General features: G+C 47.6%; 3 protein-coding genes and 1 long non-coding RNA gene across 6 annotated transcripts; 1 reads left to right on the top strand and 3 right to left on the bottom strand.

Annotated features, from left to right (window-relative positions):
- Nucleotides 1-7,303: 7,303 nt before the first annotated feature.
- DEDD (death effector domain containing) lies at nucleotides 7,304-11,437 on the bottom strand. 2 transcript variants are annotated; one of them, XM_077260559.1, is made up of 6 exons: nucleotides 11,193-11,302; nucleotides 10,831-11,018; nucleotides 9,280-9,683; nucleotides 8,946-9,053; nucleotides 8,724-8,870; nucleotides 7,304-8,605 (listed from the first exon to the last, which is right to left on the bottom strand). In XM_077260559.1, the coding sequence occupies exons 3-6, from the start codon at nucleotides 9,602-9,604 to the stop codon at nucleotides 8,229-8,231; spliced, it is 957 nt and encodes a 318-aa protein (XP_077116674.1). In that variant the 5' UTR covers nucleotides 9,605-9,683; nucleotides 10,831-11,018; nucleotides 11,193-11,302; the 3' UTR covers nucleotides 7,304-8,228. The 2 variants fall into 2 exon arrangements, with proteins under 2 accessions (XP_077116674.1, XP_077116673.1); XM_077260558.1 differs by having other exon boundaries at nucleotides 10,831-11,437.
- Nucleotides 11,438-16,737: 5,300 nt separating this feature from the next.
- Nucleotides 16,738-24,354, bottom strand: FCER1G (Fc epsilon receptor Ig). 2 transcript variants are annotated; one of them, XM_077260579.1, is made up of 6 exons: nucleotides 24,209-24,354; nucleotides 23,797-23,923; nucleotides 23,642-23,692; nucleotides 23,503-23,571; nucleotides 17,368-17,388; nucleotides 16,738-17,009 (listed from the first exon to the last, which is right to left on the bottom strand). In XM_077260579.1, the coding sequence occupies exons 2-6, from the start codon at nucleotides 23,881-23,883 to the stop codon at nucleotides 16,947-16,949; spliced, it is 291 nt and encodes a 96-aa protein (XP_077116694.1). In that variant the 5' UTR covers nucleotides 23,884-23,923; nucleotides 24,209-24,354; the 3' UTR covers nucleotides 16,738-16,946. The 2 variants fall into 2 exon arrangements, with proteins under 2 accessions (XP_077116694.1, XP_077116695.1); XM_077260580.1 differs by having other exon boundaries at nucleotides 24,004-24,222.
- A 349-nt stretch (nucleotides 24,355-24,703) lies between these two features.
- Nucleotides 24,704-30,714, bottom strand: NDUFS2 (NADH:ubiquinone oxidoreductase core subunit S2). The gene is made up of 14 exons (XM_077260574.1): nucleotides 30,558-30,714; nucleotides 30,321-30,424; nucleotides 27,055-27,245; nucleotides 26,856-26,976; nucleotides 26,662-26,774; nucleotides 26,491-26,565; nucleotides 26,337-26,414; nucleotides 25,948-26,033; nucleotides 25,644-25,763; nucleotides 25,437-25,566; nucleotides 25,271-25,366; nucleotides 25,071-25,154; nucleotides 24,925-24,982; nucleotides 24,704-24,846 (listed from the first exon to the last, which is right to left on the bottom strand). Exons 1-14 carry the CDS (start codon nucleotides 30,641-30,643, stop codon nucleotides 24,809-24,811), a joined length of 1,380 nt encoding a protein of 459 aa, XP_077116689.1. The 5' UTR covers nucleotides 30,644-30,714; the 3' UTR covers nucleotides 24,704-24,808.
- Nucleotides 30,715-30,844: 130 nt separating this feature from the next.
- LOC143771458 (uncharacterized) lies at nucleotides 30,845-118,928 on the top strand. Its single transcript, XR_013215094.1, has 4 exons — nucleotides 30,845-31,000; nucleotides 85,753-85,960; nucleotides 117,712-117,813; nucleotides 118,045-118,928. It is a non-coding gene; the product is annotated as an uncharacterized LOC143771458 (long non-coding RNA).
- The last annotated feature ends 1,460 nt before the right edge of the window (nucleotides 118,929-120,388 follow it).

Below are 120,388 nucleotides of genomic sequence, written 5' to 3'. Positions count from 1 at the left end.
TTTGGCTTTTTTACTTAGTTACATCAGGGTTTTTGCTTACTTTTTTCACTTGTAGATTTTAATGTTTTGTGGCCAATGTGAACATGCGTTTAACCTCTGCATGTGTACCAACTCAAGTTAAGCTCAATTTCTGTGTTTTTCTTCTCTGTATTGTTGCATTCTGTGCAAGCCAGGGTGTGGCCTCCCTGTTTCTGAGCTAGAGACTATATATAAGGCTTCCCCAGTCTGCTGTTTCACTGGTTGGGCCCAGTCCTTTTGTCTGCCCTTATTCACACTGAGGTCAACATTGACACATGGTAAGGTTTTAATATTAGACAGTGTAGGACTGTCCAGGTCAGAGTTACCTTGACGAGGTGGGATGGCTTTTGTGCTATTTTTTGATCAAAAAACAGTATTACTAAAAACTCTGTTACTTAAATGCACTTTCGCTTTTTTATAGTTACATCAGGGTTTTTGCTTACTTTTTTCTCTTGTAGGTTTTAATATATATACATATCAGTAACACACACACACACATATACATGTATTTATATTGAACTGAAAGATAGAATAAAAGTCGGTAATTCATCTGCCGGCTTCTGTAAAATCACTGCAGGAGCCGACAGGATAGAAGAGATGGATTGCATACATTAAATACAAATAGAATAGGTAGATATATAGATGTATGTGACAAATACAATTAGTACAGTGTGCAAATTACTGGACATGTATTTAATTAATAAACTATTATTTATTGGGAAAAAATAGCATGGGCTCCCGTGCAATTTTCAAAACCAGCAGAGGGAAAGCCAGCGACTGGGGGCGGATGTTTATAGCCTGGGAAGGGGGAAATACCCATGAAGCTTCCCAAGCTATTAATATCAGCTCACAGCTGTATGCTCAGCATTTACCGGCTATTAAAATGGGGGACCCCACCCCAAAAAAATGACGTGGGGTTCCCCCATAAATATTATCCAGCAAAAGCTATGCAGGTAGCTGCGGGCTGATATTAATAGCCTAGGAAGGGGCCATGGATATTGCCTTTCCCCCCGGCTAAAAACATCAGCACTCAGCCACCCCAGGAAAGGCGCATCTCTTAGATGCGCCAATTCTGGCACTTAGCGTCGCTCTTCCCTCTTGCCCTGTAGTGGTGACAAGTGGGGTAATAGTTGTGGGTTAATGTCACCTTTGCATTGAAAGGTGATATCAAGCCCGGCTTAGTAATAGAAAGGTGTGAATAAGACACCTATTACTATTCCTATATTTGTTACATGTTAAATAAAGACACAGCCAGAATAAAGTCTTTTAATAAAATAAAACACAACACAGTTTGACCATTGTACTGTTTCTGCTAATCCATGCGACGCCCTCAATCTCCTGTAATAAAAATAAAATAAACCAGCAATATACCCATACCTGTGCGGTGTTCAGTCCCACGCCATAATCCATATCTAGGGGATATACAGTTTACAACAGGGAGTGGTGCTAATGCGACCGCCCCGGCTGTAAAACACTGATGAATGAATGAGAAGCTGCCGCAGCAGCATCAGTGACTAGCACTGACGTTACTGATGCTGCGCTGCCTCACAGCTTGCCCCGCAGTGAACTCTTGAGCGTGGGAAGATGAACTGGCATTTTCCCGTGCTCCAGAGTTCAACGCGAGTCAGGCTGTGAGGCAGCGCAGCATCAGTGACGTCAGTGCTAGTAACTGATGCTGCTGCGGCAGCTTCTCATTCATCAGTAAACTATATCCCCTAGATATGGATTATGGCGTGAGACTGAACGCCGCACAGGTATGGGTATATTAGAGTTATAAATCCGAGCACACACATGTCATACGTTTACTATTAAAATGTGTCATAGACTCCTACAAATATATATCAAATTAGAACAATTGGAGTCAAACAATGATATCAAGTAAACAAAAGCAATTTATTTGTAATAGTAACAACATTGACAATAACCTATAAAATAGTACGGCCCCCCCGAAGAAGCCAACGCGAAACCCCCTGACTCCCCATGTATCACCCATAAATACCTTTTTTATTTCACCCACACTGTAAGTTAAAGAGCTGTGTCCGGTGCGATGGGCGTTGTCTTTGGTCCTTCACTCCACCCTTCCTTGGATGCTGTATGCAATATTTCTCGTAAATTTCGTAGTTCGCTGCCATATTTCGCGTGTGTGCATTGCAATGTTATCTCGCGCGTGCTCAGTATGCTTTGCCCAACTGCAGGCATAGCCGGAAATAAGTAGGGCACATGAGTGCATGGATTTACTGTATGTAAACTATGTCTTCTATCCTGTCGGCTCCTGCTGAGATGTTACACAAGCTGACAAATGAATTAACGGCGAATCTTCTATCTATATCGCTATGCAATATAAAGATATATGTGTGTCACTGATGAAGTTACAGGTTGATCCAACTTCAGTGGAAATGCCTCAAGACAAGGAAACGATGCTCAGTAGTGTGTGTGGCCTCCATGTGCCTGTATGATCTCCCTACAACATCTGGGCATGCTCCTGATGAGGCAGCAGATGGTCTTCTGAGGGATCTCCTCCCAAGACCTGGACTAAAGCATCCGCCAACTCCTGGACAGTCTGTGGTGCAACGTGACGGTGGATGGTGCGAAACATGTCACAGATGTGTTCAATCGGATTCAGGTCTGGGGAACGGGCGGGCCAGTCCATAGCTTCAATGCCTTCATCTTGCAGGAACTGCTGACACACTTCAGCCACATGAGGTCTGGCATTGTCCTGCATTAGGAGGAACCCAGGGCCAACCGCACCAGCATATGGTCTCACAAGGGGTCTGAGGATCTCCTCTCGGTACCTAATGGCAGTCAGGCTACCTCTGGCGAGCACATGGAGAGCTGTGCTGCCCTCCAAAGAAATGCCACCCCACACCATTACTGACCCACTGCCAAACCGGTCATGCTGAAGGATGTTGCAGGCAGCAGATCGCTCTCCATGGCGTCTCCAGACTCTGTCACATGTGCTCAGTGTGAACCTGCTTTCATCTCTGAAGAGCACAGGCCGCCAGTGGCGAATTTGCCAATCCTGGTGTTCTGTGGCAAATGCCTCAGGTCTGCAGTCATTTTGCAGGGCTCTGGCAGTGCTCCTCCTTGCACAAAGGCTGAGGTAGCGGTCCTGCTGCTGGGTTGTTGCCCTCCTACGGCCCCCTCCATGTCTCCTGGTGTACTGGTCTGTCTCCTGGTAGCGCCTCCAGCCTCTGGACACTACGCTGACAGACACAGAAAACCTTCTTGCCACAGCTCGCATTGATGTGCCATCCTGGATGAGCTGCACTACCTGAGCCACTTGTGTGGGTTGTAGAGTCTGTCTCATGCTACTGCGAGTGTGAAAGCACAACCAACATTCAAAAGTGACCAAAACATCAGCCAGAAAGCATTGGTACTGAGATGTGGTCTGTGGTCCCTACCTGCAGAACCACTCCTTTATTGAGTGTGTCTTGATAATTGGCAATAATTTCCATCTGTTGTCTATTCCATTTGCACAACAGCATGTGACATTGAATGTCAAACACTGTTGCTTCCTAAGTGGACAGTTTGATTTCACAGAAGTTTGATTTACTTGGAGTTATATTCTGTTTAAGTGTTCCCTTTTTTTGAGCAGTGTATATATATATATATATATATTCTATTCTATGTGTATATATCTATAAAATTAAAACCTATTCTATACTATACGCGGCAGATCATTTGCCAGCTTTTAATATATATATATATATATATATATATATTTATTTTATATATATATATATATATATATATATATATAGTGTGTGTTTAAGAATATTTGGTTTTAAAAGGATGTGTACAGTTGTATATTACAATTCGATTTTAACAAACTTTTACATACAGAGAACTGCTGTATGTAAAAGCTCTTGTTAAAATGTTAAAATCGCATTGCAATCAGATAGCAATCACAATGCACTCGGATGTAAAACGGATGCTAGATGTGAAAATCGCATTGTACTCGCATGGCACTCGTCAATTTTTTTCGGTCTGGAAATCTGACCTTTTTTTTCTCACATATGGGTATGAGCCCTAAGGACTTTTATTTTTGTAGTGAACTACAGGATGGTAGTGGAGCAGTTCACTCCCTCCAAGCCGGGTCTTACAAGTGCCCATGCCCACAGATTCCAGTTAAAAACCGTGCAGTAAGGGGTTTGGGTGTGTCAGTGTTTGTTTGCAAGTGGCAGAGCAGGTGACTCTGCAGTATACAGCCTGTGCGAGGTAATACAGAGCCAAGAGCAGCGAACGTATGGCACCCCGATACTTTGGTGCAGTCGCCCTCGGCAACAGGTTTCTACATTATGAGGAATATAACTATAATGCTGCCCCCTATGTACAAGAATATAACTACTATAATGCTGCCCCCTAAGTACAAGAATATAACTACTATAATATATTCTTGTACACAGGAGCGGTATTATAGTAGCTATATTCTTGTACATATGGGGCAGTATTATAGTTATATTCTTGTACATATGGGGCAGTATTATAGTAGTTATATTCTTGTACATAGGGGGCAGTATTATAGTAGTTATATTCTTGTACATAGGGGGCAGTATTATAGTAGTTATATTCTTGTACATAGGGGGCAGTATTATAGTAGTTATATTCTTGTACATGGGAGGCAGTATTATAGTAGTTATATTCTTGTACATGGGAGGCAGTATTATAGTAGTTATATTCTTGTACACAGGGGGCAGTATTATAGTAGTTATATTCTTGTACACAGGAGCGGTATTATAGTAGCTATATTCTTGTACATATGGGGCAGTATTATAGTAGTTATATTCTTGTACATAGGGGCTGTATTATAGTAGTTATATTCTTGTACATAGGGGTAGTATTATAGTAGTTATATTTTTGTACACAGGAGCAGTAGCTACTATAATACTGCCCTCTATGTACAAAAATATAACTACTATAATACTGCCCCCTATGTACAAGAATATACCTACTATAATACTGCCTCCTGTGTACAAGAATATAACTACTATAATACTGCCCCCTATGTACAAGAATATAACTACTATAATACTGCTCCTATGTACAAGAATATAACTACTATAATACTGCCTCCTGTGTACAAGAATATAACTACCGTATTTTCCGGCGTATAAGACGACTTTTTAACCCCCGAAAATCTTCTTAAAAGTCGGGGGTCGTCTTATACGCCGGGAATCGACTTGTACGCCGGTGTATATGGTGGGTGGGGAGGGGGAGTGATCCTGATGACGAGGGGGCGTCTCACAGGAAAGTGAGTAATCCCCATTACCTTATCCTAGCGGTGCAGCGTGGGGGTGTCAGTGCTGGGAGCGGCGGCAGCTGCTGTGTTCTGGTGCGGCGGCTCCTCTTCTGTGTGGGGCCTCTGTGCTGTGAGGTGGCGGCGGCAGCGGCGTATCTTTATCCAGTTGGGGCTCCTCCGGCATCTCCTTAGCCCTGGAGGCCCCGCCGCAACTCCATCGGTGCAATGTGGTGGCCTCCGGGAAAATGGCCGCTGCTCAGATTCAGATCTCGTGTCCCGAGATTTCGGGACGAGATCTGAATCTGAGCAGCGGCCATTTTCCCGGAGGCCACCGCATCGCACCTATTGAGCTGCCTCCGGGAAAATGGCCGCTGCATTGCACTCATGGAGTTGCGGCGGGGCCTCCAGGGCTAAGGAGATGCCGGAGGAGCCCCAACTGGATAAAGATATGCCGCCGCCACCGCCACCCCACAGCACAGCACAGAGGCCCCACACAGAAGAGGAGCCGCCGCACCAGAGCACAGCAGCCGCCGCACCAGAACACAGCAGCCGCCGCCACTCCCAGCACTGAGACCCCCACGCTGCACCGCTACGATAAGGTAATGGGGGATACTCACTTTCCTGTGAGACGCCCCCTCGTCATCAGGATCACTCCCTCCCCCCCCCAAAAGGCACATATTCACCGGCCCTATAAGACGACATAGGGTGTATAAGAAGACCCCCGACTTTTAAGAAGATTTTATATTTTAACTGGTAAAGTTGGGGGGTCGTCTTATACGCCCAGTCGTCTTATACGCCGGAAAATACGGTACTATAATACTGCCCCCTATGTACAAGAATATAACTACTATAATACTGCTCCTATGTACAAGAATATAACTACTATAATACTGCCCCTATGTACAAGAATATAACTACTATAATACTGCTGCAATGTACAAGAATATAACTACTATAAGGCCGGGGTCACACTTGTGTGTGCAATGCAAGAAACTCGCACGAGTGTTTCTCTCATCAATACCTGGCACTGCTGCCGCCACTTGGGACCAGAGCGTGCGGCTGCATGTATTTCTATGCAGCTGAAAGCTCCAGTCCTGAGTGCTGGGGCAATGCCGGGTATTGATGCAGGAGTTTCTCGCATTGCACTTGCAAGTGTGACCACTGGCCTAATACTGCTCCTATGTACAAGAATATAACTACTATAATACTGCTCCTATGTACAAGAATATACGGTAACTACAATACTGCCCCCTATGTACAGGAATATAACTACTAAATACTTCAAAAAGAATCTGAAGACCCACCTCTTCCGACAAGCCTACAACCTGCAGTAACCACCGATCAACCAACCGCTGCACGATCAGCTCTATCCTCACCTACTGTATTCTCACCCATCCCTTGTAGATTGTGAGCCCTCGCGGGCAGGGTCCTCACTCCTCCTGTACCAGTTATGACTTGTATTGTTCAAGATTATTGTACTTGTTTTTATTATGTATACCCCTCCTCACTTGTAAAGCGCCATGGAATAAATGGCGCTATAACAATAAATAATAATAATAATACTGCTCCTATGTACAAGAATATAACTACTATAATACTGCCCTTATGTACCAGAATATAACTACTATAATACTGACCCTATGTACAAGACTATAACTACTATAATACTGCCCCCTATGTACAGGAATATAAACTACTGTAATACTGCCCTTTTAGAGAATAGACCTGTGAACAGGATAACACGAGGACACGGATGTACAGGTTTATGGGATCCACCTCTTGTGAAGGTTTATTAGTGGGTGCTCAGAGCAATAGCCACATGTTTGCAAAGGAAATAAAAAAAAAATATATATTTTTTTTTTTTCTTCGGATGAATGTTCGGAAGCTGTTTTCATAGACATAAAAAGTTTTGTTTCTTTTGCTAATTTTATTAACATTTCTTTCGTTTCTCTTTTCCCAAAGCAGCTGAGAAGGCGACAAGAGAAAAAAAAAAAAGGGAGACGGTAACACTGACACGACAGAACATCACATACAGGGAGGATGGCGCCATTTTAGGTAACGTTTATTGTGCGCTCACACGGTACAATCAGATCTTCATTAAGGACGGCCTGGGGGTGGGGATTTTGGGGTTTAACCCCTTAGTGTTAAACTTTGCCAATCATAAGTGCCCAAAGTTTCAAAAAGGAGGAGCAGGGTTAGGGATAGAAAAAAACAAAACGGCAGCAGTCTTCCTCATCCTTGGAGTTAGGTAAACACATGATAGAACATTTATAGTCACGACACTAAGACACCAAATATGTAAACTTAGCCTCTTTTTTAATTTTTTTTTATCCTAGTTTTGCATCAAATCCCAATATTTTTTTTGATCGTGAGTGGTTTTCCCCTGACATCTCGGCACGACACCTGCAGATGGCGGGAGGGGACAATTCTATACGAGGTGATTACGGTCACAGGGGATTAAGGCCGCGATTTTGTTACAAAACATACTTCAAAGAAGGGACAAAAAAAAAAAAATTACAGGGTGGTCTGGCGGCCACACACGATCTTTGGGGGTGAGGGGGGGGATTTAATTTTGTCCCCACAAAATAAAAAAAAATTCTAAAAAACAGGAGAACACTGTCTGACTGCAGTTGTCGGGGGTGGGGATGATTGCGTGTTGGCTGCCAGGACACATGTACAGTCCGCTTCTCATATATATATATATATATAGATCTATATATATGTACATAAATATATACTGCTATGATATAGGTGCGGTATTCACAGGCCTCACCGCCACACAGTGCTGACTTCATACAGTTATACAGCTCCGTTTTTTTCCATATTTTTTAATTTTATATCAAAAAAAGAAAAAAATAACAATAGGTCGGGGGAGGTCCACGGTGAGCAGCCGCCTTGTTTGCTGTGCGGCACGGAGCGCAACCCAAAAAGGGCTTTTTTTTTTTTTTAATTTCCCCTCTGTCCTCCCTCGTCACAGGGAACTCTGCACTATTAAGTTTCGTAGCAGTTTCTGGCGGCCGATTTCATAGTCTTCCTCATCCACGTTGACCAGTAGTTTGATGGCCTCGTGGCCCACCGCCTGCTTAAGCGAGTCCGTGATGAAGACGCCTTTCAGCGCTTCCAGCAGCGAGCCGTTGATGTAGTCGCGCCAGAAGGCGTCCAGGTAGGTGAGCTCAGAGAACTTAATGTCGCAGATGATGGAGCCCAGGTCCCGGGACTTTAGAATGGTGTTCGCCTGGTTAAAACGTTCAAACTGTCGCTCTAAAGGGTCCTGCTTGTTGGAGAAGACGTTTCCTTGCAGGGCCGTCTCGTGCTGGCAGTACTCGGCCCGTACCCGCAGTCGGATGTCTGGGGAGGCAGAAGAGAGCGCAATCAGTACAGGCTGACCAATCTGTTCACATTACATTGCAACTCCGCAGAAATATGAATGCAGCTCCTGAGCAGATGACCACCCATCACTACTTACCGCATGTCTGTTTCTCCTTGGGGTCTGGCGTGATGGATTTCCTCCTCTTTCTCTGACTACTGAGTGGTGGTCTCCCTCGGCCAGGCCTCTTTGTGCAGATCTGGGGTCCGGAGTGGGAGGAGCAGACCATGGGATGGTGCGGCGTTCCTGCAGGAGACAGAGTCACAAATCTGATATAAAGCTCCGAACCCCCCAAATCAGGTGATACTACCACTATCTTACCAGCTGTGTGCGGCTGCTGAGCGCCAACCTCCATGCTGCTTTGTGTCCGCGGTGTGACGTAGTGGATAGAGGTTTCCTCAAGGTATTTATCTACAAGATCCGGACAAACTGCAAGACACATAAGAAGAAGAGGTCAGCGTCTCAACGCAAATCCATCGATGGACTCTGCAGCACCTACGAAATGGCTGATAACGGAATAGCAGAAAACGTCAGGATAGAATTATAAAGTGACACCATCATTGATATCACACCCATTTCATAAGTGGATCAACCAGATTTTCTGGTACACAGATCTAAACAGGACTGCACCATTCTAAGCGAGAGGGGGACTCACCGGCCTTCCTCCTTTTCAGCGTTACGTAGGGGAGCAGGTCGTGCCTCGTAATGATCCTCAATAACTGCAGCACCTGGCGGAAGTTTGTTTCATCGCAACGGCCCTGCCTCTCCAGAGCGAGCAGGAAGTCCCGGCCACTGCGGATCATGCCCCTCTCATAGTCATCAATAACGTCCACAAAGAGGAAGGAGAGGACCCGCACGTCGCGGTGAGTCAGGTGAGTGCCCACAATGTCAAACATGCGGTGCAGGCTGTACAGTCCATGCTCCCGCTCACACTCCTCCTCCGACCAGGCCTCTTCCCTGCTCCGCTTCTGCTGGGCCATAGCTGCAACGTCCCGGGCCGGCCACTCCCCTCCTCCTCGGCTCCACGTGCCGCCAACACAAGGAAATGCCAATGTCCTCCTACAGGGGGAGAAGAGAGTTAGCAATCAACCGCACACATCATCCAATAGCGGCCTGGTACAACGTAGGACACAAGGGGTCACCGGCGGAGGAAATCGCTGCCCGAAGATCAGGGGTCAGATCTCCAAGATTTTGACACAACCTCCTGCCGAAATCCTCCACAACCTGTGTACAAGTGATGGAGGCGACGGGCGGTCCCCAGATTCTCTGCGCTGTGTGTGACCCTCACATGATCAGAACATGCCACTCCTGAAAAGGCCATCACAGTGGCTCAGTGGTTAGCACTGCAGCGCTGGAGTCCTGGGTTCAAATCCCACCCAGGACAACATCTGCAAGGAGTTTGTATGTCCTCCCCGTGTTTGTGTGGGTTTCCTCCGGGTTCTCCGCTTTCCTCCCACATTCCAAAGGCATAGTGATAGGGAATGCAGATTGTGAGCCACATAGGGGACAACAATGATAATGTGTGCAACCTGTAAAGCGCTGCGGAATATGTTGGCGCTATTTAAAAATAAAGATTATTATGACACCGCAGCCCACACAAGTCGCTGATGTTGTGCCCGTACGTTGCCCATGATGTCATGGAGCACTGGCGGAAGACCCATGATGCCGCCAGACCCTATCAGGTCCATTACGTGAGGGTAAGTCATTTCTGAGCTGGTGGCAGAGTCCTCCCACCTTCAGGGGGAGCCGCAGCGCTGCTGGGGGTCCCATGGTAATGTGGCTTTACCTGTCGCCTGCAGACCCTCCGGTTGCGGTCAATGGATGAGACCACTCTTGGCGACATCCAGAGATTGAAGACCGGCCTCATCTGCCCATTGTCACAGCGGAGGGTCCGCTACATATACGGCGGAGGCTCTGCACTGACACAATGTAATGCACCTCAAGTGCTGCAGACACACAGTGACAAAGCCTCAGCTGTGAGTGGTGCTGGCACGTTCTCTGCCGTCCCAGGTTATTTCCTCCCCATGGAAGTGGCTGCAGGAAGAGCTTGGGAACGTCTCCATTCACTGACAGCAAGCAGAGATGGTGGAAATTACAGGGAGCAGCAGAGGTCCCTGTGTGCCAGTAGGGGGCTGGGCACAGGCCTGCAGCTTGGGGTGACAGCAGTGCATGCTGGGGCACAGACATGGAGGCCTCGGGGTCTTACCTGCTAGCTTTGACGCACACTGACACCCTGCTCTCCGCGGCCTCAGGACGGAGCAGCCATGACGGAGCCTTCAGCTTCTCTACCAGCAGCAGCTCAGAGACGGGAACATCCGGGCACCGCTGCCGTTGGAAAAGGCGGAGCTCGCCAGCGAATTGATCCTCTGTGCGCTCCGTATCTTGGCTTCAGCTCTATAGAAAACAATGATAACCGGGAGGACATTATAACTGAGGGCGACGTCGGGGCACGTAAGGGTAGGGAGCGTCCGGCTTCACCGCCACTGGTCTGCAGTGAGAGGCGGCCATGATGGAAGCGGGCAGAGTGGCCGTGTACTCTACCAGGGAGAAATGCACTGAGGGGCTCACACAGACGGCTGTATGTCCTCACACGGCCCCCGTACTGACGAGCAGCAGCGCTGTCAACCCTAGCAACGGGCTAACCCCTACTTTAGGTTGTCCCAGTATACACCGTCCCCTCATCCGTGTCTCATACTCTAGTCTACACTGTCCCAGATCTCCTGGGTGTCACACTATATACCGTCCCCTCATCTCCTGGGTGTCACATTATATACCGTCCCCTCATCTCCTGGGTGTCACATTATATACCGTCCCCTCATCTCCTGGGTGTCACATTATATAGCGTCCCCTCATCTCCTGGGTGTCACATTATATACCGTCCCCTCATCTCCTGGGTGTCACATTATATACCGTCCCCTCATCTCCTGGGTGTCACATTATATACCGTCCCCTCATCTCCTGGATGTCACATTATATAGTGTCCCCTCATCTCCTGGGCGTCACATTATATACCGTCCCCTCATCTCCTGGGTGTCACATTATATACCGTCCCCTCATCTCCTGGATGTCACATTATATAGTGTCCCCTCATCTCCTGGGTGTCACATTATATACCGTCCCCTCATCTCCTGGGTGTCACATTATATACCATCCCCTCATCTCCTGGGTGTCACATTATATACCGTCCCCTCATCTCCTGGGTGTCACATTATATACCGTCCCCTCATCTCCTGGATGTCACATTATATAGCGTCCTCTCATCTCCTGGGCGTCACATTATATACCGTCCCCTCATCTCCTGGGTGTCACATTATATACCGTCCCCTCATCTCCTGGATGTCACATTATATAGCGTCCTCTCATCTCCTGGGCGTCACATTATATACCGTCCCCTCATCTCCTGGGTGTCACATTATATACCGTCCCCCTCATCTCCTGGATGTCACATTATATACTGTCCCCTCATCTCCTGGGCGTCACATTATATAGCGTCCCCTCATCTCCTGGGTGTCACATTATATAGCGTCCCCTCATCTCCTGGGTGTCACATTATATAGCGTCCCCTCATCTCCTGGGTGTCACATTATATACCGTCCCCTCATCTCCTGGATGTCACATTATATACCGTCCCCTCATCTCCTGGATGTCACATTATATACCGTCCCCTCATCTCCTGGGTGTCACATTATATACCGTCCCCTCATTTCCTGGGTGTCACATTATATACCGTCCCATCATCCCCTGGGTGTCACATTATATAACGTCCCCTCATTTCCTGGGTGTCAGGTTATATACCGTCTCCTCATCTCTTGGGTGTCATGTTATATACCGTCCCCTCATCTCCTAGGTGTCACATTTTATACCGTCCCCTCATCTCCTGGGTGTCACATTATATACCGTCCCCTCATCTATTTGGTGTCACATTATATACCGTATCCTCATCTCCTGGGTGTCAAATTATATACCGTCCCCTCATCTCCTGGGTGTCACATTACATACCGTCCCCTCATCTCCTGGGTGTCACATTATATAGCGTCCCTTCATCTCCTGGGTGTCACATTATATAGCGTCCCCTCATCTCCTGGGTGTCACATTATATAACGTCCCCTCATCTCCTGGGTGTCACATTATATACCGTCCCCTCATCTCCTGGGTGTCACATTATATACCGTCCCCTCATCTCCTGGGTGTCACATTATATACCGTCCCTTCATCTCCTGGGTGTCACATTATATACCGTCCCCTCATCTATTTGGTGTCACATTATATACCGTCCCCTCATCTCCTGGGTGTCACATAATATACCGTCCCCTCATCTCCTGGGTGTCACATTATATACCGTCCCCTCATCTCCTGGGTGTCACATTATATACCGTCCCCTCATCTCCTGGGTGTCACATTATATACCGTCCCCTCATCTCCTGGGTGTCACATTGTATACCGTCCCCTCATCTCCTGGGTGTCACATTATATACCGTCCCTTCATCTCCTGGGTGTCACATTATATACCGTCCCCTCATCTCCTGGGTGTCACATTATATACCGTCCCCTCATCTATTTGGTGTCACATTATATACCGTCCCCTCATCTCCTGGGTGTCACATTATATACCGTCCCCTCATCTCCTGGGTGTCACATTTTATACCGTCCCCTCATCTCCTGGGTGTCACATTATATAGCGTCCCTTCAACTCCTGGGTGTCACGTTATATACCGTCCCCTCATCTCCTGGGTGTCACATTATAGACCGTCCCTTCATCTCCTGGGTGTCACATTATATACCATCCCATCATCTCCTGGGTGTCGCATTATATACCGTCCGCTCCCGCTCATCTCCTGGGTGTTACGTTATATACCGTCCCATCATCTCCTGGGTGTCACGTTATATACTGTCCCCTCATCTCCTGGGTGTCACATTATATACCGTCCGCTCCCGCTCATCTCCTGGGTGTTACGTTATATACCGTCCCATCATCTCCTGGGTGTCACGTTATATACTGTCCCCTCATCTCCTGGGTGTCACGATATATACCGTCCCCTCATCTCCTGGGTGTCACGATATATACCGTCCCCTCATCTCCTGGGTGTCACGTTATATACCGTCCCCTCATCTCCTGGGTGTCACATTATATACCGTCCCATCATCTCCTGGGTGTCACATTATATAACGTCCCCTCATTTCCTGGGTGTCAGGTTATATACCGTTCCCTCATCTCCTGGGTGTCACATTATATACCGTCCCCTCATCTATTTGGTGTCACATTATATACCGTCCCCTCATCTCCTGGGTGTCACATTATATACCGTCCCCTCATCTCCTGGGTGTCACATTATATACCGTCCCTTCATCTCCTGGGTGTCACATTATATAGCGTCCCCTCATCTCCTGGGTGTCACATTATATACCGTCCCCTCATCTCCTGGGTGTCACATTATATATCGTCCCTTCATCTCCTGGGTGTCACATTATATACCGTCCCCTCATCTCCTGGGTGTCACATTATATAGCGTCCCCTCATCTCCTGGGTGTCACATTATATAGCGTCCCCTCATCTCCTGGGTGTCACATTATATACCGTCCCCTCATCTCCTGGGTGTCACATTATATACCGTCCCTTCATCTCCTGGGTGTCACATTATATACCGTCCCCTCATCTCCTGGGTGTCACATTATATACCTTCCCCTCAGGTCCTGGGTGTCATATTATATACCGTCCCGGTATATCTTTTTAATCTCCTGAGACAACTCTTTCCTTTGCTTCCTCTGGTTCATGTTGAGTGTGATACACACGTCACCAAGGCACTGCTCCTAATAGCCAGTTTCCTACTCCACACTGATGAGGGGCAAATACCCCGAAACAGATGTCTGTGGATGGATACGATGGTTTGGCATAGGTGGTTTTCCTTTATTGGAGGCTGCCCTTCCCGTGGTTGTTCCTTCCCGGTGAAAGACCTGGCTCTTCATTGCTTGCGTTGAGAAACACATGATGGTGTCTCCGCGGCTTTTCTACATGCATTTGCATATTTCCCTTTAGGGATGGGGGCAGTGTTCTGGATCACTGCGTTGAGAAACACTTGATGGTGTCTCCGCGGTGTTGGATGTTTTGATTTCCCCGAGGTCATTCATCCTTGTTTTTAATCTCCTGGGTGTCACATTATACATTGTCCTCTCATGTATAAACAGAATACCAGACAACCACATTATACTGCAAATGTTGCGTACAATTACGCCATAGGGACCAAAGTTACCCCACTCCAAATAAACATGAAAAAATCGGAGGAAACAGGAGTATTTAGGGTTAAAAAGTAGTAAACTTTATTACAAAAACATATAAAATATTATAGATATATACCAAAAAAGTAATACTAAAACCGGATGATGTGCCGGATCAATAGCGCCACCTATACCCCAATAATATATAGTACATAGTGAGGAGTAAAAGGAAGAGTATGGGATATAAAAGGTCCTTGCAGGGACATAGAGCCATCCCCTTGATAAAGCTGGCATACTGAAAAGCGAAACGTACGTTGGGGCGCTCTTGGATGCGATCTAGTGCCACCTTCCCCATCCATCTTTTGGTGAGTGTTGTTCCTGCTGTATATTGGCACATTCTGACCATTTGGTCTGGATATAGATACTCTGTATTTGGAACATACTCTTCCTTTTACTCCTCACTATGTACTATATATTATTGGGGTATAGGTGGCGCTATTGATCCGGCACATCATCCGGTTTTAGTATTACTTTTTTGGTATATATCTATAATATTTTATATGTTTTTGTAATAAAGTTTACTACTTTTTAACCCTAAATACTCCGGTTTCCTCCGATTTTTTCATTGTCCTCTCATGTGTATCACATTATATACCGCCCCCTCATCTCCTGGGTGTCACATTATATACCGTCCCCTCATCTCCTGGGTGTCATATTATATACTGTCCCCTCATCTCCTGGGTGTCACATTATATAGTGTCCCGTCATGTGTGTCACATTATAGACCCGTTCCCTCATCTCCTGGGTGTCACATTATATACTGTCCCCTCATCTCTTGGGTGGCACATTGTTCTGCGTTGGTGCAATACTCTGTACTTTACTCAGTACTTTAGTATCAGGCGGAAGGACCTATGCTCTGCAGTGGTGTAATACTCTGTACATTAGGCGGTGGGTGCGATGCCCTGCGGTGGTGTAATACTCTGTACATTAGGCGGTGGGTGCGATGCCCTGCGGTGGTGTAATACTCTGTACATTAGGCGGTGGGTGCGATGCCCTGCGGTGGTGTAATACTCTGTACATTAGGCGGTGGGTGCGATGCTCTGTGGCAGTGTAATACTCTGTACGTTAGGCGGAGGGTGCGATGCCTTGCGGTGGTGTAATACTCTGTACGTTAGGCGGAGGGTGCGATGCCCTGCAGCCCAGTCACCTCTTCCCATCAGTGCTGTGGTAACACACAGACAATTGCCTCCAGCCTGGGATAACACCATCGCCCTCTGGTGTCAGGCCTGCAGTACAACTCTGCCCGCTTCCGCTCTCGTCCTTTTTACTTCATCATATTGGGAAGTCCCCACCAGGACAAAGCAGAAGTGAGACGCCGGAGCATGCGGTGGTTTTCTCACTGACATTTCTGACCACAAGGCGAGGATTATCAGTGTGAGGTGGAGTGGCCCTTTAAGAAACGGTCGTCTTCTCCCTGTGGCTGCTGATACAGGAAGGAAGGAGAGTTTCCTGGAGGCAACAATGCAGAAGAACAACAAGTGTCTACATGCAGAGGGACTACAACTCCCAGCATGCACACAGGACCTGACTACTTCTGGGACTAGAGGTACAGGCTCCGGGCAGCGGTAGTAACTGCACACAGGGATCACCACACACATTTAATGATGCAGAACAAAAAAAATACAAACTGTCTGCACAGCCAGAGGAGGGCGGTGACCACGAGAAGTGACGCTACAAGCGCAGTATCAGGAGGTTACCGAGCACGGAGCGAGCGGCTACCACATTACTCACAGCCATACTGGTCAAGGCCTGTGGGACAAAGCAACCAACCAGATCTCAACTCACAGCCATAAAAGACCAGCAAGAGTATGAAAGCTTATCACTGATTGGTTGCTAGGGGTAACATTAGTCAATAAACTTTATTTATAAGCACAGACAATCATAGACAAAGAGGGTTTTGTTCTACTGCTGGAGAGTTAAAGATGGTGGAAATTAAGCAAGAACCATCAGAGTCTGTGTGGAGTCTGCAGAGGGGAACAGATGATGCACACTCTTAAGCACTTAAATATACAGGCAGACAGGTCCGACATCCCATCCCGCGCCTCACGCTCAGTTCACTTTCGCTCCACGGTTAAGAGTCTCATACGTGGCCTTGTCTGTCGGTCCAAGACCCTGAAAACACAAAAGTGTAATCACAGAATCATCCCAAATATACAAAGCACTACAACTCCCAGCAGGAACAGCACCTGATAATGCTGAGTGTTCTCTTATCCTCTCCTGTGAGGTATTATTCTGCCGATCAGTGTATCTAATCCTCCCCTGTGCCGTACCATGTATCAGTGTGTCTCATCCTACCCCACGCAGTACAGTCTGCCAGTGTATCTAATCTTCTCGTGCAGCACAGTCTGCGGATTAGTGCATCCAATCCTCTTTCGAACAGTGTATCTTATCCTCGCCTGTGCGGTACAGTCTACCCATCAGTGTATCTAACCCTGCTCTGTATGATACATGAGCAATAGGCGATACTTACAGTGTAGACGCCTTCACCCCCCTGGAAAAGAGCAGAAACATACATGGATTAGATACATCACACACAGCAGAGCCCCCAGACCGTGATTACTGGCCCCTCCACACACACATAGCGGAGCCCCCAGACCGTGATTACTGGCCCCTCCACACACAGCGGAGCCCCCAGACCGTGATTACTGGCCCCTCCACACACACACACACACAGCGGAGCCCCCAGACCGTGATTACTGGCCCCTCCACACACACACACAGCGGAGCCCCCAGACCGTGATTACTAGCCCCTCCACACACACACATACAGCGGAGCCCCCAGACCGTGATTACTGGCCCCTCCACACACACATACAGCGGAGCCCCCAGACCGTGATTACTGGCCCCTCCACACACACACACACACACACAGCGAAGCCCCCAGACCGTGATTACTGGCCCCTCCACACACACACACACACACACACAGCGAAGCCCCCAGACCGTGATTACTGGCCCCTCCACACACACACACAGCGAAGCCCCCAGACCGTGATTACTGGCCCCTCCACACACACATAGCGGAGCCCCCAGACCGTGATTACTGGCCCCTCCACACACACAGCGGAGCCCCCTGACCGTGATTACTGGCCCCTCCACAAACACATAGCGGAGCCCCCTGACCGTGATTACTGGCCCCTCCACACACACACAGCGGAGCCCCTAGACCGTGATTACTGGCCCCTCCACACACACACAGCGGAGCCACCAGACCGTGATTACTGGCCCTTACACACACACACACACACACACACACACACACACACACACACACACACACACACACACACACACACACACACACACACACACACACACACACACACACACCGGAGCCCCCAGACCGTGATTACTGGCCCCTCCACACACACACAGCGGAGCCCCCAGACCGTGATTACTGGCCCCTCCACACACACACAGCGGAGCTCCCAGACCGTGATTACTGGCCCCTCCACACACACACAGCGGAGCCCCCAGACCGTGATTACTGGCCCCTCCACACACACACAGCGGAGCCCCCAGACCGTGATTACTGGCCCCTCCACACACACACAGCGGAGCCCCCAGACCGTGATTACTGGCCCCTCCACACACACATAGCGGAGCCCCCAGACCGTGATTACTGGCCCCTCCACACACACAGCGGAGCCCCCTGACCGTGATTACTGGCCCCTCCACAAACACATAGCGGAGCCCCCTGACCGTGATTACTGGCCCCTCCACACACACACAGCGGAGCCCCTAGACCGTGATTACTGGCCCCTCCACACACACACAGCGGAGCCACCAGACCGTGATTACTGGCCCTTACACACACACACACACACACACCGGAGCCCCCAGACCGTGATTACTGGCCCCTCCACACACACACAGCGGAGCCCCCAGACCGTGATTACTGGCCCCTCCACACACACACAGCGGAGCTCCCAGACCGTGATTACTGGCCCTTACACACACACACACACACACAGCGGAGCCCCCAGACCGTGATTATTGGCCCCTCCACACACACATAGCGGAGCCCCCAGACCGTGATTACTGGCCCCTCCACACACACATAGCGGAGCCCCCAGACCGTGATTACTGGCCCCTCCACACACACACAGCGGAGCCCCCTGACCGTGATTACTGGCCCCTCCACAAACACATAGCGGAGCCCCCTGACCGTGATTACTGGCCCCTCCACACACACACACAGCGGAGCCCCTAGAGCGTGATTACTGGCCCCTCCACACATACACAGCGGAGCCACCAGACCGTGATTACTGGCCCCTACACACACACACCGGAGCCACCAGACCGTGATTACTGGCCCCTACACACACACACAGCGGAGCCCCCAGACCGTGATTACTGGCCCCTCCACACACACACAGCGGAGCCCCCAGACCGTGATTACTGGCCCCTCCACACACACACACAGCGGAGCCACCAGACCGTGATTACTGGCCCCTCCACACACACACAGCGGAGCCACCAGACCGTGATTACTGGCCCCTCCACACACACACACACAGTGGAGCCCCCAGTGATTACTGGTCCCTCCACACACACACAGCGGAGCCACCAGACCGTGATTACTGGCCCCTCCACACACACACACAGCGGAGCCCCCAGACCGTGATTACTGGCCCCTACACAAACACACACACACACAGCGGAGCCACCAGACCGTGATTACTGGCCCCTCCACACACACAGCGGAGCCCCCAGACAGTGATTACTGGCCCCTCCACACACACATAGCGGAGCCACCAGACCGTGATTACTGGCCCCTCCACACACACACACACCGGAGCCACCAGACCGTGATTACTGGCCCCTCCACACACACAGCGGAGCCCCCAGACAGTGATTACTGGCCCCTCCACACACACATAGCGGAGCCACCAGACCGTGATTACTGGCCCCTCCACACACACACACACACACACACACACACACACACACACACACACACACACACACACACAGCGGAGCCACCAGACAGTGATTACTGGCCCCTCCACACACACATAGCGGAGCCCCCAGACCGTGATTACTGGCCCCTCCACACACACCGGAGCCACCAGACCGTGATTACTGGCCCCTCCACACACACATAGCGGAGCCCCCAGACCGTGATTACTGGCCCCTCCACACACACATAGCGGAGCCCCCTGACCGTGAATACTGACCCCTCCACACACACATAGCGGAGCCACCAGACAGTGATTACTGGCCCCTACACACACACACACACACAGCGGAGCCACCAGACCGTGATTACTGGCCCCTCCACACACACACACACACACAGCGGAGCCACCAGACCGTGATTACTGGCCCCTCCACACACACAGCGGAGCCCCCAGACAGTGATTACTGGCCCCTCCACACACACATAGCGGAGCCACCAGACCGTGATTACTGGCCCCTCCACACACACACACACACACACACACACACACACACCGGAGCCACCAGACAGTGATTACTGGCCCCTCCACACACACATAGCGGAGCCCCCAGACCGTGATTACTGGCCCCTCCACACACACATAGCGGAGCCACCAGACCGTGATTACTGGCCCCTCCACACACACACACACACACACACACACACACACACACACACACACACACACACACACACACACACACACACACCGGAGCCACCAGACAGTGATTACTGGCCCCTCCACACACACATAGCGGAGCCCCCAGACCGTGATTACTGGCCCCTCCACACACACATAGCGGAGCCCCCTGACCGTGATTACTGGCCCCTCCACACACACACAGCGGAGCCCCCCAGACCGTGATTACTGGCCCCTCCACACACACATAGCAGAGCCCCCTGACCGTGATTACTGGCCCCTCCACACACACACATAGCGGAGCCCCCAGACCGTGATTACTGGCCCCTCCACACACAGCGGAGCCCCCAGACCGTGATTACTGGCCCCTCCACACACACATAGCGGAGCCCCCAGACCGTGATTACTGGCCCCTCCACACACACACACCGGAGCCACCAGACCGTGATTACTGGCCCCTCCACACACACATAGCGGAGCCCCCAGACCGTGATTACTGGCCCCTCCACACACACATAGCGGAGCCCCCTGACCGTGAATACTGACCCCTCCACACACACATAGCGGAGCCACCAGACAGTGATTACTGGCCCCTACACACACACACACACACACACACACACACAGCGGAGCCACCAGACCGTGATTACTGGCCCCTCCACACACAGCGGAGCCCCCAGACAGTGATTACTGGCCCCTCCACACACACACAGTGGAGCCCCCAGACAGTGATTACTGGCCCCTCCACACACACACAGTGGAGCCCCCAGACCGTGATTACTGGCCCCTCCACACACACACAGCGGAGCCCCCAGACCGTGATTACTGGCCCCTCCACACACACACACCGGAGCCACCAGACAGTGATTACTGGCCCCTCCACACACACACACCGGAGCCCCCAGACAGTGATTACTGGCCCCTCCACACACACATAGCGGAGCCCCCAGACCGTGATTACTGGCCCCTCCACACACACATAGCGGAGCCCCCTGACCGTGATTACTGGCCCCTCCACACACACACAGCAGAGCCCCCAGACCGTGATTACTGGCCCCTCCACACACACACAGCAGAGCCCCCAGACCGTGATTACTGGCCCCTCCACACACACACACACACAGTGGAGTCCCCAGACGGTGATTACTGGCCCCCCCAAACACACACACACAGCGGAGCCCCCAGACCGTGATTACTGGCACTTCCACACACACACAGCGGAGCCCTCAGACCGTGATTACTGGCCCCTCCACACACACACACACACACAGCGGAGCCCCCAGACGGCGATTACTGGCCCCTCCACACACACAGTGGAGCCCCCAGACCGTGATTACTGGCCCCTCCACACACACACAGCGGAGCCCCCAGACCGTGATTACTGGCCCCTCCACACACACATAGCGGAGCCACCAGACAGTGATTACTGGCCCCTACACACACACACACAGCGGAGCCACCAAACCGTGATTACTGGCCCCTCCACACACACATAGCGGAGCCACCAGACAGTGATTACTGGCCCCTCCACACACACACAGTGGAGCCCCCAGACAGTGATTACTGGCCCCTCCACACACACACAGTGGAGCCCCCAGACAGTGATTACTGGCCCCTCCACACACACATAGCGGAGCCACCAGACAGTGATTACTGGCCCCTCCACACACACACAGTGGAGCCCCCAGACAGTGATTACTGGCCCCTCCACACACACACAGTGGAGCCCCCAGACAGTGATTACTGGCCCCTCCACACACACACACAGCGGAGCCACCAGACCGTGATTACTGGCCCCTCCACACACATATAGCGGAGCCACCAGACCGTGATTACTGGCCCCTCCACACACACACACACACACACACACACACACACACACACACACACAGCAGAGCCCCCAGACCGTGATTACTGGCCCCTCCACACACACACAGCAGAGCCCCCAGACCGTGATTACTGGCCCCTCCACACACACACACACACAGTGGAGTCCCCAGACGGTGATTACTGGCCCCCCCAAACACACACAGCGGAGCCCCCAGACCGTGATTACTGGCACTTCCACACACACACAGCGGAGCCCTCAGACCGTGATTACTGGCCCCTCCACACACACACACACACAGCGGAGCCCCCAGACGGCGATTACTGGCCCCTCCACACACACAGTGGAGCCCCCAGACCGTGATTACTGGCCCCTCCACACACACACAGCGGAGCCACCAGACCGTGATTACTGGCCCCTCCACACACACATAGCGGAGCCCCCAGACCGTGATTACTGGCCCCTCCACACACAGCGGAGCCCTCAGACAGCGATTACTGGCCCCTCCACACACACACAGTGGAGCCCCCAGACCGTGATTACTGGCCCTTCCACACACACAGTGGAGCCCCCAGACCGTGATTACTGGCCCTTCCACACACACACAGTGGAGCCCCCAGACCGTGATTACTGGCCCTTCCACACACACACAGCGAAGCCCCCAGACGGTGATTACTGGACTCTCCAATAGAGTCTGACAATACATGGGTCACACAAGTGTGGAGCACCCCTTGTAAAACAGACTGCTTGTAGTAAGCCACATCGGCGCACTTCCCAAAGGGAGAGAAGGCAGAGTCTCCGGCTGAGAGGACCCACAGCCGAGGTCACATGTAATGTATGCGAGGCTGATTATTGGCTGCAGGCGACCGGTCCTCACCGTCCGCTGGGCATCACAGTAAGGGCCGACATCACACATACTAGGGTGTATGGGTCACATGTACGGTTGTATCCATGAATACTCCGAGCTCTGTCCTCTCGGGTCAGAAGAGCTCACATACTACCCCATACAGGAAGCAGCAGGGGGGGGGGGGGTCTACAGCTCACAGCATGGGACACGGGAAGTGGTCAGCAGCCATGGACAGCATTTTCTTCTTTCGCTATGAGTTGGTAACATAGCTGTGGGGGAAGGGCAGCGGCAGTGCGTCTGGGGGTAGAGTGTCAGCTCCGGGGTCCAGCAGCTGCGCTGTGTCCTTACCTTCACCGTCATCTCGGTCTCGGCCTTCCCGATCTCACTGTAGATCTGCCTCTCTGGGTAGTGCAGATGCTGCAGGAACAAGAGTCGTTAGCACCATGACACAGACAGTTCAGTCCTTATATCACGCCATATTAATCACCTCGTAATGCCCCGCCCCCGACTCTGCCTTCTTGGCTTTGGCCGTCTTCACCTGTAAGAAAAAATAAAAGCCGGAGGAAAGGTGGGATGAGAACGATATACAGTAGCTGACTGTGAGCCACATACATGGTCCTGAACAGCCAGAAGTGCACTCACCTTCAGGTGGCAGTAGAGAGCGGTGAGGACAATCCCGTAGAGGAAGAGGATGCCGTCCAGGATGTAGCAGATCTCCGGCTCTTGCATTCCTGCAGGTGATGTGATAATGATGCTCGCTCCGCAGGTACTGCGAGAAAAAAAAAAAAGTCAGGAGATCTGAAAAATTGTGACTTGACACCGAGCACAGGATCTGAGGACTGCGCCTACCAAACCTCAACGCTGTCTGGTACAAACAGGACCACCACGAATCTCCAGCACCCCCAAAAGGAACCAGATCATAAAGACAGTGGAAACATCAGATCTCTCCCCCTCGGACAGCACAATAAAGTATCAAGAAAGCAGATTCCAGAATTGTACAATGACAGGTTTATGTGTTTTCTGGCCCAATAATTGGAGGTGACGGAGCTGTTACCTTCACGTCCTCGTAGTCCGGGTGCAGGGCGTGGTTTGTGCGCTGTCCGAGCTCTGCAGGGCGGAACGCTCCGTGTCCAGACCAATGCAGGAAGTGACTCTCCGCCCAGCCCCTGCCACAGAGAACCCGTAGATGCGGGGGGGGAATTCTATTCTGGGCTTTACAAGAAAATTTTAAGGAAATCGGAGGTTCCTTATTTTGCTGTGATGACGGCCGTGGCTCCTGCCTGGCGCCCTCGTACAGAGGTCTGAGTGATGAGAGTTGGGGGAAGTGTAGTTACCCACAGATCCCTAAATGTGTAGTGCCCCCGATGGACGGGCCGATTCCTGCAGCTTCATATAATTGCCTCATGTAAGCAGCCACAACTGCCATGTTGGCCCAACGTTACCACCCACCAGCTCGATGACTATCCCTGCGGTCATATTAGCCATCACCCAGCTTTCCTCTGATAACTATTCCTGGCACATGTCAGCGGCGGTGATGACCACGCATTCGTTATCCATTTAGAAAGCAGAGACTTTTTATTTTCAGACTTTTACAAACACAATGTTAAATAACGTCAGGATGAAGGGGACGTGGCGGAGCCTCCGAGCGAGCAAATTATCGGTCAACTTCTCCAAACACGATATCCTGAGTCCCTACGAGAAGAGAAGCCGCGTCTGTATCCAGGCGGAACACTGGCTATAAACCCCACCACCCCCTTCTGCAACACTCACCGATGATGGCGACTACGTCCGCGAGCATGTGACCCTGCGACATCTTGTCCAAGCCGGCCTACGAGATAAGAAATCAAGGATAAAGCATGGGTGCCGATGTGCTCCTGAGGATTGGGGGGGGGGGGGGGCAAGGTCGGTCTATTTACCAAGTGAGCGAATCCGGGGGCCTTTATCTTACAGCGGTACGGGCGGCTCGTTCCATCAGACACCAAGTAGACCCCAAACTCACCCTGGAAAGAAGAATATGGAGTCAGAGGGGCACAGAATTGGCAGAAACGTGATGTCACATCTCCTAGGATTGTGCCATAATCCAACCCCAGGATTCCCCCTCCCCCACCTGCTATACCTTGGGGGCCTCGATGGCGGTGTAGGTGGCTCCGGGGGGCACTTGGTAGCCCTCAGTGTACAGCTTGAAGTGATGGATCAGAGACTCCATGGAGCGCTGGAAGTAAAACATGAAATGTGTCACTGATGCCAGCATGGATTAACCCCATAATCCCCATCTGTCATACCTTCATTTCAGACCTCTTGGGTGGGGAGATTTTGGCGTCATCCACCTTGATCTCGCCTTCCGGCATCTTATTGAGACACTGGTGGATAATTCGCAGGGATTGGCGCATCTCCTCCACACGACACAGGTACCTGGGGTACAGATACGGGTCCGCGGGGTGAGACACGGCGCAGAGAGGGGCTAATATGTACCATGTCCGCCCACTCACCTGTCATAACAATCTCCCCTAGATCCAATGGGGATGTCAAACTCCACCTGGTCATACACATCGTATGGCTGCGACTTCCGGAGGTCCCACTGGATCCCTGAACCTCGGAGCATCACACCACTGCAAGGGCACAAGAAGGGTCAGAGCGGAACGGTAATCTGTGGAATGAAAACTCTACAACATAATACTGGATTACAGGATCTTTCTAGTTAGATAAATAAAAAAATATTCTGGATTATTGGAACAAAGCATGGCAATCCAGAATACCTATAATCCAGCAGGACTGATATCACCATGTAGTTACCTAAACCCGTAGTTCAGGGCGTCCTCGGCGGAGATCACCCCAATGTCCACAGTCCGGTTCTTCCAGATTCGGTTGTTTGTCAGCATCTGGAGGACACAAGAGGATTATGGGATGTCTGGAATCTGCTGTTATTGTACGCCACCCTGTCTAGGTGAGCAGGGGGAGTCACACACAGAGGACGGACATTGCTGTGCATCCTCTGAGCGGTTAATTGAAAGCCATTTACTATACATAGGGATGAAGGACGTTGTCAGGGAACAAACTTGCAAAGATAGAAAATCACAAGACCCACAATGGCGGCTCAGTGATCAGAGGAAACCCCCTCCTGCATGATGACAATTTACTAGTCAGTCAGGGCACCCCTCTGCCAGAGACGTCCGGACCCTCACCTCTTCCAGCTCGTCAATCCGCAGCGAAAAGTTCTTTATGAACTCATAGATGTCGTTCATCAGGCCGAGCGGCATGTCCTAGGAGACACAGGGCGAACAATCAGGGGCCCTTCATATGTACAGCAGGGGGAGGGGACGGGTAATGATAGCACACCTGGTGCACTCCTCCGGGCCGGATGTAGGCTGCATGCATCCGAGCCCCCGACACCCGCTCATAAAACTCGAACATCTGCAAGAAAGACGCTATGGTCGCTATCAGCAAGCAAAGGTTTTGAATCAGAAGGGGCGAGGCTTGGGTGAGCTTTTATACCCCTTCCCAACCTACCTTCTCTCGCTCCTCGAACATCCAGAAGAAGGGGGTCATGGCACCGACGTCCATAGCATGGCAGCACACCGCCACGACGTGGTTCATCACTCGGGTTAATTCCCCAAACAGCACTGGAAGGGTTGAAGGAAAGGTTACTGCCCCCTCTAGTGGAGGATCGTGGGTAAGACATGGGGGCAGCGAGGACCACTCACCTCTGATCCACTGAGCTCGGAGCGGGGGGCGGATGTTTAGCAGCTTCTCTACCGCCAGGGAGTAGCATTGCTCATTGCACATCATGGAGACATAGTCCAGACGGTCAAAGTATGGCAGAGCCTGCAGGGACGAGAGCTGCTCATTACCAGGAGTACCACCCCCAGATTCTGCTGTCACCAGGCATCACCCCACCCGTACCTGCAGGTAGGTTTTGTACTCGATCAGCTTCTCTGTTCCTCGGTGCAGGAGGCCCACGTGGGGGTCGCACTTCTTCACTGACTCCCCGCTCAGCTCCATCACCAGACGGAGCACGCCGTGAGCGGCTGGATGCTGGGGGCCAAAGTTGATGGTGAGGTTGGACACTTCCTTGTGCACAGGGGGGTCCTTGTCTGTACAAAGGGGAGGGGCAGAAGACAAGAATATGAGTGACAGATGAAAGGGTCACCAGCAGGAAATACTCCCATCATCCAGACAGGCTCACTGAAGCATCAACGTCATCTGCTGGTAAGATGACGGTAATGTTAATTTCTGACGCGGTAAAATGAACAGGAGACTATTCTCCGCCTGCGAGGCCACAACAAACTGAGCGGGAGGTTTTATATCTTTGTGGTGGTAAAAAAAAAAAAAAGCATTTATAGGAGTACTAAGAATTTTTATCTATGTCTCTTGCTCCCAAGTGCAGTTGGTGGTGGGGTGCGGGGATCACTCTGCAAGTTTTCATTGCAGACACTTTTTGCTGCATTTTCTGGAGATGGGCAGCAAGGAACAGCTCTGGAGAATCTCTTATTTCATTATTTTTATTATGCTTTGCTTATATAGCGCCATCATATTTTGCAGATCTTTGCACACATTATCATCGCTGTCCCCACTGTGGCTCACAATCTACATTCCCTATCAGTAGGTCTTTGGAGTGTGGGAGGAACCCAGAGGAAACCCACGTAAACACGGGGAGAACATAGACTCCTTACAGATGCTGTCCTTGGTCGGATTTGAACTCAGTACCCCAGCGCTGCAAAGCAAAAGTGCTACCCACTAAGCCACTATGCTGCTGTATGAATAGTACAGTGCTAACCACTGAGCCACTGTGCTGCTCTATGAATAGAGTGCTAACCACAGAGCCAAAGTGCTGCACAATAAATACTACAGTGCTAACCACTGAGCCACCGTGCTGCTCTATGAATACTACAGTGCTAACCACTGGGCCAGTGCTTCTCTATACTACTGTGCTAACCACTGAGCCCCCGTGCTGCTCTATAAATACTACAGTGCTAACCACTGAGCCAAAGTGCTTCTCTATAAATACTACTGTGTTGAGCACTGTGCTGCTCTATGAATACTAGTGTTAACCACTGAGCCACCGTGCTGCTCTATGAATACAGTGCTAACCACTGAGCCAAAGTGCTTCTCTATGAATACTACTGTGCTAACCACTGAGCCACCATGCTGCTCTATGAAGAGTGCTAACCAGAGCCAAAGTGCTGTGCAATAAATACTACAACGCTAACAACTGAGCCCTCGTTCTGCTCTATGAATAGTACAGTGCTAATCACTGAGCCACCGTGCTGCTCTATAAATACTAGTGCTGACCACTGAGCCAAAGTGCTTCTCTATGAATACTAGTGCTAACCACTGAGCCACTATGCTGCTCTATGAATAGAGTGCTAACCACGTAGTGCAATAAATACTATAGGCTAAGCACTGAGCCCCCGTGCTGCTCTATGAATACTACAGCACTAACCACTGAGCCACCATACTACTCTATGAATACTACAGCGCTAACCACTGAGCCCTCATTCTGCTCTATGAATAGTACAGTGCTAACCACTGAGCCAAAGGGCTGATCTATAAATACTAGTGATGACCACTGAGCCACCATGCTGCTCTATGAATAGTACAGCACTAACCACTGAGCCACCGAACTGCTCTATGAATAGAATGCTAACCACGGAGCCAAAGTGCTGTGCAATAAATACTAGTGCTAACCACTGAGCCACCGTGCTGCTCTATGAATAGTAGTGCTAACCACTGAGCCACCATGCTGTTATATGAATAGAGTGCTAACCACGTAGCCAAAGTGCTGCGCAATAAATACTATAGGCTAAGCACTGAGCCCCCATGCTGCTCTATGAATACTACAGCCTAACTACTGAGCCAGTGCTGCTCTATGAATACTACAGCGCTAACCACTGAGCCCTCATTCTGCTCTATGAATAGTACAGTGCTAACCACTGAGCCAAAGGGCTGATCTATAAATACTACAGTGATGACCACTGAGCCACCATGCTGCTCTATGAATAGTACAGCACTAACCAATGAGCCACCGTGCTGCTCTATGAATAGAATGCTAGCCACGGAGCCAAAGTGCTGCACAATAAATACTAGCGCTAACCACTGAGCCACCGTGCTGCTCTATGAATATTAGTGCTAACCACTGAGCCATTGTGCTTCTCTATGAATACTACAGTGCTAATCACTGAGCCACCATGCTGCTCTATGAATTGTACAATAAATACTACAGCGCTAACCGAGCCCTCGCTCTGCTCTGTGAATAGTACAGTGCTAACCAATGTGCCAAAGTGCTGCTCTATGAATTGTACAGTGCTAACCACTGAGCCACCATGCTGCTCTATGAATTATACAGTGCTAACCACTGAGCCAGTGCTGCTCTATGAATTGTAGTGCTAACCACTGAGCCACAGTGCTGCTCTATGAATAGTACAGCACTAACCACTGATCCACCATGCTGCTCTATGAATTGTACAGTGCTAACCACTGAGCCACAGTGCAGCTCTATGAATAGTACAGTGCTAACCACTGAGCCACCATGCTGCTCTATGAATAGTACAGCGCTAACCACTGATCCTCCATGCTGCTCTATGAATTGTACAGTGCTAACCACTGAGCCACACTACTGCTCTATGAATAGTACAGTGCTAACCACTGAGCCACAGTGCAGCTCTATGAATTGTACAGTGCTAACCACTGAGCCACACTACTGCTCTATGAATAGTACAGTGCTAACCACTGAGCCACAGTGCAGCTCTATGAATAGTACAGTGCTAACCACTGAGCCACCGGGCTGCTCTATGAATAGTACAGCGCTAACCACTGATCCTCCATGCTGCTCTATGAATTGTACAGTGCTAACCACTGAGCCACACTACTGCTCTATGAATAGTACAGTGCTAACCACTGAGCCACAGTGCAGCTCTATGAATAGTACAGTGCTAACCACTGAGCCACACTACTGCTCTATGAATAGTACAGTGCTAACCACTGAGCCACAGTGCAGCTCTATGAATAGTACAGTGCTAACCACTGAGCCACCGTGCTGCAAGGGGTCAACCTGCGTGTTATGTTACTGCCGCGGCAATTACAATCACTTTCGTGGTATCTGAGGGGTTAAACACCAGCCGCGGGACATGACTTGGGGTGCTGAGGGAGTAATGGGTTCTGGTCCTCACCGTGCCAGGGGGCGGGCACCCATTTGGCGGTGACGGCGCTGGGGTACATGACAGCTCCGCTGTACTGCTCCATATACTCCATGTCCGGCTGCCATTGCTTCTCCCTACAAGATAAAACAGACTGAGGACTACAACTCCCATCCGCTGTGTTGTGGGGGCAGCTATGTTGGGGGTCCCCCAGCTTTCCCAGGGGGCAGACGTGCCTCTTGTCAGGGTCCCTGCCTGTTCTCTCATTACCTGACCGGCTGCGCCGCCCTCAGCCAGCGCCCGGACAGAGCACCTGAAGGTGCCCGCAGCCGTCCCACAGCTCTGAGCGCCGCCATCTTCCTGAGCGCACTACCTACTGGGAACTTCCGGTGTACTGCTCCGGCGTCACAGCCCTAGAGACTCGCTGAGAGGTGGCGGGATGACGCACTTCCGTTGAGAAGCGAGAAGCCATGTTGGATAAGGGCACGTTTGCCAGAACTGGTTAAGTACAGAAGGTGTCACTGGCAGGACGGCGCTTCTGTTGCTAAGCGATAATATGGCTCCATTATACTAATGACTTCTGGCACGCGGCCCCGATTGTGGTGACCCTATTACTGACATCCCAATTTTTTTTTGCAAGTTTTTTTCTGCTGTTTATCCAATGGTAGAAATAAATCTCCGGAAACTGCTGGAAAAGAAAAGACTGAGCAAAAGTGAGAAAATGGCTCAAACCCTCTGTGTCACACAGGTACTCGTGTATCATGCCCCGGCTTCCTACATGAAAATGAGGGTCCTGGCTGGGTGTGTGTGGACTGTGTTTATAGGGGCACTACACCCTCGCTGGCCAGGACCTGATGTTATACAGCTCAATGAGGGGGAGTCAGTTTAGTAAGCGAGTCCTAATTTTGGACCTGCGCTTCCGAATCCTTAGCTTCCCTGCTTGCTGACGGCTCAGGACTACCACACGGGGCGCTCTCTTCATCTCGTATTCCCTGCTCCGATGCATCCCGTTACCGCTCCGGTAAATCACTTTGCCTTATTCCCTACTCTGGATTTCGCTATCCGGTGCCTCAGTCCCCTCTCAATCCAGGGAAATTTCATTGCGGGTATACTCACTGGTCAGACCGTAGGTCTGCTTCTACTTCACGCTGTGTCGTATCTGCCTTCCTGTCCCTTCACTTTAGCCCCCACATCCACTCTGGGCTTGTCCCAACTATTAACCCTAACTGTCCTTGTTAACTCCCTACTACTGGGCAGAACATAGTTTGTCACTAATAACGTACATTACCAAACACATCAAAATACACTGCAACAATATACGTCTTGAAGGCAATCGTGAGCAGAACTTCAGTCTTCTTAAATACACAGTGTGAGGCAGTGACCGATGTAATATGCGAGGGTCGCTATGTGTCCCCCAGGATGTGCAAAGAAGCATATGGAGGCTGTGGGAGTGCATTGCAGTCACAGGCATAGCTGTGATTGCAATGCAAAATAAAAGTAAACAATTCATAAGAAAAAAGACTGCATCATAAGAACGGGATCACCACGATACAATTAGCAAATCAGTAACAAATTTTATTATTAGAACCACACCACACAAACAACTGTAGTAAAAACAATTAAAAACACCCATAAAAAATGGGAAATACGGGTCCACATAATGCAAAGTACAATACTATAACAGCATAATAGGGCCTATTCATTTTGTATAATGCCGGCTCATGCAATGATGGGGAAGAGGACAAATAACATAGAAATACAGATCCCACGTGCTAATACACAAATAGAACCTATTTAAACAATCCCAATGCTAGAAACAAAGGCACATACTCATGTGAGTTACAGCCCCTTTGTGCATGCTGCAACCCCGGATGTAACTTGCCTAATCCCCACAAATGTAAAGTGCAAATATATCATGCAGAACAAATGGGCTAAACCTTATTAAAGGGGGACTGGCTGGAATCGACTGAATGGTAGAAGAAAGCCACCCAGCATAAAATCCTCTTCCCACAAACAAAAAGCAATTACCGGCTGAATAAACACTCTGCCCTAGAGCTGTATGACCCACGCGTATTGACGCTAGAGGCGTCTTCCTCAAGGTCCACAATCGTCCGGTGGTGTGGACCTGCTTTATATATCATACAAAGAACTTAATAATGCATACCAGGTGAGCAGCGTGGCGTCGGCCAGGATTAACAGGAAGTCCCAGCGGCATGAAAAAAGTGTGTAAAAGCGCAGGCCGCCGAGTAATCAATGCCCCGCTCAAACGTTCCATGCCGTCCAGGAATAGAAAATGGACATGGATATACTGCGCAAGCGCTAGCCCAGCGTCTCTGACGTCGGCGCTGATTAGTAGTAAGGGTTGTCACGGCGACCAATATAAACGCTAGAGCGCATATCAAGTTCCGACTGCGTAGAGGATTATTAAAGCAACCACAACACCCCTAGAGGCGTTGGACGCAATCTAAGATTTAAGAGCGAATATACTATGCGAGCACCAGCACAGCAACAAGAGTGCCGACTGGTGGTAAGGGTTGCCACAGCAGTCCACATCAGCACAGGAGCGCACAAGATGCCAAGTTCCAGATCAAACCCATATGTTCAATCTTAACGCTGTACTTGTGTCCCATCATGCGCAAAAGTTTAGGCCACACTAATATCAACTAGTTTCATACCCAGCCTTATCTAGTTAGAGAATTTAGCAAATATAAAGGCGCACAACAATATGACCAATCCCCATGTAAAGGATGAAATGGCGTGAATAGCAGGGCAACCCCTGAAAGCCCATATATACGGACCTTCAGGAATAGCCCAAAAAGTCATACACCATATACGGGAACGCCATAAGTAATTTGATGAAAAAACCATATTCATTAACGGCGAGTTTTCTAATGCGGGGTGGTGTCACAATGCACTTTCTTATACAGAAGCTCTTTGTCATTACAGAACTGCATAACCATAGAGATAAACCCATTTACGTTATTTCTGACACAGGCTCCAAAAATAGTCATCTGGGGCACAGCAAACCCTGGTCTTTACCTTCTCTACCCTTTCAGGTGTCTCCAAAAACATTCTTCAACTGTCGTACTCGTAACCTGGTCTACGCTCTGATCTGCAGTTGTGACAAAGTGTATGTCGGACAAACCACCCAAGAGCTGCGCCGTAGGTTGCAGCAACACGTGTCTAATATCTGCATGGCAAGGACAGACAAGAATAAGGGTAAGCAGATCACCTCAGTGGCAGCTCATTTTTTGGATAGACACAATGGCTCCCCTAGAACCCTTAGGGTGATGGGGTTGGAGAGCCTACCCCTCAGTATTAGGGGAGGAAGAATTACGGACGAACTATTGAGAAGGGAATCCCGGTGGATATACAAACTAAACAGCCTGGCACCCTGTGGCCTAAACGAGGAGTTGTTGTATACAGGCTTCTACAGGAAACTTTAGTATAGCTGGGAAGGACAGGGGAAGAGGGTTTTTTTTTTTTTTTCTTTTTTCTTTATCCCATGGGAATGTGCTTATATTCACTCATTATTATTACTTTAGGTCATGACTTTTCTAGCATCTCTTCTCCTCTTGCTTCCAAGTTGATATCTCGGGGATCATGGATGAACATCAAGCCCCTTTTTTCTGCAAATCTAAGTGGACCATGGAAGCTGTTACACGTCCCGGATGGATATGACTGTGCACACAGATGGGCTTGGCCCATAGGACCAGGCAATATATGGGACTATGCGCATGGACTCTGATAATACAACTGGAATTATGCATTATTCATGTTATAGAGTGTTTTTTTTTTTTTTTTTTTTTTTTCCCCCTTTGTGCATGCTGTTCCGCCTTTGGGTTAGGTGGTCTTCCCCTCCCCTCCTAAATGTCTTCCTCATGGGTATTATATTCAAACTCATGGGTCCTCCAGTATTACATATTTTAGTCTGATCACAGCTATATTCTTATAAATTGTCCCGTATAGAAAGCTGGCTCGGGTTTTAACTGGGGTTCAATTTATGATAAGTGGCTGAGCACAAAGACCAGGGTTTGCTGTGCCCCAGATGACTATTTTTGGAGCCTGTGTCAGAAATAACGTAAATGGGTTTATCTCTATGGTTATGCAGTTCTGTAATGACAAAGAGCTTCTGTATAAGAAAGTGCATTGTGACACCACCCCGCATTAGAAAACTCGCCGTTAATGAATATGGTTTTTTCATCAAATTACTTATGGCGTTCCCGTATATGGTGTATGACTTTTTGGGCTATTCCTGAAGGTCCGTATATATGGGCTTTCAGGGGTTGCCCTGCTATTCACGCCATTTCATCCTTTACATGGGGATTGGTCATATTGTTGTGCGCCTTTATATTTGCTAAATTCTCTAACTAGATAAGGCTGGGTATGAAACTAGTTGATATTAGTGTGGCCTAAACTTTTGCGCATGATGGGACACAAGTACAGCGTTAAGATTGAACATATGGGTTTGATCTGGAACTTGGCATCTTGTGCGCTCCTGTGCTGATGTGGACTGCTGTGGCAACCCTTACCACCAGTCGGCACTCTTGTTGCTGTGCTGGTGCTCGCATAGTATATTCGCTCTTAAATCTTAGATTGCGTCCAACGCCTCTAGGGGTGTTGTGGTTGCTTTAATAATCCTCTACGCAGTCGGAACTTGATATGCGCTCTAGCGTTTATATTGGTCGCCGTGACAACCCTTACTACTAATCAGCGCCGACGTCAGAGACGCTGGGCTAGCGCTTGCGCAGTATATCCATGTCCATTTTCTATTCCTGGACGGCATGGAACGTTTGAGCGGGGCATTGATTACTCGGCGGCCTGCGCCTGCGCTTTTACACACTTTTTTCATGCCGCTGGGACTTCCTGTTAATCCTGGCCGACGCCACGCTGCTCACCTGGTATGCATTATTAAGTTCTTTGTATGATATATAAAGCAGGTCCACACCACCGGACGATTGTGGACCTTGAGGAAGACGCCTCTAGCGTCGATACGCGTGGGTCATACAGCTCTAGGGCAGAGTGTTTATTCAGCCGGTAATTGCTTTTTGTTTGTGGGAAGAGGATTTTATGCTGGGTGGCTTTCTTCTACCATTCAGTCGATTCCAGCCAGTCCCCCTTTAATAAGGTTTAGCCCATTTGTTCTGCATGATATATTTGCACTTTACATTTGTGGGGATTAGGCAAGTTACATCCGGGGTTGCAGCATGCACAAAGGGGCTGTAACTCACATGAGTATGTGCCTTTGTTTCTAGCATTGGGATTGTTTAAATAGGTTCTATTTGTGTATTAGCACGTGGGATCTGTATTTCTATGTTATTTGTCCTCTTCCCCATCATTGCATGAGCCGGCATTATACAAAATGAATAGGCCCTATTATGCTGTTATAGTATTGTACTTTGCATTATGTGGACCCGTATTTCCCATTTTTTATGGGTGTTTTTAATTGTTTTTACTACAGTTGTTTGTGTGGTGTGGTTCTAATAATAAAATTTGTTACTGATTTGCTAATTGTATCGTGGTGATCCCGTTCTTATGATGCAGTCTTTTTTCTTATGAATTGTTTGGTCAGTTTTGTATGCATCTGGTGATCCCCGACAAACTCTACTAGTAGATGGTGCCCGCTCAAATTGTGTTTGCAAAATAAAAGTAAGTATTGGTCTTGGGCAAGTTATGTGTCCAGGGCAGATATAAAAAAAACTATTCGGGGCTTTTATTTTTGAAACGGACTACAGGATGGTAGTGGGGCAGTCTGTTTCCTCCCTGGCCCCGGGTTTTCCATATGGCCGACGGCCACAGGTTGTTTTGTAAAAGCCCCTACATTAGAGGGTTGGGTGTGTTCGTTTTGGTCTTGCAGGCAGAGCAGACGGCTCTGCAGAGCACTACCTGTGTGAGGCAACACAGGGCCAAGCAGAGCCAAAAGGTCTGGCACCCTCAGCGTACACAGCAGTGCTGTAGCCCACGGCAACCAGTCACGGACTGTCTTTATTTTCCCAGCTGCGATCCGGAGGATCCAATTTACTTTCTGTTTGAGTACGCTGTACGTTAAAGAGACTTTATTTTGAACTTTAGCAGGGTTACTGTCTGATCACTGCACAGGAAGGATACCGCTGCAATACATATGGTGGAGAATGCGGGCAGTGTGAACTAAGGCATACCCCAAAGCATGCTGCATATCAGTTATTAGGCCTGCAAAGCTGCAGCTCAAGTCAGCTGACAAGATGGAGGAAATATTAAGACAGTTGGCGGTATCTCAAGTGCAACAGCAGAAGTTGCAGAAGTGTCAGCAACAGCAGCAGCAAACCAACAATTTGATTCTGCAATGGATTGCGGCTTTGCAGGAGATGCCCTCACCAATTACCTAGATCCGTTCTGAGTCCTGGTACAAGGTCAGCTCTGAGGAAGATGGGTCCTGAGGACGACATGGAGGCCTTTCCCACCGTCATCGAGCGCATCGCAGAGCGAGGAAGCTTGGCGTGTTCCCAGTGGGCTGAAGTGGTGGCCCCCTTCCTGACGGTAGTAGATGCCCAGAAAGCCTACCTGGACCTCAGTCTAGACGATGTCCTGGACTATGGGAAATTGAAAGGTGAGATCCTTGCCCGACTGGGGGTTAACATATGCACATGCACAATGGTCTTTTGTGAAGTCTTGTCCCGCCAGGTCTCAGGCATATGACCAGCTGAAGCTGGTGAAAAAATGGCTCCAGCCTGAGACCTTAACTCCCTTCCAGATGGTAGAGGTTGTGGTGGTCGACCGGCTGTTGAGGGCTCTGCCAGCAGCCATACAGCGTTGGGTGGGAAAAGGGCATCCGAGCACTCTGGACCAGGTGGTAGGACTGATTGAGCGGTATACAGCCACTCAGGACTTTATACGGGACACTGCTCCACTTTGGCCCCGCCAGCTCAGGTGCCTAGGTAAAGTCCACGACATTCCACTGGGGCCAATCCGGACAGAGACCGTACTGAGGGGGTATCCCGAAAGGAGAGTGACAACAGACCCGTGTCCCTTAAATTGGCCAAAATGTCCCCTTGTATTGCAGCTATTAAGTGTTGGCGGTGCCAAGGGCCCAGACATGTGGCTGCCAACTGCCTCTTAACAACTGAACCCATGGACTGCGGGTATACTCGCCATGTGTCTATGTACGCCTAGCCCATCTTCACCGCAACTACAGGAAACACCAGCAGTGAGCCCCAACTGTGCCAGGTACTCGTCAGCGGGTACCAGACAGAGGCTCTCTTGGACTCGGGAAGCTTAGTGACTCTGGTCCATGGGTCCCTTGTTGCCGGGGACTACACCACTGGACGTAAAGTGGGGGTGGTGTGCATACATGGGGAGCTCCGAGAGTACCCGACCACAGAGGTTAATTTGTTTACACCGTGTGGGGACATTAAACATGTGGTGGGAGTGAAGACCCTTCCCAATGGGACAGTGTTTGAAAGAGACTTGCCCCTGTTCTGGTCCCTGTGGGAGACCAGGGTTAACCCTCCCAAGGTAAATGTTGTTCCGGGTGCAGAACCTGAAGATCCCGAGTCAGGGATACCTGCCGTAGGGGTTGCCCACCTAGGGACAGAGTGTCACCCCGATAGGTTTCCCCTAGAGGTATTGGCAGGAGAGGTAGAGGAGACCCCACCGATCCTTGAGCTGGAGGTGTCCCCTGGTAAGTTCGGGACAGCTTAGCTCCAGGATCCCACCCTGGCCCAGGCACGAGGAAGGGTAATTGAAATTAATGGAGTAGCTCAGCAACCTGGTGCTGAGACCATTTTTCCCCCGCATGGCTATCCACCAGGAGCTGTTATACCAGGTGGGTAATGTCCGGCATGAGGTGGTGGAACAGCTGGTGGTGCCCCAATCCTACCGTCAGGCGGTGCTCGACATGGCTCACATCCACATGCTAGGAGGGCACTTGGGGGCCAAAAAGACGCAGGAGCATATTCTGCAGCGTTTTTTTGGCCTAGATCTACGCGGACGTCCAGAGGTACAGTGACAGTGCAAACTATCCTCAGTCACCGGAGTCCATTTGTACCTTTGCCCATCATAGAGGTACCATTTGAGCGGATAGCAATGGATCTGGTAGGCTCCATAGTGAAATCTGCCCGGGGCCACCAACATATTCTGGTTGTAGTGGATTATGCCACACGTGTCCAGATGTAATACCTCTCCGCCACACCTCGGCCAAGCTAATAGCCTGTGAGCTGCTTGCAATATTTTTTCGCCTTGGGCTGCGAAAGGAGATCCTTAGCGATCAGGGCACTCCTTGTATGTCCAAGGTGACCAGGGAGCTATGTAAGCTGCTCCAGATCAAAGAGCTATGCACGTCAGTGTACCACCCACAAACTGACAGGATGGTGGAGAGGTTTAATAAGACCCTTAAGTCCATGCTAGAAAAGGTGGTTGCCAAGGACGGGAGAGATTGGGACATGTTACTGCCCTATCTAATGTTCGCTATCCGTGAGGTACTGCAGGCGTCCTTGGGGTTTTCACCGTTTGAGCTATTGTATGGTGGGGGTTTTCACCGTTTGAGCTATTGTATGGTGGTCATCCGAGGGGACTGCTCGATGTAGCCAAGGAGACGTGGGAGCAGGAGCCCACTCCACATACCGTATATACTCGAGTATAAGCCGAGATTTTCAGCCCAAAAAAATGGGCTGAAAGTGCCCCTCTCGGCTTATACTCGAGTCATGGAAGGCGGGGGGGTCGGCGGGTGAGGGGGAGTGACGCCTGTCAAATACTCACCTACTCCCGGCACTCCTGACGCGGTCCCTGCAAGTCCCACGGTGTTCGGCGCGGCAGCTTCAAGTTCTTCCCCTCTTCAGCGGTCACGTGGTACTGCTCATTAAAGTTATGAATATGGACTCCATGCCCATAGGGGTGGAGCCGCATATTCATTACTGTAATGAGCGGTACCATGTGACCGCTCACTACAGGAAGAAGCTGCCGCGCCGCTACCGGGAGTAGGTAAGTATATTTACCTTCCCTCGTTCCACCGAAGCTCCGTCTTCCCGTCCTCTTGCAGTGACTGTGCAGGTCAGAGGGCGTGATGACGTATTACTGTGCGCGCCGCCCTCTGCCTGAACAGTCAGTGTGGAGAGACGGAACGCTGAGGAGCAGCGGGCAGCGACGAGAGGTATGTGATTTTTTTTTTTAGTGCAGCAGCAGCAGTACATGAGGCACAATGCTGTATGGAGCGTCTATGAGGCCATAAAGAACTACATGGAGCATTATATGGGGCCATAACTGCATGGAGCATTATATGGGGCCATAACTGCATGGAGCATTATATGGAGCATCTATGGGGCCATAATTGCATGGAGCATTATATGGGGCATCTATGGGGCCATAATGAACTGCATGGAGCATTATATGGGGCCATAACTGCATGGAGCATTATATGGAGCGTCTATGGGGCCATAAAGAACTGCATAGAGCATTATATGGGGCCATAACTGCATGGAGCATTATATGGGGCCATAACTGCATGGAGCATTATATGGGGCCATAACTGCATGGAGCATTATGTGGAGCATCTATGGGGCCATAATTGCATGGAGCATTATATGGGGCCATAACTGCATGGAGCATTATATGGGGCATCTTATGGGGCCATAAAGAACTGCATGGAACATTATATGGGGCATATTTGTATATGGAGCATCTTATGGGGCCATAATGAACTTTATGGAGCATTATATGTGTCTCCTGATTCAATATGGATATTCAAAAACACTTAACCTACTGATGTCTCAATTAATTTTACTTTTATTGGTATCTGTTTTTATTTTTGACATTTACCGGTAGCTGCTGCATTTCCCACCCTAGGCTTATACTCGAGTCAATAAGTTTTCCAAGTTTTTTGTTGCAAAATTAGGGGGGTCGGCTTATACTCGGGTCGGCTTATACTCGAGTATATACGGTAAGTGTCCTCGAGCATGTCGCAAGCATGCAGGACCTGATTGTGGCAGTGCGGCCCATAGTAAAGGAGCATATGATGGATGCTCAGGCTGCACAGAGCCGCGGGTATAATAAAAGAGCCACTGTCAGGACCTTTAAAGAAGAGGAGTGGGTGTTGGTACTAGTACCGACCACAGAGAGTAAGCTAATGGCCAAGTGGCAAGGATCATATGAGATATGGGGGAAGTGAATTATAAAGCGTAACAACCTAGGAAAAGGAAACCTGAGCAACTATACCATGTCAACCTGCTAAAAACCTGTAAGGATCTGAAATGTTTGGTCACGAAGGTGATTCCGGTTGTACCAATGGGGATCCCTCTGGCATGAATGCTGTAGATAAGCCCCTGATGCTGGTGGGCTTAGCTCACCTTCGATTTTGGGGGTGACAGGTTCCCTTTAACAAGTGTATCTGTGTCTTCTCCCACTGCGCCATCAGGGATACCACTGTGGAGCTGAGGCCTTTCTGTAATTTGCTTCATAAGAATGGAGACACAGTCCGCTTCAAATGCAACATGTGAAACTTTACTTGAACAACTTGGCAGAACATTATTGTCAGTAACAACATCAACAGCAAGTCCCATGCAGTTCTCATTCTGCTTTCCCTGCACTCAGTTCCATGTCCTCCAGTACATTAAAGGGTAATAGTGAGATAGGCGGTACCGCAGCGTTCTCCCTGTTCAGACTCACTGTACCTGGGGATTCTCTAGTCCGTTTCGCCCCGGTTCTGTGAGCATCGGCCTAAGCAATAATCTGCTACATGTTGAGCAATCTGCGCCCTGTACTATTCCGGACCTCTTCCTTTCTTCAGCTATGAACTGCTGCAATCCTGCTGCTTGACACCATATTTTTGTCCTATAGACTCCAAATGGCTACACTTCCCTTACGTTATGTGGCTGCTGAGGTATCCTGGGCCTAGAGCCCATGTGGACTATTCGGGCGCCAGGGCCCCTCTGCCTACTCCAGGAAACATTCCTCACTTGCCATACAGCAGCCCCTCCTATGTTAACTATTTTCTACACTACACACTAGATGAAAGCTCTGTACACTATAATGTCCCCATCTAGTGGCCAGTCCAATAACTGCACTTACCCTATACACTATACATAGCAGCACAAATATGCAATAAACATTTAGCAAGAATGGTAATACACAAAGTAGTGTAGCAGTACCAATAAAATACACATATTCAGAAGAATGGTAATACACATAGTGTAGCAGTACCAATATAACATTATACCTAGACATATATACACTGCTCAAAAAAACAAAGGGAACACTAAAATCCCACATCGTAGATTTTGGAAGTGCATTGAACAGCAAGGTGGATTGCTGCAGAGGGGAAGGAAAGAAAAAATCTTTAAATCTTCAGCTTTGCGAGTGTGAACGAGCTGAGTGTGACCTGATTGTAAGTGTGAACGGCGGTAAGTGTGAATTGTGATTCAGTGACTTTGGTTTCAGGGAGTTTCCAAGGGAGGAATTACTGAATTGCTGTCTGTATTTTATTAATACTTTGTATTTATTTTTATTTAACGTTTCTGTGTGGTGCAATCCCCATTAGGAAATGTGCTCCACTATTGTTAATGCCATCCAGTGCACATCTTGCCACATGTATGCAGTCCTTGATCAGACGGTCGAGGGTGCATACTGCTGTGCGAGATGTGAGCACGTTGTGCATTTGGAAGCCCAGATTCTGGATCTAAATGTGCAGCTGGCAACACTGAGATCCATAGACAATATGGAGAGGAGTCTTCTGCTCACTGAGCAGTCGCTCAATGGGATAGATGAGGGGGGGATGGTAGGATGGAGCTGCAGGACAGTGGAGCAGCAAGCTGGGTGACAGTTAGGAAGCGGGGTAGAGGGAAGAGTGCCAGGGAGGCTAGTCCTGATCTGGCACACCCCAATAAGTTTGCTAAGTTGGCAGATGAGGGGGGTGCCAGTACAGGGGTGGCACTGCTGCAGCCAGGCATGTCCTCTGAAAGCCGGAGGAGTGACTGCTCCAGTAAGGAGGGAAATAGGAGAGCAGGGCAGGCCAGACAGGTGCTGGTAGTGGGGGACTCAATTATTAGGGGAACAGATAGGGCAATCTGTCACAGAGACAGGGATCGTGGAACGGTGTGCTGCCTACCTGGCGCTCGAGTCCGACACATCGCTGATCGGGTGGACAGATTACTGGGAGGGGCTGCTGAGGACCCAGCGGTCATGGTGCACATTGGCACAAATGACAAAGTTAGAGGTAGGTGGAAGGTCCTTAAAATTGATTTCAGGGAATTAGGCTGCAAGCTGAAAGCAAGGACCTCCAACGTGTTTTCCGAATTACTGCCTGTACCACGTGCCACGCCAGAGAGGCTACGGGAGATTAGGGAGGTTAATAAGTGGCTCAAGAATTGGTGTAGGAAGGAGGGGTTTGGATTCCTGCAGAACTGGGCCGACTTCTCAGTTGGCTACAGGCTCTACGCTAGGGACGGGCTGCACCTCAATGGGGAAGGTGCAGCTGTGCTGGGGGAGAAAATGGTTAGAAGGTTGGAGGAGTGTTTAAACTAGGGATTGGGGGGGAGGGTATTCATTTTATAGGAGGGGAAGATAGTGCAGCTAGAGACCTGGGCACAAATAAGGAAGTTGGGGGTGGCGGTGGCATGGGGGGTGGGGTTAGAACAGTTAATAATTTAAGAAAGAATAGAGGTACAGAGAGGAACATCAAGTGCATGTTTACTAATGCCAGAAGCCTCGTCAACAAAATGGACAAATTAGAACTAATGTTGTTGGAGCATAATTATGACATGGTGGGGATATCTGAGACGTGGCTGGATGAGAGCCATGACTGGGCTGTTAACTTGCAGGGCTATAGCCTGTTCAGAAATGACCGTACAGATAAGCGAGGGGGAGGGGTATGTCTATATGTAAAATCTTCCTTAAAACCCATCCTGCGTGATAATATAGGTGAATCTAATGAAAATGTAGAGTCCCTGTGGGTGGAGATAAGGGGAGGGGGGAAAAATAATAAATTACTGATAGGGATTTGTTATAAATCTCCAAAAATAATGGAAGCAACGGAGAATATCCTCGTAAAGCAAATAGATGAAGCTGCGACTCAAGGAGAAGTCATTATTATGGGGGACTTCAACTACCCTGAAATAGATTGGGGAACAGAAACCTGCAGTTCCAGCAAAGGTAATCGGTTTTTGACAACTATGAGAGACAATTACCTTTCACAACTGGTTCAGGACCCAACAAGGAGGGGGGCACTGCTAGACCTAATATGAACCAACAGGCCAGACCGCATATCAAATATAAGGGTTGGGGGTCACTTGGGGAATAGTGATCACAAAATAATAAGTTTTCATGTAGCCTTTAATAAGATGTGTAGTAGGGGGGTTACAAGGACACTAAACTTCAGGAGGGCAATTTTCCAGCGGATGAGAGAGGATCTTGGTGCAATTAACTGGGACGATATCCTGAGACACAAAAATACACAAAGAAAATGGGAGACGTTTATTAGCATCCTGGATAGGACCTGTGCACAGTATATACCGTATGGGAATAAACATACTAGAAATAGGAGGAAACCAATATGGCAAAATAGAGCTGTTAGGGGCGCAATAAGGGACAAAAAGAAAGCATTTAGAGAATTAAAGGAAGTAGGTAGTGAGGAGGCATTAAATAAATACAGAAAATTAAATAAATGCTGTAAAAAGCAAATCAAGGCAGCAAAGATTGAGACAGAGAGACTCATTGCCAGAGAGAGTAAAAATAATCCCAAAATATTCTTTAACTACATAAATAGTAAGAAACTAAAAAATGAAAGTGTTGGCCCCCTTAAAAATAGTCTGGGGGAAATGGTGGATGAGGATGAGGAAAAAGCAAATATGCTAAATGACTTTTTTTCATCAGTATTTACACAAGAAAATTCCATGGCAGACAATATGATCAGCGATAACAAAAATTCCCCATTAAGTGTCACCTGCTTAACCCAGCAGGAAGTACGGCGGCGTCTAAAAATCACTAATATTGACAAATCTCCGGGCCCGGATGGGATACACCCCCGAGTACTGCAGGAATTAAGTACAGTCATTGATAGACCATTATTTTTAATCTTTAAAGACTCCATAATAACAGGGTCTGTACCACAGGACTGGCGTATAGCAAATGTGGTGCCAATATTCAAAAAAGGGGCAAAAACTGAACTCGGTAATTATAGGCCAGTAAGTTTAACCTCTACTGTGGGTAAAATCCTGGAGGGCATTCTAAGGGATGCTATGATGGAGTATCTGAAGAGGAATAACCTCATGACCCAGTATCAACACGGGTTTACTAGGGACCGTTCATGTCAGACTAATTTGATCAGCTTCTATGAAGAGGTAAGTTCCGGACTGGACCAAGGGAACCCAGTAGATGTAGTGTATGGACTTTTCAAAAGCTTTTGATACGGTGCCACACAAAAGGTTGTTACATAAAATTAGAATAATGGGGATAGGGGAAAATATGTGTAAGTGGGTTGAGAGCTGGCTCAGGGATAGGAAACAAAGGGTGGTTATTAATGGAGCACACTCGGACTGGGTCGCCGTTAGCAGTGGGGTACCACAGGGGTCAGTATTGGGCCCTCTTCTTTTTAACATATTTATTAATGACCTTGTAGGGGGCATTCAGAGTAGAATTTCAATATTTGCAGATGATACTAAACTCTGCAGGGTAATCAATACAGGGGAGGACAATTTTATATTACAGGATGATTTATGTAAACTAGAAGCTTGGGCTGATAAATGGCAAATGAGCTTTAATGGGGATAAATGTAAGGTCATTCACTTGGGTAGAAGTAATAAGATGTATAACTATGTGCTTAATTCTAAAACTCTGGGCAAAACCATCAATGAAAAAGACCTGGGTGTATGGGTGGATGACAAACTCATATTCAGTGGCCAGTGTCAGGCAGCTGCTACAAAGGCAAATAAAATAATGGGATGCATTAAAAGAGGCATAGATGCTCATGAGAACATAATTTTACCTCTATACAAGTCACTAGTGCGACCACACTTAGAATACTGTGCACAGTTCTGGTCTCCGGTGTATAAGAAAGACATAGCTGAACTAGAGCGGGTGCAGAGAAGAGCGACCAAGGTTATTAGAGGACTGGGGGGTCTGCAATACCAAGATAGGTTATTACACTTGGGGCTATTTAGTTTGGAAAAACTAAGGCTAAGGAGTGATCTTATTTTAATGTATAAATATATGAGGGGACAGTACAAAGACCTTTCTGATGATCTTTTTAATCATAGACCTGAGACAGGGACAAGGGGGCATCCTCTACGTCTGGAGGAAAGAAGGTTTAAGTATAATAACAAACGCGGATTCTTTACTGTAAGAGCAGTGAGACTATGGAACTCTCTGCCGTATGATGTTGTAATGAGTGATTCATTACTTAAATTTAAGAGGGGACTGGATACCTTTCTGGAAAAGTATAATGTTACAGGGTATATATATTAGATTCCTTGATAGGGCGTTGATCCAGGGAACTAGTCTGATTGCCGTATGTGGAGTCGGGAAGGAATTTTTTTCCCCAATGTGGAGCTTACTCTTTGCCACATGTTTTTTTTTTGCCTTCCTCTGGATCAACATGTTAGGGCATGTTAGGTTAGGCTATGGGTTGAACTAGATGGACTTAAAGTCTTCCTTCAACCTTAATAAATATGTAACTATGTAGATATCACTGAATTAAATATTCCAGTTGCCAATCTTTACGCATTACATAGTGGAATGTGTTGAGAAGAATAAAACATGAAAATGATCAATGTAAATGACAACTAATATCCCACGGAGGATGAAGTGGAAAATGAAGTTACAGGCTGATCCAACTTCAGTGGAAATGCCTCAAGACAAGGAAATGATGCTCAGTAGTGTGTGTGGCCTCCACGTGCCTGTATGACCTCCCTACAACGCCTGGGAATGCTCCTGATGAGGCGGCGGATGGTCTCCTGAGGGATCTCCTCCCAGACCTGAGCATCCGACAACTCCTGGACAGTCTGTGGTGCAGCGTGACATTGGTGGATGTGTGAGACATGATGTCCCACATGTGTTCAATCGGATTCAGGTCTGGGGAACGGGCGGGCCAGTCCATAGCTTCAATGCCTTCATCTTACAGGAACTGCTGACACACTCCAGCCACATGAGTTCTGGCATTGTCCTGAATTAGGAGGAACCCAGGGCCAACCGCACCAGCAAATGGCCTCACAAGGGGTCTGAGGATCTCATCTCAGTACCTAATGGCAGTCAGGCTACCTCTGGCGAGCACATGGAGGGCTGTGCGGCCCCCCCAAAGAAATGCCACCCCACACTATTACTGACCCACTGCCAAACAGGGCATGCTGAAGGATGTTGCAGGCAGCAGATCGCTCTCCACGGCGTCTCCAGCCTCTGTCACGTCTGTCACATGTGCTCAGTGTGAACCTGCTTTCATCTGTAACTAACACCGAACAAAAGATGATACATGGTCAGACCAAGTATAATGCAAAAATATATACTTTATTGATGACAATAAAACCAAGTATAAGGAGGGAAATGGCAACACATACGAGATGCTGAATAAATAGCAGGAGGCACGTGCCCAGGAATATCAATCCCCAAAGACTCAGAACTATGGCCTAATAATACATTCCCTATTATATACAGGCACAGTAAATGAAAAAATCAGCAAAAGGATAAAGCAATATACAAAAACCAAATAAACACATTGCGGTGGGTACTTCGCGGCAGCAGCGATTATTACCTTGGTGGCTATGTCTTTATTATCTATGTATACTCCCTGGATTGCTGCCTTCAGCGTAGTGTCCCACCTTGTTAGGTCAATTTACTAATATCCCTATTTTTGTTGTGTTTATTTGGTTTTTGTATATTGCTTTATCCTTTTGCTGATTTTTTCATATACTGTGCCTGTATATAATAGGGAATGTATTATTAGGCCATAGTTCTGAGTCTTTGGGGATTGATATTCCTGGGCACGTGCCTCCTGCTATTTATTCAGCATCTCGTATGTGTTGCCATTTCCCTCCTTATACTTGGTTTTATTGTCATCAATAAAGTATATATTTTTGCATTATACTTGGTCTGACCATGTATCATCTTTTGTTCGGTGTTAGTTTCATATATCAGATGATAGGTCTTGTGGGTCTTTTTCACTAATGGTACAGATTACTGTAATATTGAGTGTTACCATGGTGATTGGCTATATAAGTTGTTATCTGCTTTAATCTGTGAAGAGCACAGGGTGCCAGTGGCGAATTTGTCAATCCTGGTGTTCTGTGGCAAATGCCAAGTGTCCTGCACGGTGTTGGGCTGTGAGCACAACCCCTATCTGTGGACGTCGGGCACTCAGACCATCCTCATGGAATCAGTTTCTAACCATTTGTGCAGACACATGCACATTTGTGGCCTGCTGGAGGTCATTTTGCAGGGCTCTGGCAGTGCTCCTCCTGTTCCTCCTTGCACAAAGGCTGAGGTAGCGGTCCTGCTGCTGGGTTGTTGCCCTCCTACGGCCCCCTCCACGTCTCCTGGTGTACTGGCCTGTCTCCTGGTAGCGCCTCCAGGCTCTGGACACTACACTGACAGACACCGCAAACCTTCTTGCCACAGCTTGCATTGATGTGCCATCCTGGATGAGCTGCACTACCTGAGACACTTGTGTGGGTTGTAGAGTTCGTCTCATGCTACCACAAGTGTGAAAGCAAAACCAACATTCAAAAGTGACCAAAACATCAGCCAGAAAGCATTGGTACTGAGATGTGGTCTGTGGTCCCCACCTGCAGAACCACTCCTTTATTCAATGTGTCTTGATAATTGCCAATAATTTCCATCTGTTGTCTATTCCATTTGCACAACAGCATGTGAAATTGATTGTCAAACAGTGTTGCTTCCTAAGTGGACAGTTTGACTTCACAGAAGTTTGATTTACTTGGAATTATATTCTGTTGTTTAAGTGTTCCCTTTATTTTTTTGAGCAGTGTATATATAACAGACGGTACCGGAATGAGAGAGTAAGGCAAAGCATATCTGAAACATTGTCTACCCCCTTACATGTGATACTGTCTGCTGTGCTGTGTATCTAATCCTGTCCTGTGTGATACTGACAGATGAACTGTGTATCTAACCTTGGGTATTAGACCATGTTTCACCAGGCGTGGAAAATTATAATAGAGACATACATCACCACTTCTGTATTTATCACCGACTTCTGGTTTTGACTTACAGGTGCTTCTCACAAAATTAGAATATCATCAGAAAGTTAATTTATTTCAGTTCTTCAATACAAAAAGTGAAACTCATATATTATATAGAGTCATTACCAGCAGAGTGATCTATTTCAAGTGTTTATTTCTGTTAATGTTGATGATTACGGCTTACAGCCAATGAAAACCCAAAAGTCATTATCTCAGTAAATTAGAATACTTTATAACACCAGCATGAAAAATGATTTTCAAATCCAAAATGTTGACCTACTGAAATGTATGTTCAGTAAATGCACTCAATACTTGGTCGGTCTTCTTTGGCATCAATTACTGCATCAATGCTGCGTGGCATGGAGGGGATCAGCCTGCTGAGATGATATGGAAGCCCAGGTTGCTTTGATAGCAGCTTTCAGCTCATCTGCATTGTTGGGTCTGCTGTCTCTCATCTTCGTCTTGACAATACCTCATAGATTCTCTATTGAGTTAAGGTCAGGCAAGTTTGCTGCCAATCAAGCACAGGGATACATTTTATTATAAACCAGGTATTGGTGCTTTTGGCAGTATGGACAGGTGTCAAGTCCTGCTGGAGAATGAAATTTCCATCTCCAAAAAGCTTGTCGGCAGAGGGAAGCATGAAGTGCTCTAAAATTTCCTGGTGGACGGCTGCGCTGACTTTACGCTTGATAAAACTCAGTGGACCTACACAGACAGATGACATGGCTCCCCAAACCATCACTGATTGTGGAAACTTCACACTAGACCTCAGGCAGCTTGGATTGTGGCCTCTCCACTCTTCCTCCAGACTCTGAGACCCTGATTTCCAAATGAAATGCAAAATTTACTTTAATCTGAAAACAACACCTTGGACCACTGAGCAACAGTCCAGTTCTGTTTCTCCTTGGCCCAGGTAAGAGGCTTCTGGCGTTGTCTATTGGTCATGAGTGGCTTGACACAAGGAATGCGACACTTGTAGCCCATGTCCTGGATACATCTGTATGAAGCAATGACTCCAGCAGCAGTCCACTCCTTGTGAATCTCCCTAAAATATTTGAATGGCCTTTTCTTAACAATCCTTTCAAGGCTGCGGTTATCCCGGTTGCTTGTGCACATTTTTCTACCACACATTTTCCTTCCACTCAACTTTCCATTAATATGCTTGGATACAGCACTCTGTGAACAGCCAGCTTCTTTGGCAATGACCTTTTGTGGCTTACCCTCCTCATGGAGTGTGTCAATGCCTTCTGGACATGTGAAGTCAGCAGTCTTCCCCATGATTGTGGAGCCTACTGAAACTGGATCTTTGTAAACTCTTAGGAAACCTTTGCAGGTGTTTTTTGTTAGTTATTTTAATTTACTGAGATAATGACTTTTGGATTTTCAGTGGCTGTAAGCCATAATCATCAACATTAACAGAAATAAACATGCAAAATAGATCACTCTGTTATGACTCTATATAATATTAGTTTCACTTTTTGTATTGAAGAACTGAAATAAATTAACTTTTTGATGATATTCTAATTTTATGAGATGCACCTGTATATATACTGACGGAAAATACTGACCGTATGAATGTGGCTATACTGTCTTACTTTAGTGATACAAGCGATTGTTCTCTGTTTGCAGCTATCTGACATCGCTTTTCAAATTAAGCCGTAAAGTATTATGAGATCATGGGTGTCAGAGCACTACAAGTTCCAGCATATCGTAGTGCACATTAGCGTGTGAAATATCTGTAAAGCAGAGGGTGCTATACCAAGAGCTTACACATGAGGGCGCTGCTGGTCCTGCTGTTTTGCAGTTCAGTGACATATGTCCACAGCCTGCAATGTGGGGATGTACAGTAGCTCCATGTACAGATCATAGGGGCTAAAGAGGGATGATCGCCAGACCATGCAGAGGATTGCATCACCTGACAGATACATACTGAAATATTCTGCAGATTATTACACCACGACCTCTCTGCAGAACATCGCTTCTCAACCTCCTGACAGATACATAGTGATATATTCTGCAGATTATTACACCACTGACCTCTCTGCAGAACATCGCTCCTCCACCTCCTGACAGATACATAGTGATATATCCTGCAGATTATTACACCACTGACTTCTCTGCACATCGCTCCTCCACCTCCTGACAGATACATAGTGATATATCCTGCAGATTATTACACCACTGACCTCTCTGCAGAACATCACTCCCCCACCTTCTGATACATAGTGATATATCCTGCAGATTATTACACCACTAACCTCTCTGCAGAACATCACTCCTCCACCTCCTGACAGATACATAGTGATATATCCTGCAGATTATAACACCACTGACCCCTCTGCAGAACATCGCTCCTCCACCTCCTGACAGATACATAGTGATATATCCTGCAGATTATTACACCACTGACCTCTCTGCAGAACATCGCTCCTCCACCTCCTGACAGATACATAGTGATATATCCTGCCGATTATTACACCACTGACCTCTCTGCAGAACATCGCTCCTCCACCTGACAGATACATAGTGATATATCCTGCAGATTATTACACCACTGACTTCGCTGCAGAACATCGCTCTCCACCTTCTGACAGATAGAGTGATATATCCTGCAGATTATTACACCACTGACCTCTCTGCAGAGCATCGCTCCTCCACCTCCTGACATACATAGTGATATATCCTGCAGATTATTACACCACTGACTTCTCTGCAGAACATTACTCCTCCACCTCCTGACAGATACATAATGATATATCCTGCAGATTATTACACGACTGACCTCTCTGCAGAACATCGCTCCTCCACCTCCTGACAGATACATAGTGATATATCCTGCAGATTATTACACCACTGACTTCTCTGCAGAACATTACTCCTCCACCTCCTGTCAGACACATAGTGATATATCCTGCAGACTATTACACCACTGACCCTTCTGCAGAACATCACTCCTCCTCCTCCTGACAAGATACATAGTGCTATATCCTGCAGATTATTACACCACTGACCTCTCTGCAGAACATCGCTCCTCCACCTCCTGACAGATACATCGTGATATATCCTGCAGATTGTTACACCACTGACCTCTCTGCAGAACATCGCTCCTCCACCTCCTGACAGATACACAGTGATATATCCTGCAGATTATTACACCTCTGACCTCTCTACAGAACATGACTCCTCCACCTCCTGACAGATATAGTGATATATCCTGCAGATTATTACACCACTGACCTCTCTGCAGAACATCGCTCCTCCACCTCCTGACAGATACATAGTGATATATCCTGCAGATTATTACACCACTGACCTCTCTGCAGAGCATCGCTCCTCCACCTCCTGACAGATACATAGTGATATATCCTGCAGATTATTACACCACTGACTTCTCTGCAGAACATTACTCCTCCACCTCCTGACAGATACATAGTGATATATCCTGCAGATTATTACACCACTGACTGCTCTGCAGAACATTACTCCTCCACCTCCTGACAGACACATAGTGATATATCATGCAGATTATTACACCACTGACCCTTCTGCAGAACATCGCTCCTCCTCCTCCTGACAGATACATAGTGATATATCCTGCAGATAATTACACCACTGACCTCTCTGCAGAACATCGCTCCTCCACCTCCTGACAGATACAGTGATATATCCTGCAAATTATTACACCACTGACCCCTCTCTGCAGAACATCGCTCCTCCACCTCCTGACAGATACATAGTGATATATCCTGCAGATTATTACACCACTGACCTCTCTGCAGAACATCGCTCCTCCACCTCCTGACAGATACAGTGATATATCCTGCAAATTATTACACCACTGACCCCTCTCTGCAGAACATCGCTCCTCCACCTCCTGACAGATACATAGTGATATATCCTACAGATTATTACACCACTTACCTCTCTGCAGAACATCGCTCCTCCACCTCCTGACAGATACAGTGATATATCCTGCAGATTACACCACTGACCTGTCTGCAGAACATCGCTCCTCCGCCTCCTGACAGATAGTGATATATCCTGCAGATTATTACACCACTGACCTGTCTGCAGAACATTGCTCCTCCACCTCCTGACATACATAGTGATATATCCTGCAGATTATTACACCACTGACCTCTCTGCAGAACATCGCTCCTCCACCTCCTGACAGATACATAGTGATATATCCTGCAGATTATTACACCACTGACCCTTCTGCAGAACATCGCTCCTCCACCTCCTGACAGATACAGTGATATATCCTGCAAATTATTACACCTCTGACCTCTCTGTATCTGTCAGGAGGTGGAGGAGCGATGTTCTGCAGAGAGGTCAGAGGTGTAATAATTTGCAGGATATATCACTGTATCTGTCAGGAGGTGGAGGAGCGATGTTCTGCAGAAGGGTCAGTGGTGTAATAATCTGCAGGATATATCACTATGTATCTGTCAGGAGGTGGAGGAGCGATGTTCTGCAGAGAGGTCAGTGGTGTAATAATCTGCAGGATATATCACTATCTGTCAGGAGGCGGAGGAGCGATGTTCTGCAGACAGGTCAGTGGTGTAATCTGCAGGATATAGCACTATGTATCTGTCAGGAGGTGGAGGAGCGATGTTCTGCAGAGAGGTAAGTAGTGTAATAATCTGTAGGATATATCACTATGTATCTGTCAGGAGGTGGAGGAGCAATGTTCTGCAGACAGGTCAGTGGTGTAATAATCTGCAGGATATATCACTATCTGTCAGGAGGCGGAGGAGCGATGTTCTGCAGACAGGTCAGTGGTGTAATCTGCAGGATATATCACTATGTATCTGTCAGGAGGTGGAGGAGCGATGTTCTGCAAAGAGGTAAGTAGTGTAATAATCTGTAGGATATATCACTATGTATCTGTCAGGAGGTGGAGGAGCGATGTTCTGCAGAGAGGTCAGTGGTGTAATAATTTGCAGGATATATCACTGTATCTGTCAGGAGGTGGAGGAGCGATGTTCTGCAGAGAGGTAAGTGGTGTAATAATCTGCAGGATATATCACTATGTATCTGTCAGGAGGTGGAGGAGCGATGTTCTGCATAGTGATATATCCTGCAGATTATTACACCACTGACCTCTCTGCAGAACATCGCTCCTCCACCTCCTGACAGATACATAGTGATATATCCTGCAGATTATTACACCACTGACCTCTCTGCAGAACATCGCTCCTCCTCCTCCTGACAGATACATAGTGATATATCCTGCAGATTATTACACCACTGACTGCTCTGCAGTACATCGCTCCTCCACCTCCTGACAGATACAGTGATATATCCTGCAGATTATTGCACCACTGACCTCTCTGCAGAACATCGCTCCTCCACCTCCTGACAGTGATATATCCTGCAGATTATTACACCACTGACCTGTCTGCAGAACATCGCTCCTCCACCTCCTGACATACATAGTGATATATCCTGCAGATTATTACACCACTGACCTCTCTGCAGAACATCGCTCCTCCACCTCCTGACAGATACATAGTGATATATCCTGCAGATTATTACACCACTGACCTCTCTGCAGAACATCGCTCCTCCTCCTCCTGACAGATACATAGTGATATATCCTGCAGATTATTACACCACTGACCTCTCTGCAGAACATCGCTCCTCCTCCTGACAGATACATAGTGATATATCCTGCAGATTATTACACCACTGACCTCTCTGCAGAACATCGCTCCTTCACCTCCTGACAGATACATAGTGATATATCCTGCAGATTATTACACCACTGACCTCTCTGCAGAACATCCCTCCTCCACCTCCTGACAGATACATAGTGATATATCCTGCAGATTATTACACCACTGACCTCTCTGCAGAACACTGCGCCTCGGCCTCCTGACAGATACATAGTGATATATCCTGCAGATTATTACACCAGACCTCTCTGCAGAACACTGCGCCTCGGCCTCCTGACAGATACATAGTGATATATCCTGCAGATTATTACACCACTGACCTCTCTGCAGAACATCGCTCCTCCACCTCCTGACAGACACATAGTGATATATCCTGCAGATTATTACACCACTGACCTCTCTGCAGAACATCGCTCCTTCACCTCCTGACAGATACATAGTGATATATCCTGCAGATTATTACACCACTGACCTCTCTGCAGAACATTACTCATCCACCTCCTGACAGACACATAGTGATATATCCTGCAGATTATTACACCACTGACCTCTCTGCAGAACATCACTCCTCCACCTCCTGACAGATACATAGTGATATATCCTGCAGATTATTACATCACTGACCTCTCTGCAGAACGTCGCTCCTCCACATCCTGACAGATACATAGTGATATATCCTGCAGATTATTACACCACTGACCTCTCTGCAGAACATCGCTCCTCCTCCTCCTGACAGATACATAGTGATATATCCTGCAGATTATTACACCACTGACCTCTCTGCAGAACATCGCTCCTCCTCCTGACAGATACATAGTGATATATCCTGCAGATTATTACACCACTGACCTCTCTGCAGAACATCGCTCCTCCACCTCCTGACAGATACATAGTGATATATCCTGCAGATTATTACACCACTGACCTCTCTGCAGAACACTGCGCCTCGGCCTCCTGACAGATACATAGTGATATATCCTGCAGATTATTACACCACTGACCTCTCTGCAGAACACTGCGCCTCGGCCTCCTGACAGATACATAGTGATATATCCTGCAGATTATTACACCACTGACCTCTCTGCAGAACATCACTCCTCCACCTCCTGACAGATACATAGTGATATATCCTGCAGATTATTACACCACTGACCTCTCTGCAGAACACTGCGCCTCGGCCTCCTGACAGATACATAGTGATATATCCTGCAGATTATTACACCACTGACCTCTCTGCAGAACATCACTCCTCCACCTCCTGACAGATACATAGTGATATATCCTGCAGATTATTACACCACTGACCTCTCTGCAGAACATCACTCCTCCACTTCCTGACAGATACATAGTGATATATCCTGCAGATTATTACACCACTGACCTCTCTGCAGAACATCGCTCCTCCACCTCCTGACAGACACATAGTGATATATCCTGCAGATTATTACACCACTGACCTCTCTGCAGAACATCGCTCCTTCACCTCCTGACAGATACATAGTGATATATCCTGCAGATTATTACACCACTGACCTCTCTGCAGAACATTACTCATCCACCTCCTGACAGACACATAGTGATATATCCTGCAGATTATTACACCACTGACCTCTCTGCAGAACATCACTCCTCCACCTCCTGACAGATACATAGTGATATATCCTGCAGATTATTACATCACTGACCTCTCTGCAGAACGTCGCTCCTCCACATCCTGACAGATACATAGTGATATATCCTGCAGATTATTACACCACTGACCTCTCTGCAGAACATCGCTCCTCCTCCTCCTGACAGATACATAGTGATATATCCTGCAGATTATTACACCACTGACCTCTCTGCAGAACATCGCTCCTCCTCCTGACAGATACATAGTGATATATCCTGCAGATTATTACACCACTGACCTCTCTGCAGAACATCGCTCCTCCACCTCCTGACAGATACATAGTGATATATCCTGCAGATTATTACACCACTGACCTCTCTGCAGAACACTGCGCCTCGGCCTCCTGACAGATACATAGTGATATATCCTGCAGATTATTACACCACTGACCTCTCTGCAGAACACTGCGCCTCGGCCTCCTGACAGATACATAGTGATATATCCTGCAGATTATTACACCACTGACCTCTCTGCAGAACATCGCTCCTCCACCTCCTGACAGACACATAGTGATATATCCTGCAGATTATTACACCACTGACCTCTCTGCAGAACATCACTCCTCCACCTCCTGACAGATACATAGTGATATATCCTGCAGATTATTACACCACTGACCTCTCTGCAGAACATCACTCCTCCACCTCCTGACAGATACATAGTGATATATCCTGCAGATTATTACACCACTGACCTCTCTGCAGAACATCACTCCTCCACCTCCTGACAGATACATAGTGATATATCCTGCAGATTATTACATCACTGACCTCTCTGCAGAACGTCGCTCCTCCACCTCCTGACAGATACATAGTGATATATCCTGCAGATTATTACACCACTGACCTCACTGCAGAACATCGCTCCTCCACCTCCTGACAGATACATAGTGATATACCCTGCAGATTATTACACCACTGACCTCTCTGCAGAACATTACTCCTCCACCTCCTGACAGATACATAGTGATATATCCTGCAGATTATTACACCACTGACCTCTCTACAGAACATTACTCCTCCACCTCCTGACAGATACATAGTGATATATCCTGCAGATTATTACACCACTGACCTCTCTGCAGAACATTACTCATCCACCTCCTGACAGACACATAGTGATATATCCTGCAGATTATTACACCACTGACCTCTCTGCAGAACATCACTCCTCCACCTCCTGACAGATACATAGTGATATATCCTGCAGATTATTACATCACTGACCTCTCTGCAGAACGTCGCTCCTCCACATCCTGACAGATACATAGTGATATATCCTGCAGATTATTACACCACTGACCTCTCTGCAGAACATCGCTCCTCCTCCTCCTGACAGATACATAGTGATATATCCTGCAGATTATTACACCACTGACCTCTCTGCAGAACATCGCTCCTCCTCCTGACAGATACATAGTGATATATCCTGCAGATTATTACACCACTGACCTCTCTGCAGAACATCGCTCCTCCACCTCCTGACAGATACATAGTGATATATCCTGCAGATTATTACACCACTGACCTCTCTGCAGAACACTGCGCCTCGGCCTCCTGACAGATACATAGTGATATATCCTGCAGATTATTACACCACTGACCTCTCTGCAGAACACTGCGCCTCGGCCTCCTGACAGATACATAGTGATATATCCTGCAGATTATTACACCACTGACCTCTCTGCAGAACATCGCTCCTCCACCTCCTGACAGACACATAGTGATATATCCTGCAGATTATTACACCACTGACCTCTCTGCAGAACATCACTCCTCCACCTCCTGACAGATACATAGTGATATATCCTGCAGATTATTACACCACTGACCTCTCTGCAGAACATCACTCCTCCACCTCCTGACAGATACATAGTGATATATCCTGCAGATTATTACACCACTGACCTCTCTGCAGAACATCACTCCTCCACCTCCTGACAGATACATAGTGATATATCCTGCAGATTATTACATCACTGACCTCTCTGCAGAACGTCGCTCCTCCACCTCCTGACAGATACATAGTGATATATCCTGCAGATTATTACACCACTGACCTCTCTGCAGAACATCGCTCCTCCACCTCCTGACAAATACATAGTGATATATCCTGCAGATTATTACACCACTGACCTCTCTGCAGAACACTGCGCCTCGGCCTCCTGACAGATACATAGTGATATATCCTGCAGATTATTACACCACTGACCTCTCTGCAGAACACTGCGCCTCGGCCTCCTGACAGATACATAGTGATATATCCTGCAGATTATTACACCACTGACCTCTCTGCAGAACATCGCTCCTCCACCTCCTGACAGACACATAGTGATATATCCTGCAGATTATTACACCACTGACCTCTCTGCAGAACATCACTCCTCCACCTCCTGACAGATACATAGTGATATATCCTGCAGATTATTACACCACTGACCTCTCTGCAGAACATCACTCCTCCACCTCCTGACAGATACATAGTGATATATCCTGCAGATTATTACACCACTGACCTCTCTGCAGAACATCACTCCTCCACCTCCTGACAGATACATAGTGATATATCCTGCAGATTATTACATCACTGACCTCTCTGCAGAACGTCGCTCCTCCACCTCCTGACAGATACATAGTGATATATCCTGCAGATTATTACACCACTGACCTCACTGCAGAACATCGCTCCTCCACCTCCTGACAGATACATAGTGATATACCCTGCAGATTATTACACCACTGACCTCTCTGCAGAACATCGCTCCTCCTCCTGACAGATACATAGTGATATACCCTGCAGATTATTACACCACTGACCTCTCTGCAGAACAGTCCTCCATTCTCCCTCTTTTCCCCACAGCCCTCCTGTATCCTTTTGTTGGCCCAGGGGTGCGAGCTGTAGATTATATACATGTAATGGTGATCCGTGCACTATATAACATCTGCCCCCATTTGGCACATTCACAGCGGGGCGACATATATCTGTGGGCTGATGCGTTTCCCCCCAGAGCCCATTATGGCCGCTATGGGGGTACGGCGTGGTCCGCTCACTGCGGCTCTCATGGTTGGATCGGTGGGAATGATCTCTGCTTCCAGAACAATCATTTCCAGATGTGCATTACTCTGTGTCAGCAAAAGGAGCGGCGAGGACAAGAGGGAGAGCGGCGGTGACGGAACGGGCCCATGCTGAGGACGGTGGAGGGGTGTACGGGCCACATGTGGTAGGGCGGGTGGGCAGGGGCCTGGCACATTGGGGTCTGCACAATACCTGGCGGGCACAGCCCCTTGGGGCCAGGGTATGAAATAAGCAGGGTAAGAAACACTGATAATTCCCCCCAAGGCTGCCTGAGGTGAGCAGCTGAGCCCTCTGCTGTCTGTTGGCCCCATGTCCTTGTTGTTTCCACCCTTACGTGGCAGTAATGTACATTCTCAGCTTGTCATTGGCCCCTGCTTTGTGTCCCCCCCCCCCTATTTATTCCTGGGGGTCAGCTAACACACTGCCCATCAGTTTTACCCTTAGTCTTATCCCCTGTATTCACCCCAATATTCTCCCCCCCACCACCTTCTTTGTCCTCCACTTGCAGTTCTCTGTACAGCCTGTAGGTGGCAGCAGGGAACATGACACAATCCTTGGTGTTTTATTGGGCCTTGGACAGGGCTTGTTGGCCTTTAGGCTCATCATCACAAAACCAGGGGCAAAGGAATTGCATGAAACATTTGATCCTGCGCCCACCTTGTCTTCTGAGAAAAAAGCTCTGACCCCTCCCGACCTGATAAAGTAATTCTGCACCTGCAATGTGATGAGGAAACGATTAATACCGCCATCCCGCGTCCCAAGGAATCCTCGCACGCCTGCAGCTTTCTTTATTCCATTTTTGTTAAAAATACATTTTCCCCTTTTTTGATTCTTTTGTACATTTTTCTCACTTTTATTCCAATTTTTTTAATCACATCTTCTTTGTTCCCTTGTGTCTTTTCCACTTTATATTTTTTGTGCTTTTTTGTCATTTTCGTCTTTTCATTCCCTTTTTTAATTCTCGTTTGTTTTTTTTTGTTTTCTGATCCTTTTCTCTTTTTATTTTTTACTTTCCTTTATGGTCTGTTTTTCAATTTTCTCCTTTTTGCCTCGTCTTATTTTTATCCTTTTTCTTTTTTTTTCTCTGTTTTACTTTTTGTTGTTTCTAGATTTCTTTCCTTTTGGCTCTTTTCCATTTTCTCCTTTACATTCGGTTTCTTGTTTTCTAATTTTTAGCCTTGTGACTTGGTTTTTCTTTTTACTTCTTTTTCTATTTATCTAGTTTTATTTTTGTAGAAAATGAAGAGCATTTGGAGAGGATTATTTCTCGGGTCGGGGTGGGGAACGTTATTTAACAATGACTGGACTGTACCCACACCTCAGCCTGCCTGAGTGCCTGGCCCTTTAATATAAAAGCAAGGAGGGGGCGAGAGAGAAGGCGCCATGCACAGGGAGCGAGGCAGAAATTTAACCAATGCATGACTTAGTTTGGGATCTCCCCCTTCTCTGGCTTTTGTCCCTGTCACCAATCACAGGGCTGCTATCCTGACCAATCTGGGATCTCCACTCGCTTGTCACTCGTTACCCGTGACAAAGGCCTTTTATAAGAATGGCTGCCACTCCGCTATGTACGAGCCCGCCAGGCCGTGCTGTAGTGGAGCCCTTCTGATATTTCCCCGCACCCCCACCCGTGTCCCCGCGTGCACTCTCTGAAACCGATCCCCCCTCAGGAGCGCACACGGGCAAAAAAACTCCAAGCAAAATAGAGCGTTACGTCTGGGACTCGATCCACGGAGCAGGATGGCGGCCAGGACAGCACATGGCGAAAAACAACATTGGGGCGATCAGAACGCATGTGCCGGGAGGGGTATCACTCTGGCCATGGCACCGTCCTCACTTCTCCCTGCGGGGTCTCGTTACGGCCGTCATGTGCTTCTGGTTAGGAGATGGCAGCTGTGGGACTGTAGACGGGAATCCCCCCGCGCGGCCCACATTCAATATGACCACAGTAGGCACACGACATGGCACCTGGGAATATCACTGACGTGCGGACAGGCTTGGACTGGCCCACAGGAGAACAGAAGAATCCTCCAGTGGGCCCCTATGCAGAACTGGGCCACCCCCTATTATAAGAGCAGTATTTGGCACTATATACTTGAATCACTATGTGCAGACAGAGGTGACATCTTATTCATTAATGATCTGCCCAGATCATCTACTATATAATTGTCTAAGGGGTGCTTCCATCTTTCTGTCTGTCTGTCCTTCTGTCTGTCATGGATATTCATTGGTCGCGGCCTCTGTCTGTCATGGAATCCAAGTTGCTGATTGGTCTCGCCAGCTGCCTGTCATGGCTGCCGCGACCAATCAGCGACAGCCACAGTCCGATTAGTCCCTCCCTACTCCCCTGCAGTCAGTGCCCGGCACCCGCTCCATACTCCCCGCAGTCACCGCTCATACAGGGTTAATGCCAGCGGTAACGGACCGCGTTATGCCGCAGGTAACTCACTCCGTTACTGCCGCTATTAACCCTGTGTGACCAAGTTTTTACTATTGATGCTGCCTATATGCAGCGTCAATAGTAAAAACATCTAATGTTAAAAATAATTAAAAAAATCATTATATACTCACCTACACCGCCTTTCCCACTCCTCGCGACGCTCCGGTGACCGCTCCATGCAAGCGTCAGGTTCCGGTGGCAAGGATCTTCCATGACGAGAAGGACCTCCCATGACGTCACGGTCATGTGACCGCGACGTCATCACAGGTCCTGCGCGCCTGCGCGAGAAGGACCTGCCATGACGTCACGGTCATGTGACCGCGACGTCATCACACCCTGGGACCGGAAGCTGCCGCCTGCACCACACACAGGCGACAGAACTACAAGGGGCCCTCGGAAGGTGAGTATATGTTTATTTTTTATTTTTTAACCTGTGACATACGTGGCTGGGCAATATACTACGTAGCTGGGCAATATACTACGTGACTGGCCCATAAAGTACGTGGCTGGGCAATATACTACGTGGCTCTGTGCTGTATACTACTTCGCTGTGCAATATACTGCGTAGCTGGGCAATATACTACCTGACTGGCCAATATACTACGTGGCTCTGTGCTGTATACTACGTCACTGGGCAATATACTACGTAACTGGGCAATATACTACGTCACTGGGCAATATACTACATAACTGGGCAATATACTACGTAACTGGGCAATATACTACGTGGCTGGGCAATATACTACGTGACTGGCCAATATAGTACGTGGCTGGGCAATACACTACGTGGCTCTGTGCTGTATACTACGTCACTGGGCAATATACTACGTAACTGGGCAATATACTACGTGGCTGGCCAATATACTACGTCACTGGGCAATATACCACGTAATTGGGCAATATACTACGTGACTGGCCAATATAGTACGTGGCTGGGCAATATACTACGTGGCTCTGTGCTGTATACTACTTCGCTGTGCAATATACTGCGTAGCTGGGCAATATACTACCTGACTGGCCAATATACTACGTGGCTCTGTGCTGTATACTACGTCACTGGGCAATATACTACGTGACTGGCCAATATAGTACGTGGCTGGGCAATATACTACGTGGCTCTGTGCTGTATACTACGTCACTGGGCAATATTCTACGTAAGTGGGCAATATACTACGTGGCTGGGCAATATACTACGTCACTGGGCAATATACTACGTAACTGGGCAATATACTACGTAACTGGGCAATATACTACGTGGCTGGGCAATATACTACGTGACTGGCCAATATAGTATGTGGCTGGGCAATACACTACGTGGCTCTGTGCTGTATACTACGTCACTGGGCAATATACTACGTAACTGGGCAATATACTACGTGGCTGGCCAATATACTACGTCACTGGGCAATATACCACGTAATTGGGCAATATACTACGTGACTGGCCAATATAGTACGTGGCTGGGCAATATACTACGTGGCTCTGTGCTGTATACTATGTCACTGGGCAATATACTACGTAACTGGGCAATATACTACGTAACTGGGCAATATACTACGTCACTGGGCAATATACTACGTCACTGGGCAATATACTACGTGGCTGGGCAATATACTACGTGGCTCTGTGCTGTATACTACATCACTGGGCAATACACTACGTAACTGGGCAATATACTACGTGGCTGGGCAATATACTACGTCACTGGGCAATATTCTACGTAACTAGGCAATATACTACGTGGCTGGGCAATATACTACGTCACTGGGCAATATACTACTTCACTAGGCAATATACTACGTGGCTGGGCAATATACTACGTCGCTGGGCAATATACTACGTGACTGGGAAATATACTACGTGGCTGGGCAATATACTACGTGGCTGGGCAATATACTACGTGGCTGGGCAATACACTACATGGGCTGTGCAGTGTACTACGTAACTGGGCAATATACTACGTGGCTGGGCAATAATATACTACGTGGTTGGGCAATATACTACGTGGCTGGGCAATATACTACGTTGCTGGGCAATATACTACGTGGGCTGTGCAATATACTACGTGGGCTGTGCAATATACTACGTGAGCTGTGCTATATACTACGTGGGCTGTGCAATATACTACGTGGACATGCATATTCTAGAATACCCGATGCGTTAGAATCGGGCCACCATCTAGTCTACTATATAATTAGTGAGTGAGAAAAAAGGTCACATTTGCATGTAGTTGAGAAGTGGGGCCCGGTAGTTGGTAAATGGTTGGCCCTTAGCACCCAAATCCTATACTGCGTGCGGACCATGCATACGTTGGTTTCTAATTCGTCAGTTTCTTATTCAGCCATTTTTTTCCTTTTTTTTTTTTACAGCTTTAAAGGCAAAAATAAAAAATCCCAATAATAAAATACACCGCAGCGAGGAGCCCTAATGTGAACACGCTTATAAGCCGCACCAAAGTTATAAAGCTGGCACAAACATGGGCATCAAAGTGGGCACCAAAGGGCGTTCATGAAAGGGCCCCGCAGGTCTCTCCAGCCCGGCCCAAAGGGGGTCTGGGCATCAAACCAGGCAAATAGCCACTTTTCACAGATTTGAATAACTTGTTTTTCAAGGGTTATATTAATGTGACCTCACCCCAGCAATACACAGTGACGGCCAGAACCCCTTTAGGCCGGGCTGGAGAGAGCTGCGGGGCCACCTGATCTATGTGTCTGCAGTGTGAGATCAGTGGCCTGCAGTCAATTAACCCTTTCATGAACGCCCCTCGGTGCCCACTTTGATGCCCATGTTAGTGCCAGTGTTATAAGTTTGGTGCTGCTTATAAGCGTGTTCACATCAGGGCTCCTCGCTGCGGTGTATTTTATTATTGGGATTTTTTATTTTTGTCGTTAAACATGTAAAAAACAGAAAAAAGGAAATTTTCAAATAAGAAACCAACGTCACCACGGTCATGTGCGGTGGGCTGTGGTGCGGCTGGCTGTGGGCGCAGTGGCAGGCTTATCCTCCAGTCATATGAGAGGTGAGCAATCCTGGACGGCCCCTGCAAGAAAACCGTCAAGAAACAAAAAGAAAACGGTGATGGCGGAACACATATGGCTCCCATTACACCGCACAAGCCGACCCCAGAGACTGTGCGCTGCCGGCCTGGAAGGGGGATTGTACTCCACTGCAGACCCTCCATTGTCTGCTGCCCAACATCTCATGGGACACCAGGGGTTAGCACAAAGCATTATGCTCAAGTCACACCCAAAGCTGCACCAAAACTGCTCCTCCATCTGACTGCAGCATTGGATGTGACTAGAGTAGGAGTTGTCACCTCTGATCACTATTTTTCCATCCTGACCAGAATAAAGCGCGGGACCACAGGACGTAACTGAGGACAAGGCGCAGGCAGCTCAGCCGCCATCTGCAGCACCGGAGGGGACGCCCGGAGACACTCCCACCCTCCACAGTCCCATTACTATCAGTACCATCCGTGTGAGACCCCCGAACAAAGCCGCACTGGCACTGAGGGGTCCATGATATACACAGTTACTGCCACCCCTCATCACACACATCTGTATACCCCAGGAGTCCTGCAGGGCAAATGTACTCCAGTCACCCCCAGAGCTGCACTATATCTAATACTCCAATCATTCCCAGAGCTGCACTATATCTAATGCTCCAGTCACCCCCAAAGCTGCACTATTTTTAATACTCTAGTCACCCCCAGAGCTGCACTATATCTAGTACTCCAGGTCTTTTATTAAATAAAATAAAAATACTGTACATGACACTAACTGTGATACATTACAAATAAAACACGACAGAACAGAACATAAGAACAAAGCTCCAATCAGACGACAACAAACGACAAAAATCACAAAGAAATAAACCGGAAATGGAACAAAAATGGAGAAAGTTCATGACCTACAAATCAGGGACGTGAAAGAAAAATTCCAATAAAATAAAGAATGCAAAACTAAAAGACAACAAACAAAATACTCATAACTACATGAATACCTGTAAAAATTATAAATAATAAATAGTATAAAATCATGTAAGATCCCCGGCCCAGCTTCATTCATACTACTATATACAACCCCAACTACATTCACACCGTCCTATATACCATATTATATACAATATATACACTATAAACACATTATAATAAACCAAATATTATACAACACCGCAAACACAACAAAACCCTACTGGTCCCACTGCCTTACCTTACAGCCACCCCCTTACACCACCACACTCACCCTACAACAAAGCTAAATACAATACAGTGTACAAAATTAACATTTGTTTTTTTTTGTTTTTGTTTTTTTAATCATATTTCCATTTTTTTTTATATATATACACACACCTACTCTAACTATCCCGCCACCCCTGATCCAGCTCTGGCCACAAAGTTCAGGAATTATCCGAGCTAGGATCAGGCCCCAAAGTTTTTCCCCATGCAGGGCCTGGGCCAGGCCAGATCAGTCTCTTATCACCGCCGTTGAACCCCCCAATCCCCCCACCCAACCTAAGACCCTCTATTATACACACACTATATACAATATATACAATACACTATATACAATACATATATAAACCAACATCGCAGAACACAACCTACATACTCACCACCCAAGGCTCAAGTTCGATGCCTGCAAACCTTCTATTCAGGGAACAGAAATACAAAACAAAAAATCTAGGGTGTAAAGATATCAGCCCACCACCAGGATATAGGAGCGCTAACGGACTAAGGCACCCCGAAGGAGAAACCCCTCCAGAGATGGGCCGCCCTCTGGGCACCCAGTCTTTCGCACTACAGAGAACGCACCTTCACCAGGGCACCTAGGATGCTGCTACAAACTTCATCTACACGGAGGATTTTACTCTGCATCGAAACTAAAACTCGTCCGTTCGACGTGAAGTACCTGACCACTGCGCTGACTAAGAATAAAGTGGCTCGGTCCCTTCTCCCGAGGTATCTGAACGCTCCATAGGCCCACTCGGCATAGGACAGAGTGGCCAACCAATGGAAGTGCCCACCCTGTTGTACACCTCTATTAAAGGGACAATGAAGCAGGAAGTGCTCCATGCTTTCCAGCATGGTAGCGCAAGCCTCACGGGGACAATTCCTGTCCACAGAGCTCCTGTGCTTCAAATTGTCCCTCACATACAACTTACCTTGGAAGCAGCGCCAAGTCAAGTCCCAATACTTCTTGGGGATCCTGCTAGAATTTAACAAACTTAACCCAACCTCTAAATCCCGACTCGGGCAGTCCTTGAGGACCAATGGTCTCTGAAAATGCGAAAGCAAGACCCGCATGTCGAGGAGTTTCCTCGGGAGGGACCTCACTTCCCACATTCCCAGACCCCACCGGCGCATCATTTTCAGAACCGGGGTAACATAAGCCGGGAGATGCCTGTGCGGTGTGCGAAGATCCTTCAATCTTCCCCCTGTCTCCAATTCCTGGAAGAAAGGCTGAAACCATCCCTTGCAGGAGAATACCCACGGAGGAGCCCTCTCTTTCCAGAGGGTTGCCACTTTAACTTTCAAAAAAGGTGTCCTCTAGAAACACCACAGGGTTCACCATATTCAACCCCCCTAGTCTCCTCGTGCGATAAGTGACCTCCCATTTGACTAGGTTTAGTCTATTCCCCCATAACATCTGGAAGAACAGACTGTAGACCCGAGTCCAGAGGCTCTGGCAAGACACAGACGCTGCCCAGGTAGATTAGCAAGGGGAGCAGGAAAGCTTTGCACAGGTCAATCCTTTCCCTCAGGGTCAAAGACCAACCCTTCCATTGGTCCACTCTTTGGGCGACATCTTTGATTCTGCCTTCCCAGTTTTTCGTGGGGTAATCACCATGGCCAAATTCGATGCCTAGGACTTTGGCATGTTCTTGGGGTTCGGGGAGGGTGTCCGGAAGATCAAATGTGGGATCCCCGCCTCCCAGCCAGAGACTCTCACACTTGTCCTGGTTTACCTTGGACCCGGATGCCTCCGAGTAGCTCTCCACTTCTGACATCACCACCATCACCTCCTCTTGCGAAGAAACAAAGATGGTAACGTTGTACGCATAGGCCACTACCCTCAGGATAGCCTCTGGCGCCAACCCGCCCATCCTCACCCCCGCCAACGGTCCACAATCAACCCTTCTGAGGAAGGGATCCATCGCAAACGCGTAAAGCAAAGGGCTAAGAGGACAGCCCTGGCGGACACCAGATCCCACCCCGAAAGGTTGTCCAATCCACCCGTTTACCAGAGGGAAAGTCTCAGCCCCTGCGTACAAGGTCTTAAGCCAGTCCACAAACCCTCCAGGCAGACCATACCTCAAAAGAGTGGACCAGAGGTACTCGTGGTCGACCCGATCAAAGGCTTTTGCCTGATCCAGGGTCAGCAAGAACCCCTTCCAAAGGCCTGCCCTGCCCCGCTCCACGGCCTCTCGGACACCCAGAATAGCACTGAAAGTGCTACGGCCAGGAACGCAACAGTGCTGGGCCTCCGAAAGGAGCCGTGGCGCAAACTTCACCAGCCTGTTGAAGAGTATCTTAGCCAAAACCTTCCTGTCCACATTGAGAAGTGATATGGGATGCCAATTCTCAATGCATGACGGATCCTTACCCTTTGACAAAATTATCAAAGCCGACCTCCTTAATGATCTCGGCAGAGTGCCCGAGGAGAGACACTCATTAAACACCGGAGTCAAGAGGGGGACCAAGGAGTCCCCAAAGGTCTTAAAGAACTCGGATGTTAAGCCATCCGGACCCGGAGCCCATTGATCACCAGTTTCACTTCCTCTTCTTTGATCGCTTCTGCCAAACCGCCCAGCGAGAGGTCAGCCCCTGGCTCAGGAACAGCTTCAGCCAGGAAAGCCGACATCCTGTCACGATCCAGTTCCTTCCTTCCCAAGAGGTGCGAGTAGTATGAACTGACGACCTCCAAGATCCCTGATCTGGACCTTCTCAGGGATCCCGTACTGTCCATCAGCCCTGTCACTATCTTACTATTCACTGACATCTTGCAGCTTCTGTAAGGGTCGGGCGAGTAGTACTTCCCGTAGTCCCTCTCAAAAACCAAAGATGCGTGCCTATCGTACTGACACCTCTTTAGCAAGGATTTCACACTGGAGATAGCCTCGCGGCTACCCGCAGTCGAGACAGGATGCTCGAGTTGTCATGTCGGACGCTGTTCCAACTAGGTCGTCTGACAGACAGCGGTAATTCCGCTGTTGACCACTATTTGCTCATTGACGTCTGCTAGATTTTGTCTAGCTGTTCCGGGGTTAATTTACCAGATCCTCGGATTGGAAGCTGGGCCATTCCCATGGCCTTTAAATAGTTCTCCTGTTCATTGGGCGTCGCCGATTATAGCTTCTCTCTTGTGCGTTGTTATCTCGGTCTGGAGTGGAGAGCTGGTTTGGAGATTTGTTGCTGGTGGTGTATTTTCCTCTGTCTTATTTACTCCTTCCTATATTTGTATTTATTTTGCCCTGCACATTTATAGTGTATTCCTGAGTGACTGCGGCGTGGTGTATATTTTCCTTTATCCTTGTCTGTTCTATCTGTGGGTATTGGAATATTACCTCTTCACTTGGTGGAGGGCGGAGGTATCAGCCTAGGGTTATTACAGGAGTTAGGGTGAGGTTCGAGGCCTGGACATGCACACCATCAGTGTAAACTCCAGGTAGAAGGTCAGTCAGGATTTCCCTAGTCTGAGGGAAACTGCAGGGGCCCGGGTATTTAGCTCTCGCTCACCTAGTTTCCCCGTGACATTATAATCGGCCCAACAAAAAAAAAAAAAGAAAAAAAAAAGGGGTTTCTTTTTTTTTGTCTTGTCATGGATCCCATGACTTCCATAACCCACCAGTTGGAGGCGCTGTCCCTACAGGTCACTGAGTTGAGGGGGGCAGTGCAGCAACAGGGACTAGCAGTAGCTAATGTGCAGGCTGGAGCGACAGGAAGAGTTGCTGAGCCTAAATTTCCTTTGCCTGAAAGATTTACTGGGGAACGCAGTAAACTTGTTTCTTTTCGTGAAGCTTGCAAACTATATTTCCGCATGCGCCCGATCTCCTCGGGTAATGAGGCTCAGCAGGTGGGTCTGGTGTTGTCTTTGTTAAGCGGGGATCCCCAAGCATGGGCGTTTTCTTTGCCATTTGACTCTGTGGAGAGTTTTTTTTCTTCTCTTGGGACAGTCTACGATGAACCTGACAGAATGGCTCTAGCAGAATCTAAGATATGCACTATTCGCCAGGGGGAGCGAGTTGCAGAGGATTACTGTTCTGAATTTCGTCGCTGGGCGATCGATACACAGTGGAATGATCCAGCATTGCGGAGTCAGTTTATACATGGGATTTCTGGAAGGGTTAAAAAAGCCCTTCTGATGTACGAGACTCCTGCGTCTCTAGATTCCGCCATGAGTCTGGTTGTCCGCATAGATCGTCGTTTGCGTCAGGGGGAGCATGAGATGCCGCCTGTGGGAGAAGGTTTAGGTTCACGTGAGGTTGCTGCAGGTGAGCCCACGGAACCTATGCAAATCGCAGGGGTGTCACATGTCAAGCGTCAAGCTCCTGGGCTCAGGAAGCAGGGAGCCTGTTTTTACTGCGGTAAAACTGGTCATTTTATTAACATCTGTCCTCTGCTGTCTAAGAAAAATGCAACGGCGGAAAACTGCTAGGCTCAGAGGGTGTGGAGGAGTCCAATCTGAGCTTATGTATATCCTCCATGGTGGTTTCTCAATGCATGCTCCCTGCTAAGGTTTTTATTGCTGGCAGTGAGCTGCCAATTACTGTTTTTGTGGATAGTGGTACAGCCACAAATCTCATTGATGAGGAGTTTGGCGCACAGCAGGTTTTAGGATTGAAAAATTGTGTCATCCTATCCGCGTGGTCACCATCAATGCTGCTCCTCTCTCTCAGGGGGAGATAACTGAATTTGTGGCTGAGGTGAAACTCCACATAGGAGTTCTACATTCCGAGCGGGTTACATGTAAGGTGCTCAGGAATCTTCCTGCTCAGGTGGTTTTGGGTTTTCCTTGGTTGTCTATGCACAACCCGGTAATTGACTGGAAAACTCAGGACATAATTCAGTGGAGCGAGTTCTGCCAGGAGAATTGCCTGGCCACATGTGTGGCTGCGGTGACTTCAAGCGTTCCGGAGTCACTTCTGGATTTTGTGGATGTGTTCTCTGAGAAGGGTTGTTCAGAGTTGCCGCCACATCGTCCTTATGACTGTTCTATCAGGTTTAAACCAGGGGCCAAATTGCCTAAAGCAAGGATGTTTAACATCTCCGGTCCGGAGAGACAAGCGTTAAAAGATTACATTGCTGAAAGCTTGAGCAAAGGGCACATCAGGCCGTCATCCTCGCCGGTGGCAGCAGGGTTCTTCTTTGTGAAGAAGAAAGATGGCGGATTACGCCCGTGTTTGGATTTCAGGGAGTTGAACCAGATTACGGTTCGTGATCCATACCCTATGCCTCTGATACCAGATTTGTTCAACCAGGTGGCAGGTGCTAAGTGGTTTACCAAGCTTGACCTCAGGGGGGCGTACAACCTCATAAGAGTCCGTCAAGGTGATGAGTGGAAGACGGCTTTTAATACCCCTGAGGGTCATTTTGAAAATTTGGTGATGCCGTTTGGGTTGACTAACGCACCTGCAGTGTTCCAACATTTCATCAATGATGTGTTCTCGCATGTTTTGGGGAAATTCGTTATCGTGTATCTAGATGACATTCTCATATATTCTTGCGACCGTGATGCTCATTTAGATCATGTCAGGCAGGTGTTACAGCTTCTCAGAGAGAATAAGCTGTATGCTAAACTTGAGAAATGTGTATTTTCTGTTCGAGTTGCCTTTCTTGGGTTATATTGTGTCTGCTTCTGGGTTTAAAATGGACGCCGCTAAGGTGCAGGCGGTGCTGCATTGGGAACGTCCTGATAACCTGAAAGCACTTCAGCGGTTCCTTGGGTTTTCTAACTACTATAGGAAATTTATCAAGGATTTTTCCATCATTGCTAAACCGCTAACTGACATGACTAAAAAGGGTACCAATTTCTCCGTTTGGTCTGAGGCTGCTGTGCGCGCATTTGAATTTCTTAAGAACAGTTTTGTTTCAGCCCCCATTCTTGTGCAGCCAGATGTATCTAAACCCTTTGTTGTGGAAGTCGATGCGTCTGAGGTTGGTGTGGGGGCGGTACTATCTCAAGGCTCATCTTTGAGTGGTTTGCGTCCGTGCGCCCATTTCTCCAAGAAACTGTCGTCCGCCGAACGTAACTACGATATCGGCAACAGGGAGTTGTTGGCAATTAAGTTGGCCTTTGGGGGAATGGCGACACTTCTTGGAGGGGTCGGTACATCAGGTTACTGTTATTACCGATCATAAGAATTTGTTGTATTTGGAGTCAGCCAAGCGTCTGTCCCCCAGGCAGGCTCGCTGGGCATTGTTTTTCACGCGGTTCAATTTTGTGGTCACCTACAGACCGGGGTCTAAAAACACTAAGGCGGATGCTCTGTCCAGGTGTTTTCCGGGGGGAGAACCTCGGGAGGATCCAGTACCCATCCTCCAAAAGGGTGTTGTGGTTTCGGCTCTCACTACCGAGGTTGAGGCTGAGATTGCCGAGGCTCAGGAGGAGGTACCATCTGAGCTTCCCATTAACAAATCTTTTGTACTGCTTCATCTCCGCCTAAAGGTTTTGGCGGAGCATCATGATGCTGTCCTGGCTGGCCACCCAGGGGTTAGAGGTACCTTGGAGTTGGTGTCACGTCGGTTTTGGTGGCCCAAGATCCGACAGGACGTGGTCTCATACGTGTCAGCTTGTACCACGTGCGCTAGGGCTAAGACGCCTCGCTCCCATCCTGTTGGCACACTACTTCCTCTTGAGGTACCTAGTAAGCCTTGGATGGAAATCTCCATGGATTTCATCACTGATTTGCCCTCATCAGCTGGGAACACGGTCATCTTGGTGATTGTTGATCGGTTTTCTAAAATGTCGCACTTTGTGTCTTTGCCTTCGTTGCCTAACGCTAAGACTCTGGCTCAGGTATTTGTGCAGGAGGTGGTCAGACTTCATGGGGTTCCATCTGACATCGTGTCTGATAGGGGGTCTCAGTTTGTAGCAAAATTTTGGAGAGCATTTTGCGCATGTCTGGGGATCAAGTTATGGATACATTCTTCGGCATTTCATCCTCAGTCAAATGGTCAGACTGAGCGTATGAACCAAAATTTGGAACAGTACTTACGCTGTTTTGTCTCTGATAACCAGGAGGAGTGGTCTACCTTTCTTCCTTTGGCTGAGTTTGCCATCAATAATCACCGCCAGGAGTCGTCTGGGGAGTCTCCGTTTTTTTTGTGTTTACGGGCTACATCCTCAATTTTGTACCTTGAGTCAGAGGGGCTCTTCCGGCGTTCCGGAGGAGGACCAGTTGGGGACACAATTGTCATCAGTCTGGAGGAGAGTTAAGCAGCGCCTGTTGAGTGTGGGTGCTAGGTACAAGCGTGTGGCTGACAGTAGGCGTGTGCCAGGTCCGGACCTGAGTGTGGATGACTGGGTGTGGTTATCCACAAAAAACATAAGACTCAAAATACCGTCCCTTAAATTGGGTCCACGGTTTATTGGTCCATTTAGGGTCACCGCCGTCATTAACCTAGTAGCGTACCGATTGGAGCTCCCTACGGTGTATAAGATACACAACGTGTTCCACAGGTCTCTTCTAAAGAAGGTGGTGGGTTCTGTGGACGCGGCGCCTATGCCACCCCCAGTCTTGGTGGATGGTAATTTGGAGTTTGAAGTCTCCAAGGTGGTTGACTCTCGTGTAGTGCGTCGCACTTTACAGTACTTGGTACACTGGCGTGGTTATAGGCCTGAGGAGAGGTCCTGGGTACCAGCCTCGGACATTCATGCGGATCGGCTGGTTAGGTTCTTTCGTCGGCATCCAGACAAGCTGGGTCCTATAAGCCGTGAGGGCCCTGGGGTCCCTCGTAGAAGGCGGGGTACTGTCATGTCGGACGCTGTTCAGACTAGGTCGTCCGACAGACAGCGGTAATTCCGCTGTTGACCACTATTTGCTCATTAGCGTCTGCTAGATTTACTCTAGCTGTTCCGGGGTTAATTTACCTGATCCTCGGATTGGAAGCTGGGCCATTCCCATGGCCTTTAAATAGTTCTCCTGTTCATTGGGCGTCGCCGATTATAGCTTCTCTCTTGTGCGTTGTTATCTCGGTCTGGAGTGGAGAGCTGGTTTGGAGATTCGTTGCTGGTGGTGTATTTTCCTCTGTCTTATTTACTCCTTCCTATATTTGTATTTATTTTACCCTGCACATTTATAGTGTATTCTTGAGTGACTGCGGTGTGGTGTATATTTTCCTTTATCCTTGTCTTTTCTATCTGTGGGTATTGGAATATTACCTCTTCACTGGGTGGAGGGCGGAGGTACCAGCCTAGGGTTAGTACAGGAGTTAGGGTGAGGTTCGAGGCCTGGACATGCACACCATCAGTGTAAACTCCAGGTAGAGGGTCAGTCAGGATTTCCCTAGTCTGAGGGAAACTGCAGGGGCCCGGGTATTTAGCTCTCGCTCACCTAGTTTCCCCGTGACACGAGTTTCCTCCCCAGGCTCTGATACAGGCAATCCCTGTTCAGGCTTCTGAGGTTCGAGAGTTGCCGGAAGAATCTCGCCACCCGATGTTTGAACATCTCCCACCACTCAGCAGCGGTACCTGGCTCTGAAGAAATTCCTCAAAGGACCGTCTTACAGCTTCTTCCTCAAGGAGTGACGAATTCAGCTTCCAATAACCTCTTCCCATCCGAGGAGTCTCTGTAACGCTCAGAGAAAACATAATCAAACAGTGATCGGAGAATTCCACCTCCACAACCGACAATGGCGAGGAAACGGCCTCCTCCTTCAAATAAAACCTGTCTAACCTAGACCTGCACTGACTACCTCTAAAAAAGGTGAACCCCGCGTGGCCTGTGTTGTGCCGGATGTGGACATCCACCAGGCGTGCCTCACTTACTATCCTATTTAGCGCGATGCAATCATAAGCCAGCCGGTCTCCGGAACCTCCTCTATCACAGGGTCTCGTGACGTTGTTGAAATCCCCTCCAAAGACCACCTGCCGACTCTAAAATAAGAAAGGTTTGATCTTCATGAAGAGACACTTGCGGTCCCACTTGGACTGGGGACCGTAGATGTTAATGAGCCAAAGCTCCTGTCCCCCCATGGAGACATCTAGGATCAAGCATCTCCCCATTTCTAACTCGATCAATCGTCTGCATTCAACCGCTGCGGTCTTAAAAAGGACCGCCACCCCGCTATACGGCTCGGCCGCAAGAGACCAGTAGGAGGGCCCGTGCCTCCACCCCCGCCTTGCTTTATGCATGGTTGATAGGTCGGTCAACCTGGTCTCCTGCAAAAACAAAATGTCGGCGTCAAGTTGGCCGAGAAAATGAAAGGCCATGTACTTTGCCGCTTCTGACTTTATGCTGGCAACATTAATGGTTGCCAGCGTCAACGGGGTGGGTGCCGCCATCATGATTGATTGAATTAGATAGCCGCTGCTCCTGCTGCCTGATATTGGATGGAGGCAGCCTGCTCCTCACCGGTTCCCTGCCTCCTCTGCCTCTACTGGTCCCTTCACCAGTGAGATTAGTCCCGGCTTTCGCCTGTCCCGCACTCGCCGCTTTCAGGACCGCATTGGCAAAGGAACGCGGACAGCGACTGAACAGGTGACCGAGGTCACCACACAAATTACACCTAATCCTGCCACAGGTAGCAGCGAGATGGCCGAGGTCACAACACAGTGCGCATTTCTGGGTGGTACACTGCGCACTGAAGTGTGTGGGGCTGCCGCACCTATGACAGACCTTAGGCTGCCCCCGGTAGAAAATCAAGATCCTGTCCCTCCCCAAAAATGTTGAGGAAGGGATATGGGTAACGGTGTTTCCTGAAACCTTCAATTTCACCATGAAGGTCCAGGCTCCTGACCAGATACCATGCTCGTCGAGGGTCTTTTCGGGAATACCGACGATGTCGCCGTATCGTCCAACCCAGGTGGAGATGTCGACACAGGAAAGTGACTTGTTACTGGTCAAAACGGTCACCTTCCTGACCGAGTTCTGGCGGGATATTGCTACAGGGAGGAAACCCTGCCATTCGGGGCGACCCCAAGCCAGCTCATGGCGAGACCAGAAAAGCTCAAGGCCCTCCGGTCTCACGAAGCTGACATCGAAGTAGGAGGTCCCATAGGGATGGATCAAGGCGAAGATGTCATATGCCGCGAAGCCCATCCCCAGCAGGAGCTCAGCAACCTTTGACCGATCAGGACAGGCATCCTTGCTTACACACTGGAGACGGGCCATGTTCCTACGGTTACTCCTCTGCCCCGGTGTCGGCAGAGACCAGACAGTCTCTGCCCCTCTATCTCGGAAGGCGGAAAGACCGTGTCTCTCTATCCAGAAAGACAGATCAACCTCCCTTCCCTCTACATTGATGGAACTCTCCCCTTTCCTCAGGGCGTCCAGGAAGCGCTGTTGCAAGTCACCATTCTCAGGGTCACCAGACAAGGGTGCACTACTACCCCCAGCAGTGACAGCACCTGAATAGCTTGGGGCTGAAGCCCCCCGCCACCGCTGGGGGGGGCAGCGGGACCACTACCTGCTTCCCCTCCACCAACACCAGTAATGCTCTCCTCATTCATTCCACCACTACTCCCATCATTTGCAACATCACTACTCCCACCATTCACTCCACTACTACTCCCATCATTCCCCTTACCATTGCCACCACTTCCCGTCACTTTTTTACCAGTATTGTCACCACCATTTGTCCCAGTGTTCTCTGCACCTTCCACAGTAACATCCATTCCTTCCTCACTTGTGTCTGGCTTCTCTGCACTCACACCTGCTGGACCGGGGGAGAGGTGCAGCACCACACCCGTTTTCCCTTGATTGGTGCTCTGTTGTGTCTCTGGAGTGCCTTGCCCCACTGCAGCAGTTTCTATTTTATTATTCTGGGCCCGCTGCTTGTTGGGGGGCGCCGCCTGCCCCGCACCCACAGACTTCGTGGTCCTGGTGTCACGTTTGGATGCTGGAGCACTCTGTCCTCCCATCGCAGCAGGGCGCCCAGTGTTCCCTGCAGATGATTTATCCTGCTTTTTCTGTGCTTTTTGGACACGCTGCTCCCCTGTCGCAGCTGCGTGCCTCTTCTCCGTTGAGGCGCCCCTGTCACAACAGTGCGCCCCCCTTTCGCCGCACCATGCTTCTCAGACCTGCTCCCCACAGCCCCGGCGGAGGCCGGCTCAGCTGTAGTGAGCAGGGATGGAGTCTGCCCACACCGTCCCCCTTTCACAACGGCATGGACATCCCCCCGCCCTCCTTGGCCCCGGTGATAACCGGCTTAGCCGCAGAGGGGGAAACTCCTCGGGGTCCCCTATGTCCGGCACCGTGAGCACCTCCACAGCCTCGCCCCCTGCACTGTTCCCTGCACAGACGACAGCACCGCCGGACGTCCTCCTCCTCTCCCCACCTTGCCTATGCCCCGGACCCACTGCAGAGCCCGTGCCTTTAGGTTTGGTGGGGTGTAACATCAGCCATAGGTACATATTTGTAACTCACCACCTCCCGTGCGGGCTCCTTCGTTGTCTTCTTCCTCTTCTTGGTTTCCTCTGCTGGCTCGTTCTCGCCAAAGGAAAAGTGGTCCAGGTTCACTGGAGACTCCAGCTCTCGGATCTCCTCTAGCAGACCGTCCTCCTCCTCTTCCTCCGCTGACACTCCAGCCTGTGCTGTCTGAGTCCTCTGCCGTGCCGGGAGGCTGCTCCCCTGTTGTCGGCTCTGCAACTCACTCTCCCGGCTGGTTCCAGTTGGTAGGACTCCACATCGTCCTCCTCCTCGTCGCTTAGGACGCCGGCTGGCGGCTCTCCTGAGGTATTTAACCCCTTCATTTCTGAGAACAGCCGCTGGTTCTTAAACCTCTCCAGGAAGGGACCTGCGCTTTTCTCAATCCCCTCCCGGGGGAGCACTAACCGGACCACCTCATCTTTGATGGCTCTGAACCTCTGGGAGGTCGCAGGTTTCTCTTTGTTAGAGGCTCGGGTGTTCAGGATCCGAGCCACCAGCAGCTCCTCCTTCAGCCCGTTCAGTGCTTTGCCGGCGTCCTCGTACTCACGTAGCATGGCGACCACTCGGGAGGAGAAGGTACTCGTGGACTCACCGGAGCTCTTCTCCCCCCAGGATGTTCCTGGGCTCTCCTTCCTGGGGCCTGGGGTGCCCCTGTCTCCCTCTCTGGGCGGACAATGAGCCGTTTCAGGGTTCGTGTAGGTGGGTATGGTTCTTCTCACCCATCCCGACCTCCTCAGTCCCTCTTGGGCCGGTTGCTGCTGCTGCTCTCTGTCCCCCACCGGCACAGACCAGGGAACAGAAGCCTGGGAAGCCATGCCGGCCTCCCAGGAAGCCTGCCTCTCCCTGGGGAGAAGAGAGGCAGACTCTGGGCCTCCTGCTGGAAGTGCTGGAGCTTACAAGACAGGTGCTGCTCCTAGCAGGGTGTGACTGATTGTGGGCACCTGTCCTCCAGTCACCTCCAGAGCTGCAGATCTTCTATAGATATGAATTGTGTATACCCAGTGGGGACATTAGCCCTGGACAGAGTTTGGTTTCCTATAAAACCCTTTCCTTTTGACATAAAAAATGCAGACGCGGAGTGGAATCCCTTCTGGGCAATCTGCAGGGCACAATGCCCCTTTCTCTAGCCCGCTCTGTCACCCTCTTTGTCCCTTTGCCACTTTCTCACCCTCTTCCTCTCCCACCTCCCTCTCACGTTTTGCCCTCTTTTCCCTCCCCCACTTTCTCATTCTCTCACTTTTTCCCTTGCCCTTTCTCCTTCCCCTGCTTTCTCGCCGTTTCTCCTCTTGCTTTTTTTTCTCTTGACCGTTTTTTCACCCTTTCCCTCTCACCCGCTTTCTTGCCCTCCTTTTTCCTCGCCTTCTTCCTAGCAGTTTCCCCCTCGTCCGCTTTCTCCCCAAATTTCTCCCTTGCCCTCTCTCTTTCCTATGCTTTCTTTCTCTCACTCCTTTTTCCTCACCTTATTTCTCTCTCTCTCCCACTTTCTCCCTCCCCTGCTTTCTCGCCCCGTTTCTCCCTCGTCCGCTTTCTTGTTCACTTTTTCCCTCGCCCTCTTTCTCCCCTGCTGTCTTGCCCTCCTTTATCTCTCGCCCTCCATTTTCCTTGCCTTGTTTCTTCTTCCTCCGCTTTCTCGCCCCCTTTTTACCTCACATCCTTTCTCTCGCCCGCTTTCTCACTAACTGTGATTGCAGTGTTTCCTGATGACAGTGACATGTGGCTTTTGATCTGTTGCCCAGTGAGTTGCTGGACCTCACCAGTCACCACCACACACTTGGCAGAGGATGCAGCAGCGCCCCCCGGTGGAATTATACTGCAAGCCACAAGGGCTATGGAGGTTTTGGGGGGGGGTTGAGTGTGTGTTGGTGTCTGGGGATCTAATGAAGTACAACTCCCAGAAGATTTCTTATTTAGAAGACCACTAACGCCATATTTTTCTAGATTTACGTTGTCAGCATTTTTTTTGCTTTCCAATCCGGAAAAATAAAGCCTGTCCTTATCTCAGGTTTAGGATTTCATACAGCCCCCCTCCATTCTGAAGCATTAGCAGCCAGGGATGAGTAATCGCCCAATGGACCCCTCCTTCCAGCTCCTCAGAAGATGTTTGGCCACTTGAGGGTCCTAAGTTATGGTGGGAACTTTTTGCGAGAACCTAGATCTGATTAATGATGGCTGAGGTTCCTCCTCAGCCTCTCCAAGCACAGGCCCATACAGGAGGAGGGGAGGTGAACGACCGTCCATGTTTACCCTGCCGTGACTCACTCCCTGTATGAATTACTGGAGGTCTCGGTCCCAGCTGCCCCCTCTGTCCCCTCCGCTAACGTTTCTGAGAAAGAAGAGAATCCTCCAGCCGGGAGACGAGAGACAGATGGATGTTAGAGAGGAAAACAACCCAGATTCTTCAAAAAGATTTTTCATTGTGTATATTGAAAGCCACAGAAGGACCACCAAAGACAACTATCCATCTTCTAATGGGGGACTGGGGGGCAATTGAAGCCTCACAAATAATTTACAGTCAATTAAGGACAAGTCTCAAAACATTCCAGAGATAATAATGTTATGAGTTCTCCGATGATGTCAGCCCCCATCCAAACTATCTCCTGAAACGTGACAGACCCCCTCAAAATGAGAAGAAAGCCCAATCAAATCCCCTCCTGAAAGACCAGGGCTAAATTCTATTGTGTTGGCTGATGAGAAAATGATTCAGCCTTTATGATCGGGTAACCTACTTTGAAGGTCATGTGTTATCGCTTGTTCGCACCCCTCTCAAAAAGTCCATTCCCTTGAAAGAAGGAGACAACCGTAATCTTCAAGGTGTTGTGTGATGATTGCTGGCTCTCAAACCACCAAAGGGTTTTCAGCCCCCATACAAACTCCATTGTGAAAGATGGCATCGCCATTCTAAAGCGTTGGGTGATGAAGGGAAGAGGATTCAACCTCAATCGTTGGGTCACCTATTTTGGCGGTCATGTATCACTCTCCAAAAGAAGAAGATAACCTTAATCTTCAAGGTGTTGAGTGATGAATGGTGGATGATGTTACCTCTATGGGCCATTTCTGTGGGCACATCCAAAGCCTAAAACATAGAAAAATAAACTAAAGATGGAGACAAGGCGAAGAGGAAGACCAGCAACCTGATGGCTTGATACTATCAAGATAATACTGGAGAAGACTCTTGTTGGACCCATCTAGGCTTGCACGAGATCGATCTTCCTATAGATCGTTCATCCATCAAGTGGCTAGCGATCAAGCTGAAGGCCATTAAATAAAATAATCGCCATACATAACGCTGGTTATGAAACATTTGGCGGCACCAAATGTATATGACCCTATACATGGAGACAGGACCACTGTGCGCTCCGGTCCGCGGTGAGCTATTCCACATGAGTAAGAGAGAAGCAGATGTCGGATGAGTCACCGTGTCCAGGTAATGACACAACGGTGAGATCAGGGGCCTCAGACCGCAGATTGGGAGGAGCGCCGGGCCTGCTGGCTCACGGTCAGACCCAGATGTCTGTGACCTCGTAGCCGGCAGAAGATGTCTGGGAAACATTGCAGAGCAACGGTGTAAACAATGCTGAATCTACTGTAATACTGTACACATGGCAGATTTATCTCATCCAGGGAATCAGGGCTGGAACTGAGGCTGTGGAAGCCCCCCCGAGCAAAACATGTGAGAAGCCCCCACTGTAATGAGATAAGTGGAAGATAATGTCAACCTAATTCCGTAATGTCCCTAAATAATCCCGCCATAAGAGCCAAATACTATAGCAACACACAGTAACAGTGACTGCGTGATATATGTAATAATGATAATCTTTATTTATTTAGCGCCAACATATTCCTCACTGCTGTACAACACAGTCATATGTAACATAGTTAAAGATAATACAATAAAGCGAAAATAATGACGACCCTGCTCGTGAGAGCTTACAATCTACAATGAGGTGTGGGGGAGACAAAGTACAGGAGCTAGAGGGAATGGGGGATAGATAAAGGCTGCATGAGCTGATCATCAGCCACTATTATAGTGCATTTGGGTGCGGTGGAGTTTCATGGAGAATTATGTAATAGTGTCATACAGTGCCAGTGTGATATATGTAATAGTGCCATACAGTGCCAGTGTGAAACATGTAATAGTACCATACAGTGCCAGTGTGAAACATGTTATTGTGCCATACAGTGCCAGTGTGATACTGCCATACAGTGCCAGTGTGATATTTGTAATACTGCCAGAGTGACATATGTAATAGTGTCATACAGTGCCAGTGTGATATATGTAATAGTGCCATACAGTGCCAGTGTGATATATGTAATAGTGCCATACAGTGCCTGTGCAATATATGTAATAGTGCCATACATTGCCAGTGTGATATATGTAATAGTGCCATACATTGCCAGTGTGATATATGCAAGTGTGATATATGTAATAGTGCCACACAGTACCTGTGTGATATATGTAATAGTGCCATACATTGCCAGTGTGATATATGTAATAGTGTCATACAGTGCCAAAGTGATATATGTAATAGTGCCATACAGTGCCAGTATGATATATGTAATAGAGCCATACAGTGCCAGTGTGATACATGTAATAGTGCCATACAGTACCAGTGTGATATATGTAATAGTGTCATACAGTGCCAGTGTGATACATGTAATAGTGCCATACAGTGCCAGTGTGAAACATGTAATAGTACCATACAGTGCCAGTGTGAAACATGTTATTGTGCCATACAGTGCCAGTGTGATACTGCCATACAGTGCCAGTGTGATATTTGTAATACTGCCAGAGTGACATATGTAATAGTGTCATACAGTGCCAGTGTGATATATGTAATAGTGCCATACAGTGCCAGTGTGATATAAGTAATAGTGCCATACAGTACCTGTGCAATATATGTAATAGTGCCATATATTGCCAGTGTGATATATGTAATAGTGCCATACATTGCCAGTGTGATATATGCAAGTGTGATATATGTAATAGTGCCACACAGTACCTGTGTGATATATGTAATAGTGCCATACATTGCCAGTGTGATATATGTAATAGTGCCATACAATTCCAGTGTGATATATAAAAAAAAAAACACAAAAATTGAGCTTAACTTGAGTTGGTACACATGCAGAGGTTAAATGCATGTTCACATTGGCCACAAAACATTAAAACCTACAAGAGAAAAAAAGTAAGCAAAAACCCTGATATAACTAAGTAAAAAAGCAAAAGTGCATTTAAATAACACAGAGTTTTTAGTAATACTGTTTTTTGATCAAAAAATAGCACAAAAGCCATCCCACCTCGTCAAGGTAACTCTGATCGGGACAGTCCTACACTGTCTAATATTAAAACCTTACCATGTGTCAATGTTGACCTCAGTGTGAATAAGGGCAGACAAAAGGACTGGGCCCAACCAGTGAAACAGCAGACTGGGGAAGCCTTAAGGTACCGTCACACTAAACGATATCGCTAGCGATCCGTGACGTTGCAGCGTCCTCGCTAGCGATATCGTTTAGTTTGACACGCAGCAGCGATCAGGATCCTGCTGTGATGTCGCTGGTCGCTGAATAAAGTCCAGAACTTTATTTGGTCGTCCGATCGCCGTGTATCGTTGTGTTTGACACCAAAAGCAACGATACCAGCGATGTTTTACACTGGTAACCAGGGTAAACATCGGGTTACTAAGCGCAGGGCCGCGCTTAGTAACCCGATGTTTACCCTGGTTACCAGCGTAAAAGTAAAAAAACAAACAGTACATACTCACCTGCGCGTCCTCCAGCGTCTGCTTCCTGCTCTGACTGAGATCCGGCTCTAAAGTGAAAGTGAAAGCAGAGCGGTGACGTCACCGCTGTGCTGTTAGGGCCGGAGCTCAGTCAGTGTCAGGAAGCAGACGCTGGGAGACGCGCAGGTGAGTATGTACTGTTTGTTTTTTTACTTTTACGCTGGTAACCAGGGTAAACATCGGGTTACTAAGCGCGGCCCTGCGCTTAGCAACCCGATGTGTACCCTGGTTACCCGGGGACCTCGGCATCGTTGGTCGCTGGAGAGCGGTCTGTGTGACAGCTCTCCAGCGATCAAACAGCGACGCTGCAGCGATCGGCATCGTTGTCGCTATCGCTGCAGCGTCGCTTAATGTGACGGTACCCTTATATATAATCTCAAGCTCAGAAACAGGGAGGCCACACCCTGGCTTGCACAGAATGCAACAATACAGAGAAAAAAAAAACACAAAAATTGAGCTTAACTTGAGTTGGTACACATGCAGAGGTTAAACGCATTTTCACATTGGCCACAAAACATTAAAACCTACAAGAGAAAAAAAGTAAGCAAAAACCCTGATATAACTAAGTAAAAAAGCAAAAGTGCATTTAAATAACAGAGTTTTTAGTAATACTGTTTTTTGATAAAAAAATAGCACAAAAGCCATCCCACCTCGTCAAGGTAACTCTGATCGGGACATTCCTACACTGTCTAATATTAAAACCTTACCATGTGTCAATGTTGACACATGGTAATATCCAGTGTGATATATGTAATAGTGCCATACAGTGCTAGTGTGATATATGCAATAGTGCCAGTGTGATATATGTAATAGTGCCATACAGTGCCAGTGTGATATATGTAATGGTGCCATACAGTGCCAGTGTGATATATGTAATAGTGCCAGAGTGATATATGTAATAGTGCCATACAGTACCTGCGTGATACATGTAATAGTGCCATACTGTGCCAGTGGTATATACAGTTGTGCTCAAAAGTTTACATACCCTGGCAGAATTTTTGCTTTCTTGGCCTTTTTTTCAGAGACTATGAATGATAACACCAAATCTTTTTCTCCACTCGTGGTTAGTGGTTGGATGAAGCCATTTATTGTCAGGCTACTGTGTCTTCTCTTTTAAAATCATAATGACAACCCAAAGCAACCCAAAGATCACACCGTGCTGCCACCAATATGTCACAGATCCCACCGTGCTGCCACCAATATGTCACGGATCCCACTGGCTATGGCAGGGATCCCACCAATCTGTCACGGTCCATGGGAAGATACCTTTATCATCCCCACCACTCACAACAATTTGTCACGAACCGAGATTGTTTGGTTGCCCCTGGTTCCTTCTGAAGGGGATTTATCTATATCCCACTTCCCGGGACGCTTTGGAACTTGCAGCTCTCTGGCACCCCCCTTACCCTAAGGTCAGTAAGGGTACTGCACCTAGGGTAATTAGTCGCCAGTAAGGCTGCCTGCTATGTACTGGCTATTGGGCTCACTGCAGCGAGGGCAATATAACTACTCCCACACAGGCGGGAACAATAATCATCAACGCCGCCGTCGCTACAAAGCCTCCCAAACGCACAGTATGCTGCCACCAGCTCTGATTCTCTTAGGATTAACGGGTCCGGAGCCAACCCAAATCAGTAGTGTAATTCACTTCAGAGGATGCGACAGTTCATTTAGAGCAAGGAGAGACAAGCTAATAAATTGTATATTCTACTCAAAAAAAGGTAGGCAGTGTTTACAAAGTATAAAAAAATATTATAAAGAAGACAAATCATGTGTACGTTACAATTACAAATAAAAGAAGGATTAAGATTGAAAAAACACATAGCGTTCAGATCATTTCATATCATCATGGCTGGCCTGTGGGCTTTGTAGGATGCACACATCTAGATGCATGTCACATCTATAGAGCTGCAGGACCCCGGACACAAAAAGATGCTGCCAGAATGCTGTCTCACTAAGTTATTCTAGCCCCAAACTCAGGCACTCCCCCTGTGGTGACATCACTTAGAGGCTGACACCTCCCCTTTACTTAGAGCTATGTTAACTATTTTTATGCATAACTTGCTGTGTGAACCTCACATAAGTACGACACCATCCGGAATATATAATTCTTATATCCCTAGCCCGGGTCGGTGACACCATATATCATATTAATAGAACAAAGAATCTCAACAAAGAAAGCACCAGTTTTGGCCAGTATTCGATGGGAGGGGGGGGGGAATGAGGAGTCTAGGGAGAATTGTCTGCCCAGCATAGAACCATAAAAAATCTTCAGGGGGGATTTAGGATTCACACACACACAGCAGGCAGAGTGAGAAGAGGGGGGGTCAGAATGGCCTGCAGCGTGTGTCTTGTAAAGTTATGTAGATACTCAAACATGGCATATTCACATTATCATGACATATGTAATAGTGCCATACAGTATCAATGTGATATATATAACAGCGCCTGTGTAATACATGTAATAGCTCCATCTCGTGCCTATATAATATGTGATAATATACTGTACCATAATATGATGAAAGTTATCAGGGATGGACTAGTTATGATGAAGAGGTGGATGGGGGCCTAATTAGTGGCCTATATGATGGTTACACTGTAAGTATACATGTTCCTCTCCAATAAGGCTGCACAAATGTGCTGAGCAATTACATAAACAGAAATCCCCAAAATAAAGTCCCTGATACTCTAGTCACACCTCAGTAGTCCAGTCTGTTGGTTGGAACCTGCCTGTTTTTGCCTGTACTCCGCAGTAACTACCCATCCATTCTGCTCATGCAAACCTTGCAAGATTGTACAGCTTTGGATGTGAGTGGAGTACAAAACATCATGAACCTCTGATATCCTGTAAGATACACCAGATGACTCTATATCCATGTTCTGATCAATATGAAGGGTTCCCATCAGTGAGGCGTAGGGTCAGATTTTGGGAATAAAGGGTGTGGTGAAACAATGGGTTATAAGGAGCTCCCGAGGGTCTCAGCGGGACTGCTCAGCAGGGCCAGCCGCTAAGTGAGGTGACTCAGCCAGGTGTCCAGTAATATTAATATTACACATCCTTCCTTTCACAGATCAGGTGGAGTCGGATGCACAAGGATATTTCCAAGTCCTGCCAAAAACAGACTAAGCAAGGAAAAGCGGGCGGGAAGTCACAAGGAGGCATCCTGGAGGAACGGAGGACAGAAAATTCATCTTGGACTCCACTCACCACCAAAGCTGCATACACATATCTGCTGGATGAATGATAGCACCATCTGCTGCCCTCTGGTGGTGCAGCAGGTACTGAGCATGCTCTGTTTTCCTGCATTGTGGAGGAGGGGTAGTAGTGTATCTAAGCTCAGTGTGCGTGATACTATCTGCTGAGCTATCCTACCCTATGTGTGGAGCGGGGACTGCCCCCGGCCATTGGTGCAGTTATTACAGGTGTGTGAATGCCAAGTGTAATAACGGATCTCGCTGGCATCAGTCCTCCTCATCTAACCGTCACCCATGTGCCTGGTGCCCGGGGGTATAACCGGCAAGGCTAAGAGGCCACACACATGAAATCTGACTTATAGAGGATGTTTTGTTCCAGACGCTCACAGTGCTCCCGTAATAGGACCAGTTATTGAAGTGGCACTGAATATAGGTGTGTATTTTCTGTGCCATGTTTGGGGGCTGGTGAGAGGAGGGTACTGGCGTCTGGCACTTTGGCACATTTCTGTAGGTGAGGATAGTGGACCCATTCTCTTGCACTAGGGGTCATTCACAAGCTGCCCCGTCTCCTATTCTGGAAAGTGACTATAAAAGGGTAAATAGCTAAATAAATCACGGTTCCCCGCTCTCCTGTAGTGATCGCGGTGTGGGCTGAGCGGTGGCCGTGCGGTTCTGCCGCTGTTACTGGTTCATTTGTATAGCCTCGGTCATGGGTCGGGGACTGGAGCCTTTCCTGCTCATATCGGCCTTCTCTGGGTCATAGTTTCAGCGCTGGTTATAATTACGGATCGGGAAGACGCTGCTGTCATCAGCATGTGAGACTAATGGCGGGATTAGCGAGATCAAAGACACTTGGCAGCAGTCAGTCAGCACCCGGGCCGACACTGATCTGCTCTTGGACCACCTGACATGGCATGAAGTAGGCATGGGGAAGCCCGCACTAAGGTCCCAGATATACTGAAAAAAGAGGGTGTTATAGTATTGTCTAAAAATGAACCATACGGCGCTGCTTAGTTGCTCCAAGTGAATAAGCAGCAAATATATGGACGAGATCACTCCCAATCGTCCCAGAAGTGGTTAGTCAAAGAAAGCTATATATAATATTTGCGCTAAGGACACCTATATGAAGCCATAAATAGTTAAAATGCTAGGACATGTCATAAGCAAGGTTCTTCGTTAAAGACTAGGATTAACAAGATGTGTTTGCCTTAATATCAAGGTAAAGGAAAACTGTATCCAGTGCTGGCATGCGGAAAGGTCCTTCACTCATGCACTTAAAGGTTGGTGTCTGAAGCCTTCTCTGAATCTCTGTTCCAAAAATATCCAATATGTTGCAGAGCAAATGGTGGTATAGGAGACGCTGTCCCGGCCGGTGACTAGCGTACTCCCCCAGAGCTTGGTGACTGCCGTGAACAGGCAGTGGCGGCCGCGTGTGTGTATAGCTAAAGCCGAGAAGGTGCAGGACCTTGTGTGACGTCACAGTCACGTGATGTGTACACGTGACCAGCTACAGAGCTGCGGAGCTACGAATAGCACACAGGACCAACTAATCCTACGTGTTTCAGAGTCACTGACTCCTTCATCAGGGATGGTGCTGTGTGCAGGATGTGTGCTTTATATAGCGTGCCGCTTTTTTTTTTTTTTTTTTTTAATATTGCTCATTGGATAAAAGCAAACAGTTCTATCTCCGTGTTTAGACCATGGGGTGCCAGAGTATCCAGTTCAAATATGTACCTCATTTCTTCTCTTGACATTTGGTGAATAAAGTTGCCACCCCTCCAGTCTTTTTTTCACTATTTTCAGTCCAGTGACTGAAATGTCCTCAAGTGAACCTCCGTGATATTTGGCAAAATGTTGAGATAAAGGGTGTTCCGAGAATTTTTTACTAATATTGCATATTTTGCTCCATATCACCACCAGTCAGTCTCCTTACCCAACTTATAGCCAAAAATGTAGCCCTTACAAAGTTCCCAAGTCTGTCTCCTTCCAAGTAGTTTTTTCAGTCATTCACCTTCCTTCTCTGGCAGCTGTCAGTACAGCCCTAAATATATTTTTAGTCTTTATCCTTCCTCCTCTGGAAAGACCAAAGTAAGTTATCTAGCCAGTCAAGTCAAGTTAGTTTCCAATCAGTTTTGTTAACTGTAATATTTCTTACAGAAAGCAGCCTCACTGGCTGAGGTGGACTCTCTAAGCACAAGGTCCAAGTGGGCACACGGGCGTCGGTGTAGCAGCTAGGTGCATCGTGGAAGCCGCAGATGAACATGTAGGAAAGGCAAACTAAAAATCTTAATAAAGTCCTTGAAGCTGCACGCAGACAGGAGACGTCTTGGAAGCTGCAGATGGACATGTAGCAGGGTTACAGGAAGCTGCAGACAGACAGGTGAAGTCCTGGAGAGCATTAACAGGAACTGTGCACAGACAACTAACAGAGTTACAAGCAAGTCTTAATTGAAAGACACAGGTGTGTGTCTTGGGAGGCCTTACATAGGCCTTGGAAGTTCAAAACATGGGAGCCCGCAGGGCTATCGGCAAAGCTCGACGTGGCAACCAAGAAAGTCTAGCGGACCAGGATGAGAGAAGGAAAGTATGGATCCGGGACAGATGTGTAACAATGTATTTCCTAGTAAGGTACTAATCAGTCTCCTTCGCCCTCTGGCAGCTTTACATGTATTGCACACTTAATAGGTTTCTAATCGGTCTCCGTTCCCCTCTATCAGATGTAAATATTGTTCCTGGGAAACTACCAGTCAATCTCCTTCCTCCTTTGCCAACTGTAAAAAAAAAGTTTCTTGGAAGGTACCAGTCTATCTCCTTCCCTCCCTGGCAGCTGTAAAATGAGTCCCCAGTAAGACTCGAAAGGGAAAATGTCATTCAGGACAAGTTTCTTTTAGATTAGGACCTCTATACAATGTGGTACACAAAGTAAACGAGGGGGCTCCTGGAAGAGGGGGACATATGTAGAAACCTCTCTCCTGGCACCTGGACTGGCATCTTAGATGGGTTTTAAGTGCAGATGTGCCCAGACCCCTGTATAGGTTTGAGGGCCTGGTACATAATCGGGTTCTCAAGAATTAGTAATTTGTTCCCCATTATCGCTGTCATGTATTATAATCAGTATTATTAACTCTCTATCATGTCTGCATCTTTTCTTCTGAGCGGAACACGTCCAAATTTGCCATTCACAATTGGTCTCCCCTCCCCCGCCGCTCACCGGGTCCTCACTGGAAGTGAACCAGGGAGAGTCATAATCAGAACCCCATGTGGAGAGAGAGGATGTGGGAAGATTTGGAGGATGGGGGGCGCTGGGTTTTCCTGGCTCCAAATTATGAAAACAGCTGGATGGTAGAAAAAGTGATGAGATGAGCGCAGGACATGGGGTCTGCGCCGTAATGTAAGCAAGATGGAGACCCCCTGACATCACAAGCGTACTGTAATAGTCATATAATGACCAGAGAAGAGATCACACACCCCATACTACAGCAGCAGCTCATCATCTATCACTGCTGACAACCAGCCTGTATAGCGTGTGTGAGGGGTTGCCAGTCTGGTCCCTTGGTACTGACATCACTGATAACTGGATGACTTGCCATGATTCTCGGCTTCCAGCTCAGTGGTGTACGGGGTTTTCTCTTAACAGCTAAGATTCTCAGAATTTTATGTTTCTACTTAAAATAGAAAAAAAGAAGTACATTTCTGGAATTAATTTTAATTTTACGTCCGACGTGTTCAGTGCAGCCTGACGGTTCCCGTCCTGGCCAGTGTCCAGAGCCTCCAAACCAGCACTTCTGGGAGATGAGGAGTCTGGATGGGCTCCAGTCGTGGCTCTCCACTTCCCATGAGTAATATTTGCAGAAGGAGAAGATCCTCTGCGTCACTGCGAGGGCAACATGACGGTGACATCCGAGCGGCCGGGACTTCCTACTCCATTGTCACCTCCACAAAAATGGGTGAGCCTCAAGACGACAGAGCAGAATTTCGGAAATGAGGAGAAGCGGATGACAGCTGGACGCATCAGCATGAAAGTGAGCGTCACGCGACGTGTGCTGGAGGCCTTGGATGTCACACTGGTCAGAGAGAAGAACCAGCTGGTGGCTCTGGCTCACAGTGTCCTGGGGCAGTCATCTGGGAAAGCCCTGTAGATGATTCCATAGAGGTGTCTTCTCCCTGGCATCTAGATCTATGCTCATCCTGGGCCGCCTGCTTCATGAATGAGGACATGTCGCTTATTTACTTACCTTACCAACATTGTTATTAGCAAAATAGAGACAGGACAGTGTCGCCCCGAGTATGCCCAAACTTTAAGGAAACACACTTTCTAAGGCTCTCAGGGACATCTTCTCAATTTTACTTCCATCTGACTCCTTTCCTAATGATCGACTTCTCTGCCCCGCCCGGGCCTCCATCATGGTAATGAATCAGTAAGGACTGGACAGAAATATTCTGACCACCATCTTCCAGCTGTCTCCGTTGGTGTCACATTCACCATCACCGGATACTTCGTATCAAATCCTAAGGAGATTTTCAGGTCTAACACAAGAATGTGGTGTTACAGCTGGGCGCCCCCATCTCGCTGAGTCACAGTACTCAGAATAGTCATCGTGAGATTGTGGATCCCATAATAATCTCTTTATTTATATAGCGCCAACATATTCCGCAGCGCTTTACAGTTTGCAAACATTATCATCGCTGTCCCCGATGGGGCTCACAATCTAAATTCCCTATCAGTATGTCTTTGGAATGTGGGAGGAAACCGGAGAACCCCGAGGAAACCCACGCAAACACGGGGAGAACATACAAACTTCTTGCAGATGTTGTCCAAGGTGGGATTTGAACCCAGGACTCCAGTGCTGCAGCGCTAACCACTATTCATGGAGATGGTGTCCTCCATCGACTGAAATTAAATGATTCTTGCCCCTCACAGAAATCTTACAGCAGGCTGTAGTTGCCCTTTAGTGTGTCCTCTGTGATAATCCTATTTCCCCTGTGACATCACCATGTGCAGGGCAATGCCCACCATTAACATGCCAGGTCTCATTATCAGTAAATCACAAGTAAAAGCTTTTAGGAGGTCACTGTCTACCTCCCACCATCCACAGCCGCCTGATTTATGGCATCTCACCAGCTCCCTGACGGGGCCTTTCAGAGGAGCATTAAAGTTTATCCTCTGTACATTATTACCAACATTATAGGTTCATGGCTTTCTGCTAATGGATCCTACAACACACATATACAGTATATATACAGGGGTTCGACAAAATAATGGAAACACCTAACGTTTTTGCATTATAATCTTCGAACATGTTATAAACATGCAAACCGTGACATATGGTAATGTTTTGTAGTTGATTATTTGTGTTATGTGATATGTGTATGTAAATTAACTGTTTGTTTTGCAGAATTGTAAGAACATTGATGAGAACCTGATACCAATGGCAGACCTCCATATTGTTGGTGCTCGTATGGCAGGCGCTAGTGTAACAGAAAGTGCCCGAATGCTTGGCGTGTCAAGAGGTACTGTCTCCAAAGTAATGACCGCGTTTGAAAGAGAAGGAAAAACATCCGCAGCAAAGCACATGTCCGGACGAAAGTCAAAGTTGACTGAGAGAGACCATCGGACTCTAAAGCAAATTGTGAGAGAGGATCGCAAGACCACGGCTCCGAAAATCACTGCTGAGCTCAATGAACACCTACAGAACCCAGTTTCCATGAAAACTGTTCGTCGGGAGCTGCACAAATCTGGATTCCACGGAAGAGCTGCAATTAGAAAACCGCTGCTCTCAATGACAAATGTTTCCAAGTGTTTAGAGTGGTGTAGAAACCTCCAGAATTGGTCCCTCGAGCAGTGAAAACATGTGATATTCTCAGATGAATCATCGTTTACCCTATTTCCGACCTCGGAATGTCCGTTTGGAGACAGCCGAAAGAAGCATTCCATCCAGACTGCCTTCTCCCAACCGTAAAACATGGTGGAGGTTCTGTGATGATCTGGGGTGCTATTTCGTGGAGATCCGCCGGGCCAATGATATCCCTTCATGGAAGAATTAACAGCCGAGATTATTTAGGCATTTTAGGCGACCAAGTGCATCCAATGGTTTAAGCACTGTTCCCGGAGGGGAACGCCATCTTTCAGGATGATAATGCACCAATTCATACAGCTAGAATCGTTAAAGCATGGCACAAGGAACATACTAATGAAGTTGAGCATCTCATCTGGCCCCCACAATCCCCAGACATCAACATTATTGAGCATTTATGGTCGATTTTAGAGATTCAAATTAGACGTCGATTTCCGCCGCCATCGTCGCTCAAAGAACTGGAGAGTGTTTTAACTGCAGAATGGGCTAACAATTCACACCTTGTATGAATCCATACCTCGTAGAATTGAGGCTGTAATCGCTGCAAAAGGTGGACCTACACCATATTAAACTAACTTTTGTTGATGTTTCCAGGTGTTTCCATCATTTGGTCGAACCCCTGTATATACATATGCACAGTGCCTTGCGAAAGTATTCGGCCCCCTGAAACTTTACAACCTTTTCCCACATATCATGCTTCAAACATAAAGATACCAAATGTAAATTTTGGATGAAGAATCAACAAGTGGAACACAATTGTGAAGTTAAACAAAATTTATTGGTTATTTTAAATTTTTGTGGAAATTCACAAACTGAAAAGTGGGGCGTGCAATATCATTCGGCCCCTTTACTTAATACTTTGTTGCAAACCTTTTGCTGCGATTACAGCTGCAAGTCGCTTGGGGTATGTCTCTATCAGTTTTGTACATCGAGAGACTGAAATTCTTGCCCATTCTTCCTTGGCAAACAGCTCGAGTTCAGTGAGGTTTGATGGAGATCGTCTGTGAACAGCAGTTTTCAGCTCTTTCCACAGATTCTCGATTGGATTGAGGTCTGGACTTTGACTTGGCCATTCTAACACCTGAATATGTTTATTTGTGAACCATTCCATTGTAGATTTTGCTTTACGTTTGTTATGTTTGCTTGATGGAAGACAAATCTCCGTCCCAGGTCTTTTGCAGACTCCCAACAGGTTTTCTTCAAGAATGGTCCTGTATTTGGCTCCATCCATTTTCCCATAAATTTTAACCATGTTCCCTGTCCCTGCTGAAGAAAAGCAGGCCCAAGCCATGATGCTGCCACCACCATGTTTGACAGTGGGGATGGTGTGTTCAGGGTGATGAGCTGTGTTGCCTTTACGCCAAACATATCTTTTGGCATTGTTGCCAAAAAGCTCGATTTTGGTTTCATCTGACCAGAGCACCTTCTTCCACATGTTTGGTGTGTCTCCCAGGTGGCTTGTTGCAAACTTTAAACGACACTTTTTATGTATTTCTTTGAGAAATGGCTTTCTTCTTGCCACTCTTCCATAAAGGCCAGATTTGTGCAGTGTACGACTGATTGTTATCCTATTGACAGACTGTCCCACCTCAGCTGTAGATCTCTGCAGTTCATCCAGAGTGATCATGGACCTCTTGGCTGCATCTCTGATCAGTCTTCTCCTTGTTTGAGCTGAAAGTTTAGAGGGATGGCTGGGTCTTGGTAGATTTGTGTTCCTTGGTCTTCATGATGCTCTCTGTGCTTCAAACAGAACCCTGAGACTACCACAGAACAGGTGCATTTATACGGAGTCTTGATTACACACAGGTGGATTATATTTATCATCATTAGGCATTTAGGACAACATTGGATCATTCAGAGATCCACAATGAACTTCTGGAGTGAGTTTGCTGCACTGAAAGTAAAGGGGCCGAATAATATTGCACGCCCCACTTTTCAGTTTTTGAATTTCCACAAAAATTTAAAATAACCAATAAATTTTGTTCAACTTCACAATTGTGTTCCACTTGTTGTTGATTCTTGACCAAAAACTTACATTCGTATCTTTATGTTTCAAGCATGATGTGTGGGTAAAGGTTGAAAAGTTCCATGGGGGTGAATACTTTTGCAAGGCACTATATCTATAATATAACGCTGGGAGCGTCACTCTGTCCGAAGCCTTTATAGACTGCGCAAGTGCAAGCGCCGGTGCAGTCTGGACCCCACAGAGTGACGCTCCCAGGAGATCGCGGTATGCGTAAGCACTGAACGCACACCGCGATCTCCAACGGAGAAGCAGGGACGAGCCAGGAGGGCGAGTATGCAATATTTACCTGTCCTCCGTTCCATCGATGCGCGCTGCTCTGTCCTCCACATCCTCTGCCTGTGACGTTCAGTTCAGAGGGCACAATGACGCGCTTAATGCGCGCCGCCGTCTGACTGAACAGTCACAGCCAGAGGATGTGGAGGACAGAGCAGGCGCATCGATGGAACGGAGGACAGGTAAATATAGCAAGTGCCGGGGGCCTGAGCTAGCGGCGACTCCGGGACCTGACCCCCACAGCGCGCCGGTGTCCCCGCCTGCTCAGGCCCCCAGCACTCGGCGCCCAGCACTGCCACGCACAGCCGCCCGCACTCACCACAGCCACGCACAGCCGCCCGCACTCACCACCGCCACGCACAGCCGCCTGCACTCAGCACCGCCACGCACAGCCGCCCGCGCTCACCACAGCCACGCACAGCCGCCCGTGCTCAGCACAGCCACGCACAGCTGCCCGCGCTCAGCACAGCCACGCACAGCTGCCCGCGCTCACCACAGCCACGCACAGCCGCCCACGCTCACCACAGCCACGCACAGCCGCCCGCGCTCAGCACAGCCGCCCGTGCTCAGCACAACCACGCACAGCCGCCGGCACTCAGCACAGCCGCCGGCACTCAGCACAGCCGCCGGCACTCACCACAGCCACGCACAGCCGCCCGCACTCACCAGCCACGCACAGCCGCCCGCACTCAGCACAGCCGCCGGCACTCAGCACAGCCGCCCGCACTCAGCACAGCCGCCCGCACTCAGCACAGCCGCCCGCACTCAGCACAGCCGCCCGCACTCAGCACAGCCGCCCGCACTCAGCACAGCCGCCCGCACTCAGCACAGCCGCCCGCACTCAGCACAGCCGCCCGCACTCAGCACAGCCACGCACAGCTGCCCGCACTCACCACAGCCACGCACAGCCGCCCGCACTCACCACAGCCACGCACAGCCGCCCGCACTCACCAGCCACGCACAGCCGCCCGCACTCAGCACAGCCGCCCGCACTCAGAACAGCCGCCCGCACTCAGAACAGCCGCCCGCACTCAGAACAGCCGCCCGCACTCAGCACAGCCGCACTCGGGCAGTAGAGCCGGAGAGAGAAAGATGGAAGCAACATATGGTGGAATGGAAACAGGAACAGGCAGAATGGGTGCAGCACATTACAACAGAATGGGGGCGCAGGATGGGAGCAGCACATTATAGAATGGGGGCACGGGATGGGAGCAGCACATGACAGAATGGGGGCGAGGGATGGGAGCAGCACATGACAGAATGATTGCGCACGATGGAAGCAGCACATGACAGAATGGGGGCGCACACATGACAGGATGGGGGTGCAGGATGGGAGCACATGACAGGATGGGGCGCAGGATGGGAGCACATGACAGGATGGGAGCAGCACATGACAGAATGGGGGCACAGGATGGGAGCAGCACATGACAGAATGGGGGCACACACATGACAGGATGGGGGTGTAGGATGGAGCAGCATATGACAGGATGGGGGAGCAGGATGGGAGCACATGACAGGATGGGGACGCAGGATGGAGCAGCACATACCAGGATGGAGACCATATACCAATATAAATGCTCGCCACCCGGGCATAGAACGGGTTCAATAGCTAGTATATATATATATATATATATATATATATATATATATATATATATATACTGTATATACTCGAGTATAAGCCGAGAATTTCAACCCATTTTTTTAGGCTGAAATTGCCCTTCTCGGCTTATACTCGAGTCATACCCAGGGGTCGGCAGGGGAGGGGGAGCAGCAGCTGTGTAATAATACTCACCTGCTCCCGGCGTGGTCCCTGCACGTCCCTGGTTCTCCGGGTGCTGGCAGCTTCTTCCTGTAGTGAGTGGTCACATGGTACCGCTCATTACAGTAATTAATATGTACCCCACTCCACTCCCATAGGGGTGGAGAAGCATATTCATTACTGTAATGAGCGGTACCATGTGACTGCCCAATACAGGAAGAAGCTGTCAGCGTCCGGAGAACTAGAGACGTGCAGGGACCACGCCAGGAGCAGGTGAGTATAAGCAGTGCACGATATTCACCTGTTCCCAGTTCCACCGACGGCCACCACTCCGTGTTCTGCGTCCTCTGCAGTGACGCTCAGGTCAGAGGGCGCGGTGACGTGATTAGTGTGTGCACCGCCCTCTGCCTGAGCGTCACTGCAGAGGACGGGGAAGACACAGCGGCGCTCGGCGGTGGAACGCAGACCGGTGAATATAGCAAGTGCCGGGGGCCTGAGAGGTGAGTTTCTGATTTTTTTTATTTTTTTTTAATCGCAGCAACAGCATATGGGGCAAATATCTGTATGGAGCATCTTATGGGGCCATGTGCAGCATTATATGGGGCAAATATCTGTATGGGGCCATGTGCAGCATTATATGGGGCAAATATCTGTATGGAGCATCTTATGGGGCCATGTGCAGCATTATATGGGGCAAATATCTCTATGGGGCCATGTGCAGCATTATATGGGGCAAATATCTGTATGGAGCATCTTATGGGGCCATGTGCAGCATTATATGGGGCAAATATCTGTATGGAGCATCTTATGGGGCCATGTGCAGCATTATATGGGGCAAATATCTGTATGGAGCATCTTATGGGGCCATGTGCAGCATTATATGGGGCAAATATCTGTATAGAGCATCTTATGGGGCCATGTGCAGCATTATATGGGGCAAATATCTGTATGGGGCCATGTGCAGCATTATATGGGGCAAATATCTGTATGGGGCAAATATCTGTATGGGGCCATGTGCAGCATTATAGGGGGCAAATATCTGTATGGGGCCATGTGCAGCATTATATGGGGCAAATATCTGTATGGGGTCATGTGCAGCATTATATGAGGCAAATATCTATATGGAGCATCTTATGGGGCCATGTGCAGCATTATATGGGGCAAATATCTCTATGGGGCCATGTGCAGCATTATATGGGGCAAATATCTGTATGGAGCATCTTATAAGGCCATGTGCAGCATTATATGGGGCAAATATCTGTATGGAGCATCTTATGGGGCCATGTGCAGCATTATATGGGGCAAATATCTCTATGGGGCCATGTGCAGCATTATATGGGGCAAATATCTGTATGGAGCATCTTATAGGGCCATGTGCAGCATTATATGGGGCAAATATCTGTATGGGGTCATGTGCAGCATTATATGAGGCAAATATCTATATGGAGCATCTTATGGGGCCATGTGCAGCATTATATGGGGCAAATATCTCTATGGGGCCATGTGCAGTATTATATGGGGCAAATATCTGTATGGAGCATCTTATAGGGCCATGTGCAGCATTATATGGGGCAAATATCTGTATGGAGCATCTTATGGGGCCATGTGCAGCATTATATGGGGCAAACATCTCTATGGGGCCATGTGCAGCATTATATGAGGCAAATATCTGTATGGAGCATCTTATAGGGCCATGTGCAGCATTATATGGGGCAAATATCTGTATGAGGCCATGTGCAGCATTATATGGGGCAAATATCTGTATGAGGCCATGTGCAGCATTATATGGGGCAAATATCTGTATGGGGCCATGTGCAGCATTATATGGGGCAAATATCTGTATGGGGCCATGTGCAGCATTATATGGGGCAAATATCTGTATGGGGTCATGTGCAGCATTATATGGGGCAAATATCTGTATGGAGCATCTTATGGGGCCATGTGCAGCATTATATGGGGCAAATATCTCTATGGGGCCATGTGCAGCATTATATGGTGCAAATATCTGTATGGAGCATCTTATGGGGCCATGTGCAGCATTATATGGGGCAAATATCTCTATGGGGCCATGTGCAGCATTATATGGGGCAAATATCTCTATGGGGCCATGTGCAGCATTATATGGGGCAAATATCTGTATGGGGGCATGTACAGCATTATATGGGGCAAATATCTGTATGGAGCATCTTATGGGGCCATGTGCAGCATTATATGGGGCAAATATCTGTATAGAGCATCTTATGGGGCCATGTGCAGCATTATATGGGGCAAATATCTCTATGGAGCATCTTATGGGGCCATAATCAGCATTTGTGGAGCATTATATGGGGCAAATGTCTGTATGGAGCATCTTATGGGGCCATAGTCAGCATTTGTGCAGCATTGCATGGGGCAAATGTCTGTATGGAGCATCTTATGGGGTCATAATCAACATTTGTGCAGCATTATATGGGGCATATTTTAATATGGAGCATCTTATTGGGCTCATCATAAGCTGTGTGGAGCATTTAATAGGGCTCATGATTCAATATGGATATTCAAAAACACTTAACCTACTGATGTCTCAATTAATTTTACTTTTATTGGTATCTATTTTTATTTTTGAAATTTACCAGTATCTGCTGCATTTTTCCACCCTAGGCTTATACTCGAGTCATTAAGTTTTCCCAGTTTTTTGTGGCAAAATTAGGGGTCTTGGCTTATACTCGGGTCGGCTTATACTCGAGTATATATATATATATATATATATACACACATACTCACACACACATACATAGAAATATGTTACATACAAGTGATTCTCACAAAATTAGAATATCATCAAAAAGTTAATTTATTTCAGTTTTTCGATACAAAAAGTTAAACTCACATATTATATAGAGTCATTACAAACAGAGTGATCTATTTCAAGTGATTAATGTGTTAATGTTGATGATTATGACTTACAGACTTCAGTTAAAGTGTCCAACATTTGGCAAATACCCTACTGGAACAAATAAACCCATTATAAAGGGATAGGTCTGGTGGTTTTTGTGACCAGTCATGCGACAAACATAGCCTGCACAAAACCATCATCAGTACATGAATGCGAAGCCAAAATCTTCATCAGCACATAATTAGAGCACCAGAGCCATCAATACTACATGAATATGACAGAGAAACATCATCAGTAAATAAATTCATCACCTGAACCACCATCAGTACATGTTACCAGAACTACCATCAGTATATGAATGCGTCACCAGAACTACTATCAGTACATGAATATGTCACCAGAACCACCGTAAGTACATGAATGCATCACTAGACCCATCATCAGTACATGAATACATCAACAGACCCACCTCACTACAGCTCCTCATATAGTTTGTTGTCCCCAGCCATTCAGAGCACCTAATTTCATGGTCCAAACGCACATCCCCTCATTTAATTGCCCCTCCCACTTCCTCTCACTTCATGCCTCCTCTGCACAACCCCTCAGTTTATTCCCCCCATCTACACAGCCCCTCTATTCATTCTCCCCATCTGTACAGCCCCTCTATTCATTCTCCCCATCTGCACAGCCCCCTCTATTCATTCTCCCCCATCTGCACAGCTCCTCTGTTCATTCTTCTCTGCACAGCCCCTCTGTTTAGTCCCCCTTTTGCATAGCCCCTGTTTATTCCCTCCATTAGCTCAGACCCTCAGTTTACACTGTGTTCCAAATTATTATGCACAAAGAGTTTAGGAGTGATAAGGTTAGAATTTTTTTGTTTGTCATTTAAACTCATTGATGGTGATGTGTGTCAGGGCTCTTTATATCACTGAAAGCGATTGCAGATACCTGTGCACATTAGTTTGGCAGGTATGTCCAAATAAAGGCAAGACTACTTAAGAAGGTTGTTCCACAGTATTAAGCAGCCTACATTTTTTGCCAAAATGGGAAAGAAAAAGGATGTGTCGGCTGCTGAGAAGCAACAAATTGTGGATTATTTAGGTCTAGGCATGACTACAATCAACATTGCCAAGACACTTCATCGTGATCATCACACAATCAAGACGTATGTAGCTGATTCCCAGCACACACGTGTGCGTGCGGATAAGGAAAAATTGAGGACTCTTTCCAACAGGCAATTGCATAAGGTTAAAAGAGCAGCTGCAAAAATGCCTTGACCTAGCAGCAGACAAGTTTTTGAAGCTGCTGGTGCCTCCAACGTCCCCAGAACAACAAGATGCAGGGTCCTTCAGAGGTTTGCAGCTGTGCGTAAGCCATCCTGTTGACCACCTCTATCCACTGCAACAAGCAGAAACGGCTCCAGTGGGCCAAACGATACATGAAGACTGACTTCCAAACTGTTTTGTTCACCGATGAGTGATGTGCAACACTCCATGGTCCAGATGGATGGAGTGGAGGATGGCTGGTTGATGGACACCCCATGAAAACACGGCTAAGACGCCAACAAGGAGGAGGTGGAGTAATATTTTGGGCTGGAATCATGGGGAGAGAGATTGTCGGCCCCTTTATGATCCCTGAAGGGGTAAAGATGAACTCCATAATCTATGTGGAGTTTCTAAAACAACACTTCCTGCCATGGTTCAAGAGGAAGAACCGTGCTTTCCGCAGCAAGATCATTTTCATGCATGATAATGCACCGTCTCATGCTGCAAAAAACACATCTGCATCTCTGGCTGCTATGGGCATAAAAGAGGACAAACTTATGGTGTGGCCACCATCTTCCCCTGACCTCAACCCCATTGAGAACCTCTGGAGCATCATCAAAAGGAGTGTCTATGATGGCGGGAGGCAGTTCACATCTAAGCAACAGCTCTGGGAGGGTATTCTGTCCACATGCAAAACAATTGAAGCAGAAACCATCCAAAAACTGACAAATGCAATGGACGAGAGAGTTCAGAAGCTTCTTTCGAACAAGGGGTCCTATGTGCAAATGTAACATCACCTAGAATAAAGTTTTCTCTTGAAAACTGTTTGATTTCATTTTGTAATAAGCTGATAATGCTTATAACTTCACAATTGACCATTTTTTTGTTCAAAATAATAAAAAAAAGGTTGAAAACTCTGCTGTGCATAATAATTTGGAACATGCATTTTGAGTGTTTATTTTTTTTTTTAAATATACTGTTTTCATAGGCAGTTTGTTCCAAAACATTGCAATTATACTAGAATAGTAGATGACTGGAAAATAACAATGACTGCAATTCAGATAGGTAATTTAGAGAAAATATGAGGAAATATTATTTGCATAATAATTTGGAACACAGTGTAGTCCTTTATTTTGTACTTTGTGGTTTGATTTACGCACTCTGAGATCTTTGTTTATTTCAGCGCACTTTCCCTTCTGTATGTAATTTGCACTCTGATTTGCACTCCGGTTCTTTAGGAAGAACATGAAACGCTTGACGGCCTCTCAGGCAGCACAGGCCTGAGTTGCCATTGTGTAGATTGTGGTTAGGGCTATTTCAGCTCCACCACTAGGGGCCGCGGGGTCATAACCTCTAGTCTGTACAGGAACTGGCAGGGTCAGTTGCAGTTTTAGAGTGTTACCTATTTTACCGAGGGAGTCGCTACACTATCATAACACACAGACAATAATATAAACAATAAATACATACGTACACCACACACAACCCATACATAGAAATATGTCATACATACACAAAAGGTACATACACATGCATATATACATAGAAATATATTATACAGTACACAACAAATACATACACACAACCCATGCATAAACACATACAGTTACAAACACATACAGATACAAAGTACAACACAATAATACAAACACATACAGACACAAGACCCATGCATAGAAACATATACACAACACAGAAATATATACATATTGCAACATCAGCATCCCTGCATTTTTCCTCCCCCCTGCAGGGACATCGAAATGCTAACCAACACGGCTACTCGGTAGTTGGATCTACAGTAGCTTCCCCTGCTTCGGCTCTCTGGTCCCAGCGACAGCACTTGTCATGCAGGTCTCCTGGCAAAGCACTTGGGGTGCTCCCTGCTTCTTAAAGGGGCAGCGCGCATACTCTGGAAATGTTCCCACCCTATAGCTGGGAAGCATTAGCTATTTGAGGAACCCTTCCCTGTAGGGAGGTGCATTAGCAACTACAGTACCTATTGTGTCTTCAGCTTACTAGCTAGTTGTCAGGTTATTAATCCTGAATTTATTCTGAGACCATCCTACTAACCAGAACACGAACCCGCACAGTCTGTACCCAAACCTGATGTTGAACCCTTCCTGTCAGAACCAGTACCAGAACTTTATCTGTCTGAACGTCACCAGTGTCCACACTGCCATTGTTCCATATCCTGTCCTGCAAACACTCCAAGTCCATACATGGGGTCAGCTTCTGCAGTACCGGGGACTGCCCTGGAGTGGTATCTGGCAGCTACCTGTGGCTCAAGCCTAACCTCACCATCACAGGCTGTAGGGAAGACCAGGTACCTGCTTAGTTATGCCCCTCCAGGGAAAGCCCGGTCCGTGGTGCAGTGGGTCCACACCCACCAGTGTGACAGTTTGCTCAGGCCATGGACCCCACTGACTCCAATACCTCTCCGCTCTGAGTTGATTCAGGAGATAACTTGCCAACTAGATCAGCAGGATCAAATCCGGACCTATTTGCGGTCAGTGAATGCTTGTTTAAATTCTCTGACTCCTGCTGCCTCCTCCGCATCAGTCCAAACGGCGGCTACCTTGTTAGTTAGTTCTCAGCCTGCAACTCACACACCAGGAGCTGGACCTCGTCTATCTGCTCCACCACATTTCAACGGAGATCCCAAGCAGTGTCGTTGATTTATTAACCAGTGCATGCTGCACTATGAATTGCCGTCCCACCAGTTTCCCTCTGGTTAGGCTAAAGTGCATTTCTGATGTTCCACCTTGGAGGAGAGGCCCTCGCATGGCTCAATGCCTTATGGGAGAGAGGGAATCCTGTGACATCAGATCTGCAAGTCTTCCTGAGAGATTTTTGCAAGATCTTCGACGAGCTGGGTCGGGTCCTCCCTCCTCAGACTGGGTCAGGAAGGTCTGACTGCAGGCCAGTATGCTGTCGGGTTCTGCACCCTGTCTTTTGAAATAGCAGGTCAAGAAATCGTCGCTACTCTTGATGACCTAATCTGCCTGGTTATCCAGATCGATCACAGGTTCCAGTAATGTTCTATAGAGGTAACTCGTGAAAGAAGACCGGGGCGTCTGGCTCCATCTTTCCAGAGACCGGACATTCCTCAGCTTTCTGCGGCAGCTGACTTTCCTGAACCTATGCAGGTTGACAGCATTAAGTTGGCTGAGCAGCGGCATGAACACCGTCATGTCAATGGGTTATGCTTATACTGTGGTAGCATGGAATATCTTATCAGCTCTTGTCCCAAGAAGTCGGGAAACTCTCAAACCTAGGGTCTGTAGGAGAGGCATTCCTTGGCGAGAGTAATTCCTCTCTACCGTTTGCTCTGATCGTGGCAGTGTCATGTGGAGTTTCCAAGTTCATTAAGACAGCCTTACCTACAGTAGGTTCCGGTTCAGCTGGAAACTTCATGCAGCAAGCCATGGTAGAATGGTACCAGATTCCTATCTGATGCCTCCAGAGTCCCTTGATGGTGTCACCTGTCAATGGAAGGACCTTATCTGAAGTTGATCTTTTTGGTACTGAGCAGGTGGAGCTCTGGATAGGAATTCTGCATACGGAGAAGATCAATTTCTATGTGCTGCCATGTCTACATATTCACAAGCTTGTCCTAGACTGGAGATCCAGTGAGGTGCTGGGAACAGTCTTGCCACAAAAGGTGTCCACTTACACCATCTACTCTGCCGGGTCTCCCACCAGCTTACTAGTCAAATACTGATGCATTCAATAAGAGGGAAGCAGAAAAATTACCTCCTCATAGGCTTTACGATTGTCCCATTGACCTGCCCCTTGGATCTTCACCTCCTCGAGGCAGTATCTACCCTCTGTCTCAGGCAGAGACTCTAGGCATGTCCTATTTCATTAAGAGAATCTGGCAAGGGGACTCATCCAGTAGTCTTCTTCACTAGTAGGAGCTGGTTTCTTCTTTAAAAAGAAAGATGGGACTCTTCAACCTTGTATAGATTGTAGAAGTCTCAACCAAATCACGATTAAAAACAAATATCTGTTGCCAGTAATCCTGAAATTGTTTGATCATCTTAGGAGGTGCCAGGATCTTCAGCAAGCTCTGTCTGAGAGGAGCCCAAAACATACCGTAATTTGCATATGCCAAGGAGATGTGTGGAAGACTGCTTTTAACAACCGAGATGGTCACTATGAGAACTGTGTTATGCTGATTGGGCTCAGTAATGCCCCAGCTGCCTTCCAAGGACTCGTGAATGACATCTTCCGAGATCTCCTTTACTCGTGTGGTGATTTATCTGGATCTGCCTTCTCAAAGGAGGGATGTTCGCCAAGACTTAGGGAGAATAGCCTGTATGCCAAGTTTGAGAAATGCGTCTTTCAACAGTTCTCTCCCCTTTCCTAGTATATATAATCTTAGACACAGGTTTGAAGATGGGTCCTAAGAAGCTGTTTTCAATTCTCAAATGGCCGAGTCCTGTTGGTGTTAAGCCAATTCAGCTATTTTTGGCATTCGCCAACTATTACCGCCAGTTTATTCCACACTTCTCGTTGGACCGCCTTCATCTCTGCAATTATTAACTTGAAAAGGCACCAATCCAAAAGGTTTGGAGTCCAGAGGCTGACAACAAATTTGTCTCCCTAAAATAGGCCTTCTCCTCTGCACCTGTACTACATAAGCCTAAGATCAACAAACAGTTCTTCCTGGAAGTGGATGCTTCATCCTCTGGGGCAGAAGCAGTTCTCACACAGAAGTCTTCCTTTGGTTGAATGGTCATCTGTAGTTTCATCTCAAAGGCCTTCACTGCCCATGAACATAACTACTTGATTGGTGATCATGAATTGTTGGTGATTAAGATGGCTTGAGAGGCGTGGCATTACCTACTCGAAGGGGCAGTTCATCTGGATGTCATTTAAACTGGCCATAAGAACTTGGCTTATCTGCAGTCTGCAAAAAGGCAGAATCCGCACCAAGCTAGGTGATAGCTGTTCTTTGCCCGTTTTGACTTCATCCTTCATTTTTGGCTGGCCAAGGAAAATGTCAAGGCGCAGGCGCTTTCTAGGTCCTTCCTATCCACCAACCAAGAGGAGGAACCCCAAGTTATCATAGACTCTTCCAAGACGGTTATTGTGTCTCTGGTAAACTTGTCTCAGATTCCTCCAGGGAAGACTTAAAGGGAACCTGTCACCACGTTTTTGGAAGATGGGATAAAAATAGCGTTAAATAGGGGCAGAGGTGGGCGTTACATTAGTGTGTTTGTTATGCGTTTATTACCCACCTAAGTTGCCGAAATACCTTTGCAAAGTCTCCGTTTTCGCCTGTCAATCAGGCTGGTCTGGTCAGATGGGCGTGGTGTCTTCCCCCAGATCTTGTTTAGTTTTCCGTTGGTGGCGTAGTGGTGTGCGCATGCCCAAGGTCCCGAATCCTCTGCCAGGGGATTTCAAAGAGCGCGGTGTCCGTTATTGCATTGGTGATCGGTGGGCGCGGCCATCTTCCTTTGGCCGCGCGTGCGCAGAAGCGGCGCTCTGCTTGCCGCGGCTTCAGGAAAATGGCCGCCGCGATATCCATCTGCGCACGCGCGGCATCCCGCGGCCATTTTCCTGATGCCGCGGCCAGCAGAGCGCCGCTTCTGCGCACGCGCGGCCAAAGGAAGATGGCCGCGCCCACCGATCACCAATGCAATAACGGACACCGCGCTCTTTGAAATCCCCTGGCAGAGGATTCGGGACCTTGGGCATGCGCACACCACTACGCCACCAACGGAAAACTACGCAAAATCTGGGGGAAGACAACGCCCATCTGACCAGACCAGCCTGATTGACAGGCGAAAACGGAGACTTTGCAAAGGTATTTCGGCAACTTAGGTGGGTAATAAACGCATAACAAACACACTAATGTAACGCCCACCTCTGCCCCTATTTAACGCTATTTTTATCCCATCTTCCAAAAACATGGTGACAGGTTCCCTTTAAGTGTTGGAATCCAATAAAAGGCAAGTTCTGCTGTGGGAGCACTCTTCAAAGTTGGCTGGTTATGCGGAGAAAGACTTAACAACTTATCTTGCGTCATTATTGATGGCCAACCGTGCAAACGGATATTGTGAATTTAGTTTCAGCCTGTCACACTTCCTGTGCTTGTAACAAGACTCCTAGGCAACTTCCGTCAGGGCGACTTTTACCACTTCCTGTGCCTTCAGCTCCCTGGTAGCACATCACAATGGACTTTATTATGGATCTCCCTGTGTACTCTGGTTGCTCCATCATCTGGGTGGTGGACCGCTTCTCAAAGATAACTCAGTAGATCACAATGCCTGGTCTTCTTTCTGCCCCCGTGCTTGCTAAGAAGTTTATTCAACATATCGCCTTCATAGATTCCCTCTTCACATTGTGTCCTACAGGGGTGTCCAGTTCACATCCAGATTCTGAAGAGCCATTTGGAAACTTTTGATTGAACATAGTCTTGGACTTCTCTTCTGCATACCATCCTCAATACAACAGTCAGGTGGTGAGGGTAAACCAGATTATGTCTAATTTTCTGCATAGTTTCACGAATGTGCACCATGAGGACTGGGTCAAGCTTTTGCTGAGTTTTCCTATAATAATCATGTCAGTATTGCCTTTGCGAAGTCACCGTTCTCCATTGTCCTTAGCCAGTAGCCCGGTATTCCTCTTCTGATGTTGGCCATTTCTGGCATCCCTGCAGCCGATGCCCTCACTAAAGATTTCTCCAAGATCTGGGAGGACATCAAAGCGACACTTGAAAAGTCGTCCAAATGGATGAAAAGGCATGATAAAAAAAGACTCATGGATCCACCTTGTTTTTGTCCTGGGGATAAGGTGTGGCTCTCTTCGAGATCAATCCGTCTCAAGATTTCATCTTACAAGTTGGGTCCTCGCTTTACAAGTCCCTTCGAGGTCGTCAAGCAAAACAATGCCGCGTCCTACAAGTTGAAGATTCTAGTCTCGTTATGCATGCCTTACTCCTTCTACGTATCTCTCCAAGACCGTCATCTTGAGTCACATTTTCCAGGATTTTGGTCACCAGTCTGCTCTGAGGATTTCTTTGAGGTGAAGAGCTACTTGATCACGAAGAAGGTTAGGGTTGAAAAAAAAATTCTGGTTGATTGGAAAAGATTTGGTCCCGAAAACAGATTGTGGGAGCCCAGGGTGAACATTCATGCCTCACATCTTCTGAAGAGATTTCTTTTGGGTTTGGAGAGGAGGGGGCTTAAGGAGGGGGGATGTACAATAACGTCAACATCTCTGCATGCTTCCGTTTCGTCACCCCATCAGAAATGCCAAAACGCTCACTGACGCTAGTTGGCATCTCCGGCTACCAGGTCCCAGCGCCCGAGCACATTACGCAGGTCTCCAAGCAATGTGCTTAGTGAACGCACAAGCGTGCACTCACTGCTTCTTAAAAGGGAAGGGAATGTAATACGGAAATGTCCCCAGCCTATAGCTGGGAGACATTAAGTATTTAATGCACCTTCTCCTGCAGGGAGAAAGCAGCAGCAGTTTGCATAGGATGAGTGTTTCTAAATTCCAGTTGAGAGGTGTCAGAAGCTTGCTGATGGTTATAGCAAACAATTGTTTGCAGATATTTATTCTAAAGGGGTGTGCAACCAGATATTAAATTGAGGGTGCCAACAATTTTGTTTGGCCCATTTTCAGGGTTTTGTGTGGAATTATGTTCAATCTGCCTTTTTTCTCAGTTTTTTTTTTTGTGTTGTTCCAATACACACAAAGGAAAGAAATGTGTGTAACAAAACATACACCTATACGAGAAGGAATGAAGCAGTATTGCTTTGGTGACCTGTGCTCCATTTACACAGGGGACTCGGAACTCACCCTGTGATTGCTGAGAAATTTAGATTTTGGACCAATTCCTTTATATGTACATTTGTGTATACCATAATGCACATACAGTACAATGCACAAAAACGCAGATTGCACACCCCCATACAAAGACATGCACATACCCACAGCTGCGAGTGTCTCATGTGTTTTGTGGCTGCTGCATGCAGATCCGGGTTCTGTTGTCAAGATGTGTTTATCTTTAATCTCAGCTGTGATGTTTTCTGGGTTCACATGGGGTTAATGATTTCTGAAGGACACATCTCCCAGTAGCCGCGAATGGTCACAGAAACGCCTCCGCCATATCGAATGCCGATCAGCCTTACAATAAAAATCACTTGTGGAATCACTGTGAAGCGCTTATAGGATCCACACAAGAATCCCTAAGGCTGCTTTCACACATCAGTTTTTTGCCATCAGTCGCAATCCGTCAAATTTTGAAAAAAAAAAACGGATCCAGCGTCTGATGCCACCGAATCCGTTTTTTTCTCATAGACTTGTATTAGCGACGGATTGCGACGGATGGCCTCAAGTTTCAGCAGTCATTCACCGGATCCATTGAAAATTGTCTGTCTGGCGGCCGGAGACAACGGACAAAGTAAAGTTTTTTGTGTTCGTCAAAAAAAACGGACAGCGATGGATCCATTGCCGTCCGTCGTTTGTTAGAATGAAAGCCTATGGACGCCGGATGCGTCAAATGATGGAATCCCGCTTTTTCTAACTGAGCATGCTCCGATTTTTTTAGGATCCTTTAGCCAGCTCCCCTAGTCAGATCCAAAAAAAACGGATCTGTAGCATCAGTTTTTCACAATCTGCAACGGATCCGTTTTTTAAAAAAAATACGATGGATTGCGACTGATGGCAAAAAAACTGATGTGTGAAAGCAGCCTTAGTGAAAACGATAAAAATACATCATGTCTAAATGTGCTGCTTTTGCTTTCGCTCTCAGGCTGTAGCCCGAAGATCACCCGCTTGGTTAGTTTTCGTACTTGCGGTTTGGCACCAGGCCTTATCAATATTGGCTTGTCGGATACCAGAGCCACATTGTTGTAAATCTACGTGCCGACAAGATGGCCATCGCCAGCCAGTGGTTGCTGACTGATCTTAGTGCTTGGAGCTGAAATCTTTTCTCTACCCTTATTTCCCATTTAAAGGCTTCCCAGCTCGGAAAGTGCCCATTTCTTCATCATTTTGAGTTTTTCTTTTTCCTGCGCTGGTAAGAATTGCATCAGTACTGTAATAAACTGTTTCCCTTCTAGGAAAACATCACCTAAATCGTTCCTCCGAGGGTCTGGGCAGCAGACACAGGGCCAGCCTCACACAGCCTTCTGATAGGACATCCATCATGGACTTTAAATAGCCGTATATGGAATTCTGCAAGATACTTCATCACATTGTTGGTTTCCTAGAAAAAGGGGTGCGGGGAGGTCGCTGTCATTTAAGAGAGAAGATGGGAAAAGTGACTACAGACATGGAACCAGCACGCGGTGTTAGGGAGGACACCTAGATCTTAGCAAATCATTTGGTCACAGCTCTGTCCATCATAGGCTGCACATGTGTAATCACTTTCCATAAAAATAAGCTGAGGACCCCTTTAAGGCATCTGATTAATAGTACAATATGGAGTCCTGGGTGATAAATGGCTTCCAGATAACAAAGATCTAATTGAAGCTCTTCCCCGTCACACAGGCTCCATTGTCCATTACTGGCGGAGCTGACGACGAGCGTCTCACTTTCCTGTTACTTATTTGGGCTCTTTGTTGGTCACTGAAATAAACCGTTATGATCTCATCGCCGCGACACGGAGACATCCCCGACTGTAACAATCCGGGCCTCTCACAGCGAGACAATAACACTTGTCAGACAAAGGCACTTCCCAAACAGCCAGAGAACAAGATGCAGGTGCAACAGGAAATTGGGACACCCCCCCACCCACTAAATGATTGAAGGGAAACGCTAGTCTCTAAAGATGGCAACAAGGCAAATTCAGGAATCTTTCAAAAGTCACACTGCCTCCCATGTATAAGAATATAACTACTGCTATACTGCCCCTATGTACAAGAATATACCGGTAACTACTATAATACTGCTCCTATGTATAATAATATAACTACTATAATACTGCTCCTGTGTCCAAGAATATAACTACTATAATACTGCCCCCTATGTACAAGAATATAACTACTATAATACTGTCCCCTATGTACAAGAATATAACTACTATAATACTGCCCTTACATATAGAAATATAACTACTATAATACTGCTCCTATGTACAAGAATATAACTACTATATTACTGCCCCTATGTAAAAGAATATAACTACAATAATACTACTGTCCTATGTACAAGAATATAACTATTATAATACTGCCTCCCATGTACAAGAATATAACAGTTATAATACAGTTATAATACTGCCCCTATGTACAGGAATATAACTACTATAATACTGCTCCTACGTACAAGAATATAATTACTATAATACTGCTCCTGCATACAAGAATATAATTACTATAATACTGACCTTACATACAGAAATATAACTACTATAATACTGCTGCTATGTACAAGAATATGACTACTATATTACTGCCTTTATGTACAGGAATATAACTACTATAATACTGCCTCTAACTACAGGAATATAACCACTATAATACTGCTCCCTATGTACAAGAATATAACTACTATAATACTGTCCTATGTACAGGAATATAACTACTATAATACTGCTCCTATGTCCAAGAATATAACTACTATAATACTGCCCCTATGTAGAAGAATATAACTACTATAATACTGCCTCCTATGTACAAGAATATAACTACTATAATACTGCCTCCTATGTACAACAATATAACTACTATAATACTGCCTCCTATGTACAAGAATATAACTACTATAATACTGCCTCCTATGTCCAAGAATGTAACTACTATAATACTGCTCCTATGTACAAGAATATAACTACTATAATGCTGCTCCTATGTACAAGAATATAACTACTATAATTATGCTCCCTATGTACAAGAATATAACTACTATAATACTGCTCTCTATGTACAAGAATATAACTACTATAATACTGCTCCTATGTACAAGAATATAACTACTATAATACTGCCTCCAATGTACAAGAATATAACTACTATAATACTGCCTCCTATGTACAAGAATATAACTACTATAATACTGCCCCCTATGTACAAGAATATAACTACTATAATACTACCCCCTATGTACAAGAATATAACTACTATAATACTGTCCCCTATGTACAAGAATATAACTACTATAATACTACCCCCTATGTACAAGAATATAACTACTATAATACTGCCTCCTATCTACAAGAATATAACTACTATAATACTGCCCCCAATGTACAAGAATATAACTACTATAATACTGCTCCTATGTACAAGAATATAACTACTATAATACTGCCTCCTATGTACAAGAATATAACTACTATAATACTGCCTCCTATGTACAAGAATATAACTACTATAATACTGCCCCCTATGTACAAGAATATAACTACTATAATACTACCCCTATGTACAAGAATATAACTACTATAATACTGCCCCCTATGTACAAGAATACAACTACTATAATACTACCCCCTATGTACAAGAATATAACTACTATAATACTGCCCCTATGTAGAAGAATATAACTACTATAATACTGCCTCCTATGTACAAGAATATAACTACTATAATACTGCCTCCTATGTACAACAATATAACTACTATAATACTGCCTCCTATGTACAAGAATATAACTACTATAATACTGCCTCCTATGTCCAAGAATGTAACTACTATAATACTGCTCCTATGTACAAGAATATAACTACTATAATGCTGCTCCTATGTACAAGAATATAACTACTATAATTATGCTCCCTATGTACAAGAATATAACTACTATAATACTGCTCTCTATGTACAAGAATATAACTACTATAATACTGCTCCTATGTACAAGAATATAACTACTATAATACTGCCTCCAATGTACAAGAATATAACTACTATAATACTGCCTCCTATGTACAAGAATATAACTACTATAATACTGCCCCCTATGTACAAGAATATAACTACTATAATACTACCCCCATGTACAAGAATATAACTACTATAATACTGTCCCCTATGTACAAGAATATAACTACTATAATACTACCCCCTATGTACAAGAATATAACTACTATAATACTGCCTCCTATCTACAAGAATATAACTACTATAATACTGCCCCCAATGTACAAGAATATAACTACTATAATACTGCTCCTATGTACAAGAATATAACTACTATAATACTGCCTCCTATGTACAAGAATATAACTACTATAATACTGCCTCCTATGTACAAGAATATAACTACTATAATACTGCCCCCTATGTACAAGAATATAACTACTATAATACTACCCCTATGTACAAGAATATAACTACTATAATACTGCCCCCTATGTACAAGAATACAACTACTATAATACTACCCCCTATGTACAAGAATATAACTACTATAATACTGCCCCCTATGTACAAGAATATAACTACTATAATACTACCCCTATGTACAAGAATATAACTACTATAATACTGCCCCCTATGTACAAGAATACAACTACTATAATACTACCCCCTATGTACAAGAATATAACTACTATAATACTGCCCCTATGTACAAGAATATAACTACTATAATATTGCCCCTATGTACAAGAATATAACTACTATAATACTACCCCCTATGTACAAGAATATAACTACTATAATACTGCTCCTATGTACAAGAATATAACTACTATAATTATGTTCCCTATGTAAAACTCACGACCATGCTGAGTGTGAATCCATGGGAAATATGGAAGAGGATCTTTCTAATGTTAGGATTCTGGCGTAAATAATGATGGAGAGTGATAGACAGCCAGGACTAGGTCACTTTACAGATTTATAGGTTAAAAGTACCAAGATGCCCCATATATGGACCACAATAGTATCGATACATTTACTGAGCTAGCGACGGATGAACTAAAGCTCATGAGTGGTATCCTGACAACATATTATTCTAACTAGTGATGAGCGAATATACTCGTTACTCGAGCACGCTCGGGGGTCCTCCGAGTATTTTTTAGTGCTCGGAGATTTAGTTTTTCTTGCCGCAGCTGAATGATTTACATCTGTTAGCCAGCATAAGTACATGTGGGGGTTGCCTGGTTGCTAGGGAAATCTCGAGTAATGAGTATATTTGCTCATCACTAATTCTAACATGTTGAGAATGGAGAGGGAAGCCCTCGATAAATTGGCAGATAACAAAGAACTTATCTTTAGGCCATGTGCACACATAGGTGGGATGTCTGCGGATTTTTCCGCACCTGTTTTTGTAAATCGGCAGGTAAACCGCACTGGGGATTACCTGTGGATTTACTGCGGAATAACAGTGGATTTACCGCGGTTTTTGTGCAGATTCCACCTGCGGTTTTACACCTGTGGATCCTATTGAGGAGCAGGTGTAAACCGCTCAGGAATCCGCACAAAGAATTGAAATGCTACGGAATAAACAACACTGCGTTTCCGAGCGTTTTTTTCCGTAGCATGTGCACTGCGGATTTTGTTTTCCATAGGCTTACATGGTACTGTACAACGCATGGAAAACTGCTGCGAATCCACAGCGTCAAAACCGCTGCAGATCCGCAGCAGAATCCGCAGCGTTTGCACATACCCTTAAACCCTAGGATAAGGGGGGGCAACCTTGTTTTAACGAACCACGAGAAATATCTACAAATGTGAAACAGGATTCTGAAGGATGAGAATACCTAGAAAATCTTGAGGGAAGATCTCACTAGAGAATTCTTACAGGAATTAGAGAATTTACTGCTGAGGGCTTTGGATTTAAACGTTATTTCCAAAAGTGAATGTGACTTCATGTGCCCTAAATTCCCAGTCCTGGGTGTCTTTTACGCACTACCCAAAGTGCATAAGGGTTTGAGCCCATTAAAGGGACGGGACGACCTATCGTTGCCGGAATTGATTCTGTTACCCAGAATTCAGGCATCTATAGAGATAGGATACTGCGGCCTTCTGTGATATGCTTGGCCTCCCATGTTAGAGATACCTCAGACCTCCTTCTCAAGCTGGAAGATATACCGTACCTTTTGGACTATAAGACACACCGGACAATAAGACGTACCACAAATTTTCAAAAGGAAAATAGGGTAAAAAAAATAATGTATCAAATGGGGGTCTGTCTTACAGTCCGAATTCAGCTTACCAGGGAAGGGATCGGCACAGGTGGAGTGGTCACAGGAGTCGTTCGGTGATCCAGGCTGATGCGGTGGCATCCGGTGCGGTGGCAGTGCTCTGTGTTGCGGCGGTGCTTTGTGCGGTGGCAGTGCTCTGTGCGGTGTCAGTGCTCTGTGGGGTGACTTTGCTCTGTGGGGGGCTGTGCTCTGTGGGGTGGCTGTGCTCTGTGGGGGGCTGTGCTCTGTGGGATGGCAGCGCTGTGGGGCTGCAGCGCTCTGTGCTGGGGCGGCAGTGGGGCTCTGTGCTGCATGGGGGGCTCCGCCGGGCATTTAGTCAAAGCCCGGAGGCCCCCGCAGCTCCGTTGCTGCGATGCGGTGGCCTCCGGGAAAATAGCCACCAGGGCTGGTGCGGCGGTGGCGGTGCTCTGTGGTGCGGCACTTATGGGGCTCTGAGGTATGGCGGCAGGGCACTTTGCTGCATGGAGGGCTCCGCCGGCATTTCATCAAAGCCCGAAGGCCCCCGCAGCTCCGTTGCTGCAATGCAGTGGTCTCAGGGAAAATGGCCGCTGGCGGCCATTTTCTCAGAGTCCACCGCATCGCAGCAACGGAGCTGTGGGGGCCTCCGGGCTTTGATGAAATGCTGGTGGAGCCCCCCACACAGCACGGAGCCCCGCCGCCACACCACAGAGCCCCATAAGTGCCGCACCACAGAGCACCGCCACACCACAGCCACACCAGCCTGGGAAGGGAGGCTACATCGGGACCACCACCACCAGGAATGCCGCCACAGGATTTGTAAGTATATTCCAACCAAAAGACACACCCAATTTTCCCCAAAAAAATTTTGGGAAAAAAGTGCATCTTACGGTCCTAAAAATACGGTAACATTGGGTGAGGGTGTGTATTTGGCTTCCATCAACGTGGAAGCTCGGTATAGTAACATCCCCCCATGACTTTGGACTCCAGGCGGTAGAATACTACCTTAGATACAGGGGAGTGCAGTATATGGCACACAACCAATTCGTACTGGGATTGATGGAGTTTATATTAAAACATACCGTATATACTCGAGTATAAGCCGAGATTTTCAGCCCAAATTTTTGGGCTGAAAGTGCCCCTCTCGGCTTATACTCGAGTCATGATCGGTGGTGGGGTCGGCGGGTGAGCACTGTCATATACTCACCTAGTCCCGGCGTTCCTGTCGCTCCCCCTGCCTGTCACACTGTCTTCGGTGCCGCAGCCTCTTCCCCTGAGCGGTCACGTGGGACCGCTCATTAGAGAAATGAATAGGCTGCTCCACCCCCCATAGGGGCGGAGCCGCCTAGTCATTTCTCTAATCAGCGGTAACGGTGACCGCTGACAGAGGAAGAGCTGCGGCACCGAAGACCAGCTGTCCGGGGGAAGGAGCGGGACGCCGGGAGCAGGTAAGTATTACATATTCACCTGTCCTCGTTCCACACGCTGGGCGCCGTGCCATCTTCCCGGCGTCTCTCCGCTCTGACTGTTCAGGCAGAGGGCGCGATGACGCATATAGTGTGCGCGCCGCCCTCTGCCTGATCAGTCAGTGCGGAGAGACGCCGGGAAGATGGCACCGAGGAGCTGCAAGCAAGAGAGGTGAGTATGTGTTTTATTATTTTATTGCAGCAGCACAGCTATGGGGCAATAATGGACGGTGCAGAGCACTATATGGCACAGCTATGGGGCAATGATGCAGAGCATTGTATATATGCCACAGCTTTATGTGGAGTATCTATGGGGCAATGGTGCAGAGCATTGTATATATGGCACAGCTTTATGTGGAGCATCTATGGGGCCATAATGAACGGTGCAGAGCATTATATGTGGCACAGCTTTATGTGGAGCATCTATGGGGCCATAATGAACGGTATGGAGTATCTATTTTTAATTTTGAAATTCACCGGTACCTGCTGCATTTTCCACCCTAGGCTTATACTCGAGTCAATAAGTTTTCCCAGTTTTTTGTGGCAAAATTAGGGGGGTCGGCTTATACTCGGGTCGGCTTATACTCGAGTATATACGGTAACTTTTTCTTGTTTAATGGTAAGTTCTTCCACCAGCTCAGGGTAACAGTAATGGGGAGCCCATGTGCCCCCACGTATGCAAATTTGTTAATTTGGGGAGGATGCTACCTCTTGGTGGAACCCTAAGATATTGTTTTGGGGTCGTTACCTGGATGATGTGCTGATACTGTGGTCAGGTAGTCCGGTTACATTTTACAATTTTGTGGGAGAACTAAATGCCAACCACTTGGGCCTTAAACTGACATGCGAGATCAAACATGAATCTGTCAGTTTTCTGAACCTAAGAATTGGACGACACTGGACGCATTTCCATGGAAATATTCCATAAACCTACAGCCACAAATAACAATCTACGATAGGATAACCACCACCCCCCAGCTTGAGAAGGGGAATCCCCAAAAGCCAGTATCTCCAAGTTAGATGGAACTGTTCATCAATCACTAAATTTCATCATCAGGCCCGTGATCTGAGGGACAGATTTATGGTCAGAGGTTACCCTTTAGATGTCCTGAATGAGGCCTTTAAAGGAGCTAGTGCAAGGGAAAGGACATCTTTATTAAAGAAAAGGGACTTGGAGGACTCTGAATCCCAGATCAGAACCATATGTACCTTTGACAATAAATCAAGGTAGGTAAAAGGGGTTCTACAAAAATATTGGAATATACTAAAAATGGACCCTGATATAGGCGACGTCATCCATGAATTTTCATCTGTAACTTACCGTAAATTTTACAAATACACTTTGAGGGCAAATACCTTCACTAGTGCTAGCACAAGTAGGACTTACTAATATAGACACTTTTCCAACTGTAAGACGACCGGGGTGGTGTATCTATTTCAATGCACCTGTCTCATTGACTATATAGGGATAACTTAACGTGAATTTCGGAGGAGGGTGGAGGAAACACCTAGGAGATATTATTAATGCCAGGGATATAATGCCAGGGATACACCTATCTCTAGACATGTGAGAGATGTACATGGTGGGGATTTGAGCTACTTCTATTTTATGCAATGGAGGTGGTTACACCACCAAAAAGAGGAGGTAATTGGGATTGTTTGATCTTACAAAAAGAGGATAGGAGGATCTGCTGTATGAATAGAGTATCCCTGAATGGTCTCAATGAACAGCTAGAGATTGGCTGCTTTCTATGAACCCCACTCTCCTCACTTCAAGCGTTTTGGTTTGGTCAACCCTTTTCCATGTTCTTCAGACTGGTGAGAAAACCGCTATGGAGGACCACTGACCTAGATAGGTGCTGGCCTAAATCAGTTATACTAATTGTACCATGAAAAACAAAAAGTTGACTCCTGGAGATTATGTTTTTTGAGATTTATGGGTCACCACCTCACCCTATGTAGCGCCTCCATCCTGTTCCACCCGCGCTGCCTGGACGCTGTGCACGTCTCGCAGGTCTCCTAGCACGCCAGAAGGGCGAGTGCGCGCTCACTCCCGGTCTCTTAAAGAGACAGCGTGCTATTTCCTAATTATGTGTCAGGCAATGGCTGAGTGTCTCGTACTACTTCAGGCACCTCTGCCCTTAGGGAGGTGCCTGAGCAACAAGTGTTTCCTGTTGCTAGTTTTCAGGTTTCCTGTGCCTGCGTGTTTGCTCTGCCTGCATCTTGCTAACACTGTTTGTTTCCTCAGTGTGTCCACCATGCTTCCACGCTTCCTGGAACTACATCTGCTACCCGCCTGTGCCGCCTGTCTCCTGCCTGGTTCTTCGCTACTTGAAGCACCTGCCTGCCCGTAAGTCCGGCCGAGTCAGCTACCACGTACCCGGGGTCTAACTGGAGGTAGCACCTTGCATCTCCTGGGCTTCCATTCTGGCCCTGTTTGAGGGGTCTTACTACAGGAGTCCAGGGTTAGCTTAGTTACGCACCTTTCGGAGCCCCCTAGGTAGTGGCCCAGTGGTTCCACAATAAGTTCAATAAATGAATGTGCACTTCACATCTGTGCCTCTGTTTCGATTCGTTACAGATTGCTCAGGCCATGGAACCCGCTAGCTCCCAACCACCTTCGGCCGCAGAGCTATATCAGGAAGTCCCCCGCCTGAGAGACCAGCAGAAGACGATTACAACTTATCTACGGAACTTGTCTACCCACCTGGATTCTGCAGCATCTACAGTTCCGCCTGTCTCTGTCCCGACTGTGACCACTTCAGCTGCTGGCTTCCAGACACCCGGCTTCATCTCTGGTAAAGGACCTCGCCTGGAGGCCCCTACCCGGTTCGATGGTGATCCCGCACAGTGTCGGGGGTTCATTAATCAGTTGTCAGGACTCTGAACATTTTGATTACCTTTTGTGCATTACTGCCCTTTTCCAAGATGGCGTATTTGGTCTCATGTGCACTGTGTCTTCCTGCTATATAACTCCACCCCAGCCTTTAGTCTGTGCTAGAGTATCCTGCCTTGCATCCAGCTTCTTACCCTGGTGACTCCCTGGCTTTGCACCTGCTCCTGTGAACCTGTGTGGAGATCCTGCTACTCAGCTCTGAGTTTCTGCTGCATACATCGGTTTCCAGTAATCCTCCTCCATCTGGCTGCTTGTGTTTGTTTCCATCTGCATTTGCTGGACATGTAAGTTGTTGCTGCTCTGCTTAAACCTGAGATTATCACCCAGGCCTTCCTGGTTGAGCTAAGACATTGCTTGAACTGCCTTATAAGCATATCTATCTGTGTTTGGACTAAACAAGGACTTATTTGTGTCAAGTATCCTCAAGTACAACTGTGCTTCATAGACTTTCTGCTTGATGGCGTTTTCCTCTAAAGTTCCTATAGACTGTTAAGCTGCATTTTACATTTACACCAAGTGTTGTGGACTTGAGCTTCGCTCTGCACCTGTTTGAATCACCGTGTGATAATATAGACTTTACCACTTATACAACTGTGTCCTGTAGTTGTCTTGTTCCACGCAAAGAGTCTCCTGAGTTATCCCCTATAAGCATTACATCAGTGTACGCTGCACTTTGAAAAGTTGGGCCATTTGTTTGCTTCCGATCGGGCTAAGGTAGTCTTCATGATGTCTCACCTCACAGGAGAGGCTCTCGCCTGGCTGAACCCTTTGTGGGAGAGAGGGGATCCACTACTTAACGATCTCCAGTCCTTCCTTGGGGCCTTCCACAGGACCTTCGACAAACCAGGTCGTACTACTTCCACAGCTTCTTCTCTCCTCCGTCTTCGCCAGGAGGATCTCACAGTCGCTCAGTACGCTGTTCGGTTCAGGCACCCTTTCCTCCGAGCTGTCCTGGAATGACGATGCGTTGGTAGGCGCCTTCTGGGAGGGTCTGTCTGGTAGAATCAAGGACGATATGGCAGGCCGAGACGTTCCTGCTTCCATGGATCAACTGCTATCCTTGGCAACTCGGATTGATCTCCAGTTTCAAGAATATGCCAGGGAGACTAGCGGGAGAAGAGACTTTTTCGCCAGGCTCCCAGTCCCCAGAGGTCAGTGGTTCCTCATTACTCTGCTTCTTCCTCAGAGCTTATGCAGGTAGACAGAGTGAGTCTGGTAACCAACAATAAGAATCTCGCCTATCTTCAGTCTGCACAGAGGCTGAATCCACACCAGGCTAGGTGGTCTCTGTTTTTTGCTCGTTTTAATTTTGTTCTGCATGTTCATCCGGCTAGCAAGAACATCAAGGCCGATGCTCTCTCTAGGTCTATTATGCCTCCTGACTAGGAAGAGGAACCTCAACACATCATCAAGCCCTCCCAAATGGTGACAGTGGCCTCTGTCAATCTGTATCGGATTCCTCCCGGTAAGACTTTGGTAGTTAAAGGACCCGTTGAAGTGCTACATAGCACGAAACGGCCGTTGTCCGTTCACTTTTTCACATTCCTCCCTGCTTTGTTCATATGTCCGAATAAAGTTGTGACCTGTTTACCGGGGTAAGTGCGCTTCTTTTTTATCTTTTATGGAATAGACTTTGGTAGTTAGCTTGGACAGAAGACGAGTTCTTCAGTGGGGTCACTCTTCTAAATTATCCGGTCACGCTGGGCAAAGGAAGACTTCATAACTAGTGATGAACGAATATACTCGTTACTCGAGATTTCTCGAGCATGCTCGGGGGCCCTCCGAGTATTTTTTAGTGCTCGGAGATTTAGTTTTTCTTGCTGCAGCTGAATGAGTTACATCTGTTAGCCAGCATAAGTACATGTGGGGATTCCCTAGCAACCAGGCAACCCCCACATGTACTTATGCTGGCTAACAGATGTAAATCATTCAGCTGCGGCAAGAAAAACTAAATCTCCGAGCACTAAAAAATACTCGGAGGACCCCCGAGCAGTATATTCACTCATCACTATTCATAACTCATTTCCCG

The sequence above is a fragment of the Ranitomeya variabilis genome, chromosome 1, assembly GCF_051348905.1.
Source record: "Ranitomeya variabilis isolate aRanVar5 chromosome 1, aRanVar5.hap1, whole genome shotgun sequence".
In the NCBI taxonomy this organism is placed as follows: Eukaryota; Metazoa; Chordata; class Amphibia; order Anura; family Dendrobatidae; genus Ranitomeya; species Ranitomeya variabilis.
This window is presented reverse-complemented; position numbering and strand designations above follow the sequence as displayed.

Excerpts from the sequence above, each read along its gene's own strand:
- NDUFS2 (XM_077260574.1), bottom strand. The coding sequence starts at position 30,643 with ATGGCGGCGCTCAGAGCTGTGGGACGGCTGCGGGCACCTTCAGGTGCT. Across the intron at positions 26,977-27,054 it reads AGTACAAAACCTACCTGCAG|GCTCTGCCATACTTTGACCG; the intron begins GTACGGGTGGGG and ends TCGTCCCTGCAG. Across the intron at positions 25,567-25,643 it reads AGGGGAGATTGTTATGACAG|GTACCTGTGTCGTGTGGAGG; the intron begins GTGAGTGGGCGG and ends TCTGTACCCCAG.
- FCER1G (XM_077260579.1), bottom strand. The coding sequence starts at position 23,883 with ATGCAAGAGCCGGAGATCTGCTACATCCTGGACGGCATCCTCTTCCTC. Across the intron at positions 23,693-23,796 it reads CTCTCTACTGCCACCTGAAG|GTGAAGACGGCCAAAGCCAA; the intron begins GTGAGTGCACTT and ends TTTTTCTTACAG. Across the intron at positions 23,572-23,641 it reads CGGGGGCGGGGCATTACGAG|CATCTGCACTACCCAGAGAG; the intron begins GTGATTAATATG and ends TTGTTCCTGCAG.
- DEDD (XM_077260558.1), bottom strand. The coding sequence starts at position 9,604 with ATGGCCCAGCAGAAGCGGAGCAGGGAAGAGGCCTGGTCGGAGGAGGAG. Across the intron at positions 8,871-8,945 it reads TCAGCAGCCGCACACAGCTG|GAACGCCGCACCATCCCATG; the intron begins GTAAGATAGTGG and ends TGTCTCCTGCAG. Across the intron at positions 8,606-8,723 it reads CAAGGAGAAACAGACATGCG|ACATCCGACTGCGGGTACGG; the intron begins GTAAGTAGTGAT and ends CTGCCTCCCCAG.